At 34.9% G+C, this 120,796-nt stretch overlaps 2 protein-coding genes across 2 annotated transcripts; one reads left to right on the top strand and one right to left on the bottom strand.

Moving 5' to 3' along the window:
• The first annotated feature begins 10,989 nt into the window (after positions 1–10,989).
• On the top strand, positions 10,990–59,940 carry LOC126969395 (myrosinase 1-like). Its single transcript, XM_050814790.1, has 7 exons — positions 10,990–11,203; positions 31,535–31,653; positions 33,653–34,228; positions 42,918–43,012; positions 49,127–49,432; positions 57,513–57,754; positions 59,673–59,940. Exons 1-7 carry the CDS (start codon positions 11,163–11,165, stop codon positions 59,881–59,883), a joined length of 1,590 nt encoding a protein of 529 aa, XP_050670747.1. The 5' UTR covers positions 10,990–11,162; the 3' UTR covers positions 59,884–59,940.
• Positions 59,615–96,328, bottom strand: LOC126969396 (facilitated trehalose transporter Tret1-like). The gene is made up of 4 exons (XM_050814791.1): positions 95,949–96,328; positions 64,864–65,261; positions 61,796–62,557; positions 59,615–60,169 (listed from the first exon to the last, which is right to left on the bottom strand). Exons 1-4 carry the CDS (start codon positions 95,998–96,000, stop codon positions 59,981–59,983), a joined length of 1,401 nt encoding a protein of 466 aa, XP_050670748.1. The 5' UTR covers positions 96,001–96,328; the 3' UTR covers positions 59,615–59,980.
• Between the last annotated feature and the right edge of the window lie 24,468 nt (positions 96,329–120,796).

The raw sequence follows: 120,796 nt of genomic DNA, 5'->3' as shown, positions 1-120,796 counted from the left end.
AGTATTGCTTCGAGCTTCCCTTCCTCTTCGAGAGAAAAGGCCATGATGAATTAGAGGCGCTGCAAGTTACATACATTTTTATTTATTTATCTTCTTACGATAATATTATTACAAATAAAAATGCAGGTATTTTTAATGACGTTATATAATCCTAATAAAAGTTATATGAATTTAATAACTACAATCTGTGTATTAAATAAAAAAAAATCTTATCATCATTATTACCTATGTATTGACGCACTTATACTATGGGAGCTTTCGCTATCAGCGTGTCGTTAAGAGTACAGGCCACGTCTTCATAACTGACCATTATCAAAGAAAATTTATTGAATTAGGCGGTATTTTGCGGAAATCCATAATAATGATGAAGATCTCTCGTATAGAGGCGAAACAGCCCCATAAGGCTCACAACATTTGGATGACCATACTTCGTCGTTCAAGGGGTTTAGGTCAGGGCTAGACGAGGGCCAGTCTTCAGCTTATATAAACTCCGAGACGTCGGCTTCCAGCCAAGCTTGGATAGGTCGAGACTGGTCTTGTCGTGGCAGTGTCTTGCTGGAAAGTCCAAGGGACATTTTCAAAAATCTTATAGCTAAGAGGTTTCACAACACGATCTAAGACAGTGTCGTGATACACTTTGGCTGAAATCTTCACTTCTTTATTGACAAGCTTTGTGATTCCATGATAGGGAAACCACTTTTTTTTGAACATTCGTGAAGCTTCTTTGGATTTTGAGTGTAGGTACACTTAATCATTTTGCTTATTGTAGTACTTTTCATTTGTATTTTTTTTCCATAAGTATGTAGATACTTTTCTTCCGCTTATCGGGACAGCTATTCTATCGAGTCACTCTTACTGTAGGGTTTGTTTTAGTTCATGACGTGCTGTATATCGACGATAAGCACAAGCTTAAGATCTTCTTTGATGTTACACGAAAGTCCTAGCAGAAATCTTTGTCTTGCGATAAATTTAATGTTCCTTGGATTTCGGCGATTTCTGAATGTAGCAAATTATTTAGTTCTAACAGCACGCGTGATCTATGGTCTTCGACAGTGGATGTATTGGTGTATCTATCGATATTAGTGTATACGAACATATGAGTGATATACAAATACAAAAAGTGTTTGTTTTCTTTACCAAGTATGTACATAAATCAATGTTTATTATTGGACCCTCCTTTTAAGCAATATAGCGCCTGTGTTAAAGACTCCTCAATTTATTATGTATACAATGATATGTACTTAGATTTTGAAGTGTCTTCTAAATGACCTTCGGCTCCAAACCCTCAGAAGGAAGGCATTTATGGAAGGCAATCACTGCAATTCTATTTGAGTTTGAAATTTCTAAACAGGTTTTAAACGCGTTCTACTGAATAAAAAATATAAAATTAGAACTTTTTAAGTTGATATTATATTAATGGCCAGGCTAATTAATATTACCTAGTATTATACCTTATAGCCTATAAGTTATTATACCTTAAGACACCTTAAGACTACAAAAAATATAATGTGATTAAACTTTAACCATAAAAAATATGACATTCGTACGCAAATATGCAAATAGGTACTATGTAGGTATAGAACTTACATTCGTGAACTGTCTTCAAGGTAACATACTGACGAACTATTCTTTGAGAGCAGTATTCTGAGAGCCAAGCGGACCGATCGCAATAGAAATACCCAACGGCGCTCCAGAACTGGCATTGCTGATGTGGGAGAAAAAACCGCCTGGCTAAAGTGGATCTCGGCTGGGCATATAATATGTTGGATGCACACAGATCGATGGGCACTGGTCGTAACGCATTGGGTGCTTCAAGACGTCGAGGCAGACCCCGAAAACGATGGCGGTGACGGAGACGATCTGGATGTCTATAATAAGCACTGGTCGGAGCTGCACAGGAGCCCTATTAGAAAAATCGAAATACAAAGATTCGGTTGACGGATCGTACATTTTCCTATTACGAAAGTGTTTCGGATCCGAAGATCGATACGAAGTTCGCCATTAGACATTTTCTCTTTCGTTTACCCTATTCCCAAATTCACTTGGCATTGACTTTTTCCGCTGTTTCACCTCACTTTTTATGGTTATGTCTATGGTTCCAAAACGAAATCCGTCTGCAATATTCGGATCCGAAAAACTTTGGTAAGGATTTAATTCGAAGTTCGTCGTTCTTTCGTTTCAGACCGAAACTTCGGCTTTCGATTTTCTTAATAGACCTCCAGGACCGAGATAAGTGAGGTAAACCTGGAGGACCTTTGCCCAGCAGTGGGATCCATTAGGCTAATAAAAAATAGTTATTGCTTTGATGTCCGGAGGTGCATTGATACCTACTGATTGATACGTTGCTAACCAGTGGGCAGTGAACTTTGATAGGTATACTTTTAGTACAACATAGGTAGTCCTCACAGTAATTATTCTCTACTAATCGTTATCTACTTGCAGTCATCGATTATATGTGTAGTAGATACCTATCAACCTCAATTATTCATACATAAGTTGTATCTAATTGTCTCCATGGGCAATAGTTATCCGGAACTCACGATCTATATACCTACTAAAATGAATATGGATTTATAACACACCCGGATGTAGGTAAATGCCGTATGCAACATTATTGTTATTTGATATTAATTCAATACCTAAGTATTGTTTGTGTTAGCAATATTGACCTCTATTGAATTGATTGTTTTTGGTGGCAATGACCGCAGCCTATGGGCTAGTTAGTCATGTGCCTGTATTCTCTTGTAACACCAGAGGAATCACAAGAGCGTTGCCGGCCTTATAAAGCTTGGAATAATCTGCTGCTAATTCCTGGGTAGTGGCTCGGATCCGCTTCCACAGTCTCCTTCAATGCATTGTTATTCGGTGGGCGGTCTTCCACGTGGTTCTTCAAAGAAAGGTTTCCATCACGAAAGCGTTTAAGCCAAAATACCACGGTGCGTTCATTAGCAGTCCCCTCTCCAAACGCAACATTGATATTGTTGTTGTATATACTGTATCTGCCGCGTTAGTTCCGCGTCTCGAATTTTCGAAGTATCTTTCTTGTCTAAACTGAATAAAAAAATGAACTAAAAATCGATAATCGAATGTTGCACATTTTTAAAAGAAGAACTACATAGGTACCATTTGAAAAAAGTTTTACTCTAAAATCTCAAACCATGAAGGCCGGCAACGCATTTCTTGACCCCTGGTGTTGCGGATGTTCATAGGCAGCTGCCTCACCACTCCCCCTCACGTGAGACTCTTGCCCGTTTTGCCCCCTCTTATTGTATAAAAAAGGCACGGTAGGCTAAGTTATATTTACATTGCACTATGTACGTATACAAGGTGGTGGTGAAAACTCGTGAAAAGAGTCATGCCCTATTTATAAAAAATCAATAACTGCATATTTAATTTTTTTAAATTTCTTGAACTTTTGACGGAAATCGACCCGAATGATTTAAAAAAAAATGCACCCTGTATTATTGAACCAATAGACTCTGTTGTTGATAAGGATCAATCTTTGCAAAGATATTATGTTATACTAAAAATGTAAGGAAATACCACTTTTTTTTGTTTTATTATTTTTACACGGAAGAATAGTTAGGCTTAATAATATAATATTGTATTTGTTTGATGCAATGACTAATTATTATGACAGTAATCACGACCAACATGTTCACTAACCTCCCAAGAACGCAATGAATTCAAGCTCTTAAACGTCGATGGATCCATTAATTATGGAATTTATGTTAATTCAGTTTATTTTTTATCATATTTTATGAAAAAAATAATAGATAAAACGCTTTTTAACTTTGAACACGATTCATATTTTGGACGCAGAACCTTAAACGCTTTGTCGTTATACCGTATATTACAGCCATTGTAAAATACTCTATAGTCTATTTGATTTGTAAGTGTTGCCGTTGAGTTTTTTATATTTTCTTTTTACGGCTTTTAAAGTAAAGACTTTTCTAAAGTTTTCCGAAGATATAATGGTAGATATAGTAACTTAAATATTTTTTTCAGCAAAATATCATTTAGTTTTAAGACTTGATCTTTGTTATTATATCAGTACGGAACCCTCCATGCGTAAGTCAGACTCGCTCTTATCCGCTTAAGGAAAGCTACGGGTCACCTAATCGCCTCTGCCTGTACACGCTTGCATAGCAAAGGGCATAAAAGCATAAAAGGCATTATTTTCTTCCAAATTGATTCCTTTAGAATTCTTTTTGATATCACTTCTAACACTACCACCGCTTCGGAAACAAATGGCGATCTGAGAGAGAAGAAGTTACCTTAATAAGCCCGGGACTATGCCTTTTCTCAACCAAACAAAAGCATTATAAAAGTGCAACATTGTTTTGACCGTATACAATACATAATAATTATGCATTAATAACAAGCAGTCGATTTTATCTTGTGCGTCAAAGATGAATCGGTTAAGCTATAATTAAATATTTAGGGCTGCCACCAGAGTCTATTAAAATAAAATACATAAAAGTATAACTATGTACTAACTTTTTGATATTATTAATAAGTAGAAAAAGAGTGAATATCCCATATTCTATGGCTTGCACAGTTATAAAAATGTGTTTTCGAAATGCCTTATCAGTAAATTTCTTAAGCTTCTGTCATAAAAATGGTGTGTACCTACTATTAAATTAAAACAACTTGTTTTTATTCTTTATCTTTTTAGTAGGTATAAGCATTTACCTATATAACTTTAATTGTGTATTCTGGTAGACTGTAGTCGTCTCGAGCCGCCATCAAAGTATATGTATATATACTAGCTGACCCAGTAAACGTTGTATTACCGATATTAAAATCGCGATACAAAAGTAACTGTTAATCGTAGACGGGTGAAAATTTGAAGTTACTCTAAGTTAATGCTGACTCATAATCAAACAAATTTAAAAAGAAAATTCAGAAAAATTAAAAAAAAAATTTGGCGTGCATTTAGGGGGATGAAAAATAGATGTTGTCCACTTCTCAGACCTACCCAATATACACTCAAAATTTCATGAGAATCGGTCAAGCCGTTTCGGGGGAGTTCAATGTTTAACACCATGACACGAGAATTTTATATATTAGATATATATTTAAATATTATATAATAATTCCTTGACTCTTCCTTTTCTTCTACTACCAAATTATCGTACAGTACTTAATTTACAAAATCTAACCGACGTCCCGACCTGGCTGGGGCAGAGGGCATCCACAGTGCATCTCCATCGCGATCGGTCCTGAGCATCTCTCTCAATTTCACTCTAGGTCTTTCCGATTTCTTTCGCTTCGTCAATGACAGTCTGCCACCAGGTTTGCATCTTTATCCAAGAAAACCCTACAAAATGTGTGTGTGTGTGAAAATTAGCTTAAAATTAATACAACTGTTAAATATTATTTCCATTTACCTAACAGGTGAATATGAGAACTTTATATTTTACTAGCTGACCCAGCAAACGTTGTATTGCCGATATTAAAATCGCGATACAAAAGTAACTGTTCATCGTAGATAGGTGAAAATTTGAAGTTGTATGTATATTTTAATGCTGATTCATAATAAAACAAATTTAAAAAAAAATGACAAAAAAATAAAAAATAAAAAAATCGTGTGGACCACCCTTAACATTTAGGGGTATGAAAAATAGATGTTGGCCGATTCTCAGACCTACTCAATATGCTCACAAAATTTCATGAGAATCGGTCAAGCCGTTTCGGAGGAGCACGGGAACGAACATTGTGACACGAGAATTTTATATATAAGATATGCAATAATTATTCACTGGCAGCCCTACATCTTATCCATATCAATCAATAAAGTACATACATAATTATTGTTTTTTTTTTTTGTTTTATGTATCGATTGGTGTCAAGGTAACCGTAGTCGATACTAACGAATATAAGTGGTGAATACCACGTGTCTGGGTGTACTCTTTGTCATCAACTAGTTAAAAAGACCTGTTGTAATAATGCAATTATGCTGCATAGTTGCATTACAAATTATGTTTGCGGTTTACGATTATTGCTGAAATATTCCAATAGTATCGAAATTGCATTAGTTTTATGTCATAAAATTATACCGAATGGTTGTGTCATTAATTAATTATTTTCTATCGTTAATTTCTGCGTTCCATTTGTTCAGCGGTTTGTGGTAGGAGTGTGCGTCAATCACCACTGCATATTTGGTACTGAACCAAGGTTTGGCATTCAAATTCTAGCTGCTAGAGTGCTACCTAGCTTTTGAGATTGAGTTGACACTAGATTCGAAACTACCACAGAGGTGCGATCAACGCTCAGGCTTGTCTGCGAGATATATTTTTATAATTTTGTAGTTATCTTGCATTTGCTTATAACTTAAGATAATTAATACCTCTATATATCGACCGTTCCCAATATTCATTCTATCTCTTACTTGAGATAAAAATCGTAACTATCGTTGACTTTTCTGTCCCAATAAACTTATCGACTGTAACTCACCTTATCCGTACACGCTGTCTATCAATGGGACGACCAGCGATAGAAGTTTGTATGGAAATTGCAATTCACGCGTCCCAATATAAGGCGTGAAAATTACTTTTCGTGTATATTGGAACAGCTTCAGATTATTGACAGCTAATTACTGACAGTAGAAGGTAGTAATTTATCACTATCTTTAGTTAGTATATTGGGAACCGCCGTAAGACAGTTGTGAAAACGTAAAAAAAAAATTTAGTTTAGAGTTAAGCTTTATTTTGGGCAATGCACAAACACAAAGTGTCATACAAATCGCGAGTGTAAGACGTAGCTTGTCACGCACATCAAACTAATATTCCTGGCCTTTTTTTATCGGTTGTCTAACACCAAGAGACTCTATCTAGACCTATAAATCTAAGCTAACATGGTTCGTCATGCTGACTAAATGATTTGCTGCGGCGTCGTGTGATAGCTTGTCTCATTCACTCAAATATGTGGCTAGTCCTTGTGTCTGTGCCGAGGGGAATATGGGACGAGACAAGCAGGACGTTCAGCTGATGGTTATTGATGCACGCTGCCCAATAAAATGCAGTGTCGCTCAGGATTCTTGAAAAACCTCAAAAAATATAAGCAGCACTACAACTGCGCTTGTTACCTTGAGACATAAGATGTTAAGTCATTTTTCCAGTAATTTCCATAGCTACGGCGCCCTTCAGACCGAAACACAGTAATGCTTACACAGTACTGCTTCACGGCAGAAATAGGTGCCGTTGTGATACCCATAATCTAGCCGGCATCCTGTGCAAAGGAGCCTCTCACTGGTGACTGGTAGACCTGTTATAGTTAATAAATCATTATATTAGTTGGATGCGATTACTAATTATGACAGTAATCACGATCATCATGTTCACGAAGCATCCTTACAACAATGGATTCAAGCCCTAAAGGTTGATGCATCCAATATACGATAATGTCTATTTATACAGTTTATTTTTAATTTATCTGATTACGATTTATATATTGATACCTTAGAAGCTAATGTGTTATATATTACCGCTGTTCTAAAATACATATTGATTTAAAAGAGTGGCCGTTGAGTCTCTAGTATACTCTTTTCACCAGCTCTACTTCCTCCTATAATAATAATCATTTATTTCGGACACTATACATCCATAAGTATTAGTTATTAAGTTAGTAACAATTTTTCTTAAAAATTTTGTTAGTACTAGTTATTTTCACAATAAGTTGCACCTAGCTAGAGGCGCATGCAAACCTATCCAATGCCTCAGCAGTGGGGAGTCCCACCTGCATGCCAACGCGCTTAGGACAGTGTTGGGGCTAGCCTGGAGCCTGTTCATTAATGATGCGCATCTTTTTGTAATGATCGCTTAAAAATCATCAACGCGCGCCTCCGCAAACATGCCGGATGCACTACAAAACCTAGGCAGCCCCATCACTACCCTAAACGCGTCATTATATTGCACTCGCAGCGCGTTGTATGCCATCTGCGTATAGCCGGTCCAAAGGCTGCACGTGTAAAATGATTGGCAATAAGCCTTAAACAGAGTTATTTTGACTTGTTCACTACAACTTGTTCCTATGGTAGATTTAGTAATTTAAGGCGCTATAGTCTTAAAAACTAACATTTTTGAAAATCTACTTAAAATACTCCAACAAATACTACGGTTCTAGTTTTTGACATGTTTATCTTCATTTCTTTATTTAAATTATTGAAGTTGCGAAAACACGATTACGAAAAAAAATCTCGATAGATTTATTTTTTTGAAAAATAGGCTTTTTAATTTGAATTGTTTTATATTATCATAAAACTATGATAGCTATCAACACAAAACTTATTTAATTCGATAGTTTACTAGTATTTTTAAATTTTCTTCGTGTGATTTATCAATACGCTTTGTGAATTAATTTATATATTTTTTTTTCGAAATAAGCCAAACGCGATGTCTTGGTTGCATGCTCGCTCATATAATGATAATAATCTTATAATGACGATTGAAAAGGTCTGAGTTGAAGACTATTTGAATAAAGTTTATTTTGACAAAGACTGCGGCGGAATGGTAGAACACATGGAGATGGGAGTCCCCTACCAAGGTATCAGCTTCATACACAATTGGAGAAGCTTAACGATGAATAGGTACGGTCAAGTGGTTTTTCATATAGTTTCTGATTTGTTTTTTTTTAAATGGCCTAAATTTTTGAAGTGACCGGCCTTTGTAATGCTCTACGCGATATGGATTTATTTTTGATAAATTAAATAACAAGAACTAGTCGTATGTAGGCTTGAAAACTCCAAGCAATATGTTACCGCATTAATTACAACGTTCATCAGAAAATATCAACGAATTCTGTTGATCATTGGACACCTCTCACATTCATCGATATCAAGGTGTTTATCGACAGAAGAGCCAATCAGGAGTCAGTACAGTTTATACGCTGCGGGAGCAGATACTTGGTACGTTGTTCGTTAGTTCGTTATGCGGTCGTCGGGACTCGGGAATGAAGCAAACTCCCCTCACTCACTTGGTCAAGGTTGCTGGCATTTAGTGATGTGTCCAATATCACTGTAAAAAGTAAGTATAACTAAATAAATGCTTATTTTTGTAGGCCTTTCTTTTGATCGCATCGCAAAAGGTCTATACCTTTAGAGTAATTGCATCTTAGTCTTGAGTGGATTGCATCCCTCTTTTTTCAGGGGTTAAGTGGCACTCGTCTCATGAAGATGACAGTAGAAAAGAACTGAAATCTTAAGTATTGGATTAACATTAATAATTTTTAGGTTACGTGGCCTATCGTTAACGACTAAACAATATAAAACTATTAGTTTCCAGGAAGCGAGTTGATATTTTAAAAATAGTTATTTCATATTTTCGAGTTTCTTTAGTGCATTATTTCGAAAGCCGTGTCGTCTGAAGGTGGTCTGAGGATATGTTATGTTTTTTTTATGATATCTTTGGAGTTTTTAGAATATAATTTTTATTTTAAAAAATCAATGAAAGTGTTTGCCGCAGATGCCAGAAAAACACATAAGTACCGTTCCCATCAAGAATTGGAATATGTTAGTGAGATTCCCAGAAGCTTAATGACAAATTACGATATCATCCCCATATCTGGATGTGTGGCGCTGCTTACATGTAAAATCAAGCTGTGGAATGAGATTCTTTGTGCGGTGTTTCCAAAACGATACGATATAAGTTTCACCAGTGGGAGGCTCCTTTGCACAGGAAACCGGCTAGATTATGGGGAACACAACGGCGCCTATTTCTGCCGTGAAGCAGTAATGTGTAAACATTACTGTGTTTCGGTCTGAAGGGCGCCGAAGCTAGTGAAATTACTGGGCAAATGAGACAACATCTTATGTCTCAAGGTGACGAGCGCAATTGTAGTGCCGCTCAGAATTTTTGGGTTTTTCAAGAATCCTGAGCGGCACTGCATTGTACTGGGTGGAGCGTATCAATTACGATCAGCTGAGCGTATTGCTCGTCTCGTCCCTAATTTTTCATAAAAAAAATAAGTTAATTTATAAAAGGCGTGATGATTCCCCTGGTGTTGCGAGAGAATATGGGCTACGTTGATCACTTGACATAACCTCTACGCTCGTTTGTCCTCCTCTTTCATAAAAAAAGTTTTGTTAATAGAACATTTACTCTCTCTATTATAAATTATAATTTTATATTATGTTTTTAAAACCATGATGAAAGTGTAGGGACATATTTACTTGCTTGCTTATTGTTTTTCGTATTGAAACATATGAATGAAATTCAAGTTTTTCAGATTTCAGATATAATTACTATAAAAACAAAATAATAGTTGATTATATATTAAAGATTATTATTAAGTTTTTGCACTTTAGCCTTTGCAGGCTTATGAGAACACCGAAACAATATCGGAATTTAGTAGTTTTTGGCATGTGATATAGACGTCTTTAAAACTACTGAAAAAACAGAAATTCTCTTATGTGCCTATGTACATACATAACATTATCAATATATTATTGAGAAGCAACAGTTAAGCTGTTTATTACATAAATATTGCTCTGAATGATTCTTTAGGACCTAGGTTATAAACTTATAAACAGCAATGTTGTAAAAACAAGTATGTTGTAGGGCGATGTATTTGACCATTGTCCTACAACATACTAACTCGACTTAGCCAAGTAGTAGGCATTATAAGTTTATGTTTGTTCCTGGTGTTATTTTATTATTATTATGGTTATGTTATGTATATACACATGAAATTTACAATATATTATTGTGAAGCAACAGTTAAGATGTTTATTACTTTAAATTTTGCTATCAATGATTAGGACTTAGGTTATAAATAGCGCGAATAGCCATCTTCTGCAGTTAGTCAGTTAATTAGTATCAGTATCACAAATTATAGAAGAAACAGAAGTCAATTTTTTACGTAAAAGTGTTCAATGCTATTCAGCCAGAAATAGCAAGCATGATTGGAGCGGAGATGACGTTTCATGTCTCTTTATCCACTCTGTTTGATTCGATCGTGGATGAATAAAAGAGTTTAACGGTTGAAACGTGCAGTGCTCGGTAGTTTTGCGTGCGCATAACACGCCTGTCAACCTTCAGAACAAACAAGTTCTTATTTTGTATATACCTCGCAGTTTTAGTCATGCATAGAAATTAGTTTAAATGAAATAATAGTGAATTGTTAAAGTGATATTTTTAAGTGGTATTATAGATATAAGAATAATGTCTAGGTTTCTATTTATTCTCGGAGTATTTTTTATGCGGTAAGTTTTGTACGATTTTTAGTCTTATTGGAAAAAATACAAATTGGTCATGATATTATTATCTGAACTATTTAATTTTATTCAAATATTTTTCTTCAAAATTGACTTAATCTTTCTAGAGTCCATTATGACTTGATCTGAAAATTATATCTATTTTATTCAATCTCATCGAATTTCTTGTAGTAATTAACGATATAAAGCTGTTGTACTTCCCTTTAATGAGGTATCTACAAATCTATATGCTATAATTACACTGATACAGTTAAGTTAATTTCCTTTTGTTTATTATCAGATAATATAAAAATGTCTCCATTAACAAGTTTTTAACCTATTATTGCATCTTTTATTAGTTTTAAGTGATAGCTATTACGTTAATATAACTATTACAAATCCGAAATAAATTAGGATAGTACCTTTTAAAGAATTACAAAATAATTTAGAAATAATAATTATCAAATTTCAACTATTTAAACAGTAAATGTTTTTTTTTATTGTGGATTTTTTTTAATCAGTTCATTATTTACGCATTATGTTCGCTGTGAAGTTCCAAAAAGGTGAATTACTTACGAGTAGTATAAATTATAACTCATTTAATTACTATTAATTAATATTAGTTATTTGTATTAATATTAAAATTAAAATATTTTCGTGCTCAACGTTTTTTTTTTATGAAAATACGGGACGATACGGGCAGGACGTTCAGCTAATGGTAATTGATACGCCCTGCGCTTTGAGACATTAGATGTTAATTCTCATTTGCCCAGTAATTTCACTAGGTACGGCGCCCTTCGGACCGAAACAGTAATGTTTACACATCACTGCTTCACAGCAGAAATAGGCGCCGTTGTGGTACCCATAATCTAGCCGGCATCCTGTGCAAAGGAGCCTCCCACTGGTAAATAAGTCTTTATATCTTATGCCTCAAGGTTTATAGCGTTTATAGCAAAGACAGTATCTTTATGTATGTATTGTATTTATTCCAATTGGTGGACGAAATAAAAAAAAAATATAAGAACCTATTTGGTATAAAATATGCATATTCTTTCGTTTTTGTAGGGTAAGTATTCATTAGAGCGCCTTATAAGAAATCCATAGTAAAGCGAACAAAAAGCGCGCAAATCCGTTTGACGTTAAGTTCCGATCTTATCCACGATTTGGTCTTCATTCGTATTCTCCTATTATTTTCCTAGAACGTTAACTTAGTCCAAGACGCCAGAGGGATCTGACATAACTTATTTTCACATTGAAATCCATTATGTAAATTCACCATAATGTTAACACACATAAGCTTATAGTGCCTACTACTCGGCTAAGTCGAGTTAGTAAGTTTTTTGTGGGGCGATGTATATGCTTTTACAACAAGATCCCAAAAAATGTTCAAAACAAAAGTATAACGTTATTCAAAAGAATTGTTAAAAAACGTTTGTGTGGTAAAGGTTACTATAATATAAATGACTTTCTTAATAATACCACAGATTGGGAATGGGGCGACCGTTCTCAGGCAATTAAATAATAAGTTTAATTGTACAGTATTACTTTGTAATTATTTTTTGATGGAAAATAAAAGCCCACTGAGTTTGTTGCGCCCATTCTTCTCAGGTCTGAGGCATTCGTTTTGGAATGGGTGGTAGTTTTTTTGACTTTTAATAAGTGATGTCAACCTTAGGTTCTCAGTAGCGTCTCATGTTCTTTGAATACCTTAGTGCTTGTGGAGCTCGCTCTGTGACACCTGGGCAGGGCAGGCAAAGGGCCAGACACTTGCAATGAACCGAAACTTTTGTCAGACTAGCTGCACCTAAAATTAACTGTTCTTATTTTTACATAAGTTATATTTCATTAGTCAGACAAATTGTAGTGACCAAACATCCCCTGAACACAAAAAATATTCAGTCGAGAGAATAAGCTCTCGTACTGTGCGTATGTCTCAGAGTAAAATACTTAAATATCTTTAATGTACTTACTGTTTGATCCAATACTTTTGCATCTCTATTTAAATAAGTCGAACTTCAATAATAAAGTGATCATTAATTAATATTTAAGTAAATAAATTTGTATGTACCCTACCATATTCGGAAAAAAAAATCTTCGACGCAATATTGTCTCATGAAGAATTATTTTCATTTTATTATAAAAAGGTTGTACTAAGTTGGAACGATTAAAACAAAAAAAAATTAAAAAAAAAAAAATTTACTATGATTAAGTAAAGAAAATATTTGTTTATCTCTTAATCGTCGTCATAATTGCCGTTGCAGCTTCAGCCGTCAGCTTCTTGTTTAAAAAAAGAGATCAAAAAATAATAAAACATAAAACTGCATAGATAGTTTTTTTTAATATAATTTGGGAGTCAAAAGATGTACCTGATTCTTGAAGGTCTAAGAACTTAACGTCTCCGTAATTGGTAACCATCAAACCAATGAAAATAATGCTGGTTTTATTCTAATGTCCAGCAATTGTTTTCAGGAGTTGAAAGGGTAGGTTGCTTTTGATTTGCATTGTTCCATATGCTAGCAATGTAATTAGCTCGTAAGAATTATTGAAATAACTCAGCTGCTGTTGAAACTGCTAGCAACATTTTTTTTGGATTTAATTCTTCGTTCTGCGGTCGAGTATGCCAGGATCACTATAAGTTTCGCAGATTTTTTTTTGTTGTTTATTGAAAATATCTTCTTGTAAATGCTCATCGGTAAATGACTTTGGATCGCAAAATTACATAAAAGCTTGCTGATAATATTCATGCTTCTTCATTAATACATTAAATGATCTTTGTGTACGTTTCTTTAAAAGGCGAGATTAAGGCGTCACTAAATGACAGCGACCTTGAACGATATGAGTTCACGGCTGCCGGACCGCCATCTATGTAACAAAGCCAATATTTCCAAAATTATGCGTGCAAAACAAAAAAAAATTAACAGGCGCAAACAGTTTACACTCTCACAATCCTGCTTAGTGATTTCTAATCTGAATTAATGCACCTACACAAAAAAAGTACAAGCTATAAGATTAAATTTTTTGAGAGTAGTACTAAACAAATGCGTCATGCCGAAAAAAACTTGTTTAACTGCAAAGAAAAGATGATATAACGAACATCGTGCATTAGCAACCTACAAATAAGAATTAAGGGTATGTGTAACACTATAAAGTAGTATTCATAACTCCAAATGCTATATTTTCACCACCAAACTTGTTTAAAAACACCTTGTTTCCGTGTTTTCTGCTTATCCTTCGCCTTAAAGTCACATCCAGTCAATTCATGAAATCTTGGCACACTTCTACACAAATATGGTCCCAATGCTCGTAAACTTTTGTTAAATTAATGAATCTCTGGTTATTTCCGTTACCTGCTTATATAACTATACATTTCAATCAACATTTTTCAAATTATACACAATTATATCCTAAAATAATTATCATTATATTATAAAATCAGTGTCAGAACATCTTATAACAATTGCTTGAGGGTCTATATTACAAACATGAAAAACAATTTTAATATCAGCTTCTTCATGCTCTGGACATGATAAACTGTCATCTATACCTACTTGATATAATGTTGTTATCATGACATTGGCTGAAATTGATAAATATCTGTTTATTTTCAATAAATGATACCATTTCATCAATATTCTAAGATTTCATTAGATGTCCAGTGTTGAACAAAGAAATCAACGAGAGCCTGTTTAAAACGGATATTTTTAATTTCTGACGGTTGAGTACATTCTTGGCGAAGAGATCTTTTGTGGTAATTTGTAGTAGTAAAAGAAGATCATGCCAAGACATTTTAGTTGTATTCTTCTTAGATGATATTTTTATTGGCATTTCTTGTGATAGTTTGTATTAGAATACGTTACATCTTACTTTCTCAATTAATCCCTCAAAGTCTTTCTCTTCTTCACTCAATTTCTTTCAGTTACTAAACCAATTAGACAGCCGAAGAATTGTTGTTGTATACAATACTCTGATATTGTATATATAATATTCAAAAATTGTCAAGTAAGAGATTTAAATATTATATCAAAGTAAATTGAGTCATAAGGCCTATTACAGTTCAAAAGACTTCATTAATAGTAATAGTAGTGAAATACTCACAAAAATTTTTTGCACACCGAGTCCTCCTGTGGCTTCTTCTCTCCTGAGTCTTGATAGTAAATTTTGCATTTTATTGTAAATGTCTTTTCATTGATCCTATTGAATAAGCAATTTTGAATTTAATTATATATTTTTTTTAAAGATTCAAAAGCGAATAATAATTAGAACATCATCACAACATCATCACCTCACCGGCGTAATGAAAACTGAAATCTATGTGGTTTTATCAAACCATGACGCATATGATTTTTTTTAAATATTAATATCGGCATAATAATAATAATAAACAAATTAAGGCTGTACTTATTCGTAAAACAAAAATATAAAGTACTAAACAAAATATTTGGTATGGGGTTTGAACTCATGTGAACATGTGAACAGCCTAAGTCTGGCGCAACAGACTGACTTTAAGGCCGGTTGTAATGCGTCATGCGATAGATGGATGAAAAAATTTGGGGCAATGTAATAAAAGTTTCACTTTAAAAAAAATACTAACATTACTAAAACCCAAATCAATACAAAAAGGACATTGACCGCACACAACATCTTATTTTTTTTTATGGAATAGGAGGACAAACGAGCGTACGGGTCACCTGATGTTAAGTGATCACCGCCGCCCACATTCTCTTGCAACACCAGAGGAATCACAACGTATCGATTATAAAATATATTGTATATTCAATAAGTGTTTTTATTAATATTTATTTCCTCACATTATCATATTAATACGTAGGTCACACTAAAATTTTTGCGTAACTTATAAAAAACAACATGTTATAACCAAAATATTATGTTTATTGCATTTCAAAATACTCTCCTTTACATTTTAAACATTTATTTTCATGCGATCGTACCATTTTTTAAAACAGGAGGACCACAGATCTGAAGGCATGTTTTCTACGTGCTGATTGAACGCTATCACTGCCTCTTCGGAATTGGTAAAGGTGAAACCTCTCATCAAATCTTTAATTTTGGGGAAAATACAGAAATATAACATTCGAAATTTAAATAATTCCCATTAGCTAGAAGTGCAAAACTTTTAGTGTGCCCCATGTATACATACAATCTAAGTAATAACTAAAGCCTTTGTCAAGATCAACAATTTCAATATTAAATAGTTCAACTTAGATTAGTTTAAGTTATCACATGCCGGACGTCCCGAGACGCACGCGATTTTTATTTTTTACAATAGCAGGACTAAAGAGCTTTCGGGTCATCAGATAAAAATATGTCACTGTTGCCCAACCACCAGAGGATACCTACATAGGTGCGTTCCCTGCAAAGAGGTCTTATATTATAGTTTCTGTAATCTATAGTTGACTGCCGTTAAGGAATGCGGATACGCTTTTTAAAAGGTGTTATGTATATGGCATGCCACATGTCAAACCTTTTTTTGTAATGGATTTTCCGGCTTGATTATGAGTGTTAACTACGACAGTTTTAGACTTAAAATAAAAAAAAAAACTTTACTGAACAGTGGGTAGGATTTTCCGTAATTACTCATGGTTTTTGTATTTTTCAAATGCTAGACTTTTCGGATTGAGATATAAATTTAGTATCAGCTTTATTATCTCACAACTCATAAAAAAAACATATCCGCGTCCTTACATAAACTTGTAAATAGCTAGTAATTTATTCGTCCCTCTACCACGGGGAGGGTTTATTGATAAATCTTAGACAATAACTTGTTATTGATTAGAAAACTTAGCAGATAACCTGATTTTGATCAAGGTAATATTAACGTGATCTATTATCTTAGTAAATTTCATTATTTTTCATGGGGAATTTAAATTTTATTAAAATAATAACTAATTAATAATAAAATTAATTATTGTATTTTTGGCTTGAGCTGATGGTCTTGTTACTAATGCTGTAATTAAATAAAATTAAATTCTGAACCTGGCATTCGGCAAGCATTTGAAGAAATCCTGTTCGAAAGCAAAATATTGTATCTCGCGAAATGAATATAGCACCTAGACATGTTCCGTGTATTATAATATGATTTAGTACACTATAATATATATAAATATATAGCTATTAACAGTGGTGATTAAAGTAATAAAATTGATTGAGGTGGTCACATCAAAACAATCTCTGAAGCGGTACCTAGAAGAAGGTCACAGAAAAAAGTATTTACTGGCAAAAAAATGTCAACAAGTTATGAATGGCCGAGTTTATTATTATTAACTTCAGTGATTGTTTAGTGGCAGCCTAGCGAAACAATCTAAGCTTAGAATATTAATATTCTTCGTATCTAAGAAAAAAATTATATGAAACGTGTAGCTATTGATAGATTGACAGAGGACGACTATAGTCTTGTAAAAAACGGAGACAGCCGAAAAACAACTACGATTAAGCAACTGTTTGCTTTCAAACTTAGCCGGATTATACTTTGTGGCCATATTATTTTAATTACTATTTCAAACATAAGTCAAATGAATGCACGTTTCATACTAAACTAAATTTCAATTTTTACTAAGATATTCCCGCTTCTTATTAGCGGCGTTATTAGCTATCGTTATTGTAGTTAGTGACTAAGGTTGAGATCTATTATAGAACATACTTAGACTTTGCTCAGACTTTACTTACGAAAAACTTTGAAATGACTATGACTATAAAAACGAAATCAACAATTATGCTTCGCATACACTTAGCTAAGTTTTACTTAAGTTAAATCTGAGCAAAGTCTTAGTGGGTACGGTCTATAGATCTCAGCCTGAGAGTTGAGACATGTTTTTGTGAAAAGGTTGTCAGGCACAGGTTTATATATTATGATCCTTGAGAAGGTGATTAAGCCTCTTAATAAGACTACCTTTTACCAGCTGAGGGTAATTGATACGCCCAGCCAGCAGTCTTGAAAAATCGAAAAATCCTAAGCGGCATTACAATTGCGCTCGTCTAAGACATAAAATGTTAAGTCTCCATTTGCCGAAATAGGCCGCTACAGGCCGAAACACAATAATGTTTACACATTACTGGTTCACGGCAGAAATAGGCACCGCAGCCGTTGGGGTACCCATAATATAGCCGGCATGCTGGCCTCTCATTTTCAACTATATGCCACAATCAAGAATGCTCCTTTTCAGTCAAGTATATGTTATGAGACAAAAAGTGTCTATGATATTAATGATATAATATGATTGATTATAAGAAATGGTGACTATTTCTCCAAAGGTTTTTTTATTTATTATTTAGTTTACAGTTATTCTTTACAATTCAAGTCGCGAGTTACCTTGACCAAACTTGTTCCCTTTCATTAATATTAGGTGATATAACAGCATTCATTAAACGTACCAAATACAATCAAAGACTACATACAACTACATGTTTTGTTCGAGGAAAATTGTTTTACACTTTATACATATTTATAAGGGTCAGTTGCCACATAATAATGAATTTTAACCATAATAAAACAATGTTTAACAACTAACTTTAAAAATAACAATCATGTTAAAACATGTACTGGTTAAAAAAATGTGTTGCATCATTTTGAAATTTTTAGCTGCCGTCATAACTTTAACTGTTACAAGTCCAATCTTTGCCGGTTAAAGCTATTGTTAATGTTAAATAGCTAATTAAAGTCAAAAGCTTCAACTAAATATTTGTTATTTCACTTTTTAACTTTAACTATGCCAACGAATACGGAAAGGATGGTGCAACACATTCCGCAGTCTATGTTAAAGTGAACGTTTCTGTTAACGTTAAATTTGACTTAAGCCTTAACTAAACAGCTAATATTATGCAACTGAGCCTGTGATGTCGTTTGACATATCAAATTATCTTACTATATTAGTTAACTAGCTGACCCGGCAAACGTTGTTTTGCCATATAAATATTTTTTAGAGTTAGACCATTTTTTCGACATTACAACATTACTTTATTTTTCTAAAATAAACGTAGCCTGAGTTACTACTACATCAGCAATCTGCCAATAAAAGTCCCGTCAAAATCGGTCAAGCTATTTCAGAGATTAGCCGGAACAATAAGACTGACAAAAATTGTAAAAAATGTTATTTTGGTGAAAAAAACGGTTATTTCAATATTACAAACAGACACTCTAATTTTATTTATATGTATAGATGTATAGATAATACCATAGACTTACAAAATACTAGCGTATAGACGAACAAAGCGTGCGAGGGAGATCTTTGACGGAGATACAGCAACATAGAAAAGAAAATCTACTGTAACTGTAACCGATTTTTGGAAATACATGACACATACTTATAATAAAGTCACAGCTAATGTTTAAAAGTAATCTATGAAAAGCAAAATTTATATAAAACAACGTAAATCAAAACAGTATGTATGTTTTATGTAATAGAGCGAAAAAACAAATACTTGCTGTGAATATTTTTGCACCGTTTCTTCTCTCTCGGAGCGCATTCGTTTTGGAAAAGCTAATAATCGATTCAACTGATCAAACAAACGTTGTAAACGCATAATATAAAAATAATATTGACACACTTTTTACGCAAATTATCTTGCCCCAAGTTAAGCATAATATCAGGACGACCGAGCCTTGCTCGGATTTTTAAGAATGTACAAAACTTGAACAAAAAAAAACTAATAGGACATCTGGATTCGAACCGGGGTCTTCTGCTTTCCGGATCACCGAATGTCCCATCTGAGCTATAATAGTCTTGTATATAGTGGCGAAATTTACCTTTGTATTCTAATGTTATTGTAGCTGTTTCTCATTCAAACATGGATAAAAGCATTTTTTTTAAATTGAATCCTAGCTAGATCGATTTATCACCCCCGAAATCCCCTGCATACTTAATTTTATGAAAATCGTTGGAGCCGTTTCCGAGATTCAGATTATTATTATATATATATATATATATATATATATATATACAAGAATTGCTCGTTTAAAGATATAAGATATAGCCTGTGTTATGGGTTGCAAGACAATGATATATTTAATACAATATACTTACTTAAACATACATATATTCATATAAACATACATAAATACATTAACACATCCATGACTCGGAAACAAACATCTGTATTCATCATATAAATGCTTGCACCTACCGGGATTCGAACCCAGGGCCTCTAGCTTAGTAGGTAGGATCGCTAACCACTCGGCTATACAGGTTGTCAATATATCTGCCGGCAAGCCGTTTGATCGTCTGGGGACTACTTAATATCAAAGTAACAGACTTTTACCGCAATTATGCCAACTCCTACTGTCTTATTAAGAAAGGCAGTGTAAAGTTACTCTAAGTTTAAAACTTTTGTTCTGTGTTATTAATAAAGGCAAAGTAAAGTAAAGCTAAATTTAAAACTTTTTGTCCATATCTTACCTTTGTTACTAAAGAATTACATGAAAGGGAGAAGTAATTTTAAAGTTGGAGTAATTTTACATTGCGTTTATTACGGCTCAGGATCACGCCAATGACCTTCAGCATTTGGGCGGAGCAAACTATCTCGAATCACGAGCGCATACCAATCACAAACAAAATATATCATTCACACACGTCGCCCGCACACGGACCCGCGGACGGCTGTTTGTAATGAATATAGTAAAAACTCCTTTATATCAAAGTCGGGGACCCAGTGCTCTGTGAACGGCTGGATCACTTGGCGTTGCGTAGAGACGTCGCTTCATTGTGTGTCTTCTACCGCATATACGGGGAGTGTTTCGAAGAGCTGTTTAACCTTATACCTGCCGCCGAATTCCACCTTCGCACGACACGCCACAAATTAGGATATCATCCCCACCATCTGGATGTGTGGCGGTCCTCCACAGCGCGGTTTTCAAGGAGCTTTCTTCCTCGTACTACGTAAGCTGTGGAATGAGCTTCCTTGTGCGGTGTTTCCGGGACGATACGACATGGGTACCTTCAAAAAAAGCGCGTACACCTTCCTTAAAGGCCGGCAACGCTATTGTGATTCCTCTAAAAAAAAAAAAGTTATGTGTATTTTTTAACTTTTAAAACGTTCGCTTTTTAGAGAAATAAAATAGCTATATTCTCTTGTTAGAGCGATAAAAATATCACCAGTAGTTTACAAGCAGTAGCAAATTTAAAGTTGAAGACAGCTTCATTTCAATAATTTTTATTACATGGTATTTAACGTTTTACAAGATCTTTAATTGTTCCGATTGGAGATTACATATCTGCCTCAAATATATACATATATTGTAAGTCTCAAATATGATTATTTCAGCGCCTTAATAACCATCTGTGTTCATCTTAACTTTGTCGCTATAGAATGACATGACAGGGAGAAGTAATTTTAAATTTAGAATAACTTTACTCCGCGTTTACTACGACAATATATAAGACAGCTACGGTGTTTTTACAAAAAGTTAAACACGCGTTGAATACATGTTTTAAGAAAATTCTATGCGTTATTTATTCTAATACGTCAATCTATAGACGTCTCTTAAAAAACACGTGTCCAAGCCATGTTTATATTACTTATTGTAATAACACCGCTTAAGTTTAGTCTGTCTATTTAAACCGACTAAGATCCAAGGTGGCTTCTATTCGTTCGCAAAAATCGTCACCTTTTTGCTCTTAATAGTGATTTTAATTATTATAACACAAGGAATCAGGGATTGATTTTAATTAATTCTAGTAAGCTTCATAATATACATAATTGCTTTAAGGGTAAATGTTTACACTTTTATAATAAAGTCCCAGCTACTGGTCAGGCATTATCTATTAAAAAATGGCTCTGTCGTTAATCCTATTACTCTATAGCAGAATATCTAAATGATCCGACAGCCTGGGACTAGATTATGATTATTTTATTGCAATAGCAATGACAGTACAATATTGTATATTTTTATTAAAAAGAGCGCAAAAAAAGAGCTGGGAGAGTTTCTTGCGCCGCTTCTTCTCTCTCAGAGTGCCATTTGTTTCCGAAGCGGTAGTAGTATCTAGTAGTATAAGAAATGACATCAAAAAGAATTCTAAAGGGATCAATTTTGAGAAAATAAATGCCTTTTATTCTGTTTCAGAAAATTAACTATGTTATTTGTAAATCAAAACATATAAAATAATTCAATAAAATCTAAACGCCAATCTAACATACCAAATGATTGCTCAACTCAAACTACAGTTGATTATTTTATAACTGCAATTACTTTTAAAACCGTTATTACAAACTCAATCAACAATAATATATCTTAACTTATTATGCAAGAGGTCACAATGTGTCGTGTCCTAAAGGTCTCAAGTTAATTTGTCTCGAGTGCAAGGTGAATTATACTTTTATTACTAAGGCCATAATGCTGTATGCAATATTAGCACTTAGTGTAGTAAGAGTGTGTCAGTTAAACACATAAATCTTTCAAGCCGATCTATGTGTGACCTTAAATTGTCAAAGGGACTGATTTTCCGGAAGCAGAAAGCTCGTAGAAGGACTTCCTGGCTTAGGCGGCATTGCTCTAAATGTGTTATTAAAATGTTATTTTTTATCAAAAGCCAAAGTTAAATAAACTTTATTCAATTAGGCTTAAACTAAACGCTTTTGAAGCGTCTCTATAAATGTTTCTTTTAAATTATTTGGTCTACTATATTTTATATATTTAATATACAAGAAACTCAACGGCCAACAGATATTTTACAATAGCTGTAATATATAAATAGATAATAATATATAGATATAGAATAGAAATAAATAATAAACTGTATAAATATATGTTATCGTGTATTAGATGCATCAACTTTTAAAGTTTGAATTCATTGTTTGTGTAAGTATATTTTGTGAACATGATGGTCGTGATTACTGTACTAATTAGTAATCGCATCCAACAGCAATAGTAATTTTACCAGTGGGAGGCTCCTTTGCACAGGATGCCGGCTAGATTATGGGTACCACAACGGCGCCTAATGTGTAAGCATTACTGTGTTTTGGTCTGAAGGGCGCCGTAGCTAGTGAAATTACTGGGCAAATGAGGCTTAACATCTTATGTCTCAAGGTGACGAGCGCAATTGTAGTGCTGCTCAGAATTTTTGGGTTTTTTGAGAATCCTGAGCGGCACTGCATTGTAATGGGCATGGCGTATCAATTACCATCTGCTGAACGTCCTGCTCGTCTCGTCCCTTATTATCATTAAAAAAAAAAAAAATTCAATTCGCGGAAAACTTACGTTTTAATGAGAAGAACCACTATTTTAATCGACAAACGAGCGTACGGGTTACCTGATGTAAAGTGAACACCATCGCATAAATTAAGTGTGGAGTTAGGTGCCGTTGTGATGCCTCGTTAATCCTCGAAAAAGCGGTTTCTGTGCCTTCCGCAGAATACAATGAGTGGCCCGAGCGAGAATAGTCGGGGAAGAATTTTGACTTACTTGTGTAAGGCAATGACTTTTTGAAGTTTGAGTATGTTATTATTGCATCTTTTAACATATTAAAATGTAATTGAAATGATTTATAAAACGATAAAAATGTAAATCATGATTCAAAAGACTGGTATTCTTGCTACTTCTTCTCAAAGTGTTGAGCCCTTTACGAAGTAGACTGCTACTTCATAAAGGGCTCACTGCGGAGATGCAATAAGAAAAAAAATTATATTTTTTGGCATACATATGTGTCATTTCCGTGAGCTACATGAATAAAGTGATTTTGATTTGATTGGATTTGATTCCCCGACTCTGGCATACTCTCCTGGGGAAATCTTCTTGAGGACCGCTGTCATACTGTGGTGGACGGACGGGGCTTCGGTCCTCGACATTAACCTGCGCGAAACATTACGCTACTGCAAGCCGATTTTCTTCTTACTATGCTCACTTAAGATTTCTTAAAAAAATATTTTGACTTTAATTAGCTAAAGAATCTATCTAGCTATTTGTTATTTTTAAAATTGCAAATTGTTTAGATTTGCAAGAGCGACATCTCAAGTCAATTTCCAAATATGCAAATATTGGGGTTTAGCAGGGTATCAACTGTAAAGTATATCGTGTATAATATGAAGCCACAACCTGAGAGTTGAACTAGACATACAATATAATAATATTTATCAACGATCAGTCACTCGAACTCGGTTGGTTCGAGTCCCGCATTGTTCATAAATTGTGTTTTCAAATTCAATTTATGTAAGCTAAAGAACTAATGCGTGCACCAGCTAACATTTAAAAAAAAATTAAAAAGGATACGATTATAGTAATTGTAAGAAAATAAACTACAAATTACAATGTTTTATTACTAATAAAACGATTACGAAGTGTCAGGATCGATCAGTCACCTCTAGCAGGGACCGAGCACGATGTTAGGACCAGCAATTGCCACAAACAATTTACGCGAGTATGAAGCGAAGCCTTCCATAGGAATTCAACTACACTAACAATTGCCTATATACAATTCTAACAAGAACCTTCTTATATAATACTAGCTGACCCAGCAAACGTTGTATTGCCGATATTAAAATCGCGATACAAAAGTTACTGTTGAGCGTAGATGGGTGAAAATTTGAAGTTGTATGTATTTTTATGTATACATGCTGACTCATAATCAAACAAATTTAAAAAATGTCAAAAAATTAAAAAAAAAAAAATTGGCGTGGTCCACTCTTAACATTTAGGGGGATGAAAAATAGATGTTGTCCGATTCTCAGACCTACCCAATATGCACTCAAAATTTCATGAGAATCGGTCAAGCCATTTCGAAGGAGTTTAACTACAAACACCGCGACATGAGAATTTTATATATTAAATATAAATCCAGGGTCATGTTTGTTTCCCGTGAACTCCTAAACTAATGAATAGATTTTAATGGGGATTACTTTATGAAGTGCAGTTTAGTCCAACTTGAGGGATAGGACAGTTTTAATTTCGATTGGGACCCATAATTATTTTCATTTCCTATATTTGTTTTGTATGGACATAATATTTTCTATGCAATGACGTTCTATACATAAACGTCATTGTTTCTATGAGAGAATTTATTGACGCATGGTTTGACAGTTCTGCTGTGAAACAATTTCATTATAACAACAGAGGGCCTACCATCTAGATACTATATAGCGCGATATATGCGCTATAGCCTACCATAGAGGTACCTAACTGAATTCGTACCATGAAGTGCCTTTTACTGAATGGCGTATGGATCGCTTATGAAGAATGAACGAAATAAATTTGTCTGTGGTCCGTGGTGTGAGAAAGAGATGACGCTCTACAATCGTTGCATAAGTTTGTCTCTCTAACTCGAACCATATGCGGTGCGTTTCGAAACCTAAAATGATATGATTTTAGCGGTTTTTTTCGTAGAAAATAGTAAAAATACATTTTAAAATTCATTTCATTATAGCGTCAAATTATAAACCATTAAGCTATTTTTTGTACTTATTAAATAATAGTAATATAAATAAATATAGTTCTTAGAATTACAAATTAAATGTTTGCTTAGATGTTTTCGGAAAAATAACGAGTTATGAACGTACCTCCATTGATGTTTGATTTGATAGGAGCACAGAGTACATTTTTTTTAATTCGTCCTGGCGAACAAGCCTACCCGCCCGGGCCCTTACCGCCTCGTCCTTAGTATTTTCATTTTTGGTATTTATTTTCAGTATTATGTTTTACAAAAAAGTCCAATAAAGTATCCTCATCTCATCTTTCATCAATAAAATTTTCCTTTTCTGTATGTTTTCACTATTTTTTAATAGTTATAAACAATACGATTCACTTTCCTCTAAGGAAGTAGGAACTTTTTTCGAATCGCTCACCTTGACACATAAGTTATCCAGTTTAGTTTGAAATATTACCTCATGGTACGAACGAATGAACGAACTATATCAGTTTGCGATTCAGTTGACATCATTTTTGACATTCAATTGACATAATTTCGATCTAATCAGTAGGTTTGACGTCAACTTAAAATAGATAGCTCTAATCAAGTCGTGGTACGAAATAGAAAGCAGTTCATTTTAGATTGTCAATTGAATCGCAATAAGAGTTCATGGTAGACCCGGAGGGAGCATATTTTACGAAATAATTATTGATGTTATTTATGAAATATTACTGACAAATTCATAAAAATTGTATTTTATTTATTATGTACAGAACAACGTCTGTCGGGTCAGCTAGTATAATTATATATCTTTTAATATATAATGACATTTATAGCATTCGTGCTAAGAGTTTTCTTGAGTGTAATTTCAGCTTAGATTTGTCTTTAACCAATTCTTCTCTCTCAGAGCGCCATTTGTTTTCGACGCAGTAGTAGTATCTAGTATATTAGAAATGATATCAAAAAAAAAAATTCAAAAGAAATCAATTATGAGAAAATAAATGCCTTTATGCCGTTTAATCGACACGTGTTTCGCCTCTAAACGAGGCATCCTGAGGAGATGTTGACTCGGTGGTTAAAGACAAATCTAAGCGGAATTAACACTTGGATAATTATGTTTTTCCACAAAATGACGCATAATTCAATAAATTTTCTACAATTATATAAAAAAAACCCAGCGCAATTAATATGTCGTGTAATTAACGCATAAGTAGATAACATTGTAATATACTGGTATTTATTAAAAGGCAAGGAAAAATAAACAATTAACATTATCTATATCTAGTACGCATTATTCTCGCTGATACAGTTGTTATCATTTACACGCAAGTATACAATAAAACAGGTTATTTATTTAAATACACGATATGCATGATCACACGTCTACGCAATTTATTGATTAATCTATTATAAACAATGCTACACTTATGAACACACATACACACACACTCACTCTCTCTCTCAAACATACACACAAACAAGAGTACAGTGTGATATATTCTAAATATGTAATATGACAGGTTATTTATTTAAATACACGATATGAATGATCACACGTCTACACAAATTATTGGTTAACCTATAATATACAATGCTACATTTATGCGCACACACACACACACTCACTCTCTCTCTCAACATACACACAAACAAGAGTACAGTGTGATATATTCTAATTATGTAATATGACAGGTTATTTATTTAAATACACGATATGAATGATCACACGTCCACACAAATTATTGGTTAACCTATTATATACAATGCTACATTTATGAGCACACACACACACTCACTCTCTCTCTCTTTTTAAGAGAAAACTGCATCAGTGGTTAATAAATAAGTGCTTCTATAGTTTAAATGAATTTTTCAATACAAAATGAATTATCATTATGAATTAGTCTGTTTGATATTAATATAACCTATATACTTTTATGACATTGAATTTATTAACATTATACATAGGTACTAAATGAATTATAAAATTATTTACGTCTTATATTATAATATCTTTAAATTTTAATTTTATAAATATTAATGATAGAATTGTAAAATCCGACATGTTTCAGTATAACAGTATTGTGTTGGTATTTAGACAATTGATATTTTGCATGTCAATTGACGAAACATATTGGATTATCAACAATATTATGTTAACATCTTAACTACAATGTTTCTTGCAAATAAATTGCAATTTCATTTCATTTCATTTCTCTCTCAAACACACACACAAACAAGAGTACAGTGTGATATATTCTAAATATGTAATATGACAGATTTTAATATCAAATACATAAAATTCTCGTGTCATGGTGTTAAACTTTGAACTACTCCGAAACGGCTTGACCGATTCTCTTGAAATTTTGAGTGCATATTGGGTAGGTCTGAGAATCGGACAAAATCTATTTTTCGTCCCCCTAAATGTTAAGGGTGGTCCACACGATTTTTTTTTTAATTTTTTTTGAATTTTTTTTTAAATTTGATTGGTTATGAGTCTGCATTAAAAATACATACAACTTCAAATTTTCACCGATCTACATCAACAGTTACTTTTGTATCGCGATTTTAATATCGGCAATACAACGTTTGCTGGGTCAGCTAGTATTATTATATGAAACACAGTATCAGTTATTTTAATGTATAAAATTTGTAAGTTTAATTGTTTTAAATATTATTGATGATTCATATATGGAGGGCGTGGACTAATAGTTCCCTGATAACAGCACAGGGCGGCAACCAGCGCTGCTTGGAGTAATGTACGCCGAGCAGCAGAATCCGTTTCCCTTTGTATTTATTTTAATTTGTAATTATAAGTTATATGCACCTATGTTATTCTGTGTTTATTTTCTTTGAAAACAATGAATGTGTTTTTTAATAATACGATTAAAATTATCTGAGAAATATTCACAAGCTTAGTCAAAAGCGTATTGTTATGTTTGAGGTAAACACTACGAAAATTACAAAGCATAATATTAAGAATATTTTTTCTTCGTTAAAGATTAATCTTTAGATAAGTCAAAATAAATGTGATGTGGATAGGTTTTGAACTTCTTTAAATACTACGTGTAAATATTGTCTTAAGCTCTTTTTAGACTACGCTATATTGCTGTGATATGACGTATAGCAAATAAGGACCTAAAGCTATACTATATAGCATGGCGTTCACATTACGCGATATAATCTAAACTATTTAGAGTATCTAGTATATAGATCCAGATCTATATTGAGAGTAGAATATGGACACGATCGACACAATGGATTTAATATTGGATAGTCTTGAAAGCTCATCGAATGATGATGACAATACGGAATTTGACACTATCTTGTCATTAATACCACGAAAGAAGAGAAATAGAGACCATGGATATCACATCATATAAAGTTGAGAGGAGAAGTGGTGATTTGAAACTTCTTGAAGATGGATGAAGGAGGAAAAGGGTGGCTTACAGATACAGCACAGCATGAACCCATTAAAATGGCCATGAGGCCAGTAATTTCACTACCTACCGGCCATAGAGCAAAACGTTCCATATGGTCACTAGAGAAATTGCTGCAAATACAGTAATATATTACTTAGAACTTAAATTCGAAAATAATATATGTAATACGTGTAAAATAATACAGTCACGTGCTAATAAACATTAATCTAAATAAGCGAACACAAATGAATGGCTTATTTCGGAACAGAACTTTACTAGTTTGAACTATCTCTAATTTGATATTATATAAGAAAGTTAAGTTTAAAATACTCTCTGCATAACACCTCTAACGATAGAAACGGAAAGTGAATCAACTGTTACTACTAGAACTGATTTTGATTGATAGGTCGCAAACAGTTGGAGCACGCCACAGACACGGATGGGATTATTTTGAATATTATTATACTAGCTAACGTAAACAATGACAAATATAATAAAAATAGTCAAAAAAAACTAAAAAAACACGCTTTGGTTGAAAAGATAATGGTTGAAATTTAAAATTAACATCAATTCCTGCCTGAACGACCATAGATGAAAAAAAAAATGACATACATAATAAAAGCTTGTAAAAATAAAAAATTGTCGTCTATACGCGAGTACATTCTAAGTCTATGCATCAGTATACAAAAACTATTTTAGAGATATTAGAACAAAGTATTATTATTTTTTCATATTGTTTGGCGTGCTCGGACCATTTCACCGGGTGCAATGCAGAGTTGCTCGAATTTTTGGGGATCTAGTGCTCTGCAAACAGCTAGATCATTTGGAGTTGCGTAGAGACATTGCTTCATTGTGTGTCTTCTACCGCATTTATCACGGGGAGTGTCCCGAAAAGCTGTTTAACCTTGTTTCCGCCACCCAATTCCACCTTCGAACGTCACGCCTTAAATTAGGATATCATCCCCATCCTCCACAGTGTACAAAGTACTTTCTTCAAAGTACAACCTAGCTTCCATTTGCGATGTTCCCAGGACGGTAATACATGGGTACCCTTAAAAAAGCGCGTACACTTTTCTAAAATGCCAGCATCGCTTTTATGATTCAAATCAAATCAAATCAAATCAAAATCCGTTTATTCACGTAGGTCAAAAATAAATTTTTTTTTCTTATTGAATCTACCGCTACTTCGTAAAGGGTTGAGCTAATGAGAAGAAGTAGCAAGAAACTCAATGCCACTCTTTTATATCAAGATTTACATTTAAGTACATCATTCTTCTGTTGTTGTAAGAGAATGTGGGCGGCGGTGATAACCTAACATTAGGTGACCTGTACACTGAGACGTCAGGAGGGTCTCAAGAATAATATACCTAATAGCTACATCTCAACTTTTAAAATAAGCAAGTGCGTGCCTGCTTGCTAACCACAACCATCTGTCCAAGAGACTATACAAAATTATTGAATATATAATTATGTTAATTTGTAGAAAATAGTTATTGAAGCGTTATAACCGAATACTGTATACTCTTACCACATGAGTAAATAACGTAGGTTAACCAGTTACGTTTAAGGTCATGTTACTATATTTATGCTGCTTATTTTGTCGCTTTTTCCATACATACACATCTATAAATAATAATCACTACATAATATAAAACAAAGTCGCTTTCTCTGTCCCTATATCCCTATGTATGCTTAAATTTTTAAAACTCCGCAACGGATTTTGATGCGGTTTTTTTTAAATATATAGAGTGGTTGAAGAGTAAGGTTTATATGTATAATAACATCCATTAAATAGTGGAGAAATACTGTTATTTTTGAGGTTTCTAATGTGATGTAAATAATTAATTTTTTTCCGCTTACATTGCAAACGCAGGCTGAACCCTACGAGATTTATCAAAATAATGTACTAAGTATTGTACACATTGAAATAGTCTACAGAAAACTCGCAATTTTTTCAGTGAATGACATAGGAAAAGTCATTTTTAACCTTAGAAAAATCAATAAGTTGTGCACCGCATATTTGACGTTTCATGACGATCATGGCGGCTCCCTTTTGGGCGGGACTATTTATCATTTAAAACAATTTTTCTTATAATAAAGTGGAATTATTTTGAAGAAATAATATAAAATTGAATCTTGACGATCATTTTAGAATATTTTTAAAACAAATGAAGAATAGCCTATTATTATTTGTATCAGACTGACATAGATCGAGTTAAAAGGCTAAAAAATCGAATTCTGTTGATGATTTTATTTGCTCTTCAAAGTCTTGGAGTACCCTAGATAATCTTTTCGAGTATGTATTTCCACTTGTTCATCACCGTGTAACCTACCACTTTGTTACCCCTTTTTCCCTACGATGTTGAAGTGGTACGATACATTTTATTTGAAACTTTACAGTTTAAAAGTGGTCTACTTTTGACTCATATTGCAAATTATATTTTGACTGTAAAACGAGTGATAATTATTAAAGTAATTGTTTTTGTCATTGACATATATGAGGGTGACGTTATTGTTGACAAATTATTGTGTAACTATGTACATCGAAATGTTTAAATATTATTTATTTTCAGTAATTGCATAGCAGTTAACTTCTCGGGTGGTGCCAAATCAAACTATACTTTCCCGAAAGAATTCCTTTTCGGTGTTTCTACTGCAGCAATACAAATCGAAGGTGCCTGGAACGAAGATGGTAATCAAAACTCATTAGAAAATATATTTTTTTATAAATTTTACTAATTATGATTAATATTTTGAAATACTTATTATTCGCTCAGTTTCGGGATTAAGGAAGTGACAATAACATTTTATATTGCAACAACACTTGGATAAACGTCATGGGTCAGTCAGAATCAGTTAGTAAAGGGGGCTTTGACATGGGGAGAAGAACTGATATGAAAAGGCATAAAAGGCATTTATTTTCTCATAATTAATTCCTTTAGAATTCTTTTTGATGTCATTTCTTTCTACATACTACTACCGCTTCGGAAACAAATGGCGCCCTGAGAGAGAAGAAGCGGCCCAAGGAACTCTCCCAGAGCGGCGCAAGAAACTCTCTCTATGAAACTTTCAGTCCATCTTTTAACACATATAACAACTAAGGTTATTTATTGTAATATTATACCATTTTAGGTGGCCTGCGCAGAACTAGACAAGCACCGTGCATCATTCATTACTCTATATTCTTCTTCATTGACAAAGAAGCGTTAATATGTGCTCATTATTTCTTGAATTTATGCGAGTTCTAGTATACTGTGTGGTATTTTATTGTAAAATTCATCAAGGCCTATGAAGGAGCCCTTAGCTCTAGATAACTTATTAAATGGCTTGTACAGTTTATTCTTTTTTCCTGGCATATTTCTGATAGATATGTATTATACATACTGATGAATAAAAGTGCCTACTGGAGAAAAACTACAATGGACGTAAAGCATCAGACTTTAGCACACACAATGCTTCTTGCACAAACTATTGTTTTTCCTTGAAGTTCTCACTGTAGGTGCATTTGTTTTCAATTCTTAAAATAATCATTTTTTGTGACAATAAGGGACGAGACGAGCAGGATGTTCAGCTGATGGTAATTGATACGTCCTGAACATACCAACATCTACCAGTGGGAGGCTCCTTTGCACCGGATGCCGGCTAGATTATGCGTACCACAACGGCGCCTATTTCTGCCGTGAAGCAGCAATGTGTTTCGGTCTGAAGGGCACTGTAGCTAGTAAAATTACTGTGCAAGTGAGACTTAACATCTTATGTCTCAAGGTGACGAGCGCAGTTGTAATGCCGCTCAGAATTTTTGGGGTTTTTCTAGAATCCTGAGCGGCACTGCATTGTAATGGGCAGGGCGTATCAATTACCATCAACTGAACGTTTTGCTCGTCTCGTACCTTATTTTCATCAAAAAAAAAACATTACAGTGCACACTCAGGATTCTTGATGAACCCAAAAAATCTGTGCGGCACTACAATTGCGCTCGTCACCTTGAGACGTCATAGGATGTTGTCTCATTTGCCCAGTTATTACACTAGCTACGGTGCCCTTCAGATCGATAATACTTTCACATTACTGCTTGAAGACCAGTATAAGTGCCCATAATCTAGCTGGTATACTGTGCAAAGAAGCCTCCCACTGGTAAATGCCCATAGTCACCTCTTACGACACCTGGGACTGGCCTATTATTTTATGCCCCGGAAGCCTAGAACATAATGAGTTAATTTGATTAATAAAAAGTTAAATATAACGTACGCTACTAAAATATATAAAGTACATGTTTCAAATGTTGTTCTGGACGTCAAATACATTACAGCTTCTCATGTTAAAGAAACCATTTTTATAACTTAACTAGCTGACCAGACAGACGTTGTTCTGTACATAATAAATAAAATACCGTTTTTGATGAATTTGTCAATAATTTTTCATTGTAACATAATAATATGCTCCTTGTTGTTATAATGAAATTGTTTCACAGCAGAACTGCACAAACAAAACAAATATTGGAAATAAAAATAATTATGGGTTTGGGACTGATCGAAATAAAAACTATCCTATCTCTTAAGTTGGACTAAACTGCACTCCATGAAGTAATCCCCATTGAAATCCGTTCATTAGTTTAGGAGTCCATTGAGGACAAACATTGTGACACGAGATTTATATATATTAAGATTATAACATCCAAATTTTTATTTTAGGGAAATCTCCGAGCATCTGGGATCAACTAGTACACTCGAACCCAACGTTTGTCAGGGATAGATCAACACCAAACGTCGCGGCTAACTCCTACCATTTATACAAACGAGATGTCCAGATGGTACGAGAGCTTGGTGTAGACATTTATCGCTTCTCAATATCCTGGCCGCGGATATTACCGAATGGACTTGCGAACAGTGTGAACACACTTGGACTCCAGTATTACAGAAACCTCATAAACGAACTAGAGCGATATAATATAACTCCAATGGTCACCATTTACCATTGGGACTTACCGCAGAAACTGCAAGACATTGGAGGCTGGACAAACGCTCATATCATAGACTATTATACAGATTATGCTAATATATTATTCGAGAACTTCGCTGATAAGGTGAAATATTGGGTCACTTTTAATGAGCCGATGCAAACGTGCATTGAAGGTTATGGAGGCACGTACAGAGCTCCGGCCTTGAACAGACACGGAATAGCAGAATACCTCTGCACACATAACCTACTCAAGGCACATGCAAGCGTGTACCATCTGTTTAACAGACAGTATCGTCCTTTGTACGGAGGTATGTGTAATCTATATATTCTTAATAAAATATAGCCATAATTTCAGCTTTTTATAGTCATAGTAATAGCTAACTATGGGCCTGGTGAGAAAGCTCATGGTCGCTCTGAGGGCAATGGAGAGAGCTATGCTGAGAGTACGAGATCGAATCAGAAATGAGGAGATCCGTAGGAGAACCAAAGTCACCGACATACCACAAATGATTGCGAAACTGAAGTGGCAGTGGGCAGGGCACATAGCTCGACGGACAGATGGCCGTTGGGGCAGTAAAGTAAAGTCTTCGAATGGCGACCACTTACTGGAAGACGCAGTGTTGGCAGGCCCCCCAAAATATGGACCGATGATCTGGTCAAGATCGCTGGAATAAGTTGTATGAGGGCAGCGCAGGACCGATCATCGTGGAAATCTTTGGGGAGGCCTGTGTCCAGCAGTGGACGTCTTTCAGCTGATGATGATGATGATATTCTAAAATAACAAAATATTCAATTAGGCTTTAATTAAGCGATTTTAATCATCACTATAAGTATTTCTTTTAAATTACTGAATCTACCATATTATTATGTTCGGAAAAGTAGAGCTCGTGAGAAGAACAAACAAGAAACTTAACGGACACTCTTTTCAATCAATAAGTTATTTTACAATGGGTATAATATACAGAACAAATTAGTTTGTAAGGTGCTGCATCCAATATATGAATCGTGTTAAAAGTTAAACTGTCTTATTACTAAACGCGAAGTAAAGTTCGACAGCGCGGGCGATGCCATATACATGGGCCATGCAGGTCTCTCTCGGGAAATCGACCAGTGCCGGGAGAAACTTGTGTTTTCTATTGAGTCCTCCCTTGAGAAGGTCGCGGAATGGGGTAAATTGAACCTTGTCCAATTTAACCCCCAGAAGTCTCAAGTTTGCGCGTTTACCACTAAAAAAACCCAATTTTTCGTATAACCGCTCTTCGACAACACTTCCCTTACAGCCTCGCCTAGTATCAGAATTCTGGGTAAAGACCCAGAATTCGATACTAGGCGATAGATATCTTTATATCTCGAGCGATTGCCAATTTCGCGGCCATCTGGAGAGCAAAGCCAAATTGGCTTCGAAGAAACTGGGCGTCATAAATAGAGCACGGCAATACTTCAAGCCGGCCCACATTCTAGCGCTGTACAAAGCGCAGGTCCAGATACACATATGGAGTATTGCTGTCAACTCTGTTCTGGCGCACCCCAGTATCAGCTCGATCCATTTTACCGCGTGCAACTCAGAGCAGCTCGAATTATCGGGGACCCGGTGCTCTGTGAACGGCTGGATCACTTGGCGTTGCGTAGAGACATTGCTTCATTGTGTGTCCTGATTCCTGTCGCCAAATTCCACCTTCGCACGACACGCCTCAAGTTAGGATATCATCCTCACCATCTGGATGTGTGGTGGTCCTCCACAGTGCGGTTTTCAAGGAGCTTTCTTCCACGTACTACAAAACTGTGGAATGAACTTCCTTGTGCGGTGTTTCCCGTGTGACCATGTGACCCGTACGCTCGTTTGTCCTCCAGTTCAATAAAAAAAAGTTATTCCAAGTTTAAAACTATTTCAGCCTTACAAATAAACTTAGCATAAAGTTATACTTGAGAATATACCAAGAATATGCAAAATGTTGACTATATCGCTAACTATACTGTCAATTAAAAAATAATTTTGAAATTTCTGAATGTCAAGCAGCCTTGCAAAGTTGCAAATAAACGCGGGAAACGTTATATGTCCGAATAAACCAACAGTAACCAAATATCTATTTGTAAACATTTTGCATATTCTTGGTTTATTCTCAGGTATAACTTTATCTTATTATTATATTTATTGATACATGACAGGAAGAATTAATTTAAAACTTGGAGTAATTTTACATTGCGTTAATTAATTAGACATAATATTTTTCCAAATAATAAAATATTTATTAATATTTATTTTATTTATTAATATTTAGTTGTGATTATAAACTTTTCTTGCTATTGTGTAGGGTGATTCTAATAAACTAATTACAGCTACCGATGATAATAAACTGGTTACTATTACGACACTAAAATAGAAATCTCGGTCACTTCTTGTCGGGGAAGAAAGCAGACAAATTGTTACTGTTGTTTTGTATACAATATGGGCACCTTTAAATAATACCGAATTCAAACATACACAACAACACAACATAGAATATGAACAATGAAAACTGCTTGTGGTGCCAGGTCGACCTGTTATAGTTAATAAATCATTGTATTTGTTGGATACAATTACTAATTGTGACTGTAATCACGACTATCATGTTCACGAAGCATCCTTACACAAACAATGAATTCAAGCTCTACAGGTTGATGCATCCAATATACGATAATTTATATTTATACAATTAATTCTTTTTATGAAATAATTTATATTATTTAAGCACGACTCATATATTGAATGCAGCACCTTACAAACTAATTTGTTTTCTATGTTACAGCCATTGTAACATACTCTATTGAAATGTGAGAAAAAAGTGAAATTTGATAACTTTTGCATTGAGATAATGAAAAAAATTTTAGTTTGATAAAAAATAAAATAAACTTACGTCTTGTAAAGTGAACTAATTACGAGGATTTTTTCTTTTATTTTTATTGATTTATGAAAGAGTTTCTGGGACTCTGCCATTTTAACTAACTGATACACTTTTTTATTTTATTATTTAAAATAAGGTCATTATTACTTTGCTCGCCTTTGAAATGTCTTTGACTTATTCGTTTATCTTCTTCTTGTTCTGGCCTTTTCCCATTATATTTGGGGTCGGCCCTCCGTATCATGTGTCTCCAGGTGGCTCGGTCTTGGGTCGTCTCATTGTTTATGTGGGCTTCTTTCAGGTTCTTATTTACTATAGACATCCATGTGATTCGGGGTCTTTCTCGTCCTCGAGGTTTAGTTACAATATCTAACACTTTTCTGCTCATGTGGTTGCATGGTCCCCTCATAACATGACCGTACCACCGCAGACGGCTCTCCTGCAGTTTATCTGGGATAGGTCTTACTTTAAAGGTGCCTCTTATGTGTATGTTTCTGACCTGATCCAGCCTAGTTACACCACCTGCCCACCTGAGCATCTTCATCTCTGCGCAGTGCAATTAATGTTCGTGCTGCTTTTTGAGTGGCCAGCATTCGGCTCCGTATGTCATAGCCGGTCTGACGGCTGCTCTGTATACTCGTCCCTTTATGCGCACGGGCATTCGGCTATCGCAGATAGTTCTCTCCATTTCATCCACCCGGTATTTATGCGATGGGTAATATCTGTGTCTATTGACCCATCTTTACTGATGACTGATCCTAGGCACTTGAAATGGTCCACTTCTTTTAGCTGGGTGTTCTGCAGACGGATGGTGTTCTTGCTGTTGATGCCACTAAAGTTACAATGCATGTACTTGGTCTTCTCTCTGCTTATTCGCAGACCTGATGTTTCCAGAGCTTCTCTCCACTTTTCTAAAGTCTGCTGCAGGTTGTTCACATCTTCACTGATGATGACGACATCGTCAGCGTATAAGATGTTCCATGGTGGCGCTCGCTGCATATTTGAGGTGAGATGGTTCATTACAATATTAAATAACAGAGGACTGAGTGCGGAACCTTGGTGCACGCCAACTTTAACATGAAATTCATCGCTTGTGCTGGCTGGACTTCGCACTTTTGTTGATACTTGGTGGTACATATCTTTGACAATCATTATGTAATGCTCGGGGACACTCTGGGCCCTTAGAGTGTGCCTAATTAATCTCTCGGTATCCGGTCGAAAGTTTTTTCTAGATCGATGAATATCATGTGCAAGTCTTGTTTGTTGTCTCTGTACTTTTCCATCAGTATTCTGACTGAATGTATGGCATCAGTTGTGGATCTACCGGCTTATTCGTTTATCGATTGTAAATAAAAATTTAAGGTTGAGTCAACTCATACATTCTAACATATGCGAAGACAGGTAAATGGTTTTCTTTTATTTATACAGTTGTACGTGGGTAACATTGAAAGTGTTTAGAACTGTCCAGTTAGAAACATTGCTAATGAACACTTTTTTTTAAATTTCAACTGTAGAACTCCTTGGTAACCTAATGTAGTATATTGCATTCATTTGTCATTTGTTTTTGTGAATTGGCGGCAAATCTAAAACTCTTGTTACACGTGAAAATGAACCTAACGCGAGAAAATTTTCGGTCAATTATTTATTATGACTTTCGTTGTGGGCTTACTCAACAATAAAGCTATGATAGGCTGCGATTAGCATATTTTCTTAATGAAGCCCCATCTCGTGCCACTATTTACAATTGGTTTAACGAGTTTAAGCGTGGACGTAGCAATGTCAATGATGATCCGCGAGAGGGACGTTCTTTAACAGCGACTACTGAAGATAACATCATAGCTGTGCGACGCATGATAGAGGAAGATAAGAGAGTGACCTATCAGCAGATACGGGCAAGCCCAGGCATTGGTATGAGTCAAGTTCAAAAGATATTACACGAACATTTAGGCGTCAGGAAGCTTTGTATCGGATGGATTTCCCATACTTTAACCGACGACCAGAAACACCTTCGCATGGACTGGTGTCGCCAAATGTTAGATAAGTTCATCGGCGGTGACAAATGCTGAATTTGACATCGTCACAGGTGATGAAATCTGGGTATATTGCTACGAACCCGAAACCAAAAGACAATCAGCTCAGTGGGATTTCCTTTCCAGGATCAACCAGCTAAGGTAAAGAAAGGAAGAAGTCAAGGAAAAAAGATGATTGCCTCATTCTTTGGCCGGAAAGGTCATTTCGCTACAGTTTTGCTAGAAGATGTAACGACGGTTACTGCAGACTGGTATGTCAATCGCTGTTTGCCTGTTGTCTTGCAAAAAAATTCGACAGCAGCGCCCTCGAAGCAGGATCCTCCTTTACCACGACAATGCTTCAGCACACTCCGCAAACCGTTGAATATTTGACTATGGTAGGTGTCGAGATAATAAAGTCATCCGTTATACAGTCCTGACCTGGCGCCCTGCGACTTTAATTTATTCCTAAGAACTAAAGATAAAAATCGAGGTATTCGCTTTACGAGCCCTGAAGATGTGGTGAAGCGTACGAAAATGCCATACAAGAGACCCCTAAGGAATAATGGGCCCACTGCTTTTCTCAGTGGTTCCATCGAATGCGACGATGTGTAGAGAGGGACGGAGATTACTTCGAAAAACAATAAAAGTATTGGCAACTTTCTACATTAAGCTGTTTTTCATTTTCCAAACATTTTCAGTGTTACCTTGGTATAATTAGATTAAGGGTTGGTCTCCTCTGCGCTCCAACTAGGCACCGCAGGCGTAGTCGCAAAGTGCGGCAACTAATACTATACCCAAGTGGGCGTACTCGAGCCAGTCTCGAACAATGTGTTAAATTGACGTGCCACATGTTCTTTTAAACTTTATAATTGAAATTAAAATGCCGGGTTGCGTAGTAAAACTTTGTAAATATTCCTAATATAAACTTCAAGAAATAAGAAAGACACTGAGAACACATGTCAGTAAGTATTTTGTATTTTATTAATTTCATTGTAAAATTACACGAAGCGTACGTAACAGAATTTGAAAGATGAGAGTCAAGATGCCACGCATACAAGCATCTAATAGATGCCGTAATAAAAAAGCCATTGTTCTTAGTTTAAACGCTATCTACTTAGAGCGCAGCGAAGATTAATCTAAGGTTGTATATATAGTTTAAATGTACTATGTGTCTTCTAAATAAAATACAATATATCAATTTAATCATGTCAATATAACCTTCTTAGAAAAGGTTCCTTATGCCTGTATCGGTATACACACAACTTTCTATAATTATGTAGTTTAGTTTTTTAAACAGCGGAAATTACGTCAACAGATTATGGAGCGCTATTTCCGTCCGAAAAAATCGATTATCAATTCACGTGAAGAAGTTTTACTTAATTAAGTGAATGCGCGAACTCACACTATACACATTTTATGTTTAATGCCCGGTTACGAGTACATTAACTTTGGATCTATGACGTCGATGACGTTACATAGTCGCTTTGGTACGATGTGCAAAACAAGCAACACTTGAATATTATTAATTATAATTAATAACTAAACAACGATTTATTTTATCTCTATTATTGATTGATGTGAAGGTATTGTGATGCTGATTATTATTATAATAATGAAAAAAAAACTACGTTGAAAAAAATCGACTTCAAAAACTGAAAAGTATAAAATAACAAAAAAATTTATTTAATACACCTCTTTAGCAAACCTTTACCTTTAATATTAATAAAATACTATTATTTGTATGTGCTACCTTTAGATAGAGATAGAGACTAAAAACTCTTTCATCAATCAATAAAAATAAAAGAAAAAAATCAAGATCCTCGTAATGAGTTCACTTTACAAGACGTAAGTTTATTTTATTTTTTATCAAACTAAAATTTATTTCATTATCTCAATGCAAAAGTTATCAAATTTCACTTTTTTCTCTCATTTCAATAGAATATGTTACAATGGCTGTAACATAGAAAACAAATTAGTTTGTAAGGTGCTGCATTCAATATATGAGTCGTGCTTAAATAATATAAATTATTTCATAAAAAGAATTAATTGAATAAATATCAATTATCGTATATTGGATGCATCAACCTGTAGAGCTTGAATTCATTGTGTGTGTAAGGATGCTTCGTGAACATGATGGTCGTGATTACAGTCACAATTAGTAATTGTAAGAAGTGACCGTTACATAGTCGCTTTGGTACGGTGTGCAAAACAAGCATCTCTAGAATATTATTAATTATAATTAATAACTAAACAACGATTTATTTTATCTGTATTATTGATTGATGTGAAGGTGTTGTGATGCTGATTATTATTATAATAATGAAAAAAAAAACTACGTTTAAAAAAATCGACTTCAAAAACTGAAAAGTATAAAATAACAAAAAATTTTATTTAATACACCTCTTATGCAAACCTATACCTTAAATATTAATAAAATACTATTATTTGTATGTGCTACCTATAGATAGGTTTTAAGTCAGTGCCAAGCCCTAAAACGAATTATATATCTAAACAAAATAAAATTTAATATTATAAACAACTTACTTACTGTAATTATTTAGGTTGTCTGGCCACGTATTTTATTAATATTAAAGGTAAAGGTTTGCTAAAGAGGTGTATTAAATCAATTTTTTTGTTATTTTATACTTTTCAGTTTTTGATGTCGGATTTCTTAAATGTAGTTTTTTTTTATTTTTTACTTCTTAATGTCAGTTAATAATAATATATAATCAACCTGACTGAAAACTCCAAAAAAAGCCGTACACAGAAAACAATTATGTCATCTAGGTAGACGAAAATTTTCATATAAATGTTCATAAAATGAAAACTACTGGGCCAAACTATGTAAACTGGCTGGACCAAATGGCATCTATTTTGCATCAAATAAAAGAAGAATTACGTAAATCAGATCATAAATCTCAGAGTAATCGGTGTACATACATAAAAAAAAACGATAAATTGATAACCTCCTCCTTTTTGAAGTCGGTTAAAAATCATTGAAAGAATCTGGGTTAAGTACGAAAAGTAAGTACTTATGTATTTATTTTTCTGACAGAACTATTACAGCGCCACAGAACACAAAACTATTACTTAATAACAAACGTCAAAATATGATAATAAAATAAATCAAAGCAGCGATAGTACGAAAATATCACATGTAACAGTAATGAAACTGCTAACCGTACTGACGCGTCAGGACGAGCGCGAGGGGGTGAAAAGGGAACGGGAGGGGCTTTACGTTCCAGCGAGGTCCAGAGATAATGTGGCCGTGTAATGACACTTAAAGGCCGTGTAAAGTATTTAGCAAATTTTTTCTTCTAGGTAGTATTTTAAAGTGAAACTTTATTACAAATCCTCAAATTTTTTCGTCCATATATCACATGTCGCATAACAGCCGGCCGGGTAGCAGGGGTGAAGTTGAATCATTAACATCAATTACTGATTTCAAGATAGGTTGGCCGAGTGGGCTATCACGACAGATTTAGGCTCTGGTTCCAAAAAGGGAGCGTGGGTTCGAACCCCACACGTAAGAAAGGTTTTTTTGTTACATTATATTTTTGAATAAGAAAAACATATTATGCATAAATTTGTTCTTTTTTCTTTCTATTATTATGCTGATTTTAAATTTGCTTCAGTGGTTTTTTTTAAACTTGGTTATGAGCTGTCTTCATTTATCTGTTTTCAATATTTTTTAAAAGTTGGGGTGTCTGCTCATAAATTTTTCACATAATGTAAAGACACAAACAATTATTTCCTGATGGAATGAGCTCGGTGGCTTGGGCACGGGGAAGGGCGTGTGGGACGCGACTTGCGTCGACACTCTGGCTCCTTCTCATGTCCAAGTTACGTCAGTTGGTGCTGGGGCTGCTGCTTCAACTGCCGAATACGGCAAACGCGAATCTTACGCGCAATTTGCATGTCACTTTGTGTTAGGTGTTAGCAAGCATTGCTCAAAATACAGGTTAACTGTTAACCTCAAACATCAATATTTTTCGACAATTTCATAGCTGTCACAGTCTATCTGACGCATAAATGATCTAAGTTATAAGCATTGTTTTGTTTGAATAAATTTTCTGAAACAAACAATTCTCGAATATTTTTTGCAGGTAAGATCGGTCTGGCTTTAGATTCAAACTGGGCTGAGCCAAGGAGTAACTCATCTAGCGATAGACAAGCCGCTCAGTTATATCTAAGAACGCACGTGAGTTATCATATCGTATTATTTTATTTACTTAAGCGATAGCAAAATAAATATGGCGCCATTTTGTGTTTGTTTTCTCTTGTTTGTACGTCAAAGCCAGTCAGTTTTATCAAGTCTAGACTACTTTTCGCCATAATATTCTTAAAATCTATACTACTATATAAATTTGTAGCTTCTGTCTGTAATAAAATTTTTTTTATATCCAGACGATTTTAAACTTACTGTCTGACTGAAATCTTAAAAATTTCTGAATAATATATTATACTCCATATACATTTAAAGTAAGTTGTATTATGGTAATATTTATGACATCAATCTTAAAAAAGTTATTCGCAATTTCTATTTTCTTTCATAGAAAGAAGGCATAAAAATTGGAATTTACGTCTTATGATTACGATACGCCGCGGGTACAGATATTGAGCCTAGGCTGATTGCACGCACAGAAATATTTCGATTTTATTCTGTTGCTATACGTATTCAAACAATAACAGCGCAAGGCAGAACACAAAATTATACAAATGATTTAAGTTTTCTTTAGTGTTAATTCCGCCAATATTTGTTTTTAAAACAATACGACACGTGTTTCGTCTCTACACGAGGCATCGTCAGGACGTGTTGTCTCGCCAAAATCCTTGGTTAATTCCTGGCACGAGACTCGAAGTCTCGAAGGAATTAAAACTAAAGAATACTTAAATCATTTGTATAATTATGGATTTCCGCAAAGCCTATTTCAATAAAATTTCAGAACACAAAGTATTAAAAATTGCATGAGGTTATTAATTTTTTAGGGTTCCTCAAAAGTAAAAAACGGAAACCGCATCGAATTATTTTGTTGTCCGCCGTCTGTCTGTCTGTCCCTTTATCTCGGGAACGCATGGAGAGGCTATAGATTCATTTAACAGCATAGATTTTGTAACATCTTTGTTATAATAACCTATAAATTAACATGAATTATAGAAATGTAATATACTCACCTAAATTTCTATAAATTATTAAGATTCTATTAATTTAATTTATAATTTAATTTTTCAACTGTAATTAAATTGTGTTTACAATCAATTTAAATTCGATTTGACTGTTCAAATCAGTTCAGTATCTATGCAATAATTGTAAGTTTATCTCGGTTTGTATTTTGTATGGGAAATATATTTTTCATTTATATATTTATGGCAGAAATTCTTGTATATATCGCGTATCTTGGTATCGGCTCTATTCAATTTATGACGCGGGGTCGTTTTGGGGCGAAATACTGAACTACCTAGGTCTAATCTTGATATAACACGGTATTCCTAGTTTAAACGCTAAACAGAGCTTGTTTAACCAGTTTCCATATCTTCTTATAATATATAAAATTAAATTCTCGTGTCACAGTGTTTGTCAACTAAATCCTCTGAAACAGCATGAATGATTTTTAGTCTGGTAGGTCTGAGTATAGGTCGTAAACTATTTTTATACCCCTAAATGATAATTTACTGGTTATACACATAAAATTTTTAATAGCAATTTTTTTATTTAACTTTCGTTAGGTACAAGTTCTGCTGTTGCAAGCTGTTGCTGCTGCAAGTCTAATAAGTTACATAAGAATTAAATAGATAGCGACATAGTGTAATTCCCACCCCTATTTGATGTATAATCTAAATGATGATTTTCTATGTTTTTTATATATAATCATATCAGCCAGAAAATTCGATCGATAATTTTTGTAACCATAAAAAATAATAGTGGGATGAAACCCATTGGAAATGGAAGAGAATATCAGAAAAATTAAAAGAAAAATAAATAACTGGCGATTTGAGGTCAGGAAGTAAAACAGGGGTAACTCACATAACCTCAAAATTTATGTGAAAAATTAAAAAACCAAGTTTTTGGTCATTTACAATGAAAATTTATTTCACGAAAATTCACCCGTCAAAATATGCAAAGGCTTCAGCTCTAAAGATTCTAAGACGTAAGTATCAGTATGAGGCATATTATTTTTGACGTTCAATAATTGATACATTTTCACTAAGCGACTTGTTCCGAGAAACAGTTTTTTTTAAATGCATTGAGCGTCTTAGCTTTTCTTATATCAACAGGTATAGCTTTCCACAGTCCAAGTTGATAGAGATATTTATTTCAATCAAAATTATCTAATATATAGTCCTAGTATAAATAAGGATTAAATAGCGAATAACTTACCTTATTATTTATGCTGATAACATTTCGTTCGGTTTCCTTGAATACATTATTTTATTTTTAAATGCATAGCGAGTAGATGACTTTGACCCACATAAAGTGATTTTATCTCCTAATGTCATTATGAGACAAAGCAATTTGTGCATAATTACACGTATCAGCTGTGTAAGTATTAATCTGAAACAGTTATTAACATACATTAAAGGCTACGTTATTAAATTTGAAAAATATATTGTACCGCGTTAAGGGATTTGTTCACAATTCACGGATTTTTTCGAAAGCCATATTTCATTATATGATTTAGAATTTAGAAAATTTTTATGTCCAGATAGAGTATCATCAGGCAATACATGACAAAATGCCAGTTTTATTACTTTAGTGTGATTGACAACACTTTGTGTAAGTTTGCGTGAGTTGCTGAAAGTAGAGGCTAACAGTTCACCGCTATTTATGTCGACCCAGCTTTCACAGTCTATGTAGATGTATAAATTATCTAAGATTTAAAACTAGCCAATGTTATCCCCTATAAATAGAGCTATCTGCCAGTTAAGGTCCTTTCAAAATCGACACAACCGATTCTACGATTACCCGGATCACACAATTGGCATTGGTCTAGGTTCCGTGTGATTCATATGCATTTTATATGAGAAAAACTTAGATAATTTATGCGTCTAGACTCTAGATAGAGCCTCTTGATGCTAGACAACCGATGAAAACCGCCCAGGTTTTTTACTTTAGTGTGCGTGACAAGCTACGTCTTACATTCGCGAAACGTATGTCACTTTGTCTTAGGGCGTGCATTGCTCAAAATAGAGGTTAACTGTCAACCTCAATTTTTTTCAACATCTGTTTCAACTAAATGCTCTCTTATTCTTAGTCGTTCTCTCACTGCTAAGGATCATGACTCACATTCAATTGGTCAACAAACTGTCTACATCAGTTCCGTCGCCTGGTGAAGTGCATAGAAAAATAAATTGTACTACGTTAAGGAATTTGTTCACAATTCACGGATTTTTATTATTCAGTTCTGATAGCTCATAGGGATCTTCAATTTTTCGGATTTTTGAACCGACCACCGTTAAGGACTACAGCCTCTAGGTCTTTTACCAGAGGGTGAAAGGATTTTCCCCGTCACCATCAAACGCACAAGATTGTCAGCTCCTCTGCGTACATTATGGCCAAAGTAATGCAATGCCACTTTAAACTTTGAAACATAAGTTGTTGGATCTCATTAGCCCAGTAAAGTCACTGGCCCCTCAAAACGAGACTAAAATAGTGCCTGCGCTTACTCACGCTTACTACTTGGCGGCAGAAAAGGCGAGGATGTGGTTGCCACCAACAATAAGCAGGTATTTATTATATGCAAAGAAACAATACTCCAGTAAAAACTAGTGTATCAAAAATGCATACATTAAATACCTATTATTTTGATATAATAAATATATCTACGTAGGTCACATTAAAAGATTTAAACAATTAAATTATTAATTGTAATTGATTAATAAAAATTATTTTCAATAATATAATAAAACAAAAACACTATTTCAACAATTCAAAGTATATTTTACACATTGCACTTTTCACTAAATCTATTCAATTTCACTTATAAGATATACACAGCTCTAATGTTACACATGTTAAGATATACACAAGGTCTTTGTCAGCTGCGCTGCAGTTTAAACTTTTGCAGCCATCATCGTTTTTAGTGTTGTTAGTATTAGTCTTGTCAAATTATTTCAAATATAATTTTTATTTATTTACTAACTCACCCAGAAAACGTTGTATTGCTGATATTAAAATCGCGATACAAAAGTAACTGTTGATCGTAGATGGGTGAAAATTTCAAGTTGTATGTATTTTTTAATGCTGACTCATAATCAAACAAATTAAAAAAAAATGACAAAAAAATTTAAAATAAATTTGGGGGGGACCACCCTTAACATTTAGAGGGATGAAAAATAGATGTTGTCCGATTCTCAGACCTACCCAATATGCACTCAAAATTTCATGAGAATCGGTCCGGCCATTTCGAAGGAGTTTAACTACAAACACCGCGACACGAGAGTTTTATATATTAGATTTTACTATTCAGATTGTCATTTCGCTTCCGTTAGTGATAATATTATAATTATTAATTTAATCACCCGTGACTAGGTCTTTATACAGCATTTGAAGCACGTTTACTTTTCTAGCATTTCGCGGCACCAAACTAGGGATTTTTTGCTCTCTGGTCTAATTATGTGATATCCAACTACTACAATGCTTCCATTTTGAGCATCAGCTTGAATGCTCATGTAAGATCTCCATCACTTAACTCATACCAATGCCTATGCTTGTCCGAATCTGTTTGTAGGTCACCTCTCTTACCAGCCTCTATCATACGCCGTACAGTAATGATGTTATCGTCAGTCGTACTCATTACATTACGTTCCTCACGCAGGTAATCAGTAATATTCATACGGCTACGCCTAAACTCATTGAACCAGTTGTAAACATTAACATATATTTGTAACAAGTGATGGGGCTTCCTCGTGAAATGATAATTGAGTTCACCACAATTTTTTTGTTGAGATGTTAACTTCATTTTCAAAATTGCCACCAATTTATAGTTGTTATTATTTATTAAACATCATCGGATTAGTAAAATTTAAGTAGGTGCTATTTTCCAGAATTCTTTCCTCAAAACATCTGGATTTGATATTGATAATTGTATTATCCAAATGTTTTTTTGAGTTTTCTTTAGTGTTAACTCCGCCAATATTTGTCTTGAATCAATTCGACATGTGTTTCGCCTCTACACGAGGCATCCTCAGGAGATTGACCCGCCTAATTCTGGCACAAGACTGAGAGAGCTGACTGATACCTTTGAAGACACTCAAGAAAACTCAAAACATTTGGATCATATTGCCCTTTTGTTGAGAGAAAGAGACTTTTTTTTTCTTTTTTTATTATAATAAGGGACGAGGCGAGCAGGACGTTCAGCTCTTGCCGCTCAGGATTATTGAAAAACCCAAAAATTCTGTGCGGCACTACAGCTGCGCTCGTCACCTTGAGACAAGATGTCAAGTCTCATTTGCTCAGTAATTTCACTAGCTACGGGGCCCTTCCGACCGAAACACAGTAATATTTACACATTACTGCTACACGGCAGAAATGCGCACCGTTGTAGTACCCATAATCTAGCCGGCATCTTGTGCGAAGGAGCCTCCCACTGGTTGCTTGTTGAGCTCTATTAAAAATTCCCTAGTATTTAGCCCTGTTTTCATAATATTAACACGACATTACATAACTGTGCTCTGATCGGTGTGAAAACTCGAAAAACGAATTTGTTCTAGAGATAACCGGTTTTTCAGCCCTTAACACCCCTTTGTAGTACATATCAACCAAATAGAGCCGGTTTTGATACGCAAAATATAGATAGAAATTTAAATTTATCCGAATTACAACTAAAATTTGCGTGAGCGTTATTACTAGGGAATAGCAGGTAAAATAGTTACTTTATGTCGGCCATAAACGGACGGAATGTAGATTATTTATCCCTGCGATACTTCATCAACAAAGATCTCAGATTGACTTAACATTTTGACTACTAGTAATGGGGGTACACAATAGTCGAAACATAACATTAGCGCATATAGTGATTCTCTATATTTTTTTATGACAGTAAGTGACGAGACGAGTAGGACGTTCAGTAGATACGCCCTGCCCATACAATACAGTGCCGCTCAGGATTCTTGCAAAACCCATAATCCCGAGCGGCACTACAATTGCGCTTCACCTTGAAATATATGATGTTAAGTCTCATTTACCCAGTAATTTCACTAGCTACCCTTCAGACCGAAACACAATAATCTAACCGGCATCCAGTGCAAAGGAGCCTCCCACTGGTAAAATATTTATATCAATATGCATAATTTATATTCTCTTTTATATTCACAGATGGGACTGTATGCTAATCCTGTATACTCAGCAGAAGGTAACTATCCGCCGGAGATTATAAAACTGGTGGATGAAAAGAGTAGACAACAGAACTACTCCCAGTCCAGGTTACCTAAGTTCACGCCAGAAGAAGTTGAGTACATCAGAGGTACAGCAGATTTCTTTGGCCTCAACCATTACACAACGTACCTGCTGAGTATGGCTACGAAACCCGTGGGGCAGATACCGTCCCACGAAAACGATGTGGGAATTGTCAGGGTTCAGGATCCCACATGGCCCTCAATGTCCTCATCGTCCTGGTTAAAGGTATGTTCAAAGCAAGGGCGTGCATATCATATAGGCAATTAGGCAGTGTCTACCTTATTATGAACCTAAATAAATATAGCAAGAAGGTTAAAGTTAATATACTACATACGGTAGTCAGTCATATACGAAGCAAACAGCGTTTCATGCAATAAAGTGATAACCCTTACTTCTAGGATTAATACACAAATAAAATTTGAAAAACAATGCCACAACCTGAGAGTTGAACAAAGCAAACAAGATTTATAACGAGTCGTTACTCGAACGGTTAGCTCAGTTGGTTAGAGTGACGGCACGGAACGCCGGAGGTCGTGGGTTCGAGTCCCGCATCGTTCATAAAATTTTGTTTTTCAAATTTTATTTTTGTACTATTTACGTGTACTGTCGGACTAAAGCATCACTGCGACTAGTTAGCCTTACAGTGCCTACCTTGCTAGAAAATCAATGCACGCCCCTGGTTCAAAGTACATTAATTAGACGACCATACAGCACAGTGGTTTGTGACCCTGCCTACTGAGCAAGAGGTCCCTCGTAAAAATATTTATATGACGAATGTGGATGTTTGTTTCCGAGTCAGGGAAATATATGTATTAATGTGTTTAAGTATATATATATATTGTATTGAATATATCGTTGTCTTGTACTCATAGTACTATAGGCTAATGTGGGGAAATATAATTTATTTATTTATATATTTGGGCAACTAACAAATTACACTCTTTACATGCTTAAACTAAGAATATAATAATATGGATAAGAGTTAATTCACTTATAAGCTACCACAGCATTCATAATTTTTACTACGCTTATAGGACAGTAGTTTTAACAATTTGTAAACTAAAAGCAAAAAATATATAATTTAAAATAAAAATATGAAAACAAGGTTTCTAAGTCACATGTGTAAATAAAGTAATATATTTTTATATTGAGCAAGTGGAATGAATAAATCAATGTTCTGCGATTTGGCCAGTGAGTTATATGACCTACAGAGCCAAGAAATAGTTGCGTTTTGACCCAGATTAGTCCTAGATTTGTAGATAAATATGTCAATATTTACAAAAAAATATTAATTGACCAACTACTACATATACTAGTAAAACATAGGCAATAATGATCAACTCATTGTAACATATTCAACACTATCTTCTATGTTCTCTTTGCAGATAATAATAATAACTTTTTATTTCTCACCAACAACCAAAATTACAATATAGCGAAAACTTAAAATACAGGGGATACATAAGTTTTGGTCGTGGATCGCTGGTGCCTGTGGTAGGTAATAAAATACCTGTATTACTGGTCACCAGGATTCCACTTTTACAGTAACTAAAAAGCTTGAAATTACAAAGGATAGAGGTAAATGTGCGTGTGTATGCGTATGTGTAAGTGTGTGTGTGTGTGTGTGTGTGAGAGAGAGAGGGTGTATGTGTAAAAATGCGTACGATAGGGTGTTTTCGGTTTATAGGTGTGCTAACTATCCAAGACCTCCAGAAGTCTCTCTGTGTGACAGTAGTCTTGCAAAAGGAGCCGTTCGTGTGCAGTTGACCGACATTTGTAAATGTTTAGACCATACAAACATTAATACCTTGTGTAGCTTATTATAAAGGTACGGTCCCAGAAACAGAACGTCACATGTGCTGATCTATTATTAATATTCCTTGAAAACGGCACTGTTAACCAATATATCTGAAAGTAAGAAAAAAAAACAGAATTCTTGTAACCAACCATTATAAGCTCACAGTACAAGCTTCGCTTTCCGCTTTGAAAAATGGTGTAAACTTACCTGACTGTAATTTCAAAAAATCTATAATATAATTGATTAATTCTTTAAATATGCGAACGCCACATTTGTGCCAAATATCATATGATATTAATAATAGAAGATTTTATACAAAGAATAAAGACTTTTATATTTGAAAACAATAAATTCAAAATTTTCGGGGTACATAATCATCATAACCCGAAGAAAAGAAAATCGATATATATTTTTTGACAACGTGAAATTTATACAACATTTCTTCTTAACTATTTTTTATTCTGTGAACATGTTAATATGATTTATTGTACATCACAGAATAAAATAAAAGGAACCCAAACGTGTTATGGCACGCAGTGGTTATTCTGACATTTAAACTTAATCATTACCTATTTCAATGTGTAGTAGTTATAAGAAAAGCGGCCAAGTGCGAGTCGGACTCGTCCATTAAGGGTTCCGTAGCAGCAAGTAACATAATATGTTTTTTTTTTTAAATATTTGAATTGATTGAATGATAGGTAAATTGAATTTATGACGTCTTAAAAACGTTCAAACCAATTTTTGGTGGAAGTTTGTATCGTGATAATATTTTTTTAGTTTTATCATTCTCTTATTTTAGAAGTTACATGGGACACACACACACACACACATTTTGTCTCTCGCGCAAACTTTTCAGATTAGAAAAAAAAAATAGGAACTTCAATATCATTTTTGAAGATCTATCCATAGATACCCCACCCGTATGGGTTTGATGAAAAAAAAAATCTGAGTTTCAGTTTTAAGTATGGGGAACTATAGTTTCGGAAATAAATGGTTTTGACAAAAGGACGAACAGACAGACATGACGAATTCACAAGGATTCTGTTTTTTTTCCAATTGGCTACGGAACCATTAAAAGCCAAATGCATATATATACCCAATTCATATACTTGTGACATTAAACTCTGTTATTATCTGATCTAGGTGACGGGGCGAATGTGATTCGTGATCTGGTTTTTCCAAAGCAATTAGTGTGTTTCCATCGTTGTTGTTTTATAATTGTGTTCACTTAAAATACTTTTAACATTATTAACACCAGCGCGGTAAGATTTACGTAAAACAAATTACGTTAGATCGGAATTTGGTGTTATTTGTAGTTTACTTTATTAGCTTTTTTTATGGAAAAGCTTATGGAAAAGGAGGACAAACGAGCGAACGGGTCACCTGGTATTAAGTGATCTCCACCGCCCACATACTCTTGCAACACCAGAGGAATCACAGGAGTGCTGCCGGCACAAAGGGAAGAAAATGAAGGTGTACGCCCTTTTTTTGAAGGTTTCAATAAAAGAAAGAAGTTCATTCCACAGCTTTAAGGGTTGTGCTTAGGGGGCCAAATTCTGATTTTGGTATCGATATATTTACTGTTATTTTTTAATCAAATAGATCTAGGAAGTAATGGGTCAGTTTTTCATTTTCCACCAATCCAAAGAGTTTGAATTAATACTAAAATAAATTCGTTAATTTCTGACAATTTAGTTTGATGATTTCCCCCAGTAGGTTTATTAAAAATATAACATGCCCCATGCTTATAGCCTCAACATATGATCGGATTTGGTACGACAAAACCATGGGGCGTACTCCTAAAATCAATATTCGATATATCGTGGCATTAGTCGTGTCGAATCCTACTATTAGTTACATCGTATTCAATGTTGAAAGTGATTTAAGTCATTTTGTTGATCGTTTCTGCGTAGAAAGTATTGCAAATGGCCGCCTGAGAAATAGGAAGTCGACGAGAAGGATTGAGTTACTTTTCTTTTTAATTTTATTATCAGCAAGTTTTGTAATATTTTTTTCAATTTAAGATGGTCATATTATATTCATAACATAACTTTTTAATATTTACATTTTGTGTAAATGATGCAAATTGGTGGTGCAGAGTCTGGCGTGGTTCTAAGCGCCTAAGCTATGTTTTGACTTTTGACACTTAGCAGCGACATAGCACAGATTATACATAGTTTGCGCATAATTCATTCACTCTAACATCGTAAAAAAATCAAATATTACTTTATGGTTACGATATTGTTACAATAAACGATATGGAATACGAACATTTGTTAGGGTAGGTGCGATATATTCGTGTTATTATCGTATCGTTCCGAATGTATCGTTGTCGATTTTGCGAGTAGACCTCCAGGTTCGCATTGTCCGTCGCAAAAATTTATTATTATTACCGTCCGGACCGTACAACGCTGGAACAGATGGTGCTAGGTGCGTCCACCGGACCGTCAGATGGTCCGTCCGTACCAAATACGAACATGTGTTTAGGGTATTTGTTTCGCCTTAGGTCTTTGCTTGTTTTAGACAATTTATGTATCTCTATAGAAGTAAATGCTTAAAGAAGCATTTGTTAAATTAGGATAAATAGATTCAGTTACCGATGTAATATAACATCAAATACTTAATGTAAAAATAATATAACTGTATCTGAATAAAGGCTTATTTTATATAAATCAAATTTAAATCCATATATTTTTATTGCAAATACGATATGAAATCATTTATTGAAACTCAAAAACTACCACATAATTTTAGTCAAGTCAAGTGAGATAAATTTTATTAATGTGTCGCGCGCGCTAAGCGCTCTAGAGTCAGCACTATATAATATATACTAGTCAAAACAAAATAAAGGCCACTTGATTTTTTTGGCCTCACTAGGGATAATTTATTTTTTGTTCATTCTCAAGTAGCTGATAATTTATTGTGGTGTTACCTTATTTGTTTACACACATTTTTTGAGCATTCCACCCTCATAATTGTTTAAAGTGGGTAGTTTTAGATAATTTATTGTAACCACTTGATTCTACCCGATTTTAAAACGGATTTCAACTCAGTCAAATTGACGATTCTCTCAGAAACACTGTAAGTTTTGTTTGACTAGTGGCTGAATTAACATTTTAAAAAAAGTTATGCCGAAGTTTCGAAGTCATATGGACTTGCCAACCGTAACTAGGGCCGTAGCATTGCTTCAAGAAGGCCATTCGCAGCGTTCTGCGGCGTTGCAGCTGCGTTTTTCCCGCCGAGCGATCCAGAATGCTTGGAATCGTTTTCAAGAGACTGGGAGACTAACTAGGAGACAGGGATCTGGCAGAGTTCGAGCAACTACAGCACAGGAGGGCCGCTACGTGCGCTTGACTGCGCGTAGAGAACGCTGTATAACATCCCGTTCCTTACAAAACCGTTTGCGGCAGGCGACCGGTACACGTGTTAGTGATCAAACTATTAGAAATCGTTTACACGAGGACCAGCAGTTCTCCAGGAGACGCGTAGTGCGGATACCATTAACAAGTGCTCATCGTGCAAACCGATTATCATTCGCAAGGCAGCATCTGGCGTGGGATATGAATGATTGGAGGACAGTATTGTTTACGGATGTGTGCAAAGTTAAATTTTTTAGTGATGACCGTCGCATTAGGGTCTGTATGCGTGAAGGTGAGCGATTTTCGGATGCTTGCATCCATGAAAGTGACAGATTTGGGGGCCCCAATGTTATGGTATGGGGAGGAATCTCTATGTCCGGCAGAACCGAGCTGGTAATTCTAAACGAAGGCACAATAACAGCTCAACGTTACATTGAGGAGGTCATAAGACCCCATGTGGTCTTATATGCACACAGAATCGGCGCAAGATTCCACCTGATGCACGATAATGCTCGCGCTCATACAGCTAGGGCCACCAGAGAAGCCCTAGAGGAGGCTGGTATACAGGTCTTGGACTGGCCTGCAAACAGTCCGGATCTAAATCCTATTGAACACATGTGGGACTTACTGTAACGCAGTGTTCAAAGCACAGACCAACCCGTGCACAATGAAAAGCAGCTAATAAACATTCTGAAATCAAGCTAGGAACAAATTCCTCAAGAAATAGTAGTACACCTGGTGGAGAGTGTACCTTCTAGGCTTCAAAAGTGCATTAGTAATTGAGGACGGCATACTAGATATTGAGGAAAGTCATATATCAACCGACATTTTAGGTTTTAATTTTTTCAGATTTTTTTTCCTGACTAATTATTTTCGCAAAAATGTTAATTTTTAGAAAAAGTGGAGAAAATTTCTTTATTTAATGGAATGCATCATTATTTTATTCTGTCTACAATAAAAATCAATCAATTTATCCAATTGAATCATTGATCAACCTTTAAACCTCAAGGATTCATGAGAATACTGTAAAAACGTGGTGGCCCTTATTTATTTGACTAGTATATAAATATGTCTTTTAAATTACTGAATTTACTGAAGTTCGGTAAAAGTTAAGCTCGTGAGAAGAACATACAAGAAACTCAAACAGCCACTATTTTAAAGCAAATGGAGAATTTCACAGTGGCTGTAATATACATAACAAATTAGTTTGTAAGGTGCTGAATCAAATGTAATAAAGGTGTTTTTAAACTAAATAATATAAATTATTTTATAAAAGCTAATAAATAATAAACTGTTTAAATATAAATTATCGTATATTGGATGCATCAACCTTTAGAGCTTGAATTCATGTGTATTCATGCTTCATGAAGATGATTACTGTCATAATTAGAAATTGCATCCAAATAATAATGATTTATTAACTATAACAGGTACCATTTATAGTAATAAGTTGAATCAAAGTTCAAGCAATAATATGATGGAGGCTACTTAAACTTATTTAAGGACAGATTTCGTGGAACATTAAAATGGCGTTATTTTTTGTTAGTAGTTGGCTTAAGTTACGATCCGTTTTTGTTCGGTTTTATTGGGTACCAATAGTTTGAACGAAATAACCAGTTTTTAAGGTCACTGCTTAGATATGCAATTAATAATAAGGACACACTTACCTAAAACCTTTAGGCCATTTCAACTGGAATTTATGTGGTACTTGAATGAAGGTGTTTATTGGCTATAAAGCTCTTTTCAGACAACGCTATAATATAATAGCACAACAATATCTCGTATACATTATTATGGACACGTTTACACTTCAGTGTACGATATAATATACGCAATAAAACTGAGCGTGGGCTGAGTTCATGCATGCAGCGATGTAACTGTGAGCCGCCCAGTTCCTCCTTCTTCCATCTTCAAAAAGTTTCAAATCACCACTTCTCCTCTTAACTTTATATGATTTGATATCCATGCTCTGGCATTTCTCTTCTTTCGTAGCATTAAGGTCAAGATAGTGTCAAATTCCGAATTGTCATCATCGCTCAATGAGCTTTCAAGACTATCCAATATTAAATCCATTGTGTCGATCACACTCTACAAAGATTTATATACTAGATAATATAAGTACTTGTGATCGCCATGAACGCCATGCTATATAGTAAAGATTAAGGTCCTTATTTGCTATGCACAATAGTATTCTGAAAAGAGCTTGACGCAGCACAACACAGAATAGGTGATCACCATAGCCGATGCTAAAAGAAATTACAATAATGTTGCTGGCTTTCGAAAATGTTGAACTTATTTTTGAAATTGTGTCATGGCATATCGGGCAGATAGCTCCCAGATCCATTTTCTAGGCGTAATACGTAATAATTCTAGTACTTTTTCCTATTATCGTGCGCAAAGATGGATTTTGCGCATGCATTTGCGTTCGCAGGGTACCACTTTGACAAGAGCGTGCGGGAATGTTTGAAAATAATTAGTGGTCGAACTTTGCGCAACTTAATAGGAAAAATAGTATTTGACACTCGTGCGCACGTAGGTCATCTTGGACTCGCTTCGCTCTTGCGGGAACGACCTACTTTGCGCACTTGTATCGTAATGTACTATTCTACCCCTGCTGTGTGGTAATACTAATAAGTGACTGTATGACTGTCCCTGTCTTTATAACTGTGAATAAAAGAGACAGCAGTAGACCGTACACTTGATCAATGATTACGTATTCAGAAGTCTCGAAAGAGATACACGCCCCGTGTTTTTACGTTTTTTGCTGCGATCATATATTGGCCATGTATTGCAAATATAATAATGACAATTATATTCTCAATATACTACCTATTTTGATCTAATATGTTGTTGCTCAACGCGATGGCAAGCGTCCTGATGAAGTGACCTGGGGCCTTGGGCACAGGTAAGGGCGCTGGTAAGGGACGAAACTTGCGTCGACAATTTGGTTTTTTCTCATGTCCAAGCTATTTGTGTTGGCTCTTCAACGCGGAAATGCTGACAGTATTCTTGGTACACTTCCTCGTAGGAATTTTACTTGTACATGTAATCATTCCAATTCATTCGTTTTGTTGTGAATATAATTTATTTTTACTGACGACTTATTCAATTCAACCTATTCAAAAATAAAAATTACTTTCTGTTACAGGTTGTGCCATTCGGCTTCCGAAAACTTCTCCACTGGATATCTAAATCGTATAACAACATCCCGATAATTGTGACCGAGAATGGCTATGCAGACTATAGCGGAGTGCACGACAAAGCTCGTGTCAGCTACTACAATCACTACCTCAATGCTCTGCTGCACGCCATTCACGAAGACCGCAGCAACGTGCAGGGATACTTCGCCTGGAGCTTGATGGACAATTGGGAATGGGATGACGGCTATGTGTATGTTTATATTGTTGCTATTCTCCTTTGAATGACTTTTTGATTTTTATATAGGAGGGGACAAACGGGCAAGAGGCTTACGTGTGCCGTGGAACAGTAATGTATAAGCATTATTGTGTTTTAATCAGAAGGGCGCCGTAGCTAGTGAAACTACTGGGCAAATGAGCCTAGCCAGCATTGGTTTATTTTTTTTGGAGAGGAGGAAAAAACGTTAACGTATTGAAGACCCCAAACCGGGGCCCACATGTTGGGCTCAAGTGTAAACACCTCCTACCGACTAAAAATCATCTGCTGATAGCCCTATAGAGCCCTATGTCAGATAGAGCTACTTGAGTAAAGTATCAACTTGTTATATATAAGATAGGAGAAGCAATATAGATTAAAGCATTTGATAGGTAGCACTTATTTGCACTGAACATGGATTAATTGTTTAATGTGAACACAAATAAGTCAAGCAACGGTTTTTTTGCGCCCAGACAAAGGGAAAGTGCTACCCTACCGGACATCTAGACGTCTGTCTATCCTACGATTAATTAATTTCTTTTAAATCAGAATTTGGACATAAACTGGAAACTACATTAATACTCCTCTACGACTAACCTGCCCTCTAACTATAACAGCTGAGTTAAGCTTCGAGTTGATTATTTAGCTTCCTGCAGATGGCGCTGCATGTTGAATTACAAAGTGGTTTTGTGTTTTAGCTGTACCGTATTTTAATAGGTACCTACAGGGCGAGCGATACCACATGATGATCTAGATGTCCACTTGACAATATTTTTTGGGACACGTGTCTAATAATATAATATATTGCATTGAGCTTCAACTTTCGAACTGCATGCAACGAAATGGATCTGATATTGAAACATGAATAGAAAATTATGATGAAATACATTGTTATGTATTTCATAACAGATAAGGGCTACATACTTAACAAACTAGTATATTACAACATACCAACACAATATTAAAGCACAGTATAATTTTGATAATGAATGCTAAACAGATGGCAGTTTGTGATCATCCTTCTGATGTCACTAGTCCCAATTAGACAGCACCTTCTGTGTGGATCCCAGTGGATACTCCAAAGAGAGTGCCGCTTGCACCTCTCTCTCTCCAAGAGATAGGTCGCCTTCGATGAAGGCTTAGAGGGCACTTGCCCAAAGCCCACCTCAAGTAGTGGGTAGGCACTTAGGTTTTTTTGGGAGTCCTACATAACAAACGCAAAAATAGGCTGCGTTGGTATGCATGAGCATTCAGAACCTCCTTCCCGTCATTATCCCGAAGGGTATATATATATATATATATATATATATATATATATATATACTAAAGCAGTATTTTCCATACTACGTACAAACAACTCACACAACAAGGCCAAAAGCGGACGTCGCAATTCAGCAAGCCCTGTGCGTGGCGCATTGAGACATGCATGACACCTGCACACGTGTACGTGCGTTATATCTAACGATTGTACGAAGTTTCCATACATATATACTGTGGCGATATTATAATAAATACTTATAAACTTTGTGTAAAATAGATAATATTATCATTCATCTAAATACTCTTATACAATACTTTTCCGTATACATACGATCTATATTATAAAAAAATTAACAAGAATAATCTTTATAGATTTAGTCTTATCTTTTCGGAATCAGTTATGATACATAAGCACATTTTATATAGATATGGTCCACTTTTATTAATTAATTCTGATTTCCTGAATGAATATCGAATCAAGATCGTATCATTGTTAAGATTACAAATGTTTTCCTCAATAAAATCAGAACATGACAAATTTAGCGTTAACATTGTTAACTAGGTCACGAATCGATAAGATAAAAATGAAACGCCACATTCAGTCAAATCATGATAATTATATTTCACTCGTAATGTTTGTAAATGCAATTTGCAGGTCCCGTTTCGGCCTCTACTTGGTGGATTTCGAGAGTCCCAACAAAACGAGGACGGCGAAAGATTCAGCGCGGCTTTACACTCGCGTCGTGGCCACCAGAGGGTTGCCAGCAGATTATGATGCGGCAGACTACACTGCATTCTCTGGTGGTTCGACCAGGCTTATCCCTACAATTCTCCCCCTCATTGCCCTGTACAGGCTGTTCCAATAACGGCTTTTATATAAAAACTTGTCGTTTGTAAACCTATTAATAAAATTAAGTTCATTATCTATGGTTTCATTCCAAATGTTTCTTAACTTAAGCTATTTTAATACTCGACAGTCATTAGTTTGCTTGCGTTGTCGCGAGCGACGTCTCTCTTCAGTTGTGCTTGTATGCAGGCGAAGGACTTCCCCTTGGTCTCGGGAAGGACAGCGAGCATGAATACGAGGCCAAGGAGCGAGAATACGCAGAAGCCCCAGAATACTGTGTAGATACCCCAGGCATCTTTTACAACCTGAAACATACAATTTCATACATGAGGCATCATCGAACTTTAAAATATTTGTGTGGAAAAGTTGACCTCAAAGGTACATGTACGGTACATGACTTTCTTAATAATACGAAAACTTGGAAGAGGAGCGTTATATATTTCATAAATATTTTATTGTAACGGAGTTTTATAAGAGAAATAAGCCCGCTGAGTTACTTGCACCTGTTCTTCTCAGGTCTGAGGCACATATTTTTCGAATGGTCCATTATATTTTGACGTTCATAAAGTGATCTTATTAAAAATACATTAATTTGAGTGAATTAATAAATATTAAATCTAAGTAAATAATATTATAACAAAAACTTTAACACATATTGGTGTATAGACGACCTGACACCCGGATAATGCCAGACTTGATTTGACAATGTGTGCTTACCTAGTAGTCTAATATTCAAAACATTAAGGAGCTAATTCCAAGTGTGGCAAGTGTGTGACAGTCAGCCACACTTGGAATTACATTAACTACATGGACTTGTTAATTAAAATCGGTTACAGTACTGTTACTGGTTCGCTTTCTTTTTCTGTCTCTCTGTGTCTACGTTAAAGATGTTTTTCCTCCGTGTTTATCCATATTGACCTATTTGTTCTGTTTCATACCGGTGATATCCAGTATCGTACCACACACTGAAATATGATCATCACCATCTGAATGTGTGGCGTGAGGTCTCAATACTGTACTCATGAAACTTTCTTCAACGTACATTCAAACTCCACACTTCCACGTCACACGACGAATTTCCTGGTCATTAAGACGTGTGCCTTAAAAGTGGGGATATTTAAAAATTTGTCTATATAGACGCTCGTGTGATTCATCTCATGCAACAGAGGATGGGCCACGGTGATGTTAAGTGCATCACGATTCCTTGATTTGTTATTCTATGACATAAAGCAGCAACTCACAAATACAGTTGAGCATTCTGTACTCGCTCATTTCAGCTTTAGTTCAGGAAGAAGTTTGTTCCTAAACAAGCGTACGTGTCGCCTGATTAAGTGATCACCGCCGCCCATATTGTCTTGCAAAAACATGAGGAATCACAGTTTACCTGATAAAATATAGAGAGCCAGTTTTATTTTTCGGTTATACTGCGAACAATACTGAACCAATCGGAATAATATCATAAGAGGCAGCGTGTTTCGGAGAAGATTTTAGTTTAGTATAGGATATGTTAGTATTTACTTATCCTTAATATTTTATTGACATAGAAATACTTGTATATTCGCAATACAAATAATTAAGTCAAGCAATTTAGATGAGCGAGAGCGGAACTTTTTAATTGGCAAAATCACGTTTGGCGGTCATCATGATCAGCCGGATGACGTCCACTGCTGGACAAAGACCTCCCCCAAAGATTTCCACGACGAAAAGTTCTGGGGGTATAGGCGGGACAGCTACTGTATAAATATACAGATTGCAGAGAGATAAATCACGAAATTTTATAAATATTAATAAAAAGATCAAAATATTCCAAAATACATTCGGAATTCAAGAAAAGGCTTGAAGTCAAGATGTAAGCGTGTCAAGTGGAAACAGTTGTCCATGGATATGATGTCCTAATACTGATTATCTAAGTTGAACAGAAAAACAATTACCTGAAAGAGTTTTTGTACAGCGAACATAGAGATTCCGGTGTAAATATGAGCGACACAGGATGCGTACAGCTTGACATTGGTCGGGAACATCTCTCCAATGATCACGTAAGGCACGGTCGATAGCCCGACGGCGTAGCAAACGATGTAAATAAGAATTGCCGTAATTGGCAGCCAATAGAGATGTCCCACAGATGCTTTATCGTTCAAGTAGAAGTAGAAATATGTTCCTATAGTGCCGTTCATCAATCCTACGCCTAAAGCAGAGAGCAAAAGCAAAGGCTTTCTTCCTAGGCGGTCCACAAGAAGTACAGAAAGGCAGCACGTGGCAACTTGCACGCAACCAAGCATTATAGATTCGTGGTGCGATTCGATGTGGCTTTCAGTTACTGCGAATATAACTTGCGCATACGCAACCACGGCAGCGCTGCCACAAAGTTGTTGTATCGTGAACACTCCCAAAGTTATCCATAGTGCCTTCCTATTGGTTGCTTCTGAGATTAAATCGCACCACGACCCTCTATTCTTCATGTCCTCTTGGACATTTATTTCTATATTTTTCAGTTCTAGTCTTATATCTCCACTGCGTAAGTTTCTAAGGGAACGCTCGGCTCTTTCGCTCCGTTCAAATTTCAAGTAGTAATAAGGCGATTCTGGTAGGAAGATGAAAGTAACGACGAAGCTTATGGGAAGAATCAAATTGATGGCTGCCAGGGTTCGCATTCCGACGTACGGTCCGATGCAGTATTGGGCAAGAATTCCGACCTGAAATAATGAAATAAAACTCGTTAAGTCTCTTATGCCGAGGATGTTATATACCAAAAATGTGGTTCTTGGTATGTATTTGTACATTCTGAAGGAAAAGAACAGCTTGGACAATTGAAGTACGTAATAACGCTTCTTAAAAAGTATTGCATTCCAGAAATAATTTGATAATATGTTATCTTTTCCAATAATTACCTACATATGAATACCTTCATATTAATTTCATATTTTTAATTATTATTTGCAATAAATGAGGATTACGGCTATTACGAAATGTTTCGTGATGTATTTTTTGCTCAGTACAAAACATGGATTTTAATTCTTATCTAACGATCCTATAATAAATATAATGTGCTATTGAGTCACGTTTTGTTTTGGCTAACAAGCAAAGATTAATTATCAGAACTACGTATGTACTTGTCATTAAAATAAGACGCATTAAGCAGTATTAATCGGAACATTCACAACAGGAAAGTAATATACGTATTTATGAAAGTCTGAGCATAATAAAATGTACTCTGTCGTCTGAGCGAATAGTTAAATAGATATCTTTTAGATTAAATCACACATAGGTAGTATAGCGACATCTGTTAGTGTATGTACGTAAACAAATTTGACTAGAATTCGTAGGATGAGTAGGTGTTGTGATATTTTTATGACACATCGCGGTAATGAAACTGAATTAATTACTCAATGGCTTCATATTGAGGCCACATACATAATAATTTTAATTTCCATTTGCTTTCAAATTTACATCTGTTCAAACAAGTAGTAATTAGTATGGGTATAGAACATTAAAGAAGGTGTGAAGTGTATAGGTAAGTACATTATTACCTATATTTGGTATTTGCGTATAATATTAAAGTATTGTCATAGACTTAGATTAAGGATTGGTCCTGTTGTGGCTTATATGTAATAATAAAAAAAATGGTATGGCGGCCTATTGTTGACACGAGGTATGTTCACTCTCGTGCCAAGTGCCACGTTTGGCGAGTCAACAGCTTAGCTTTGCGGATTAACTCTAGAGATGATAATGTATAACATTGTAAATTACAATAGTTCCTTATAACTTTTATTTAAAACAATGCTTATAACTAACTATATTTACAATATTTAATATGATTACATGAAAATAAAACTATCACTACGGGGAAGTGGGCATTTCCGCGTTTGAAGTCATCCGCAGGACATTTGGTGCTCATAATATACCAGCTATTTTAGAGCCAAATGGTTATAACCCGCTCCGAAGGCAAACGTCTTCATGAAATGAACCTCCTTTTACCTGGGAGGCTCCTTTGCACAGGAAGCCGGCTAGATTATGGGTACCATAACAGCGCCTACTTCTGCCGTGAATCAGTAATGTGTAAACATTACTGTGTTTATGTCTGACGGGCGCCGTATCTAGCGAAATTACTGGGCATATGAAACTTAACATCTAATATCTCGAGGTGACGAGCGCAATTCTAGTGCCGCTCAGATTTTTTGGGTTTTTCAAGAATCCAGAATGGAATTGCATTGTAATGGGTAGGGCGTATCAATTACCATCAGCTGAACGATCTGCTCGTCTCGTCCCTTACTGACATAAAAAAAATACTTCACTGACTAATATTCAGATACATGACACTAAGGGTTTGGGCACGGGGAAGGGCGCTGCTATACATAACTTGCATGGACTGTCTGTGTTATTAATAAACGTGAAGTTTAAAGTCTACAGAATTACATGACATGGAGAAGTTATTTTAAACTTGGGAGTATCTTTACACTGCGTTTATTAATGAGACAGTGTGGCTGAGATCTATAGAGCCTACTTTGCTACTCACGTGAAAACAACCTTAGCATAATGTTTGATTTCGTTTTTATAGCCATTTTACAGCTGAAATTATACAGAGATTTAGCAAGACCAATGCAAAAGTCAAGTTTGCGTTTTATCACAATCTGCCGAGTTTTAGGTAAGTAAAGTGTTAGCGAAGTCTGAGTACTCTGTATATAATATCTCAGCCTATGTCTCCTTATTATGTCCATGCTACTTGGTGTTGGGGCTGCTGTTTCGACTGCCGAAGACTGCAATCGTCGCAAATATGTCGGTCTCGAGTGAGTCTTTTTTTGCCGTTTAGTGTGGAGACAATTGGCTCTTAGGCCCAGAATGTACAAAGTACTATCTACGCGCCGCAATAGGGCTACTGGAAACCCAAATGCTAACAGCTATTTCGGCCAACGGATCAGCTTACCTATCCACCGCATAAATGTGAAAGGTCATTAAGAATATTTTTGGATGAATGTTAAAAAAAAAAGAAAAAAGTTCTTACCTTATTCATTAAAGTTATTAAGGTTGAAAGGGCGCCTCGGACTTCATTGGTAGCGATCTCCCCCGTGTACATCGGTGCCACTGTATACACTATCCCGTATCCAAGTCCAGAGAACATCCTGGCCACGTATAGCACAGCTACAGACTTGGCCACTATCACCAGCACCCAACCCAAGATGAACGGTATTGCGCCGAGAAGAAGTGTGGTCTTCCTCCCAAATCTATCAGCCAAGTATGCGGACGGGATCGGAGTAATCGCTGAGCAAAGGATCATTATTGATACTATCCATGATCCCTCACTGGGTGATGTTGGTATTTGGCTGTGTGATGATTGTAGATAGGGGAGTGTTGGTGATGGCCACCCGTAGCAGGTGCCAGCTGTAGCGGTGATGAGTGTCGCTGGAAATAAACAATGATGATTACTAAAGATGGACTATATAAGATGAATATTTAGTGGCAGTGTATTTGAAGAGAAAAATTTCTTATGAAAGCTAAACACTTTATTTTGTGGGTATTAACAGCGGCCAACCAATATTTTTCATACAAAACCTCGTACGTGACTATGGTAGTTTAAAGTTTCTGGCAGGTATCTTGTACATTGTATCTATCTTGCAATCGAGGCAGAAAATAAATATTTTGTGACAAAAATTCAGTATAACCCACCATATATCTTTTACATTTTAACAAGTATACTTGAACTTTGGCCGTTCATAATGAATTCATGAATTGCATAAGTGAAAAAACATTGTGATAGAAATCTAGCACATGCATATGTGATTCTATTCGTCATCATCCTGCATCACTCATGGTTTGCTTAGGGGTGCCTTACACACACATGTGACACACATGTGACATTGACACAAAAATGTGTCTTGGGCTTTCCAGGAAGACTGCACGTGGTCACAAGGCCCGAACTACCCACGAAGCTTGGGTGGAAGTCAACATTGCGCACTTTATAAGGGCTGAAATCTCTATACCTGGTCGCAAGACACAAACTACCCAAGCTCGTCAGCAAGTTAACGTTTCGGACTGTATAAGAGCTAAAAACTGGCACCCGTCTAGTCCCCCTAGGAATGCAACATTATGGTCAGTTCTAGAAAACATGGCCTGCTCTTATAACAAACAGTGACTAAATTTCATATGCAAACAGTGCGTAAATCGATAGTTTCGTAGCCAGACTGATTTAACGCCAGCATAAAAGGCAATGATGGTCATTTCGAATACAATAATTTATTTCCTATGCTGACACATCAATTAATAAAAAGAAGTTTTATTAAGATTACATAACGTTATAAAAAATAAATGCAATTTTAATTATGTCAGAAATTATGGCCTTACTAAGCATATAAATAATAAAACACATTCTAATAATTTTCCTATAGATTATAGATTATTTACTTAAGTATACATATAAATATACATAGTTGTTTACGCAGATAAGATGTCAGTTAACTTTCAGATAGACGAAGGACAGCGTAATTATTGACTGTGCTATTTAGATTATTTATTATGAGCTGTCATGATGTTATATTAGCAAAGTCCTCAAAATACATTTGAGGTAAAATTTGAAGAAAAGGCTTTGAACAATGATCAAAACCGGTTTAACAATCCGTTTGTTAATTAAGCTACATTGAATTTTTAGTATTATTATATTCAAAGAAATATATATTAGATTTGTTTTCATGTAGTCCCTGATGATGTAATACTGAGAATAGATTAGATTGGGAAAAACAGGAGAGGAGTTCGCAATAGAGAGAGGAGTCCAACAAGGAGACTGTATTTTACGCAAACTGTTCTCAGCAGTTTTGGAGATGATATTTTGGTAATTAGATTGTAGTGAAAGTGGACTTAACATAAACGGCGAGAAATAAAGCCACCTACGCTTTGCAGAAGATCTGGTTCTATTCTCTGAGTGCCCTCGAAAGTTAGAGCTAATGTTGTTTACAACCAGCAGATTAAATTGCAAAAGCAGGACTATCAATGAACATCTCAAAAACAAAAATTATGACGAACTCTACAAAAAGATCTCAAATCACGTTAAATACGGAACAAAAAGAGTAGTCAAAGATTACATTTTTGGAAGGCCTGCTGTAGGCGCAATGAGCACTTTATTTCTATGAGAATTAAATGTTTCTGAGCTATCACGTTTACTATCACGCGTTGGGGGTGAAGAGGGCTCGAGTAGACAAAAAATAGATGGACATCAGTCCTAACAAAATTTACCAGAGTAACAACAATTAGGTGACATATTTTACTATAATAGAAAAAAATTAAAAAGTTATTATTAAATAATCTTTCATATTATGAACTTAATGAAGATTTCATAACGTGTCCCTTTGTTTTTGCAACCGATAAGTAAAGCTGAAAGAAAGGCAAAAATCTCAACAAATGTTTTGTTTTTATCAAATCTACGCAATACACAAGGTATGTCACCAATAGTTTGTCCTTTTTCACTAATATAAAAAGAAAATCTAGTACTAACAAAAAATATGTAGTAGTTACTTAACAATTGTATGATTTTATTTACCTTGGAATACGATGCCAATCTAGGAAATAATTTCAGACGTTTCAGGGCCAATATTCCTTTAAGAGTTGGAACAAAAAATCTATAGAGCAGTAATAATAGAATGGCGTCTTACAAAGTCAACTTTGAATAGTTTCTTGTTTGATTGTAATACGATATACAACTATCTTTTATCTCTCGACAAGTTTGTTAGGTAAATTAAATACAAACAATTATTTTTCTATACATATTTGTCTACTAAGCTCTGTTAAGCCATTTATATGGTTGTGAAAAGTTTACATAATATCCAGTAGTTTATCAATTTTTTACATCATTCAACAAGTCTACATGAAAACTGATATAAGCTTATAGATAGATAGATTTATAGACTTAGAATATAGTAGAGTATAGACGATAACTCGTGATCAATTATGATTTGTAAGTGTTTGCTAGTGGTTTAATATTGAAAATATTAAGGAGCTATTGTCAAGCATCGCTTACTGTTTACGAGTTGTCAATCAAAATCGGTTACAACTTTTTTACAACCATAATAGATTCGCTTTCCTTTCCTATCTTGATATATCTCGCTGACCAGTACTATATACTACTGAAATGGCTGCTGTCAGAGTGCTTTTGTGCCTGTTTGATATTCGCCATTTTGGCGCTGTTGGCCATGTAGCGAGAGTCTGCGGTACTAAAACTAATAATGACAACCTCAACAAACAGATTGTGGGAAACTATTTTCAAAAAAATAGTGTACCTTATTACGTTGATTCTTGAAGTATAAATAACACGGAAAACGAACGAAATTAATTCAAATGCAAAAATACTTCAGAGTATTGTACGTTCCTCCGCAGCCATTTGTATTATTCTACGTCAAAATTAGTTCCCTGGACGCAAGCGAGTGGCGCTTCACGTAGGCACAAAAAATTGTTAAACATATGGAACAGCCTGTCCAGTGGTATGGTCAGTGATGTATCTCCATTACAGATGTTCTTCTCTATCGCACGTAGGTACTACTTGTTTGTCTATAGTCAATACGCTAGTGTATTGCAAGTCAGTCTATAGTGCTATCTTTCGTGGCGAACTCTTCACTGACTCATTCACAATTGATTGATGAACCGTTCATTCAATTAATTACAAGCAAAAAAAGCTTTATAATGATTGATATGTTATTTACGTCTTGTTATTTCATCATGAAACAGACAATAACCCTCTGATACATACGTTATTATTGTCAATAAGCAATATATAAATATTAAAATTATCAATATGAGAGTATTTCTCTCGGTCTGTGTTTGAACCCCAAAAACATGAAAGTAATTAAGTTCGTAGATATATTCTAACTACTAACCAAGAAAAAAATCGAAAAAAATAGCAATAACCGAAAAATGTAGACCAATTTGTAAGTAGCAACTGACCCAGTAGAGGCGTAGATTACAATCGCAATATTCATTTGCATCTGTCAACTGTCATGACTGTTAATATCTACGTAGCTAATTATTATTATCAGGGATTGTCTTATCGTATTCGTGGAAACGTCCGACCAGTCTTTTCTCGGTCTAAATTATCAATACCTACTTAAAAACAGGCGGAAACACATTCCACGTTATCTAACATGTTCATAATAAACAGGAATTTTATCTCTTTTGGCAATAAAAACGTTTCATTACAGGCTTTATGAAAGAATATACGTTTACAACACATGCACGTAATTAGCAATAATAACTCGTTAGAATCATTATTTCCTGAAAAATATTTTAAAATGCAAAAAATTGTATTGTTACGATTACACGTTTAAATTACTAAACAGATCATGATTGTTTTATTGTCAAAGATACAAAAAGTTTTTATACAGAAATTATAGTAGAGTTTCTTAGAGAGCAGGATAGAAGTCGTTAGCAGAAAGTGTTTCGATAATTAATAATCTTTAATTCTTAATAAAACATTGAAACATTTGCCCTGTGCTTCCCCAGGGCATAAAAAAATAGGGTAATCCCAGACCCAAGGGTGAGAGGCGACTAAGGGCATACCAGGGCACAAGATTCTGGCTAGATAATGGTACCACAACGGCGCCTTTTTCCTCCGTGAAGCAGTAATGTGTAAGCATTATTGTATTTCGGTCTGAAGGGCGCCGTAGCTAGTGAAATAAGGTACTGGGCAAATCCATCGAGTCAAGTTCAGTCAATCGTGTTTCGACTCCTATAACTTACCAACAAGAATCCTAAAGTTATGATTGTCATCACAAAAGTATTTAAAATTCGATGTTTATTTTTGCCATAAAATTGATTTTCTATACAGTCAAAACGTGGTATTTGGGACTCACTTCACCTTAACATCTTATGTCTCAAGCATCCTGAGTGGCACTGCATTGTAATGGGTAGGGCATATCAATCACCATCAGCTAAACGTCCTGCTCGTCTCGTCTCTTATTGTCATAAAAAAACCCGAATTAAGCGAACATTTAACAACTATTTATTTCAACGGAAACTGCAAAAAATCACTTTGACACGTACGTAACACCACAGAGTAGGTAATCACTAAATAATTTCACTAGACATTGATATTTTTTAAAGTCTGTATGACATGTAAGTGCAAATCTGATTTTGGTAAAGATGAAACCAGATGAATCTAGAACAGTCTGGTTATTGCTAGCGGCCATATTGAAAAATTACAGGAAATGGTTTGTTCAGACGATTGGAACATAAATTAAATGATATGAATCTAAGAGATGAAAGCGGAAACGTAATTTGATAAAGAAAGGCTAATTTCTTCTTAACCTTTTCATTGAATGATTCGTTCATGTTTGGTCATATATTTTATGTTATTTATTCTACTTTTTTCTATACTTCCTTCTGTGGCTTCGGTAGAAGATACAGAACAATTTAGCCAATGATACGATGAAGTACCACCAAGCTTAGACTATGTGTTTTCTCATTTTAACGGAAATTATCGGTGCTAAGATTAAACATTATGTGTGTATTATGTGAATATCGACAATATTGCCATGAATAATATTGTCCAAACTACATTTTTGGATGAAGAATTTTGAAACATTTACAAATTTGTTTGTGTTGGGCTGAAATTCTTCTAATAAAGCTTATATTCTCGCGCGGTCGTTAATTAAAAAGTAAAGATTCTGATAACAATATTAACAATCGGCAATCAACGGACTGGCATGACATTAAACGCTCATGTATAATCACTGAAGTAAATGGACCGTTTCGACATAAACAATGTTCCATATTGCGTCTTTATTTGCTCTCTCTAAAAGATAGCGTTTGCTGATCAATTTTTTTACATACACTCCAAAATATTACCTTTCGATATACCTGATATAGGCTATAGTTTCACAAAAATACTCAAGAAGAAAATTCTTCGCCAAAAATTGATCTAACATATACGTAGGTACCGTAATAAAAATATAATGTTTATATTGTGCTAGGGAAAAAAATATACACAGTTTTAAAACTGTAACTTAATTGTTTTTGTCTTAGTAAAGTCCTCCTGTAATTTAGATATATGCGGTACCTACTTACTTTGCCATTAAGTACCCCCATTGTACGATTTATCATAATGAAATGCCATTGACTGAATTATTTGTATTGCAAATATACAGAAAAGTAATAAAATATAGGATTCGGATAAGTAATCACCAACAAATATATACTTACTCTATTCTCCGTAACACGCTACCTCTTACGGCTTAAGTATTTTTCCGATCGGTTCAGTAGTTTTCGCAATAGACTCTACCTTTATTCGTTAGTTATTAACAAAAAGAAAATTATATAATACGCTGAGTATTGTAAGTTTTGATCCTTGTGAAGGTAGATTGAAGTGTAATGAAAGATAGATAGAAGTGAAGGTAGTTTGGTCATTTAAAGATTATTGGTAAATGTAGATTGTATACTTTTAAAGATATTTATTATGGAAAGGAATGGCTACGTACTGAAAAGAGGACAGATCAAAAATTATTTATATGTTGGAAACAAAGCAGAGACATCACAAGTTAAAGTATCTACAACACAATAGATTATGAAATAAGCATAACTCCAAACGATGTTTCACAACTAACAAGATTCTTTAACATCGAGTAGGTACATGTTATACATGAAATAGACGACAAGAGAAGTAAGCAATAAATAAATAAATTTCAAAGATTGTATATACATTTTAGTAGAAATTAGCAATAAGAATATTATTTACAGAAATTATTAGAGCTTTTAATTATCATTTAACATTCATATTGTAATGACAAATTTTTTATATTTTATTCAGATAAAACAATGCTTAAATAACTATATTTACAATACTATAATAACATTAAATATCATTTCGGGGCAGTGTACCAAGAATACTGGCAGCATTTTCCGCGTTGGATAGCTAGGCTGATCCGTTGACCGAAATAGCTGCCAGTGCTTTGGTTTCAAGTAGCCCTATTGAGGCACGTAGATAGTACTTTTGTACATTCTCTGCTCCTCTGGGCACCATGGGCCAAGTGTCTCAACACCAAACGGCACAAAGATATAAGTCTGTCTCACTGAGACCGACATATTTGCGACGTTTGCTGTTTTCGGCACTCGAACTGCAGCCCCAACACCAACTGAAGTAACTCAGACATGAGAAAGAGCCAGAGTATTAATGATAGCTGTGTCCCACACCAGTGCCCCTTTCAATGCCACTAGGGTAATTCCATCAGGACGCTTGCCATCGCAGTAGGTAATAAATACAATTTGGATCTTAAATAGCTGGTATGTTAAGAGCAGGAAATGTCCTGCGGATGACTTCATTAATGTTGGGCTGACGACTGATACGGCCTGCTGATTTTGGCCGGGATAGCCCGAGACACCCAAGAGTATCTGCATGCACGCCACATCGGCATTGAGGTGGTTCATTCAATTGGACAAAGTGATTTATATGTTTAAACGCAGCATGAACTTTGTACAGGACGCCAGGAACGTTGGCACCACAGCGGTGACTTTTACTGCCGTGAAGTTGTAATATGCAAGCATTACTGCGTTTCAGTTTGAACTACTTATGTCAGTGGCGAGCGGAATTGCGATGCAGTTCCGTTTTGGTTTCAGATCTAGTTCGAAGCATAAGCGAAATAGCTGGCTAGTGGAACAAGTCGGGAATGGAGGTGTTTTTATGAGTCCGAGCGAAGTTTTTGGGCAAACGAGACGATCAATGATCGTACCTGCCATTCGTATGAATCTGGAAAAACCCGCAAGAAAGATACGTGAAAATAAATTCGTTGGAAACATTAAGATGTCGAGGATGATAATAATTAAATATGTTAGTTTGACAGAAATCAAGGCAACGAGTAGTGGCCAATGAGCCCCGTGATAAATGCGATAGTAAACACACAATGAAGCGACAATCTAGCTGATAAAATATGATACTGGGGTACACCCGATATGATAGTAATTATCATGTCTCTGCTCTTTAAGTTCGTAATAATTGCATGATAAATTATCAAAATAATTGAATATACAGCAAGCTATAATAATGCTTATCGTTGGTATGTCATGCTCCCAAAGTTGTCGGTATGTATGATAAAGTGACGTAAACACGTGCGTCGATACGGCAACCGTGAACGTATCGTGAGTAGAATGTATAGGTATCGCCTCTTGGAACCAAGAACAATTGCCAGTTGGCAATGCTACTGAATTTACATTTCAGTTCAAAGTTAATGCAATGCCACCGCTAATGATAGCAAAACGGAAAAGGTATTTGCACTTAAACACAAGATATATCTTAATATGTAGGTAGAGTAGAATAAATCCGTTCATATCGACTTATCGAAGCATATTATAACAATACCAGTGGGCAAAATGCCGGCTAGATTATGGGTACCACAACGGCGCCTATTTCTGCCGTGAAGCAGTAATGTATAAGCATTATTGTGTTTCGGTCAGAAGGGCGCCGTAGCTAGTGAAATTACTGGGCAAATGAGACTTAACATGTCTCAAGGTGACGAGCGAGCAATTATAGTGCCGCTCAGAATTTTTGGTATTTTCTCTGAGCGGCACTACATTGTAAATGGCAGGGCGTATCAATTACCATCTGCTGAACATCCTGCTCGTCCTGTACCTTATTTTCATAAAAATATATATAAAATCTTGTTGAATTATTCCGTTTAATGGTAAGAGCAGGCAGCAGATACCCGTCGCGCATAGCAGGAGTCAATGGAACCATCCAGTTTGAGTGGGAGGATACTAATAAAAAACTAATGTTTGTCAATAAAACCGAACATATTTTATAATAACAAAACTATGTATTTCATAGAAATTTTTAACAAACCAGACTTCAAGCTAAATTTGCATCAATATATTTGAACAATATTACTCCTGATTTCACTATCACCAAATTTTGTTTCATAGATGATTGTATCAATCCTAACTTCGTACTACAATCCTATTATTATAATCAAACCATTCTTAGAGGCGTGTCATTTAAAGCGGAAGTCTGACGTCACTATCACCAATTTTGTTTTCTTGTTGTTGTTTGAAACCTAACTTTGTACTCAAATTGCATTATTACAGTCAAGCAAATATTATAAGTGGCATGTCATTAAAAACAGAGTTCTTCTCAGGGGTTCTGACTTCACTATCACCATATTTTATTTTGTAGTTATTTGCAAATATGTTGGTCTCAGTGAGTCATACATTTTTGTGTCGTTTGGTTTTGGCCCGTGGGGCCAAGACGCGCGGAGAATATACAAAGTACTATCTTCGCTCATCAATAGGGCTACTGGAAACGGCTAGCTATCTAACGCGGAAATGCTGCCAGTATTCTTGGTACACTTCCCCGTAACGATATTTTTATTTTAGTGTAATCATATTATTGTAAATATATAGTTTTAAGATTAGTTTTGGTTGAACAATTATTATAAATGGCATGTCATCAAAAAAGGAGTACCTAATTCACTAACACCAATTTAAGTCTCATAGTATATTTATTGAATAAACCTAACCTTGCTCTAATAAACCCTCTACACACACATTTACAATTTTCTTAATACGCTAGAAAAAATGCGTAAAACTTCCTAAAATGTTTGAACTTTTAAATTTGGAAATCCATAATTATCCAATTATTTTGAGTTTTCTTGAGTGTTAATTCTGCCAATATTCGTCTTCAAACAAATGGACTCAACACGAGACTTTGAGTCTAGTGCCAGAGTTTGGCGAGTCAACATCTCGTGAGGATGCCTCGTGTAAAAGCGAAATAGGTGTTGAATTGTTTGAAGACGAATATTGGCGGAATTAACACACAAGAAAACTCAAATAATTTGGATAAATTTTGTGGGGGCAACAAACAAATGTACGGTAAAGAGGAGCCTTGAAGTGTGGTTTATACGTTTCAGCTAATCAGCGGGGGTGTTTATTTACTGTCAAGTGAGCACTCCAACCGTCCTATTATAACAAAAACAAGGAAATCTAAAGCTTTTATTGTATGATAAAATAATATAAGCCGTGTTCTATATATTGATACCGAACCGTGAAGTACCCACTGAAACGATAAGTGACGGAAAATCTCATCTATTAAATTGAGAGCGAAGCGAGACTCCAAATGGCTTCTTCCTTAAATCTATTTTCCTTGAAAATAAAACACAATTTACTTTATATTACTTTCTAACTGGGTGTGATAAAATGATTACATTTTAACTATAAGATTGATAGATTTTCTATTTGTATCTATGCACTGACCTGTAAAAATACCTCTGGATAGGCTGTTCTATATGTTTGACAGCAATTTTTTATGTGCCTATTTGAAGCTCCACTCGCAAGCGTCCAAAGAACTAGTTTTGACGTATTTAAATATAAGGCTGCGAAGGAACGTACAATACTCTGAAGTGTTTTTGCATTTTGAATACAATATACTTATATGGAGTAACCTTTCGACAATTGGGCCGACTCAGTGATTCTACATATTCTCCATTGGTGTAAGCGAGACAAATTGAAGAGCAAGGGCGGACTAATTCAATGACGTGTAAAAAAATGGAGGTCTAATAGCGTAAACACATGATCGGATTTGGTACGGCCGAACCATCGGACGCGGTTCGGAACCGGACCATATTCGATAGTATCTCGCATTGTCCAACGTATAAAATTATTATTATTTCCGTCCGGACGGCACCGAGTACGACGCCGACCAATTGGTGCAAGTCGCCCACCGGACCGTCCAATGGCCCAGCCGTACCAAATACGACCACGTGTTTTGGCTATAACATACATTAAGAACTTTTTGTCCATAAACCAAACTCGATTTTTACTTGTAATCGAGTATATTGAAAATTATTTTAATAATTTTGCTTTCACTGTATTTGGTTTGATGTTTTGGAAAAACTAGGTATTTCACGACTATCGCCAATTTTCTTTACAATAAGATGGGTTTTTTGAGTTTGCCATAAATTAATTTTCTAATACAAGAATAGCTTAACTAACATCTATGTTACAAACCGTTTCGATCATTCGCAAACAGACAAATATTTAAAAAATAATTTACAAAAACACATAATTTTTATTTAGATGTAAAATGTGTAGAACAATAATGCTTCATAGTCATCGAAGTAACAAGAGTTTGATAATAAGTGCTGTGATAGTCACGCAGTGATTATTAAAATTATTTAGTTAACATAATGTCCGCATTCTTCGTCGTCGGAAAATTCATGCGACGTCATGCGACGTACATTCGTAAATATAATAAACTGCAGTATTAATATCTCGCGAAATGTTGAAACATTTAATTATTAATATTCCTACCTACATAAAGCGGAAATCATTTCTAAAATTAAAATTATTCACAAGGGAATGTAACTATTTGTACGATTTAGGCTTATTGTGTTACGGCCGTTTTCTCGTATCTCTAGTTGCGGATACATTGCTGTCACCGTTTAATGACAAGATCTTATCTATCCATAGTTATGTCCAATATACGGCCGTTCCCAATATTCAGTCTATCTCTTACTTGAGATAAAAATCGTAACTATCGTTGAATTTTCTGTCCCAATAAACTTATCGATAGTTACTCACCTTATCCGTACACGCTGTATGTCAAATTACTATCTTATCGAGTATATTGGGACAACTTCAGATTATTGACAGCTAATTACTGACAGTAGAAGGTAGTAATTTATCTCTATCTGTAGATAATATATTGGAACGATCAATAGTTATAGTCCAATGCTATCTGGCGATAGGTTATTGAAATGTAAGTAAGCTTAAAAGGATAGATTTGTCTACCTCTAGTAAGTTAAACTTAGGATAGATAGGTTATTGAAAACGGCCGTTAGTGTTGCCCTTAACTATCTTTCACAAATTTTCTAGAGTTAAATTATAACACTTTCGTGAGACATTGTTACGTTAATTATTAACACGGCTTTACTTACGATTTATCGGTGTTGGTACCAGTCGGTACCAACACCACAAACTAGTCAGTATCAGACCATTCGGAGGTCCTTCATCAGGGTGAGTGTAGTTGGTTCGCGATAACGTCCCGGCTCTACTGCGGACTTGTGCTATAATGCGTGGCTGGATAGAGCCTTTATGACGATAGGACAAGATGTTAAGTCTGATTTGCCCAGTAATTTCAGTAGCTATGGCGCCCTTCAGACCGAAACGCAATAATGCTTACACATTACTGTTCCGTAAACGCCCTTAGTCGCCTCGGGGAAACACAAGGCAATGCTAATATTTTAAACTAATTGTATGAGACTGGTACCTTCAAACTTATGTTTATATTGATATTAAATTTAATAAGTATTTATTATTGACAATTTTTTGTATGCCGATTTATTGGCGAATTATGCTGTAGAACTAACAATTTTAAGAAATAAATTTCATTTCATTAAAATATTGTACGTTACAACCCTCAAAAAATTACCATAAATGAATAGTTACAGCTGTAACAAGGAGATCGTATATATATTTAAGAACTGGTTGCTACTTACTGGCCTTGACATAAAAAATAATTTATTTAAATTTAGAACTCAGAAGCTCGAAGCTTAGATCGGCAACATATAATATATTATGTTAATCAGCCTAGCGAAACTCTCTAAGAAAAAAGCGATTCTGTCAAACGTGCAGTCATTGATACATTGACAGATGACGGCTATAGTCCTGTCGAAATCCACTTCGCTTCGCTCTTAGCCGGATTATACTTCGTCGCCCAATTGTAATTACTATTATTTCAAACTTATATCACTTCACTTTTCATACTAAACCAATTTTCAATTATTACTTAGGCAGACCCGCTTCTAACGTAGTTAGTATTTACATTATCTTTGATATTAATTATTATCAGTACATTGTATTATGTAACAACTAACAATGGTAAATGATGGAATATAAATTGCTTTTTTTTAAGTGTATGTACATCTCATCTAGGTATAATAATATTAGATAGATAATAGAGAGAACTAGTTAAGATAGCGCTGGCAGCTATTTCGGTCAACGGATCAGCCTAGCTATCCAATGCGGAAATGCTGCCAGTATTCTTGGTACACTTCCCCGTAATGATAGTTTAAATTTTAATGTAACCAAGTATTGTAAATATAGTTAAACATTGTTTTGTTTGAATATATTAAATATTATTAAAAACATTGAAACAAAACTGGATATACCGCGTAGGTTCAAAGTGGCAAAGTTTTAGCGGATTTGATGAACAGTATGGTTGTGGATATGAATATGATTATATAAACTTAGAAATAGTAGCGTATAGACGACCTGACAGCGGGATAAAAAGAGACCAATTTTGATTTGTCAATGTGTGGTTCAATATTCAAAATACTATGAAACTAATGTCAAGGTTGGCTGACTGTTTACGACCTGTCAATCGAAATCGGTAACAGTCACAATAGATCCGCTTTTCTTTTTTCCCTTGCTGAATCTCTGTTATAGATGTTCTTCTCTCTTGCACACTTTGCTCGTATAAACGCTAGTTCATAGTATAAGTCTATGATTAGTTTAGTATCAATGAGGGGTGCTCAACCTTGAACTGCTGGCGATCTACCTCAAAATTTTTAGACTACGATCGATCGACTATGAGAGGCTTTAAGTAACTATGTGTGATGAAGGATTGTCGTGTAGGTGGAGTGTCACGATGACATAGATATTAGTTTTGCGCATAATATGCATTTTTTAGTCACGGTAAGTGTAGGTCTGCTAAAACGTTAATGAAAAAACTCATAATAATTATTCAAAATTGCGAGTTTATTGGTTCTTACAAAACAAACACGTTTTGGTGTCTAAAATTCTTAGCTTATCTAAACAGTGACTTTGGATGTTGAATCTGCATGACACTGCATGTCCTGAGCATTATTTTTATAAGATGGTACGTAATTACCGATTTTAGTTTATTATACCGGATTTCTATCTCGAGATCGACTCAAAAAGCACTCGCGATCGACCCTGTTTGAGTACCCCTTATATAAATGATTAAAGTTAAGGGCTGTATTGTAATTCTAAAGATATAATATATAAATCTTAAGTATTATAACATTCTGTGGTAACGGTAGGTCCAGTAGTGCCAACTTTTGCCACGTTATATTTTTTTACACACAAAAAAAGTATTTTACATTATATTATATTTTAATTTTACTTAAATTTATGTACAAACATAAACCCATTCGGGTTTCACCGTGAACTTCACTCGTCGCATGTTATAAATAATAACATAAAACAATATAGTATTGAATTAGTATATTTAATTAACATATTTCTATACAAAAGTCCATAGGTAAATAATCTGAGATATAAAGCCAAAGGAGCGAGCGAGCGCGCAACATTGACATTACCGCTCTGTTTTATGACTGTAAATACCTACCTAAGAAAACAAAAGAGCTTATTTTGTTTAATTATGTTTTCATGACCAACACGTACTGTATATATTATTTAATTATATTCATTAAAACTACAAATACCGTTTTTTCATGCTTATATTACTTTTACAATCTAAATCTCATAAGGTAAGTAAAACAAATAGGCACCAATAATGTATTAATTCATGTAGAAGGCTCGCTCTGAAACCCTTTGCAGAGCCAACCAGAGATTTCCATCTTTTTTCTAATTTAATAATTATGATGCTATTAATTGGGATTTAAAATGGTGACTCTTAAGGTCTATTGAGTATAAATTTAGTTTTACGTTTATGCTTTATTTATATTATACTATCATAATGGACAAGGATATCGCAATTTTGCAATACATACCGAAAGGAAAGGCGATAGTGTGTGAGCGAGAGGTAAATAGTAGCGACGCCAGTTATAATCCCATTCATTATCTGTACGTATCATTTGTCGATCATCTATCGTGCAGTACATGGTTTGATGATATTCATGCACTCAACACACATGCACAACATGCTTATACACTTAACAGTGTGTGTGTGTGTGTGATAGGGGCGCGGGCCGAGGGCGCGGGGTATCGCGACACAGAATCGTACTATGACGCAAACCTTGCTACACAAAACATTAAGGCCGGGTTCCCACTATGCCGGACCGGCAGATTTACCGGCTCGGTAAAATTTCCGGAAGAGCTAATGGCTAAAGAATATATATGAAGCTGTTCAAATTATGCCGGATCCGGAAAAAATACCGAGCCCGGCATTTCTACCGAGCGTTTTGTCACTGCGAAGTGCCGGTAAAACCACCGGACCGGAGTAATGTGAACGAATTTGCACCGTCATCTGTCCCCCACTCACCCCACCCGTGCTCCCCTCACGTCATTCGGCTCGCATTTTCTGATAAAAGTAGACGTGTAGCATGGACATTCAAGCAGAAACTTTAATTACGTTTGTCCAAGAGATACCTGTTCTGTTGGATAAGAGCGAAGAAGATCCGGGATCCGGTGTAATGTGAACATTCTGTCCGGTTTCCGGTTTCCGTCAGATCTACCGGTCCGGCATAGTGGGAACAAGGCCGATTTTAAACATGCGTTCTTATTTGTTCCAACATTATCGTATACATACCTATCTTTAATTATATTTGCTTGTTAATGGGCTTTGAATGTTTCATAATTCGGAGCGAGCCTTTTGATGACGTGCTTTATCAATGTTATTAAGTGACATCAGGGGTCATGGCTAGGGTTCACGCATTATAAATGTTTCTAAGACTATCATTGGAATTTTTCCCTTGCGTCGACATAAATGTTTCTTTCTTGAGATAACGTGCATTAAAATATTGCATTTTATCTGTAAGTCTTATTTTTAATCAAACTTTTATTTTTATAAACTATATGGCAATCAATTATCACTATGAGATTCATAATTTGTTAAGGCTCTTACCAGTGTAATGTATGTATACCTATGTATTTTATTATTTTTTATAGAAGAGAGGAAAAACAAGCCTACCGATCACCTCATATAAAGTGATCATCTACACCACCATACAAATGATTTAAGTTTTCTTTAATGTTAATTCCGCCAATATTTGTTTTTAAAACAATTCGACACGTGTTTCGCCTCTACACGAGGCATCCTCAGGACGTGTTGTCTCGCCAAAATCTGGCACGGGACTTAAAAACAAATATTGGCGGAATTAACACTAAAGAAAACTTAAATCTTTGTATTATTATGGTTTTCCGCAAAGTAACGCCTAATTCAATAATTTTTCAATAATTTATCTACACCACCGCCCAACATTCTCTTGAAACACGCTTTTTATGAACAAAATACCCGTTGTATTATTCTGGAAACAGTCCACAACGAAGCTCATTTCACAACTTTGTGGTACGTTTAAGAAAGCGCCTTTAAAACTAAAGAGAAGCACTGAAGAGGAACACCAGACATCCAGATGGTCCAATCCAATTCGGCGACAGGAATCAGCTCAAACAGTCTTTCGGAACACTCCCCGGAAATTTGGTAGAAGACATAGAATGACGCGATGGCACTACGCAACGCCAAGTGATCTAGGCATTCACAGACCAAAGATGACGGCAATACTCCATATGTGACCGGACCTGCGTTTTGTAGAGCGCTAGAACGTGGGGCCTACTTGACGTATTGCCGTGCTCTATTAATGACGCCCAGCTTCTTCTAAGCTAATTTGGCTTAGCCTTCCAGAACCACTGAGTTGGCTCGAGATTTCAAGACCCAGTACATTTTTAGTACGGTACATTTAACTCATGCTCCAGCCTTCATAGGCAACAGTTTTCCTACATGTTATTAGAATTTTTTACAATTCAATTACCTTCCTATTTCAATTTCTATAGCCGGAAGCATGGCAAGTGGAGATTATCTATGACTATCCCACTGAAAGTCAAGCGTGAATTATTGTATTATTTAATATAGTTTTTATTCGTATTTTTAAAGATTTATATAAACAAGGCATACTACACCAAAAAGTTTCGGCAATTCTTTAGTTATTTCATAATATTTAAACTAAATGAAAAATCATGAAATAGCTTGAAAATACACTTAAAAATTCATTTCCGAGATTTTAGGTTTCATAATAAGAAGTACAAAAGAATTTAAAAGATCATCCACAAAATTAACGCTGTTTAATTCAATGATTAGAAGTAAACTTGAATAATGCTCTGTTGTATGGAATCCTAACTATCAAGTGCATAAAGACAGAATAGAAAGAGTACAAAAAAAATTCTTAGAACACTTAGCCTACAAGGACAATATATTAAACGAAATTAATAATACCAACGATCTCTTAAAACTTTATAAAACTATATCACTATGCAATCGTAGAAACTCAATAGATCTCTGTTTTTTGCATAAAATTGTAAATGGAGCTATTGATAGCCCGAACTTATTAAACAGAATAAGGTTAGCAGTTCCAAGACAAAATGCACGGTCACATATTAAAAATAAAATTACTTTTATGCCAATAATTACAAAGAGTAACCTAGGTAGGACCGCTCCTATTAATAGAATTGTAATGTCTTATAACAATATATTTAAAATAGCAGAGTTGGACATATTTTGGAACTCTGCATCGATTTTCAAGCGCAAAATTAAAAATCATTTAATTAAATAATATCATTCGTTTTTTTTTTCGTATTTAATAATAGTAGCTGTATTTTAAATTTAGTTTATATAAAATTTAGTTTTTTTTTGTTTAGAGTGATAAGTTTTTTATATTTTTGTTTAGGTAACCAATTTATTGAGTAAATTAGATAAGTAGTAAGTAAACGAAGAAATTGTCATATTATGTTAATAATGTTTTTAAGTACTTGTAATTTAATTAAGTAATTAATTGCATGTCGAGTTAGCCCGTAAATACGATACGGGGTATACGATGTTAAATAATATAAGTAATTAATGTGTAAATATACTATAAGTATTGCATTGTATGCAACGTGGGCTTCCTATTAAATAAATAAATAAAAAATAAATAAAAATTTTATGGATTAAAATTGAATGAGAACTGTCCCGCTCAGCCAGCGCTTAGCCATGCTACGCATACTCAGTTAAAATTATACTTATATTATATTGAAAATGTTATTGCTTTGTGGATAAAGAACTAGTGATATTTCCTATTATTAGCAGTGCCTTGATGAATTTTTCACTTCTGTCGTATAGTTTTTTGGCATGGCTTCCATGCTTACTCGTATAACTAATTGAACGATTTTTATGCGCAGGACGTTCAGCTCATGGTATTTAATACGCCCTGCCCATTACAATGCCGTGCCGCTCAAGATTATTGAAAAACCCAGAAATTCTGAGCGGCACTACAACTGTGCTCGTCACCTTGAGACATTAGATGTTAAGTCGTATTTGCCCATTAATTTCACTAGCTACGGCGCCCTTCAGACCGAAACACAGTAATGCTTACACATTACTGCTTCACGGCAGAAATAGGCGCCGTTGTGGTACCCATAATCTAGCCGACATCCGGTTCAAAGGAGCCTCGCACTGGTTCCAGTTATAACTGATTTGTACGTAAAAAAACGCAGGCTGAATCTAGCTGCACATCTACAAGGCAGAGTTAGTGAGAGTTTTATTTCGGCCCGCGTCGAACTGTCGACGATATTCTTTCTTTTGTTGAAGAGTCGGATTATAAATAGTAGACACGTGTTGAACTAAAAGCACGTGCTTGCCAATCAACGTCGCCGCGATCACGACAAGGTACGCTGTTGTTAGGGCGAGGCCACACCGCTGCGGTGCGACTGCGGAACACGACTTTCTCAAAAACATTAAATAATAAAATACTGACTTTAAAAAAATTTGCCGTGCCAAGTGATAGAGAAAATTACTGACGGCGGATCTTTCTTTCATGAGTGAGAAGGTTTGCTGTTCTAATATAAAAAAGCAATTGTGTGGTTTTATGACACCCTGATTTTTTTTATTAAAATAAGGGACGTGACGAGCAGGACGTCCAGCTGATGGTAATTGAAACGCCGTGCACATTACAATGCAGCGCCGCTCAAGATTATTGAAAAACCCAAGAATTTTGAGCGTCTCGGTGACGAGAGCTTAAATCTGTCTTAGACCACGCGGCCAAACTGACTTGAAAGCATTAGTTTAAATTAATGATACAACTTCACCGCAACTACAAACGATCGATTGTAATGCGACATGCGACAGATGGGTGAACAAAATTTGAGGCGATATAATAAAAGTTTCAATTTAAAATGTTTAACATGATACCAACTTGATAACGGAAATATGGTGAGGATATTTAAGAATATATACAATGAAGTTAAAACACACTATAGTAATAGTAAGGTTTTTTGTGGGATGGTTCACAATGATTACCATAAAGTGCGAAAATCGTATAATGCGCATACACACAACATGGCTGACGGAACAGGTTTACAGGTGTAGGGTGTGACAATGCGTCGGAAATTAAATTTGTAGGATGAGTAATACTACGTTTAAGATTTATATTTTTTACGCCAGTGGCCTTGTGGCGTCGCCTTTATACTTATATAATGAATACAGCGTAACACTGGTACTGTTGTGTTCCGTTTGTGAGGATGTAGGTGCAGGGGTTATTACAGTCACATGCGTAGTCAATTTTAGTTATCATAGTGTCAGCAAACAATCATGTGATGGTTCCGCTTTAAATGGGCAAATACATAAATTATATATAAATAACATTTATTCTATAAGGCGGCATGAAATGAATGCCGACGTAAAAAAGCTATGAAGAGAATAAGAATGAAAGGGGAATAATATGTGTAATAAGACGATTGAAAAAAAAAAGGGAAATTGTTATCTTTTGTGATAGTTCGTAGTTCGCTGTCATTCTTTCTATATGAATATGGCTTTAGGTCGCATATATAACGAACTAGATGAACAAAAGTTATGGAGTGAAAAGAAAAGAATATGTGTGGCGCGGCGATTGAAAAAGAAGAAAGTCTGTTTTCCGTTGTTCGTTGTATGTGGACCATGGATTAGATATACGAAAACCGCATTATCCTCATTCACTGTTTACTCTATACACGAGGTTAAAATAAACACGTACTTAGTGTCAACAGTCAGAATTTCTACAAGATTTTTTGGAAGCATATTTACAGGCAATATATTAAAGAGTCTTGATAGACAATGAATTGTTAACTGTTGAAATAATGCATTATTAAGACGTGAAGTATTGCCGAAGCGAAAGTATGCAAGGTCATTAGCTTGATCATTGTTAAGGCGTATTCGTTTGAATTAATATATTATACTTATTGATAGATTTGATTAACAATTAAATATTGTAAATAATATTTTCTTCAACAATATCGAATATATTTCGGTGGGCATAGAGATGCAGCTTTTTCTGGCATATGTAGAGTATGTCTAGTTTCAGAGAGGGTAAATAAAGAATATTATTTATTTAGTTTTTTAATTCTTTTGTTTTGGTCCAACTACTTGTCACATAATTTCTTTTTCCGTGACTGCTTGCTTACGGCTATGTTCAGAAATACCTGAGCTTTAAACCACTATATATTGAGCTTCGTAAATAGGATATTTTTTCATGTTTAGAATATATATTGTGAATTTATAATCGTATCATAGCTTCTATACTAAAGTATTATTTCAAAAAGAAACAGTATATACACTTATATAAACGAGGCTAAAAAAAAGTTTTAAGATATTTGTCTTTTATTGGTGCACTCTGAGCTCAGAAAGTACTGAACTAAATTAAATGCTGCTTTCACTGATGTATTGTGGCAAGCGTCCCGTAACATTGGTTTTTATTTCATTACTATCGATTTACAAACACAAAAGTTAAAAGTTAGTGGAAGCCGCTGGTAAGATCACAGGTACCCGCCCGTAAAATATAATTATGTTTATTTATGTATATTTTTTTACGAAAATAAGGGACGAGACGAGCAGGACGTCCAGTTGATTGTAATTGATGCGCCCTGCCCATTACAATGCAGTGCCTCTCAAGATTCTTGAAAATCCTCAAAAATTCTGCGCGGCACTACAACTGCGCTCGTCACCTTGAGACATAAGCTTCATTTGCCCAGTAATTTCACTAGCTACAGCGCCCTTCAGACCGAAACACAGTACGCCGTTGTGTTACCCATAATCTAGCCGGCATCCTGTGCAAAGGAGCCTCCCACTGGTAACCTCGGTTATATATGTGCGCATTTGTATGGGTGAGTATCCACATATTATTATTTCATATCTATCATCTGGTATATACTCACTAAATACACAGCATTATGATAACGTTTCCGCTCAGCTTACCAGTCATAAACACCTCGAGTACATATCAGTAAACTTGCAACAATATCTCTACCAATTATAACAATCTTATTCACTTTTGATGTTCAATTCTAAGGCGTGGTTGCATCATATGAGTAGTTAAAGTTAACGTCTAAGTAAAAAATAACGTTAACAGTTACGCTGACCTTAACATGAAATCAAATCGAAAATATTTTTATTGCATAGGTAAATCGATAGTTACACTTGATATATGTCATTTTTTTCATACAGTTAATTAGGAAGGCAGATTCCCTCAGAGAAGAATGAGCAAGAAACTCTAAGATTGCTTTTTTCAAAACAGATTACGTGTTACAAGTTCTTATTTTTAATTCAATTTACAAATCATTTCAATACATGCAAAGTGACGCAAGAAAAATATTCAAACGTCAAAAACTAAAAGGCTTACGAGTAAGTCAAAAAAAAAGTAAATTAATAATTATAAACACAAGAGCTATTGAGTACAGTAGATGCATCAATCCACACATACCGTAAATAAATAAAGGCATTACGCGAGCATTTTATTAAATAAAATATATAATAACTTTAATTTTAATATAGACTGCGGATTGTGTTGCACCATCGTATTCCTCGGCATAGTAAAAGTAAAAAAGTGAAATATTAAGTCAACATCGAATATTTATTTGAAACTTTTGATAGGTTAAATAGCTATATTTAACATTAACAATAGCTTTAACCGGTGAAAAATTTAACGGTTACTGTTAACAGTTACACTTAAAGCGCTAAAGTTGTCAACTCTTTTAACTCACTCAACGTTCTTCTCCTATATTGGAATGGCATTCAACTTTAGATTTACTTTAATAAAAAATTTCAGAAAACGCTTATTTCAAAGTTATTTGCATATATAATAATTCATGGTTATGAAGGCTGAAATACAACATTTGCAGTATGTTACTCGTTAAAATACAAATAGCTTATTCTTAGTCATCGTATCGACCAGGAGCTTTGAAATTTGAAAAAATAATAAGCTATTGAAAACTATGCCCCAATTTCGCTGTACTAACTTTAGTACAGGAAATTTAGGAAATTTCCTCAAAATTGTATTCGCCATTTAAAGGTTCAATGGATAAAAGTATTATGAATATATAAAATTTATATATTTATTTTTCAACAAAAAAAAATTATAAGTACCTACGGCTCACAACTAACAGAATAAATACATACTTATGAAATTTTCAAATAAATCTGTTTAGCTCAGCGCAGGCAAAAGCTAAAAAAATAATACTTATATAATTTACCAGTGGGAGGCTCCTCTGCACCGGATGCCGTCTAGATTATGGGTAACACAACGGCGCCTATTTCTGCCGTGATGCAGAAATGTGTAGGTATTACTGTGTTTCGTATGTAGGTATTATTAATTTAAATAAATGCGATATAAAATGACAATGTAAGACTCATTTCGTTACTTACCAGTTGGAGGCTCCTTTGCACACCACAACGGCGCCTATTTGTGCTGTGAAGCAGTAATGTATAAGCATTATTGTGTTTCGGTCTGAAGGGCGCCGTAGCTAGTGAAATTACTGGGCAAATGAGATATGCCATCTTATGTTTCAAAGTGACGAGCGCAATAGTAGTGCCGCTCAGAATTTTTGGGTTTTTTAATAATCTTGAGCGGCAATGCATTGTAATGACAGGGCGTATCAATTAACATCAGCTGAACGTCCTGCTGGTCTCGTCCCTTATTTTCATTAAAAAAAACCAAGCGAGAGATTACTTTATTACGACAAAGCTAAACGCTTGTTTACGAATTGTTTGATGTTTATAAACTTAGAGAGTGGAAAGATCGAAGAAATTGCATTCATTGCAAACCCTGTTCACGCATTCGGTTTACATAACATTATTTATCCGATGTATATGGCGTTTTTGAAGGCGGATGAAAACCTTTCTTTCAGTATTAATTTAAAAAAAAACTTATTATTAAAATATTATGTAAAAATCAAGAATGATGTCCATTAGCAAACGATTTGAAAATATTATTATGGACTGGAAGCGTATGTTTATTATATTTTACTAACGGTCAAAGGTCCAATTTCATAAAAAGTTGTGATAAAAAATGTCGTCAAACATAGATCATATAAACGTCTAGACTGTGAGAGCTGTGAAAACGTCGAACCACTGAGGCAATCACGAAATTTTACTAACACCTTGGGTAGGAAAGGACATAGAGTACATTCTATCCCAAATTTTTTAAGATTTATTGAAGATGCCTGCTAATGAATTAATATCGATGAAATTGCGGGCAGAATTTAGCCATCATATCCATTAGGCAGTCACAAATAGACCAGAAAATAATATAAATATATTTATTTACCATAGGGAGTGACAATAACATCACACATTGCAACAGCACTTGGTAAAACTCATAAAGCTATATCAGTTTGTAAAGAAGCTTTAACATGTGGAGAAGTACTGTTTAGAAACTCTCAGCTCGTCTTTTAAATTATATAATAAGGTCAGTCATTTAATTAAATTTAAATACATAGGCAGGGTACATAGTTCAACGGACAGATGGCCGATGGGGTAGTAAAAAAAAGCGACCACGTACTAAAAGACGCAGTGTTGGTACAAGTAGGCTCCCAAGATGGACCGATGATTTGGTCAAATTCGGCGGAATACGTTGGGATGCAGCGCAGGGCCGATCAACGTAGAGATCTTTGGGGGAGGCCTTTGTCCAGCAGTGGACGTCTACCAGCAGATATGACGATGAATAAGGTAAGTCTTACACAAAATTTCAGAAAAAGATGAGCGTCTAATAATATTAGAAGACCTTTAATAGTAACGCGAGTGAGTAGACTATAGCGATAGCTTTAATGAGTTGGATTATTACTTTATAATATAACTAGCTGACCCGGCAAACGTTGCTTTGCCATATAAAGTATAATTCACGCGATAGTTTTATAAGTAATAAAATATTGCCTATATTATAGCCTGTACATCATTTTGTTCTATTGTCAATAGTTTTAGCAGCGCACGCAAAAATAGGTTTTCGATTATACACCTTGTGTTACAAAATAGCAATTTCATTACGGATCCCTAATTTTGAAAAAAAAAACATAGCCTATAGCCTTCCTCGATAAATGGCCTACCCAACACTGAAAGAATCATTCAAATCGGACCAGTAGTACCAGAGAGATTACATTGTAACCATATTTTTATGAAAAAAGAAGCCCACTAAATTTTTAGCGCCCGCTCTTCTAAGTAGGTACTGGACATACATATTGGAATGTGTGGTAGTTTTTGACTTTCAATAAATATTTTTTTAAAGATTTAAATTCGAATATTACATTAAATTAGTATGATTAATTATAAATGTCATCTAATTAAACATAGGTATATGAAATAGCCAATTACGTTTGCGCAGTGTTTGGCCATGAATAAACCAACCGTCCAATAAAGTTTCCTCGTGCGAAAACATTGTTACATTAGAACAATGTGCTATTTTAAGCCATTTCAAATGGCATATCTAACTTAATTACTGTGCATTAATAAATATTTTAAAATTTGCCTCAATTACATTTAAAAAGTCGTCGGATTCGCCTATTTGGTATATTTTCACATAACGAATGTTAAGAACGAGTAATAGGGGGTTTTCTAATCTATTTTATGAGTTAAAAATATTTATATACCAAACATTATAAATAATTTTTTCAAAATATTTTTCCTATAGAGAACTTATGAAAACATCATTTAAAATAATCACTTCACAAAGACAGGACTCTTTTTAAGGACAATAAGGGACGAGATGAGCAGGACGTTCAGCTGATGGTAATTGATACGCCCTGCTCATTACAATGCACCTTGAGACATAAATTGTTCAAACTCATTTGCCCAGTAATTTAACTAGCTACGACGCACTTCAGCACGAAACACAACACTACTTACACATTACTGCTTCACGGCAGAAAAAGGCGCCGATGTGGTACTCATAATCTAACCGGCATCCTGTGCAAAAGAGCCTCCCACTGGTAAACTACTACCACAAAACTACTTTCATTAGGATTAAAATAATTATTACATTAATTATGATTGAAAAATGGCATTGTTTTAATGATAAAAATATTTGGAAAGCGACTGACATATTATTAACAAAAGGGTTACCGCTAAGTTTTTCACGGTGTCTCTTCTCTGCAGGTAAGAACTGTGACGTGCAATTAATAATGAATGAATTTCCTTGAATCCTACTTGAAAACAAAATTTGGATTATCAACTTTGCCTTAGAAGCCGGGTTAAGCTTTAAAGGCCCTACAAATAAACCTGGTATAAAGTTACTTGAGAATAAACCAAGAATATGCAAAATGTTTACAATGTTTTGCGATTACTTTATTAGGACATAACGTATCCCGCGTTTATTTGCATCAGGCAGCTTGCCATTCGCAAAACTTCAGAATTATCATTGTATTGACAGTGTTGTCAACGATATAGTTTACATTTTGCATATTCTTGGCTTATTCTCAGGTATAACTTTATACCAAGGTATATGCGACTGCGATACGGTGAAAGGCTCTACTTTCTGAATACTACACACATATAATTATTAAATATATGTGTATGTTTATCTTTAACTTAAATTCAAATATTTTAATGATTATGCATAAAACAGTAAGGTGAATTTAGGCAGCAATTTTTAAAAAAGTAAATGATTATGAAATGGATAAAAAATTAAGGTTTAAAGTTAAAACACTATATGAAAACTGTTCATCTAACCCTGAATGTACAACTGTTTTTATGACGTTTTTATACATTCATGTAACTTATTGATAAAATTCAAACAACACAATAGTTATATCTACTGCCTATTATTTATATAATTTTATATTTAGACTCTGTGAGTTCAAATAGGATTGCTATAAGTTTCAATACTTACGTCCATTCAATGTCTCTAAATAGGATATAAAAGTTGTAGAGAGTATAAAACTATTCAAACCTATTCCAGTTTTCTCGGAAGGGCTCCGACTCAGGTAAACAGGTGACCTACATTCTTTCAACGCCTCTTTAAAACTCAAATTTATCATTTTAATAATCTTATTTGTATGTTTTTATCGTCTAGATGCACTTACAGTTAAGACAAGAACGTTCTATATATACTTAAAAAGAAATATCATTTACAGTCTGATAACGGAACGGCAAAAATGTGCTTAAAGATAATGTAAGCACACTTTAGTCGTGTATCAACTGTCACAGATTCTAAACTCAACACACGCAACCTTAAACGAATATATGTTTTACATTGCTGCTTATTGATAAAGAATATTTTATACAACTTAAGAAATGCGGCAATGTACAGATATAGCAGTCGAAGCCTCATTTCAGCCGGAAGATGTCCACTGGTGAACAAAGGTCTCCCCCAAATATCGCCATGACGATCAGTCGTGCGCTGGCCTCATCCATCCAGTCGAAGCTTATGGTGTAATTGGTGCCATAAAACGCATTTATTTTCTCAAAATTGATTCCTTTAGAATTATTTTGATGTCGTTTCTAATATACTAGATACTACTACCGCTTCGGAAAAAATGGCGCTCTGAGAGATAAGAAGCGGCGCAAGAAACACTCCCAGCATTCTTTTTTTGCTCTGTTACATATTTCGGCTTTGCTTTTATACGACGTAATTTATCTATATGTATAGAACGTCATTGAGTTAAGAGGTAACATTAGCTGAGCCGTTTTTTAGATTTAAGATTTCTAAAACATAATATCGCCGCGCTAACGGAGAGAGACATTCATCAGTACGATTAGGACAACTGCAGAACTGAATAGAAATCGCTAATAAATAACAAACATCAGGGTTTCGTTCTTGGCCCTGGAAATTGAGTGGAAAGGAAATATTCTGTGTCGAGGTGTTTTCAATATTGGGGTTGGATTTGTATAATAGGCCTCTGTTAGCAGCCGATAAGATTAAGCCCTTTTTATAGTACTCTAGTACTTTCAAAACAAAAAAAAAAATAAAAACAATTAAAACAGAGAGATGCAGTAAATTATGATATTGATATTAATTGAAAATGATCTTAATCTAGGGTTAAAAAGCAAGCAGAAAGGAGTGAGAGAACTTATCTGTTTCCTCTTAAGGATATAATTGAACTTACCAAGTTTAATAGTATAAGTAATACTTATTTCCGCTTCATGATTTAATAAGCTTTATGGTCCTTTTTAGGAAATAAGGAAACAAACGCGTATAAACAAACAAAGGAGAATACAGCAAGATAGAAAAGGAAAGTGAATCTTTTGTAACCGATTTAGTTTTGATGTCAATTAAATTATCAATACTGCTTCGGAAACAAATGGCGCTCCGAAATGAGATCTGTAGGAGAACCAAAGTTACCGATGTATCCTAAATGGTTGCGAAACTGAAGTGGCAATGGGCAGGGCACATAGTTCAACAGACAGATGACCGGATGAGGCCGGTGTGGCAGAAAAGTCCTCGAATGACAACCACGTACTGGAAGACGCAGTGTTGGTAGGCCCCCCACAAGATGGACCAACGATCTGGTCAAGATCGCCAGAATATATTGGATTAGGGCAGCGCAGGACCGAACGTCGTGGAGATCTTTGGGGGAGGCCTTTGTCCAGCAGTGGACGTCTTCCGGTTGATGATAATGAAGGGTTTGCAAGCTCGTTGGTCTGTTATGACGTCAAGATTAGGTTATTCTCAAACTTTATTTTGTCTGTTTATATTACTTTAAATATGCATGGTACCACTTTAGTGCTAGGTAAGTTCAGACTAAGGTAGGAATAAACATGTTTAAGATAAACTAGAGCATCATGGTATTTGCGTCTCATGTGTCATGCTCATCCAAGTTATAATGTTATTCTCATGAACAGATGACACACAAATACATGTTCGACACAGCAAAGCTAATTATGTTCCAATCACTAAAAAATAGATCAAGGTTAATGTTTGTATGATTGTTTAGACAAGCAACACAAAATAAGATACAATTTCTAGCAATTTCCATTAGGTATTACATCTAAGTATCTGTTAAACATACTATCTATGATATTTGCAAACTTACATCATTTAAGTATACGTAGATAGACTGTGACAGTTGTGAAAACTATCGAAAAAAATTGATGTTGATAGTTGAGCTCTATTTTGAGCAATACACGCATATATGAATAGTTACAGCTGTAACAAGGAGATCGTTTATAATTTAGATCATTTATTCATCTAGATAGACTATGACAGCTGTGAAAATGTAGAAAAAAATTGAGTATAGAACTAACAATTATTTTGAGCAATCTTCTCACGCACACTAAAGTAATAATCCTGGCCTGTTGTCATCGGTTGTCTAGCAGCAATAGGCTGTATAGACCTACGCTATAAGCTGACAACCGTACACTAGCATATTGTATCATGTTTACAACTATGTAAATATTAAAAGGTTATTGGCATGATTTCAAAATCTGTCACATCATTTTGTCACATTATAATGGCTCAAATGATGCACAAATCGTATTTCAAGGAGCTTCCTTCTGTTCTTCGTCCAAGAAAGCTGAGGAATGGTGTTCTTTGACGGTACTTTGAGGTCAGTGGGAAGTACAGGAAATTCAAGAGCTCTAACCCAATTAATTCAATACTTTCAATAGCCTTGTATACCCAGTTAAAGGCTTTATGTGAAAATTTCTAGTACCTTAGATGATTTATTCTTCTAGATAGACTATGGCAACTGTGAAAACGCCGATAAAATTGAGATTGATAGTTAACCTCTATATTGATAAATGCAGGCACACTCATACAAAGTAGCATATAAATCGCGAGTGTAAGACGTAGCTTGTCACGTACACTAAACTAATAAACCTGGCCTGTTTTCTTCAGAACAGCAAGAAGCTGTAGATGTATAAATTATCCAAGGTTTATACTTCTTAAACAGCGTCTAATTCATGTGAAATTTTATACAAAGACGGCACTACCACCAGACCACTTTTCATTAGGATTTAAATTTTATTCAATAATTTATTCATTAATTGAATGAAATAATTATCAAATGAAAAACGTTAAATTTAAAATAAGCTTAAAAATTTAGTTATAAAAATATTTGGACAGGCTGTTGATGATATGCTCATTTTATATTTGTGTCATGATTAAGTATTTTTCTCCAAAACAAAGGTTAATTGCTGAGTTTCTAGAGCTATCTTTATTGACCAGTCTTTTACTTATGTACGTCGAGCCTAAAAGCTCCATTCGTTACACCCATAAGGAACCAATGTCAACTAGAGGCACTTAAACGCTGGAGCAAATCAACAGGTTTGAACCATTCCAAAGCACTGATAAAGGCATTTAATAACAGAAACGCGAATGAAGCCCTGAAGAATACATAGGTTTTTCCTGCTCAATGAGCAGGAAAAACCTATGTATACTCAACTGGATGCTAAAACTGGGCACTGTCGCCTAAATAAACACCTCAGTGTGGTCGGAATAAAAAACGAAAGAACTTGCAGATTTTACCTTGAGGCTGATGAAACACCTCTTCATCTCCTCTGCAATTGTGGCCCACTAATACATAAGCGTAACACCATCCGACTATTCCCTGCTCCCAGATGCTGATTGCAATACTCGTGTCAAGATGATACTGCGGTTAGTAAATGCGGCAGGACTTGACGCCGAGCTATAAGTATGAGTGGCGAACACAATAGTTCAATTCTGGACGCGGAATTACTAGGACTTATTAGAAGTACCCAAATAGCCACCCTCTCCAAATAATAACAATAATGTACGTTGAGGTGGTACGGTAAAAAAGTGTGACGTACAAAAGTTCTTCCTTGAAATCTAATTGAAATAGAGATTTTTTTTTAATTATTTTTGCCTTAGAACCCGGTCCAAACTTTATGGATGAGATCTATAGAAGGTACATAAACTTAGCTCAGATTTTACTTACATAAAACTTGAGTGTAAGTTTAGCATAATCTTTGATTTTGTTTTTATGTTTATTTGACAGCTGAAATTATGATGAGAATAAGCTTAGACAGCACAGTACAAAAGTTAAATTCGTTCGACACTGATAAGTAGCGATATTAAAACAATATATGCGACGGAAAAACGGAGAGAGGCTCTACTTTCTACTATACATATATAACTATTAAATATACATACATGTTTATCTTTTACTTTAATTAAAATATTAGAATGCATAAAACAATAAGGTGAACATTTGTTGAAGTAGAGTTCTTACGTATCGGAACGTTACGTACGGAAGGACGATGGAAACCTTGAGAGGCTCATTGTGGTCGGCAAAATAGATGGGAAGAGGCCTCGTGGACGCAGTCCAGCACGATGGTCCGACCAGATCCGCTACGCTCTCGACTCTACGGTTCACAATGCCTTTCACACCGCCAGAGACAGGAATAGGTGGAGAGCGATCATACGAGAGAAAGTGATACAGAAGGGTGGTCACGACCCTCAGTACTGAGGATTACAACGCAGGGAATTATATTATCAACACCATTTTAAACCATTTTAAGTTAATCAAGTATAATTTACGTAAATGTTATTTCTATTTCAAACTCTTCAGACTAAACCTTAACCAACCTTTTTTAGTTTCTCTAAAAGAAGATGTTTAGAATATCAATTATTCAATGTTAAATTATTTGTATCCAATTGGTTAAATTGTTTTCGAGACCCGGAAAGGTCATGGAGTCGTTTTGTGATAAGAAATATTAAAGGAGCAAAAACATTCAATGCGCAATCGAATGGGACACGTTTTATGACAAAACTAGTAACGCGCATTTGGTGAGTTACAACGTGTGCAAAACATACATATGCGTTAAATGAAATACGTAGAAAAATAATGTATAATGTTATTCTATTTACTGTTTAACGGAATAGGAAGAATGTAGAGTCATCGCTTCCGATGTCTAGTTATAAACGGGTGATGGAATGTAACATTAAACTAATGGTATAGGTTAGAAAAGGAACTTACCACAAAGCGCTGTTCCATATTCCTTCCAATGCGAACGTGTTTTTGCCGTCATTGCAATCTATATATTAATTCTTAACTTGATTATTATAATATTAACTGGATTTTTGGAATGAGATTATCTTGAGCACTGACTTTTTTTTTAACAATTTACAACATAAATGGAACCCATTATAAACTATAAATAATAACAATGGTTATGTTAAACTAAGTATCACAATTATAAATATTCGATCTAAATTTAAAGGAGTTTTTAAAGAAACGTTATAACCGATTTGGCTTCATTTTGGATGGTTTATGTGTTGTTTGCTTGCTGGTACATAATGCGAGAAAACTCGATGAGTATGTTAACGCGACGGTGGCGAATGAACAACTGAATTGCTGAATGAATAATGATACAATGAGGCGAACGAACTGAACGAGAACGGTTATCGAAGAACGAAATGAATGAGACGAAACGGCGTAAGCGCATACGAGTATTGTGTTTATCGTTCTTTAAAATAGCCAGCGTATTATATACCTAGTCTGTATTTAAATAAGGTCGTAATCATTTAAGAATTGTCACGGGCGTCTCTACCACTTTTGTGTATTGTATATTCTGTGGCAAGAGTGAAGAGTCGCCTCGCTAAGGGATATTTGTAGAGACAGTTATATTTTTAGCGAATGGAACGTAAAAATAATTCTGACTGAAGTACGGGCATGAGACGTTAGTTTATTGGAACAATAACCGCTATAATACAATAATGACTGGCTTGTTTAGTTTTTATTTCAGTATTATAAGTTTGCGTGCCGTATGTGTATATCCTACAAATAAAGATGATTTGATTTGTTATAAATAACTATTATTTATAAAAAATATGTAATTATTACGGGGAAAGGTTAAGGGAATATGTTGTACCTAAACTTTATAACAGTATCAAATGGTTAAGAGAGGATAAAGAAGACATTAAAGGAGTACTTAAGAAAAAATTAAAACAGCACTTCCTTAACGTCTCCACGTAAGCCTTAATATTAATTAGAATTTATATATTATATTTATATTAGTAGTATATAGTATAGTTTAGTTTAGTTGTTATAAATATACAGATAAGATTTTAGGTTGTTTTTTAGGAATATTATGAATTAATAACTAAGTAATGTATTTATGTGTGTGTAAGTTATAGTGTAGATAACTTACAAATTAGGTATAGTTTAATTTATTATAGATGCACGATATTATAATATAGTTTATGAGCATAAACTCGCCAACAAACTGTTGCAACAGTTTGGCGAGATGTAAAATTTAAGTACCAACTGTGCATACTTTCATAATTGAATAAATCTATGTTGTAGCACAGATGTTCGACGTTTTGTAAGATCCGTATAATCCTAATCCGACCATGTGTCTAAGCTATAAGTCTGTTGCAACCACAGATTTGTGAGACATATTTTACCCCGCGTCTATAAAGCTATTCATCTCTTTTAACTATAATAATTATAGGTACTGACGTTTCACCCTCACAAAACTCTACCAAGAACAAAAGTGTATCGAGTTGAAGTAACAATGACCTCCAATGCATTATTTTATAATGTGGACGGGTGTGCCTGTCATTAAGTCCTATTCTTGTCCGTTTAAATATCTGACATTTGAATAGAGGTATTATAGCAATTAGGACAATGGGAGATTGGGATGAGTCGTAAGTGATTTTTGCGTCAGTATGAGTTTCTTGCGCCGTTTCATCTCTCTCCGAACTCTGCTTCCGAAGAGAAGGTAGAGTTTTAACTGACGTACAAAATTATAAAAATGATTTAAGTTTTCTTTAGTGTTAATTCCGTCAATATTTGTTTTTAAACAATTTGACACGTGTTTCGACTGGCACGAGACTGGCTCGTGCCAGATTTTGGCGAGACAACACGTCCTGAGGATGCCTCGTGTAGAGGCGAAACACGTGTCGAATTGTTTAAAAACAAATATTGGCGGAATTAACACTAAAGAAAACTTAAATCATTTGTATAATTATGGATTTCCGCAAAGTAACGCCTACTTCAATAAATTTTTTTTGACGTACAAAATCTAAAGGTTTCAATTTTGTGAGACGGTGCGGTTATATTTACTGCTAGAACGAATGGAACACGTTTCAGAAGATAATCGGCACAGAACTTGAGTAGTAAGCCTACTAAATTCGTAGTGCTATACAGTCACGAATTAATATATCATTGCAATGCACGTCAACGCACAAAATACGCTACTCATGCGCTGGAAAGCAGACTGCACAAAGCACATGTCCACAATATCCTTTGCCATCACTATTTTTGACGTAAGGTTTATCCTCAGTTCAGCAATTGAAATTAAGCCTTAGCTTGGCTGCACCAATTTTCTTTAGCAACAACAACCTTGTTAAAGTTAAGCTAAAAATGAGTTGTACCATTTGACAATGCTTAGATGATGTTATAACCGTTAAAGGTATTGTTAATATTAACAAAAGTGCGACATGTCAAAAGTTTCAAATAAATATTCGATATTGACTTGTTATTTCACTTTTTAATTTTAGCGACGCCAAGGAATACGATGGTGCAACACATTCTGCAGTCTATGTTAAAGTAAGCGTTACTGTTAACATTAAAGTTGACTTAAACCTTAACTATATCAGCTAATAATAATCAATCCAGCCAAAGAATTTTAATTAGACGGCATAACAAAATTGCTTAAGATCCATGTGAGACATATACTCATGTGCACTTTTTATATGCAAATTACTAGATTGTCATTAGAACTATTATCTTGCAAAGTTTGGTTATTACTTCTTGCTAATCTTCAGTTCAATACCCCTGTTAGATCACTGTTTACAGCATGATTTACTAAGACTTCCCAATACTAACCCAAATTATAAAAGAAATATGAAGCCACAACCTGAGAGTTGAACAAAGAAAACAAGACTTTATAACGATAGCGAAAATAATCTAGATCTCTTCTGTTCAAGCGAAGACTACAAGACGTACCTTAGCCAACAAATTCTTTACTAATAACCCTACATAGTCTTAATTATTGTTTTTTTAACATTAACTTTAATGATCATATAAATTGTAATATTCGAATTGTATAGCTCACGTTTTCAGTTTACAAACAGTACAAATTAAATTTGAAAACAAAATTTATGAACGATGTGGGACGCGAACCCGCGACCTTTCGCGTTTCATGCGAGCACTCCTCCACTGAGCCAACCGTTCGAGTGACGGATCGTTGATATATCTTGTTTTCAAATTTGATTTGAGTAATTAATCCCAGAAGTAAGGGTTTATCACTTTAAAAAATAACAATTTCTTTCTAGTCTTAATTGTCGAAACCTATCTTTGGCTCTCAGTAGTTATCTTAAGTATCATTTAAGTTTTTAAAGTTATTGGTTTTCTAATAAATAATAATATTTCAGGTAAGGCAGTTAGGCAAGAACCTTAGATAATTTATATGTCTAGATAGAGTCTCTTGCTGTTAGACAACCGAAAAATACAGGTCAGGAATATTAGTTTAGTGTGCGTGACAAGCTACGTATTACACTTGCGATTTGTATGACACTTTGTGTAAGTGTACGTGAATTGCTTTAAATAGTGGTTAACTCTAAACTCAATTTTATTCGACGTTTTCTCAGCTGTCATATTCAATCTAGATTCTAGACGTATAAATTATTTAAGGCAAGAACGAATGACATTGTGGAGTCATAAGAGTACAAACAGCATTATTGAGGTGCAATTGAATGATAGGTGCAGTTAAAAATGATAAATAATAAGTATATAAGTACTTCGGCTTGTTTGATTTTACGATATATGTAAGCGCGTTGTAATAGGGATCTAGATAAGAGCGACGGTTAATTTCCACTACGATTTCCGTTCCTATGTCAAAAAATTCGTGTTATAGCAATAAAAGCTGTGCATTTATAACTACTACATATTAAATGTTACTACTTACTGCATCTGTTAGTAGAAATTGTTACAGCATTGTAAGAAAATATATAATAAATTGTGGGAGGCTCCTTTGCACAGGACGCCGGCTATTTCTGCCGTCAAGCAGTAACGTGTAAACATTACTGTGTTTCGGTCTGAAGGGCGCCGTAGCTAGTGAAATTACTGGGCAAATGAGACTTAACATCTTATGTCTCAAGCGTAATTGTAGTGCCGTAGATTTTTGGGTTTTTCAAGAATCCTGAGCGGCACTACATTGCAATGGGTGAGGCGTATCAATTACCATTAGCTGAACGACCTACTCGTCTCGTCCCCTGTTTTTATAAAAAACATTGTCTAATGCAAAGAAAGATTTACCTTTCAAGGTTTTTAAAAGAAGACTTCGCCAATGTTTAATAAATAAGTGCTTCTACAGTCTAAATGAATTTTTTAATACAAAATGAATATTATTATGAACAGGTCTATTTGATAATATGTTAATTATATAATTTTGTGGTATTAAATTTGTTGACATTATACATAGGTACTAAATGAATTATTAAATTATTTACATCTTATATTATAATATCATTAAATTTTAATTTAATTAATATTAATGATAGAATTGTGAAATCAGACATGTTTCAGTATAACAGAAGTGTTTTGTTACTTAGAGAACCCTATACCATATTTTGCATGCAATATAACATCTCAATTACAGTGTTTCTTGCAAATAAAATTTAATTTAATATTCTTATACTTAAGCGTTTAGCGATTCTCTCTCCAAAAGCAGAGTTGATTTCGGTATAACAGAGTTAGTTACAACGTTTCTTCAAATTCTTACTCCATTAAAATCTCATCAGATTTCGTTCTATAATCTATTCGTAGATGTACGACAGGAAATAATACTTTAGTTTATTTTTCGAATATATCTTTCATAACATCAACTTATCTGGTGGTTGTGTCTGATGAAATATTAAAAATTTATCGCATTGAATAAGGGAAAATATTTCAATAAATATATATATATTTACAGGATGGATCATTTTCATTGGCTCTGGATGTTTTAGTACCTTATTTATATATTAAAGTATAAATGCTTTAAGAAACTACATAATTATGTCATTAAAGTCAGCCTTTTGTTCACCAACTACGCAAAGCCTCTTTATCTCTACGTGAATCTTAACCCATTAACTTTAGTGATTTTGACAACTTGATCTCAAATACTATGGAAAATGGAAATAGAATGTGTTGTATATTGACACCACTCATTATCGACTACTAGTATTTTGGAAAATGGTATTTTAAGCAAACTTTATTTTTTTTTACATTCATTTGTAACCAGAGTGGAATGTAACATATAAATTAAGGCAATCTCGAAAATGTAATGAACATCGGCTGGAAAATGAACTTTAGAATAAATCTGCATGCTAGATAAGTCTTCGTTTAACTAGGATGAAGTATAAGCCTGGATGTGACATACAAATAATACTACAGTGCATGAATGAGATCACAACACACAAAAAACTGTTAGATACAAAAAAAGCGAAACAATATTTTGTGTCATATTCTATCTTCTTTTGATGATGGCAATCTTCACTTGCGATCAACACATCGTTTGTGATCGTAATTTATTTGTAAATTCTGCGACTTTAACAGTAATAAAAGTGGTGAAGTGATTATTTAATGTTGCTTATAACTTATCTTAAGAAACATGGTGACATGTTAGAAATAATTTACCTTCAAGAGCCTTATTTATTTGAGTTAAAATATTCGATGCTTTGTAAATATATTGATAGATAAGCACATTCATAGGTCAAGAAGTCCACAAATTTTGAATTAACATTTTAAAATTATTATTATCACCATAATCAGTATATTAATCAACCAAATCATCAGTAACTTCAAATTATTCTTCTCGGAATAAAGGCCGATTGTGGACAACACAATGATTGTTCTGCTGCTTTTTAATTTGTCGGCGTTTTAAGATTGCTTATCCGTTTCGGCTGAGGGGTAATTCCAGTTAATACTTCATCTTAGTACGTTAAGACAGAAGCTTGCTAACGTCTGATGTATGCAGTCACTAAAATGCAATGATCACAACAGTAATTAGTTCGTTATATGAAATTATATTTAAATTATATTTCATGCCTTGAAAAATTACCTACTTCCATCTTAGATCATTTATACATCTCGATATACTGTGAAAGCTGTGAAAACGTCAAAAAAATGAGGTTGACTGTTAACCTTTATTTTGAGCAATGCACGCACACTAACACAAAGTGACATTCAAATTGCGAGTGTAGGACGTAGCTTGTCTCGCACACTAAAGTAATAAGCCTGGCCTGTTTTCATCGGTTGTCTAGCTCTATCTAGACGTATAAATTATCTAAGACTTCAACAATAGAAACAGTACATGAAGTAGTATTTTAAAAAGAATACACCCTCTGACATTGCACCCACAACCCGAATTGGGTGTTCTCCGAATGTGTTAATGGACTAAATTCATGTTAGGAAGTTCACTATTTGATTTCATTCATTAATAAGATATTAAAACGAATTGATACATTTTTATGGAACGACTACAATGACAAAAGTCGGAACATTGTGATCACCCTCTGCCCTATCTAGTTGGAATAATACATAAATACTAAGAATAATGTACAATAATAAGGAATGAACGCCTCTTGGAGATGAAACGGAAACCATAGTATATAGTAGTAGATGATTTTTCAGTAACATTTTATCACTAACGCTCATTTTGAAAAAAAAAAAAATCCATATTATGTGTTGTTTCAGAGATTCGATTGTAATTTTTGGCCATGTCAATTCAAATATACGAAGTTCCAAGTTATATAGTTTCTTTTCTATTTCTATAGTTTATATTATTATAATCTCGTCAAAAACATTCGCACGTACTGTACTTACCTTTGTTATCAAAGGCTTTTTAGCAAAAAGTGCTAATTCTCATCCAGGGCCCATGAAAATAATCCATTTTGCCTACTACCTACTTTAAACTAAGTTTATGAATTTCGTAAATATATTTAAAACACATGCACACATATTTTGCTTATATCCACAATTACGTTAAAAGTCCTAAAACGAAACGCGAAATATTTATATTATTATTTGCTCTAAACACAGCTCTATAATCAATCGATAACAATAGTGTTGTATTTATATATAACTGTCAAGATAGGTGTTGGTTTGTTAACTAACTTATTGTTTTCTAAAAGGTAAATAAAATTTTGTTATTACATCAGATTGTTACAGATAAAACGGATAAGGAGTATATAAAGTTAATGGCGAAAATACGACTACAATTTAATTTAAGCTTATAAATAAAGAAGTGTATAAAAAAATTGGCGCGTGCCTTTTTATCTTTATTGTGATTGACTTTTATTATTTTATGGGTGCCATTTTTTATTTATTAGTTACTGCCACATTATACACCATTACAATGGTATTACGTGGGCAATAGTGAAAGATTCTGGATTGCCAATTGTAATACAAAATTGTCTAAAATACAATTACAGTATATGAGAAATAGAACTCCGAGGGTTGGTAGGCTAAATTTTAGTTTTGTTTTATTGTCATTTCATTTACAAATTTAAAAGAAATCTATGGCAAGAATACTGGAAGAGATTCTTGTGCCGCTTCTTCTCTCTCAGAGCGCTATTTGTTTCCGAAGCGGTAGTAGTATTAGAAATGACATCAAAAAAATTCTAAACGAATCTATTTTGACATGATAAGTGCCTTTAATAATTGAATAATCATTGGTTTTTGTTACCTTAGGCAGGCTAAGCTTCTTTTAGGTGGCTACAATCGCAGGTAGGCAAGGCTTTGTCGATAGGTTTCCTATCTGGACACTGCAACCTCAAAGGTCCCTTGGCAATAGGCATCATCCGGACATTTATCAAGAGGTCTACGAAGACACATCTTTCCGGAGTGTGAGGCCTGCACCACAATGAGGGCAGGATTCCTCACAATCCTCAAAATCCAGGCAGAGGATCTACCCCACTTTTATTCCCTGAGGATACTGCGCCCCTTAAAGGTCATAGGCCTGGAGGATGTGATTTAAGTGCAACTTCAGCGACGTTCAGTTCTGTGGTCACTTGGAAGAGAAGGCCAAACTGGCCTCTAAAACGCTGGGTGTACTCAGTAAGGTGAGACAGTGCTTCACTATAAGCCACCACCTGCAACTATATAAGGCGCAAATTCGGTCCCACGTGGTACTGTTCTCACCTCTGGGGAAGGGCTCCTCAGTACAAGCTTCTTCCATTTCACTGCATACAACAAGGAGCGGCTTAAATCATCGACGATTAAGTCACCTCCGATCGCCTTGATTCTTTAGCGTTGCGTAGAGATGTGGGTTCTCTCGGCATCTCCTACAGCATTTATCACGGGGAGTGCTCAGAGGAGTTGTTCGGGTTGATTCCAGCGGCCGAATTCCACCACCCGCATCACGTTGACGTCTGGCATGCCACAACCGCGGGTCTTGCGAGAAATCTCTTGCAACACAGCCACTTTCTGCAATCAAATACCGGATGCGGTTTTCGGGAACCGATACGACGTAGGGATTTCAAAAAATGAGCATACTCCCACCTTAAAGGCCGGCAACGCATTTCTTGACACCTGTTGTTGCGGATGTCTATGGGTGGTTGCCTCTACCTCTCCCTATACCGTGAGCCTCTTGACCGATTGCCCCTTTCTTATATAAAAAAAAATAATCTCCGATTATGCAAGGGTATCTAAATGTATACCCAACTACCTCATCACAACGAGTATAATCATCACTAGGGCATGCGTCCGAGCACATGTAGGGGAAACAAAAGATCTATAATAATAACCCTGGCGGGTAAATCATGAATATTTTATAAACAATAACAACGGATCAGCCTTGCTATCCAGCGCGGTATTGTTGCCAGTATTCTTGGTGCACTTCCACGTAATGATAATTTTAATTTTATTTAGTCATAGTATTGTAAATATAGTTACAGATTTGTCATATTATTTCATTAAATTTTGAATATATCAGTAAACATTGTGTATGCAATAAATTTTCACTAAAGGCTTAAAATTATCTTCTCAAGGAAACTCGGGAATCACATTTCTAATAATTCTGATAGTCGTATAAATAACGCGTGCGTCAATCTGTATCTAACATAATAAATAAGTATTAATGTAAGTGGCTTAAGTAATAAACAATTATGGCAACACAGATATACCTGTAGTCAGCTATCTTTTCTTTCTAATAAAAATTTCCTTTACTAAACATGATAATTGCGCATTAACACCAATTTATCATTCTATTATAACGCTTATATTTCTTCTATATATATCTATGTTCTACATATATTACGTATACCTATGAGTGTAACGGAATCTTTGGTAGTGATTTCCACCTGCTTTGAGACGTCCAATATACTTAAAACCCGGATTTCTAGGATTAATGAGAAAATATTGAGACACAAATGATATCTGATATCAGAACAAACCAAGTTAATTGATAAGAAAGAAATATCTATACAGACGGGGGGCATTTAATTAGAATTGAGAGGGCATTCAATTGGAATACGCATTCTCAGTTCTACCTTCCTCTCTAAGCTACCGAGATTTTATAAATTCTAATTTTCTTTTGCGATATAGTTGCCTTTGAGAACTTTTATCTTTCTTCTAAGCTCTTTTTTTTCTTAAGAATCCCTTAGAAATCACATTAAAACACTTATTCTAACAATAACTTCCCAATTCATTTATAGTTTATCATAGAAAAAAAATAATACATCCAAAATAAAGATATACATATGATAGTATCAATACAATAAACAAAAATAGAATCGCTATTCCAAAAACGAAACTCAGTAAAAAACAAAATTCATTTGTTTGTCTCAGTATGCAGTTCTTTAATAAAATTTCCAAATAGTCACATGTCTAACGCCTTCTAAATTCAAAAAAGTTCGATCGCCATTAAGCCTTACTATACGATTAAAGAATATATAGAGGATAAAGAAGTATGGAAAATGCTCCTGGTCCACCTAATAGTAATTCTTTTTTTTATGGAATAGGAGGACAAACGAGCCTACGGGGTCAGCTGTTGTTAAGTGATCACCGCCGCCCACAATCTCTTGCAACACCAGAGGAATCACAGGAGCGTTACCGGGCTTTAAGGAAGGTGTACGCGCTTTTTTTGAAGGTACCCATGTCGTATCGTCCCAGAAACACCCTACAAGGAAGTTCTGTCCACAGCTTTGTGGTACGTGGAAGAGAGCTCCTTGTAAACCGCACTGTGGAGCACCGCCACACATCCAGATGGTGGGGATGATATCCTAACTTGTGGCGTGTCGTGCGAAGGTGGAATTCGGCGGCAGGAATCAGGCTAAACAGTTCTTCGGAACACTCCCCGTGATAAATGCGGTAGAAGACACAACGCCAAGTGATCCAGCCGTTCACTGAGCATGGGGTCACCGACAATTCAAGCTGCTCTGCGTTGCACGCGGTCAAATGGATCGAGCTGATACTGGGGTGCGTCAGACCAGAGATGACGGCAATACTCCATGAGTGGCCGGACCTGCGCTTTGTACAGCGCTAGAATGTGGGCCAGCTTAAAGTATTGCCGTGCTCTATTAATGACACCCAGTTTCTTTGAAGCCAATTTGGCTTTGCCCTCCAGATGGCCATGAAATTGGCAATCGCTCGAGATTTCGAGACCCAGTATTCCGATACTAGGCGAGGCTTTTAGGGAGGTGTTGTCGAAGAGCGGTGATACGACAAATGGGGTTTTTTTAGTGGTAAACTCGCAAACTTGAGTCTTCTGGGGGTTAAATTGGACAAGGTTTAATTTACCCCATTCCACGACCATCTCAAGAGAGGACTCGATAGTAGACACAAGTTTCTCCCGGCACTGGTCGACGATTTCCCGAGAGAGACCTGCATGGCCCGTGTATACACATCGCCAGTGCTGTCGTCTGCATAGCAATGAATGTTGGAGGTGTCCAACATATCATTACTACAAACTAATTATGCTCTCCATGATTTTGGAGAGCAGAGAGGTAATAGCAATAGTCCTTTAGTTTGCCGGATCCGAACTGTCTCCTTTTTTTTGGATTGGATGGACAAGGGCTGACTTCCATGAGTCAGGGACTACGCCTTTGGAATAACAGCATTTCGTACTCTTGCGCAACTGTAATTTTTATAAAATATTACGCGGTCCTTCCAGGTTAGGGTCATTGACCCGCGTCGCTCGGCTCTTGTCACAGCCATGCCCGCGTCGAACGTATATCTAACGCTATAGATATACGTTCGAGCGATTTTTGCCTAAAGTGTTGGGAAAGCCTCGCCTTAATTTTGTAATTTTTAGTTATCATGCGTAGGTATGCTATAACTCAAGTTGTAATTAGTAAATGGTACTTTTATTAGCTAAATATATTAAAATGCTAACGCCCAAAAGGTGATTTCGGAGTCCTATTTTATTATCTCTTGCAGGAAAGGTCGTCGTAAAATATGTGTTATTTCTGTATTTTCGCATACTTTACAACCAAAGCTCTCAATTTGGAAGCTGTACTGAAATAAAAAAATCACTGGATTTGAGCGTTGAAGCCTTTGTATTAACTTTAAAAATATTTATATCACGAAGGGGCAAGCTGCTATTCTAGATTGCAATAGGGAAACTAATTTTATTGGAACTAAAAATGAAGCAGATTAAAATTTTCTCTAATCGAGATTCGATAATGTGTTTCGTTTCGCATATCAGGGGTTTGTTGAAGGCCATCGTAAAATCGGCAAAATTCCATTTCAGAAGAGTATTGGGAGATAGACACCTGAAATACAAAGAATTGGCAACACTTTTCAGTCGCATAGAAGCCATTCTAAACTCGCTTCCGTTATGTCCTTTATCTTCAAGCTCCTCCGATTTTGGCACTTTCACCCCAGGGCATTTATTAATTGGACGACCACTAACCAGACTGCCATCATAGAAGCTGACAGATATCAAACTAAACAGATTGGATACATATGAAAAATTAGAGAAAATGAACAAACATTTTTGGAATCGTTGGACAGAATATATCTCAAGTATAATTAAAATATGTATGCTTTAACAACTCACGGAAAATTAAAAAATTTAATAGGTGACATGGTTGCGCTCACAGAACAGGTAAAAGACAAATTGTTCTGTGGTTGCGCTATAGGAGGTAAACCTGCATCCTCTAAAATGGCGTATAGGTCGCATAAGCGCCTTAATTCCAGGAGTTGACAGAGTAGCTCAGGTTGCCGATATAACCGAATTCGTCATGCTATACTATGACTTTTTCCTCTTTGGTCAGATAAGTCAGGTAGATAGGTCGGGTAAGGAGGAGTTAAAAGTCTTCTTCAACGGGGGAGGATATTCACGCCCCTCCCTTTGCGCAGGAAGAAAAAACCTATAAAGAATTTAAACCTATATGAATTTTTCTGCCTATGCATTTATATTTATTGCCTACGCAGGCAAAGTCGCGGGCGGTCATACGTCTTAAATATATTTGAATCTATTTCGATATCAATAGCTACCTAATTGATTGTGCCTCAAAAGTTATATCTTATCGGAGGCGTAATAACATAGCTAAGCCGTTTGCTCCGTGCAGCAAACAAGTTGTTTCGTCGGTTAATTTGGGATTACTTATATTTGTACAATTGTGTAATCAAAAAACGTTTCCATCTTTCGTGTGATCGTAAATTTCGAAACGACAAACAACGTGGCATGTGTATCCTTTGCTTTATCAGTACTCGGTGTAAGTTTCGAATCGATAGTGTCAAATTAACGGCATGCATTCAAAATATTTATAATTTGCTGAGAGGAATTCGTACGTTTAACTGCATTCCATTCACAGACGGCTTATTGATTTTAAATTTAATTTAAAGTGTTGCATGACGGGAGTGATCACCTGTAACATTTTTTTGTGAAAGTAAGGGACGATTATCACGTTCTGCTGATTACAATGCAGCACCGCTCAGGACTCTTGAACATCTCAAAAATTCTGAGTGGCAGTACAATTGTGCTCTTCAACTTTAGTCTCATTTCCTTTAGTTTCATTTAGTTCCCTTCAGACCGAAACACAGTAATGCTTACACATTACTGCTTTACGGAAAAAATAGGCGCAGTTGTGGTACCCATAATCTAGCCGGCATCCTGTGCAAAGGAGCCTCCCACTGGTAAAAATAAAGTATATTTGAATAATATATTTAAATATAAAATCAATAAGTGGTGCATGACGGGAATATCACCTATAGATGTCTTTTAATAACTGACATAATTCTGGGAATGGTCATAGCAAAGAATATAATATAAAAGGTTATACATAATTCCTAGATTCCTACTTATATCCTTATAATATAGGTATTCGTGTAGCGAATTATACAAATCAAATCAAATCAAAATCACTTTATTCATATAGGTCGAGAAAATGACACTTATGAATGTCAAGTTTTCTTTTCTTTTTATATTTATTGCCATTTTGGAAAAGGTTGAGCTTTAATGAGGAGAAGTGGTAAGAAACTCATTGTCACTCTGTTTTAAATGAACATTTACAGCTTCATCTTTTTATAAATTATTTAAACTACAATATATTATGTAAAGTGTAAACTAAAAAGTAATGCCTTAAAGAAGTAAGTCAAAAAAGTAAATGTAAATAAATAAAGGTATTTTATGCGCATTTAATTAGCGATTGTAATAAATATAATAAATTTAATTTTTAGAACATCTTTCTGATAACAGGATCATCCTGCCAGCACTAGTGCCGCCCGTTTACGAGCATGACGCATGGGTCAGCCATCACCTCCCTCGACCATATTTTAAGAAACAAAACGGCCCGTCCAACGCAGCCGCCAAAAGCAATGACATTTAAGCGGCCATGACGAAGCCTGTCACGAGAACTCAACCAAAATAACAAAAAAAAATAATGTTCATTTACAAATTATGCAATACTCATTAGTACAGCAAGTAGTTTAAAATAATATTCAACTTGGTATAACTTAATATTCACTAACAATAAATATGCAAACGTTAGTCCCAAAATTTTTTTCATTTAAATAATCATATTATAATAGGCTTTAGATGTTGGTTTATTCTTTACGACAGGTACATATAATTTTTTAAGAAGTAAAATTTAGGAGTTTATTTTAAAATATAATATAATTTACTCTAAAAGATTAAGCAATTTTACGGAGCTTTTACAATTGATTCTATCGATAATTAGTAAGAAGTGTAAATTTAACTTGTTGTTTCGTTAGATCTGTGGTATGAGTCTAACTTACTGATAATACATTAGCTTATTGGAATAATGTCAGTGAAATAATGTCATTGACAATATAGTCAATTGGCAAGGTAATAACACGTGGCTTTAATCGCAGATACTCTATTACCTACCTACGCTTAGCGCAGCCTGCTGGGTCCCCATCTTTAAAGTGAAAATGAAATAATGAAAAATATTGTATAAGTATAAGTAACAAAAATGGTACAAACATAATAGTGGATGTGACCTTTTATTAAGTGAAAAACACCTGTGCCAGAAGGCCACGCTCTTCCATATCAATTAAAAATAACAGTACCAAAAACTAGGGATCACAAATTAAGTCTAAAAATATAATGTAACAAAAGAAAAATATTATACAAACAGGATGCCTGTGTGTGTGTGTGCGTGAGTATGTGTGTGTGTGAGCATGTGTGCGTGTGTGTGGTGTGTGTCATTGTTACTTTTCGTAAAACACTTACTTATTGTACTATCAAGAAGGTATACTTAAAAGTTACTCCGTGTCAGTGGTTAAACTTCGTCTACGTTCCACTTCGTTAAGCGTATAGATCTTGAGTTTTTCATTAATAAGGTAATAAACATGTTCTGATTGTTTCATAAACTGTCGCTTTGCAAAAGTGGTCTTTACACTATTTGGCTTAATAATAACATGTTTTCTCCTTTTCAAAAGGTAAGAAGGATCAGAGATTAAAGTTTTGTGTCTTTTAAGAGTAACATGGAGGACATAAAGTTTTCTAACGGATAGTACGTCGCAGTCTTTATATAATTGACCAGTACGATAGATTCTTGGCTTTAGAAATGTCACTTTTAAAATGGCTCTGTGATCTTTCCACAGTTAAGAATTTAGTTTTTGTTGCACCACCGCAGACAGGAATGCAGTAAATTAAAATTGACTGTGCCAGAGAAGTTTATATTAAACTATGCAAAGGTTTGAAAAGTCATTTTACAATTCAAATGTCCTCCCGAGTCTTCGGTGTTTACAGGGGAGGCCGTTGCCTTATTAGCCGTAGGAGCAATCCTGTTTATCCGCTCCCATAACCTGAATAAAACTGTTATTTTTACTGACTCCCTTAGTTGCTTATCATCCATCAAGGAAAACCCATTCCGGAGTAAGTAAAGACATCCAATTATTCTGCAGATTAGGGAAGCTGTTTTCCTGTCATCAAAATGGACTTAAGACTTAACACTTGTCTGGATTCCAGGTCTTTGTTGCATTGCAGGCAATGAAACAGCAGACTCTTGTGCTAAATCTGCTATATCTGCTAAGTATTTTGTATAATATTGTGTTGTTCCAGGCTAGAAACTAACCATATAAAATAACGCAATACTGAAAAAACCTGCCACTTATAAATTATCCAAATTAAATTCATACAACATTTCCATTCATAACGTGTCTCTTCAATTCCACTCGACATTGGCGAAACAATTTGCACCCGACTGGTGCAGCCACACGCCATATCACAAAAAATGAATTGAACTAGTGAACCTACGCTCGGCAAACAAATGAGAGAGAATTAATGATTTGAAGAGATTCAGAAATAGCACAACTAATATTCTTTGTTGAGTCCTGCACTGCTCTCAACTAACATAATCCGGTGATTTTGACCAGATCGTCAGTCCATCTTGTGGGGGGCCTACCAACACTGCGTCTTCCAGTACATGGTCGCCATTCGAGGACTATTGCCCCAACGGCCATCTGTCCTTCGAACTATGTGCCCTGCCCACTGCCACTTCAGTTTCGCAAACATCTGGGCTATGTCAGTGACTTTGGTTATCCTACGGATCTCCTTATTTCAGGGAGGAAGGGAAACTCTGAGCATAGCCCTCTACATTGCCCTCAGAGTGACCATGAGCTTTCTCATAAGGCCCATAGATAGTTAGCGACAACGTCTGCGTATCGTAAGTCATCACTGGCAACAGACAAAATACACGGCGGTCTATATTTTTGTTATATCTATTGCAGATATTTCCACTAGAAGCTCAACAGATGAACAATTTATTAAGTTATGCACTGAGAATTAAACAAATATAATAATATAGTTTAAATGTACGTAATTATAGGTAGCCACAACATTACTGTACTAAATACGTGTGATATTTTAAAATCTAAAATTTACAAATTTTGGAGAGCAATATATTTTTTTTTTTTAATTAAGAAAATTTTAAATGAAGATATCAATGTTTTCATCTATATTGAAAATTCTATTATATATATTCTGTTGGGGAGAGTTTAAGCGATAATTACTGTGATGGAATTTAATGTGCATTGGGGAAAAAGTACTAAGCCGACAATTGAAGGCAGGCACATGCAAACCAATTTGTGATAAAAGCGAAGGACAGTCCATATCATAGCTGAAAAGTTTTTGTAAACACAGCAATTGTGAAGCATTTCTACGTAATCGCAGAGATCTCATTTGAAATGTGTTTAGTCTATTGTCATAGCTATCATTACGGCTATATTTATTTGCAAAAAAACTTAACTTTGAAAGAAACTATAATTTTAATTTATACTGTTTATTCTTTAAACATGTGATATTTAAAACGCTTTTAACTTTGAACACAATTCATAATATATTAGATGCGTCAAACTAATTTCTTATGTATATTACAGTCATTGAAAAATACTCTATTTGATTGAAAAGAGTGGCCGTTAAGGTTTTTGTATATTCTTTCCAAGCTCTACTTTTTCTGTCACTATTAATATTTCTTTTGAATTACTGATTCAACCATATGTTCCGAAAAAGAAGAGGTCGTGAGAAGAACATACAAGAAACTCAACGGCCACTCTTTTAAATTAAATATTTAAAATTTACAATGACATACAAAACCAATTACTTTGTTTGTGCTGTATCCAATATATTATGAAATGTGTTCAAATTTAAAAGCGTTTAAATGTCAAATATTTCATAAAAAGTAATAAAGAATAAACTTTTAGTATTATTTTTAGATTAATCTATATTGGATGCAGATGATCCATCTTTAGAGTTCTGTAAGAATGCTTCGTTAATAAAAAGATCTAGTCAATGTTTCCTCTAAAGCAACTATTGATAATTGTAAGTAAGCTGTTTAAGACTTATTTCTTTTTAACTAGCACAAGCACTGCACAAGCGCTAATTATAAAAGGTTATTTAAATGCACCGCGTTTTATAATAAAATTGATATAAATCAGCATTTAAGAGTATTTACATGAGACCTGCCAGTAATATGGCAAGGAATTTGTGATCATGCCCCCGGAGCGTGAAACTGTACGCACACATTGCAATTGTTACTTCTATGTGTGTAAAATACAGCCACAGCCCACAACACAGACATACTACAAAGTTGGCTGTCGCTCATACAAACACTCGGTAAGTACACATGTGTGGGTAATTTATTGATAACACACACATATAACTTGGAGTAGACATAATATCTTTATAACCATAGACTGGACCGATGACCGGTTTGGCAGTACATTCCTCGAATGGCGACCACGTATCGTACGACGATGTGTTGGTAGGCCCCCTTCAAGATGGACCAACGATCTGGTCAAGATCGACGTAATACGTTGGATGAGGGCAGTGCAGGACCGATCGTCATGGAAATCTTTGGGGGAGGCCTTTGTCCAGCAGTGGACGTCTTCCGGCTGATGATGATGAGCCATAGACTTACAATATATTAGCGTATAGACAAAGTGTGCGAGGGAGAAGAACATCTCTAACAGAGATACAGCAGTATAGAAGAGGAAGCCGAGACTATTGTCACTGAAACCGATTTTTACTAACAATTCTTAAACAGTCAGCAATGCTTGGCACTCCTCAATTGAACTTTAAACCACAAGCTAACGCACGCATTGATAAATCAAAATTAGGCGCGCATTATCTGTCTATAGCAGCGTTTCCCATTTGCCGGGTCGCGACCCGGGACCGGTCCATCACAATAAAATACCGGGTCGCAATAATCCCGCCTTGTATAAAAAAACCATAGGACAAAATTTTCGTCACTTTCCGCGAGCTTGGATTCTTTAGGAAAAAATAAGTAGCAACTCCATACTTCGCGGTAAAACTTTGTGACTATACAGGCGATACCAAAGTATGTAGCAATAATAAAACCCTTTTTACTATTAATAAGTGTGTATTATTTTACCTAATGGAACCAGTTTGGGCTGATTAGTATTAAGTGGGTCACGAAGGGTTATTGTGATAATTACCGGGCCATGGCAGAACAATGTTTGGGAAGCACTGGTCTATAGTATATCTAATTCTATGGTTATAACTTGATATGGGTGTAGACTGAAATCAACGCGGGCTGACTCAAACTCTGTGTTAGCTTAAATGTGTCATGTTGTTGCTAGCCGCTATAGCTAGCATGATTCTGATGAAAGTCATTAAGCACGTTGAGCAATCTCTAATAATCTTATCACTGAATGTGAAAAAATGTATCTTTGAATGTTTCATGGAAATGTTTAATTCGCTGCGTGATGAGGCGTTACCTAGCTGCGTAGTTTCTTATCTTTGATTTAGGTATCTACTACTATCAGTATTATCATCGTATTATCATTTTTATGGCAACGGGCGATCATAAGGCTCACTTGAAAGTTGGCGATCACTGCCGCCTTTTAAACCATTAATTTTAAGCCACCGATAATGTTTGATGCCTTTTTTATAAGCATCGACTGTATGTTTTTAGCGGAATCTCAAAACCACCTGTCTACAGCAAATACCACATCCGAGGCAACAATTGGCGCTAAACTTAATAATAACAACTATTACAAGTACTATCTCAACTCCTGTCAACCGCAGTCCCCTTGAAAACGTGCCCCTGCAAGATTCACGTCGAGTTAAATATAAAAATTATAATAACTTTTATGCAAATAAGTAATGTAAATAATACAGTTAAAAATAAACGCATTTTAATCATTTAAAAAGTACTTTATTTAAATCTTGTGCCATATAAATCAAATAGGAAAACCGCGCAAACATTTGATTATCATTAACTGAATTATTTGTATTGCGAATATTTAGGTATTTCTAAGTCAAAACAATATAGGATTCGGTTAAGGCGAAGAGTAAGCAGAAACCACGCAAACATGGTGTTTCTAGACAAGTTTTGTGGTGAAAGTATAGCATTTCGAGGTATGAACACTACTTAATCCTGATACACATATCCTTAAGTCTTATTTGTAGGTTGCTAATGCTTGCTGTTGCTTATAGTTAACACTGCCGAGCCTGTTTGAACTACCACTTTTCTATGAAGCTAAACAAGTTTTTTGGCATGGCGTGACGCATTTTTTTGGTACTTCTCTAAGAAAAGTTATTCTTATTGCTTGTACTTTTTTGTGTAGGTTAAATATTCAGATTAGTAGTGAATAACGAGGACTGTAAGCATATAAACTGTTTTCCACACAAGAATTTTGAAAATATTGGCTTTGTTACATAGATGGCGGACCGGCAGCTGTGAACTCATGTCACTCAAGGTCGCTGGCATTTAGTGTCGCCTTGAGTAATCATCATTATACATACGTATATACTAAAACCTTCTCCGAAACACGCTGCATCTTATGGTGTAAGTATTCTGTACTATTACGATCGGCTCAGTAGTTTTCGCAGTATAACCGACGGAAAAAGGGAAAGGTGCGCGGAGCAGGTTGTTAGTGCACAACGTAACGCTGTCATTCGTTCAGTAGATTTTACTCCTTATATTTTTTCATACCGAGGGCCTTATAAGAAAATCGATTGCTTAGGAGTAGATTCTAAAAACGGTTATCTATTTATTAGTATAGATTATTAATCTATGTTTGGTCTTGTATACTCACCAGAATCAAAACAATAATTAAAAAAATATTGACACATAAACGATATATTAAGAAATTTTGTCTGTTACTTATGCCAATAAGATGCCAATCTAATTAGAACCCTGGCAGACACAGAGCGGTCTGGAGTTCCAAATTTAAAGTTCGAGGTGCTTTATAATGCACCGAGTCCTAACAACAAGACACACAGCAGGCAGTCAGAACGCGGCGGTCGCGTTCCAGAGTTCTTTCCCGTAGAGACGGAGAACGCCAGAAGGCCACCATGTCTGTTGCGGTTGTGAACACAGAAAAAAAGTAGAACTGTTTAAAGAAATTAGTTAGGGAAAAAATATCAGAGTAAATTTTTAAGATGCGCGCGCATACCGTCTTGCTAATCGACACCCTGACGTTAGCTGGTGAACTAGATCATTTTGTATTTGTATCATACTTCAGCTACCAAGCCTCTTATAACTCATCATATTATGTCTACTCAATCTACAAAATCAATGAACGGGAATTAAATAAATTTTAAAATAATATAATTAAAATTTATACACAAGTTTATATATAAAAAAAAATTACTCTCTAATTGTATAAAAATAATTAATTGATATTTAATTACACGTTGTCTAACTAAATTATACGGTATTATTATATTCTCATTGGTTGTACTTAATACCTTCTTTAAAACAATATTGTTTTTCTGCAAACGTAAAATAGCACGATGAATAATTTTTTTTTAAAGGATTTTTTTTTAATTACTAACGCCAAAGACTAATTCTCATAACAACTTCTCGCGTGCGTACATATGAAAACCCACACACTTTTTTTATGATTTAAGTTGTATCATCTCTAAGTAATTAATAAAAAGTACTGCTAAATTCGCCTTATTCCTCTCGCGTTGTGTTTATTGGGGCTCCCAATCCTTTTTTTTTCTAAGAAGATTCTAGCAATATGTTTCTGGTGCAAAGACAAATGAAACTAGAACGCGAGTATTTGAACGCCTCTTGTGTGTGATGGAACTCCGAGCGGTCAACGGTCACTAGAACGCGGCGCCGAACTGTGACCGCTCTGTCTGCGCGGGCTCTAAGAATGCTGCTTGATTACTATAAATAAATCAAATTATATGTTAAAAAGTATTTTAAAAAAGAGAAACTAATTTAAAAATATCAAGTTTTATAGTGAAAGTTCCATGTTTTTTTTAAATAAAAAAATCTAATTGTATATATAAAATATAATTTTACTCTAGTCGAATTACAATCTAGACAAGCACTACAAATATTAAAGCCACATTGCACTAGTGCAATATACTTCCGGCACAGAGTAGGAATTAGTTATTTATGCAACTGTTGTGTAATAAGGGGTATTAAAACACGAATGTGGATTTATCACATGAGGCGAAGCCGAGTGTGATAATAGTATCACATGAGTGTTTTAATACCTAATTATCAACAGTTGCATACAAGACTTTATCTACACCCAGAATATGAATCCTCTAAAAAACATAAACACCAGTAAAACACCAGTCCTAGTAGTAACCTAATATCATTCATTACTGATTATATACATATAAACTAAGTATTGAAACAATTATTTATTTTAGTAGTAATTTACATTTTGTATAGTGCAATAATTAAAATTCACTAGAAAATAGTGTTCTTTTGCAGCGTTAAAAATGAATCGCTCATTTTTTGTAAACAAAACAATAAAAATATCGAAGAAAAATGGCGGGGGTTCGAATAACCTATTTTTTTTACGGCGCGCGACGATCTGGTAGTGTGGAACGCGCGTAAACGTAAATGTTCTTGTTTTGAAATTCATACAGATACCACGCATAGAGCAATAAGAATGTGGCTGTCTGTTGAAACTGTTTGCGCATGAAGGGATCGAAAAAAAAACATAGGAGTGTTGTTATGAAATTCAGTACAACACTACAACACTCGTTTGGATGATGTATAGGTTATTAGAACATTGGGTGTTTTAATGTTGGCAATAAGCTTATTGTTTTAGAATCTTTAATAGAGGATTTAAAGCATGGGTGTAGATAAAGATACTTTACGTATGTTCCTGGGCACTGAAAAAAAATTTTGTTTCATCCGCCATCTAGCGGTATAGAGACGAACTGCAATCACTTTGCTCTTTTTTGCTATATTTCATTTTCTATGATATTTAATCCATCAATTTGCACTGCTTATACTGGCTTATTATTTTTTTAAACAGATTATTAAAAAAAATAAGCCAGCGTATGGTTACCATATCATACCATATATTATGACTTCTAATAATTTAAACGACGAATAGCGAAGCCAGCTAAGTTTCTTGCGCCTGCTCTTCTCGGGTCAGCATTAATTTCCGAATTGGTGGTAGTTTTTGATTTCAATAAGTGACATCATATCCTATTTTGCATAAAAATATTTGAATTTTAAGTTGCGATCGGGATTTTGTACGTTAGATATTGGCTATGGTACCTATCAGTATTTTATGTGTTGTAGGAAGCGATTTTTATTACTAATAATGACATATTGATTCTGCGAAGATTTATTACTACCGAGTACCACGTATAATTTACTGCTAATTTACGATTTTCTGACTTTAGCTTCCACTTTGTAATGTAATAGTGCGCGAGTTGTGTTCTTTGCATATTCCAAACTTTTATTTTATTAGTTTTTTTTTAACTATTTAGTATATATTTAAATGTACAGTATGCTCGATTGTACAATCCAATTTTACCTGTATTTACTACTTACTGTACCCAGTATGTGCCCTAACTTTAAACAGCCGCTAAGGAGTTTTTTTTCTCATTCCTACTTAGGTCAATAGAAGAAGACAGAGTGAGAATTAGCAATGCTTTAAATTAGCAGACTATTATGAATAAGGAGGTCAATCTTTTGGAGTTGCACAGAGATGTTATTGTGTGTCTTCCACTGAATTTATCTCGGGGCTATTAATCCAAAAAGCTTTTTCAATAGATTCGTCTCCAAATTCCACCATTACACCAATCGGGATAAACTTTGATATGATCCTCAACACCTTGATGTGTGGCATTCTTGCACAGTTCGGTGTTCAATTAGTTTTATCTAAAACTAAATTATATAATGGGCTTCCGTGTGAGGTGTTTCCAAGACGATACGACATGGGTCAACTCAAAAAATTGTGTAGACAATCCTAAAGGCTGGCAACGACTGCTCGTTTGTCCTCCTCTTACGTATAAATAAAAGCGTAGGAATACGTGTGTCATATGTCTGTCATGTCTATGTACATATGGACTTGAAAGACATACGACGAAGCAATTTGTGAAATAAAAACAGCGGATGTAACAATATGTTCTTAGAACATTATTCTACATAATCATTCTTACATTATGATGCTTCATTGTGTGTCTTCTACCGCATTTACTACGGGGAGTGTTCCGGAAAGCTTATCCACCTGATTCCTGCCGCCGAATTCCACATTCGCACGACACGCCACAAGTTAGGATATCATCCCCACCATCTGAATGTGGCGTTCCTCCACAGTGCGGTTTTCAAGCTTTCTTCCACGTATTCCACTACAAAGCTGTGGAATAAGCTTCCTTGTGCGTTATGTCCGGGACGATACGACATGGGTACCTTCAAAAAAAGCTGCCTTCAAAGTCGGCAACGCTCCTGTGATTCCTCTGGTGTTGCAAGAGAATATGGTTGGTGGTGATCACGTAACATTAGTGATCCGTACGCTCGTTTTTGCTCCTTTTTCATAAAAAAATGAAAGACAGTTTGTCATGTTACCCTTGCATTAAAAAAAGTTCTGAGTTTGCAACAACACCTAATGATTAAATAGGTATGTACTGCTATTACTTACGATAACATAAATTACCATTTCTATCGTTGTATAATTAAATTCCCTGCGATAGTGCTAATCTTAGACTCCAAATGTCACCTTTACAAAATAATAATAATAATATTGACACACTTTTCAGACAAATTATCTTGCCCCAAATTAGGCATATAGAGCCTGTGTTATGGGTTGCAAGAGAACGATATATTTAATACAATATACTTACTTAAACATATATAAATACATATAAACATACATAAATACATATAAACATGCATGACTTGGAAACAAACATCCATATTCATCATATAATTGCTTGCATCCACCGGGTTTCGAACCCGGGACCTCTATCTTAGTAGGTAGGATTGCTAACCACTCGGCTATACAGGTCGTCGTATTTTTAAGTGCACTGTTCCAATGTTCACGTCATGTTCACATTAATAAACATCATTAAAGAATATGGAACTGATGCAAAGTAAGTTATCGCCAATGAGCTTAAAACAATCATTCAAGTTATCAATTGAAGGACTCTCCATGGGAAAATTGTTCATTGCGGCGTTAAAACTATGTCATAGTGTCTAAAACTAAACTGATAAATCATAATCCAGTGAGCTATAAAGCCTTCATTTCTGAAGTGCAGTCCTACGACTGACAGTTTTAAAATATATTAAGTTTAAATATTTTTATTTAAATATTAGAGATGGTTTGGACATGTCGAGAGAATGAATGAAGAACGATTGACGAAGAAAGTGTATAAGGCCAGTGTGAATGAACTTTATAATACTATTATTACTTACAATACTGTAAGTAAGGATTCAAACCGCGCACCCATGGTAATAGAAAAGTTATCATTGTTATTCCTTGCGGTATGACTGTCTTTAATTTCATCTATTACTTTATTAGGATGATAAAAATAGTATTGTTTTCTACATAGTCTTAAGCGAACTTTATGCACTTCATCTTTTATTGTTCAAAACCCTAATTCCATTCCATCACTAAAATGGTTTTCCTCAAAGAAAGACATCAACAGCAGCCATTACTTCGTTATTGTCCTGTTATCTTTACAAAACTAA

This window comes from Leptidea sinapis, chromosome 18, assembly GCF_905404315.1.
Source record: "Leptidea sinapis chromosome 18, ilLepSina1.1, whole genome shotgun sequence".
Classification (NCBI taxonomy): Eukaryota; Metazoa; Arthropoda; class Insecta; order Lepidoptera; family Pieridae; genus Leptidea; species Leptidea sinapis.
This window is presented reverse-complemented; position numbering and strand designations above follow the sequence as displayed.

Bases quoted from the DNA above. Each gene is read 5' to 3' on its own strand.
- LOC126969396 (XM_050814791.1), bottom strand. From the start codon at position 96,000: ATGACGGCAAAAACACGTTCGCATTGGAAGGAATATGGAACAGCGCTT. The intron at 65,262-95,948 runs GTAAGTTCCTTT...GTTTATTTCCAG, and splicing joins ATATGGAACAGCGCTTTGTG to CGACACTCATCACCGCTACA. The intron at 60,170-61,795 runs GTAATTGTTTTT...TGTATGTTTCAG, and splicing joins CTGTACAAAAACTCTTTCAG to GTTGTAAAAGATGCCTGGGG.
- LOC126969395 (XM_050814790.1), top strand. From the start codon at position 11,163: ATGTCTAGGTTTCTATTTATTCTCGGAGTATTTTTTATGCG. The intron at 11,204-31,534 runs GTAAGTTTTGTA...ATTTATTTTCAG, and splicing joins CTCGGAGTATTTTTTATGCG to TAATTGCATAGCAGTTAACT. The intron at 49,433-57,512 runs GTATGTTCAAAG...TTTCTGTTACAG, and splicing joins CCTCATCGTCCTGGTTAAAG to GTTGTGCCATTCGGCTTCCG.